The following is a 140,553-nucleotide window of genomic DNA, read 5'->3' as shown; positions in this document are numbered from 1 at the left end:
TGCATACAGCATGAATTAGTTATTATAATTCATTATTAAATTATTAAATTATAATATATATATAGCTGCTGGTTAAATTAATAAATTATTATAAATAATTATGAATTATATTTAGATTAATTTGAATTAAATTATACCTATTTTTAGTTTTAGTTTTTTTACATTATTATATAAATACTTATAATTGAATATATCATTTTATAATATTTGGATACATACAACTATACACATTATAGTATATAACTATCATTAGACTACAATGCATTGAATATTAAATCATGGTTTTGGATGCCGGTTAAATTATCATATTTTTACTCTTTTTTATTAAAATATAGGCTTCCTATTTTACAATTCAATATAATTATTTTTCTAACTAGGCTACATACATTTTAAAACATCAACTATACTAAATCAAATATTAATTGTGGGTTTAACATGGTTTAAATGCTGCTGCTGGTTAAAATTTTATCTTTTTATTCATATTTTTATTATATTTGGATACATATAACTATATACATTATAGTATAACTAGCAGTAGACTATAATACATTGAATATTAAATAGTAGGATGCCGGTTAAATTATTACATTTTTTATTCTTTTTAATTAAAATATAGGCTATAGGCTACCTATTTTATAATTCAGTATAATTTTAATTAGCTAGGCTACATACAATTGTAAACGTTAACTATACTAAAATGAATATTAATTGTTGTTTTAAAATGGTTTAAATGCTGGCTGCTGGTAAAATGATTAGCTATATTTTTATTACCTGTTGTTATGGAAGAGCTGTGGTGCCCCGCGTCGTTTTCGTGTTTTTTACGCGCATCTATCCTGTTCGCTTCGCACGTGATGGACTGAAAAACTGTGAAGAACAAGCAGATGAACAACACAAATCCTTTCATCATTGCCGTCGACATTTGCCGATCAAATGGAATCTTTAGGTGTGTCAGGTTGGCGTTAGACTGTTCTCACAGAGATCACTCAACAAGTGAGGTCTGTGTTAAAGCCCATTCGCAGCGTTTATAAAGCGAGAACTCATGCACGCCCACTCGAGCACTCCTCATTCAGCTCAAGAAGAAGAAAACACCGAGCCAAGGTCGAGATGTGTTGTCAATCATCAATCATTACTACCATGCATAAAAATAAATAAATAAAAAGAATCTGACACTATGACCATTTTTTAAAATAAATGTTCTTTGACATTTAACGTTCCATAACAACTTTTAGCATCCGTTGAACCTTTCTATTACACAAAAGGCTCTTCTATGAGGGAAAGGCTTCTTTAGGCCTTTTAAAATGTCGATCACACTAATAAAAGAACCTGTAACTGTTCACTGAAAGGAGCTTTGGGGAACCAAAAAATGGTTCTTCAATGGCATCACTGCAAAAACTCCCTTTTGCGTGTCAACGATTTATTGTTTAAATATATTTTTTTTTATTTAAATGAAATTAATTTACTTAATTTCAGTTTGATAATGTTTTTATTAAATATTTTGTATTTTTAGGAAATACAAAAAAAAGTTACAGCATTTTACATTTATTGTTATGAAAAATGTGCAAAAATTCTATTTTCAATTTTTACATGAAATATATATTCAAAAACATGTTTTACTCTAAAACAGTGAGAAAATCAAAGCCATAAATCTAAACAAGTTGTGTTTGAGGTTGATATCTCAAAAAATTAGCTGTCAGTAAGATTTTGTTTGGCCGCAGTACCAAAAGTTTCCACTAGACGAAATTCGTCTCCCATTCGTTACCAATGCGGTTATTTTTTGAAAAATCGGCAAGAAGCACAAGTGTGACTATTTTTTCAGGACCATTTAACCTGTTTGAATCGTGTCTATGATTTTTTTTTGTGTGTGTGTGTGTGTGTGTGTGTGTGTGTGTGTGTGTGTGTGTGTGTGTGTGTGTGTGTGTGTGTGTGTGTGTGTGTGTGTTTGTGTGTGTGTGTGTGTGTGTGTTCACATAGCAGATGCCAAAACCTTTACCAAGTTTCGTACCATTCCGATGAAGGAAAAAACAACAACAAAAAAACAAAAACAACAATGTAAAAATTTTCGGTCAAAAATGACCGAAGAGCTCCAGAGGGTTTTTAAGAGTGTTGATAGCCATTTATACGAGTCTATTCCTAAAGTTACTTGATCATAAACGTGATTACCTTGTAGTATTAACAGCCTGGTCAGATGTTTTGACATTGGAGTTGTTTGCTCTCCAGCGTCTCCGCAGAGACTGTTTGTGAGCAGTTCTTAAAAGTCGTTTTACAGATGCGCAATTGGAACCGGACACTGGGTGTGACTGGGCTACGCCAGGACACTAAACTTCTGAAACCTTAAAATTGCTGTCTATTTGGGTCACCGTCCTGGAAGCTCCAAGTGCTCGTCCGGATCACACAGCATGTTGTTTTCCTGAAGCTTTTTTTCCCTTTATGAGTTTTCCAGTCCTTGCTGCAGAAAAGCATCTTCAAAGTTTGATGCTGCCACTGACGCACCAATAAGACACAGCCCTGGAAGTTCAGTTCTGTTGTGCCTTTTGATATAGTTTAACAGTTGTTTCATATTTTCACGCATTTGTTCATTTAGAATGACTAATAAATGATGATATATCCTGGAATTTGGTCTTAGATCATCTTCTATTAAGTCGAATAATCACTGAGACCTATGTGAAGATAACTGGTTACATACGGATTATTGTGTCAGGGTGGATATATCATACATAGAAAAAATAATAGTTATGGCTGTAGCTATATATGGTTTATTTGGAGATACAGTTGCATAACATTTTTTAACAGCTCCAAAAAAAGAAAATACCTTGCATACCTTCTAATATTATATAACAACACAATTTAATGCAAAATAAATCTTTGTTCCCATCTTTTTTAATGCAACCTGTTGAGAGTTATGGATACTGTGCACCAATCCATGACTAAAAGTGATTTACTTTGCAGGTTTCAACCAAATCTTCCACAGATAAATTCACTGATGGAAATTGTTTCTGGGAAATGCTTCGGGACTATTAATTCTAACTCTATGTATTTGTTTTATTTTTATCATTTACTTTTTTTTTGGCGGTTCTGTCAGGGTACATACAATCTTCAGAGTGATGAATTTTTAATGAATTATGATGAGTACTTTAATCCACATTCCACCATAAACTTGATTAGGTTGAAATACAGTGTGTTGGCAAGAAAATGCAACTGAGTTACATCTAAGGGTTTGGGAGCTACACTCTGACAAAAATGCTGGGTTGTTTCTACCCATATTATGGAAAAATATGGTTGGTTAATATTTTTTGATTAAATTTTAAGCTCAATGGTTGGGTTTGTCCTTACACGTCCAAACACGGGCTGAGACAACCAAGCATTTTTTAGTGTAAGTGAGTAAAATTGACTGTTCTCAAGTAAATCTCTTGTGTCCATAACTCTTGTGTGCCTTATTCTACCTGACATAATACACCAACAGCTGTGGTTGTATAATGTAGCCTTTTAATAGTGGCTGGTGTATGTTGAGACATGCCAGCTTTATCGATAATGCAAAAAGCAAAAATGAAAAACAGAAAGTTGGATCCAAAAGTCTGATTTGACTGATATGGCTTTATTTTCTCCATTCAATCCTATAGGGATAAAAGTTTTAGGATTTTGAAAAATGTAAAACAATGAAATATTAAGAGGAATAAGAATACATATTTTAAGTTCTTCAGTATTTCTAAGTCTCTTATCGAATTAAATGTGGAACATTCTAAAATGATGCTGGATAACACGATCATCAGGTTTTGCACAAACTGGTGGAATTCGTCAGCTCAAATTGTTGTTAAAGAAATAGGACAAGTCAAGTACAAAAAATCAGGTTTCTCTCAAATTGGCAAGCTGACAATATACTTTATAAAGACATTTTTTTTAATAAACATTGAAAAAACACAAGGGCTGCATCCGAAATCGCATACTTCCCATTAGGCGAAAAACAGGATGTGACAAATGAAGTATGTCTGAACTAACAGTACTCAGTACTCAAAAGAGTCAAATAGACCCCAGATGACCTACAACTTCCAGCGAGATTCTGAAGTGTGCATTAAGATGGCCGCTTTAGCCTACTATGAGGCCACGGGACAGGGCTTATGAATGACAGTGAAGCGACGTATCAGACGCTGGGTCACATGATAATAACAACATGGTGAACGTAGTACGTCCAGATTACATTCATACTACTCACATTAATACTAAAACATATTTTTGTTAGAGGTCATGAAGTCATTACTTTCAGAATAAGTAGGCTACTCAAGAGAGCATGTGATTTCGGATGCAGCCAAGAACAAGAACAAGAACCGGAGAACAGAAGTTTAAAAAAAATGAAATAATAATTTTACAATTGTTGTTTAAAAAGTGCTGGAGTGGAAGTAAAATTATAGGGAATTCATTTTCCGAGCCTTTTCTGTCTGGACATCAGTGGATAAATAGTTCGATCCCACTCTGCTTTTCCCTAGACAAATTAATACATGTTCTGGTTGTAATTTATTTCATTTCCCCACTCTATCCGTCAGCCCTGTATCAACATTTACTCTACCATGTGTAGATACTCATCTCATCCCAAAAGCTTCAGGAGTCCCTCAGGGGCTTATGTGTGATACGGTCTTGAGTAATTCCTGATATCTTGCCGTTTTCACTCCTGATAAAATGCAAGAGAATGCAAGTGTCTGCCCAGACTCTGATCGTTGACTTTTTTCAGAAAAACAGTTTCGCATCGCTGCCAAACCGTCACTCAACCGTCTTCGTTCCATAGGGCACGTTTCCTTCCAGAGCTATGCCGTTGTTATTGTATTTCCTATTTAGAAAAGGAATTTGGTTTCTACTACAATACTCGACTGCATCCAAGTGCCGCAGTGTTCAAGCTTATACATTTACATGTACGTATGTGCTGACAAGCCTGTAATGGCTCCCTTATGTTACAGAAATGTGTTCGGGGAAGAACTTTAACTTCGAAATATCTCTTATTTCACACACACCAGTGTTGATGCTGTAGCCTACATAAGTATATCGATTTTTTCCCATTTTGTATTTAAAAAAAAAATCCTTACACAAAGCATGAAAACATGAAATAGGCTATATCAAAATCACTGGAAAAACAGGCTCCATTTTTGCAAAACTCAAAAACATACATGTAGTTTCCAGCTGAAATGAACACCAGTGGCTGAAACACTAATAGCTTTAATACACTTTATTTCCATGGTCTCCTTTAGACATTATGTTGTACCTATGTCAACTACTTCCCATTAGAGTATTAGTAGACTGTTAGTAGTTACTTATAGTCAGTAAAATGTCTGTTGTGAAGCATCAAAATAAAGTGTAAGCTACTAATACTCAACTAATACTCTATTGTGAGTTAGTTGACAGGTCCAAAGATATAGTCAACAGAATGTCTAAAAGGGAACCATCAAAACAAAGTGTTACCATAACTTTAGTTCCTGTTCACATGATTATGATTAAATGATTAGTTCACTTCAGAATAAAAATTTCCTGATAATTTACTCACCCCCATGTCATCCAAGATCTTTCTTTCTTTCTTTCTTTCTTTCTTTCTTTCTTTCTTTCTTTCTTTCTTTCTTTCTTTCTTTCTTTCTTTCTTTCTTTCTTTCTTTCTTTCTTTCTTTCTTTCTTTCTTTCCAGAAAACATTCCAGGATGTTTCTCCTTACAGTGGACTTCAATGGCAACCAATGGGAAGGTCCAAAATGTAGCTTCAATGCCGCTTCAAAGGGCTCTACACGATCCCAGCCGTGGAATAGTTTTTTTTGTTCAGTTATGTTTAAATTGATATCCACACATGAAATGAACACTCATATCAGTGGTGTAATAAAAGCGGTTTTATTTTACATCTGGTGGGTTGCCAAACTTGCATGTTATATTCAAATTACCAGTCTGGAACACAGTATACTAGCTTTCACACTACTAGAATTCAGTATGAAGTCAGACCACTGTTGCATGGGCCAGTGAAACAAACAAAAATGCAGTTTGTGTTTTATAAAATTTGTGATGGAAAAGTGATGCCACATGTCAGCTATAACAATCCCAAACATACTGAACCATAAACATATTATTGCTTTGTGCAACCTATGGTAATTTATAACTCATTAAGTGAGAGCTCTTAGCTCATATAAAAACTTATTTGTGGACAGAATGAGGCACATTATGAGTAATCAACAACGTGTAAATAAAGTCAAACGTGACAACAAAATCATTCTGACAGCTTTAATTCCATAACTGACAAAGAAACACCATGCACTGTACATTGATCTTACAAGCCTGCTCATTTAAATGGCAAGAAATCATGCAGATTTCTCTAGGGATGGACATCAATAGAGAACAACACATGCCTTATTTTAATTTCTAAGCTAGATATGGCCAAATGCATCTTGTTTCAATAAAGAACAAAAACACGTGGGCTTCCAAATCCATCTTAACCAAACTCATTTAAGGCTCGACAGAGGAAATGCTCTTGAAAAAACGATTCTTAGAATCATGGTTTGTTTTTATAACGATTTTTAAAATAGATGGGCATAGCAGCATAAAAGCACCCCTTTAATGTTCATACACATTGGTTTCGTTTAGAAAGGAAATTTGAAATTAGAGCCGTTAAAACAAAATAATAGCCAAAAGCACAAACTTCAGTCTAGTGCTCCAGTAATTACAACAACATCCTTGAAAATCTATCCTCACAGTCTCTCAAACCAAAAACAGAAAATCATTTCCATAATTTTTATTTTTTAAGTAAAAATATACATCCTTAAAACAAGATTAGTTTACATGAAATGCAAAATTGTCAGTGATATTCAGACCAACAGTATGATTGTGAGTGTGATATTGCTTTAGAACAGTTCAATACACAAGGAATTAAAATAGAGTAACATTTAGACTCAGTATTGCCAGTATTATTTTTGCTTTGCCAACTAAAACAGTTCTAAGTGAAGCAAAAGCTGCAACAAATCACTGTTTTAAACGAATATGTTTAGTTTACAGTATATACATTGTATTGAATGAATGATTCAACGACTCACCGAAAAATACTCTCATTCACTATTCCCTACATTACTCCACTTACAGTATATAGTCCATTTGAAGAAGTGAATGAAAACAAGCAAGCAAATTGGACACTATGAGACGGCATCTTCTGGTGAGATGTGGTAATTCATTTGGTGCGACAAAAGTGCATAGGCATTCTTTACCAGCTAGTGCAATTCAGTTCATTATTGCAGTCTATCATGGTAGTGAATGCTGCCAATACGTACAATCCGCATAATAAAATCGAAAAACTGTGAGAAAATCAAAGCCATAAATCTAAACAAGGTGTGTTCCAAATTTGAGGTTCATATCTCTAAAAATTAGCTTTTAGTAAGATTTTGTTTGGCCGCAGTACCACACAAACAGTTCCAATAGATTAAATTCGTCTCCCATTAATTTCCAATGTGGTCATTTTTGACCGCAAACAATGCAAGTGTGCCTGTTTTAGAACCATTAATCGGCACAATGGAAGAAAATGCCACAAAGTTTAAGTCCTTTATCACAGCCTATCAGACATCTTCTTACTGCTCGGTAATTTGTGTTTTTGTAGCCTGAGACCTTTTGCCAGGAACACATTATCTGCTCAGGCGCTCACATTCATCAAGCGGATCGTCAGGCCTTTCTGCTGACCTTGAGATCCTACAGTATGTTCTTTTTCAGCGCATATGCGCCCAAATAAAACTCAGTCTTCTCCCTTAGGCAAGATATTGAATCATTACCCACTCCAAAGGCCCATATGCCTAAAAGTGTTACATTCCACACCTGCACACACTATCTACATACACTATCTGACAAACACGCACTCACAACTCAGCATGAGGCGTTTGGTGACAGCTAACGTTAAGGTCAAACAGATGACTGGAGCCGAAAGTCTTCTGTCTAGTTTTATTCTACAATTAATAGAGCTCCACAGTGCGGCTGTAAAGCGTCCCCTAGAATGTGTTTTACATTTGGCAGGGCATTATATAGTCAAACCAATAAATTCATGAGAAAATATTTATCCTTAAAATATGCCTTGATTATGCCTGCAATTTATGAATGTTGTGTCCAAACATTCAATCTGACTTGACAGGTGTGTAATATGAATGAATAGATCATCCAAATCTCCATATGCTGCTCAATCAACCCTTTAATGTTAATGTGTCCTCGGTTTGATTCGATTTTTGATTCATACCATGACTTGGGTCATTTATGGACAGACTAGGTTTCTTGTTTATGAATAAGGAAATCTGGAAAGAAATTGTCTTGGGATTAGAATTTAGCTTCGCTTTTTGTTTGCCCATATTATGGCTGTGGTAACAACAAAAGGTCCAGAACAGGTTGGTCTGGAAATTTTTGTGGCCAGTTTATTGGCTTTAGAGGTGCATTTTTACACATTTTAATTTTTCTCCTTATTGCGTTACTAAGCAACAAGCCTTTTCACACTGGAAAAAAGCTCAAGAGTTGTACTAAAGCTAAATATCACACGTTGCAATCAAGATAGTCATAAATGAAAAATTATATTATAAAACCCAGTAAAGTGAAGAAAATAGAAAAAATATTTACGGATATAGAATATTCCTTGCATACTGTCCCTGAATTCATGCTTCTATTCATTCTACGTTAAAATCAATAGTGCTTGATGTATTTTGTTGTTGCATTATTGCACATAATATGAAACAGACCTGCCCTTGAGTTGATGGGTGTAATTTTTCCAGTGTTGAAATACTTTCCCCCCAAAATTTGCAGAGATGACTATCGGTAAGCCAACTACTGGACTGTCAGCAGAATTAAAAGGTGTTTAATAGTTTTTAAGGATCCTTGTGAACGGGGATCGTTTTGACAATGTTGCTGTCTGTATGCAAAAAAAAACAATACAAAAAAAACAATGTGGAAAAAATTTGTAATAATATTTTTATAATGCCTTCCTCCATTTTTTCCCCACTGTGATTAAATTAAGTATTATGTTAATTTGTATTCTTTTTAAAAAATAAAAGGGTCACAATGTGAAATAAATGTTTTTCTCTAAAACACGTTGGCCACAACTATTGGCCCCCCTAGCATTTTTTTTTACGAGTAAAATATCTCTGAAGTATATTCCCATTAATATTTACCTTTTTTTAGCACACCAAGGTGACTAGGAACATGAAATTTCTAGCTATGACTTCTTGTTTCACACGAGTTTAAATATGAGGAAACACAAAGGCCAAATTCCCTTAATAATCCATCACTATGATTAAAACCAAAGAATATAGTTCTGATGTGTATCAAAAGATTGAGCATTACAAAAAAGAAAGTAGCTATAAGAAATAGCTAAAGAATTGAAAATTCCCATTTTGACCACCAGGGCAATAATTAAGAAGTTTCAATCAACTAAAGATGTTACGAATGTCAGGAAGAGGACGTGTGTCTATATTGTCTTAATGCACGGTGAGGAGGAAAGTTTGAGTCGCCAAAGACTCTTAAAGAGCCACAGATGGAGAATTGCAAAGATTAGTTGAGTCTTGGGGTCAGAAGCCTACAAAAAAAAAAAAAAAAATCAAACAACCCCTACTTCACATGTTGTTTGGGAGGGTTTCAAGAAAAATCATCCTCGCTCATCCTAAAACAAACTCCAGCAAATTCAGTTGTCAGACACGAATGGAACTTCAAATGGGACAGGGTTCTGTGTCAGATTAAACAAAAAAAATGTATGCCACGATGCCATGTATCTTGTTCAGATACATGGCATCGTGGATTCTATCAAATGTCAATAGATAAAATGTCAATAGATAATAGATCAGGGTTGGTGATGGCGCAATGGATAAGACACATGCCTTTGGTGTGAGAGACCCCGGGCTCGAATCCACTGTGAGACACCATTGTGTCCCTGAGCAAGACACTTAACCCCTAGTTGCTCCAGAGGCGTGCGACCTCTGACATATATATAGCAATTGTAAGTCGCTTTGGATAAAAGCGTCAGCCAAATGAATAAATGTAAATGTAAATAAAAAATCAAAACCTGACGGCTTCTGCTAGAAATATAAAAATGGGCCATGTTTGGATCTTCCATCAGGACAATGATCCAAAACAAACATCAATGTGATAGGCAGGATTTAAGCCACACAATTCTTATATATTCATATTTGCATTTGATCAATAAATAAAAGGACATTACTATATTGGTTTGGTTTAAGATCTTTATTTGTCATTGTACTGAGTCAGTGCACGGGCTTAGTTATTTGGCTTAAGGTTAAAACATTAAAACCAGTTAAAATTCCCCTTCGGCGAAAATGTGATTTATAAAAACATAGTTCAAATTGTTAGTTCGTTTTGTAATTAAGATGAATTGAAATGTTAAGTACCTGGTGTGTTGTGGGAATGGACCAGTCTAGTGACAAAGAGATTCAAACAGGAAGTTGATCTGTTTAATGGGAATTCTAAAGGAAATTAGACTGTACCAACTTTGATGTATTAGAGGGGACATTGGAAAGTCTTGATCAATGTAATGTTTGTTTAATAATAGCCTGCTTAAAAGTTTTCGGTACATATCCTAGTGACAAAGATGAGTTAATGATATTAAGAAGAGGATCTATTACCTCTGGAAGCATTTCTTTCAGGAGCTTAGTCGGTATTGGGTTTAACATACATGTTGTTGATTTAGATGATTTAACGAGTTTAGACAATTCTTCTTCTCCTATAGCAACGAATGAATGGAATTTTTCCTCAGGGACACTACAATGCACTGCCTGATGCGATACTGTTGTAGACGGTTGCATAGTTATAATTTTCTCTCTAATATTATCAATCAAGTAATTAAAGAAGTTTATAAAGTTATTACTGTTTCCTTTTTGGAAACTTTAGAAGTAGAAGCCACTTAGCCACTGTATCAAATACCTAGGGTTTTGTTTGTTTTCTTCTAAGAGAGTCGAAAAATAAGCAGATCTAGCTGTTTTTAAGGCCTTTCTGTATGCAATCGTGCTCTCTCTCCACGAAATTTGAAAAACGTCTAGTTTTGTTTTCTTCCAGTTGCCACATTTTTCTGGCTGCTCACTTAAGGGCCCGAGTGTGCTCATTGTACCACGGCGTTGGACTATTTTCTTTAATCTTCTTTAAGCGCAAAGGGGCAACTGTATCTAAAGTGCTAGAAAAGAGAGAGTCAAAAGTTACTGTCGCAATATCGAGTTCTTCTAAGCTATATGGGATGTTGAGGAGATGAAACTGATCAGGAATATTATTAATAAAGCAATCTTTAGTGGCAGAAGTGATAGTTCCAACATATTTGTAATAAAAAGTCGGCTTTGCAACCTTGGCTAAATGGAGTATACAAAAGACTAGATAATGATCTGAGATGTCATCGCTGTGCTGCAGAATTTGAATAGCATCAACATTGATTCCATGTGACAATATTCGATCTAAAGTATGATTATGACAATGAGTTAGTCCTGACACCAATAGAGTTCAGACTTTTTCTAAATGCCAATCCCAATGCGTCTTTTTCGTTAGCTACATGTATATTAATATCACCAACATTTAGGACTTTATCTGTAGCCAGTACTAACTCCAGTAAAAAATTAGAAAATTCTTTGATAAAGTCTGTATGGTGTCCTGGTGCCCTGTATACAGTAACTAGACCAAATGTCAAGCACAATTTATCATTTACACAAGATAGTGTTACATTAAGCACCAACACTTCAAAATTATTATATTTGAAACTAGACTTCTCAGTAATTCAAGATATTACTATAGATTACAGCAACACCACCCCCTTTTCCTTTCAGACGTGGCTCGTTTTTATAACAGTAATCTTGGGGGGTGGACTCATTGAAAGTAATGTAATCGTCTGGTTTTAGTCAGGTTTCTATCAAACACAACAGATTATCTAGGTTATAATCTGTAATCATGTCAATAAGTGATTTTGAAGTAAGGGATTGAATATTCAGCAACCCAAGCTTTATCATTTGTTCGTCTGAATTACATCTATTTTTTATTTATTGAACATCAAATAAAATTTTTACCCTTAAATGGGTTTGGGAGTTTTTTGTATTCCTAATTCTGGAAACAGACACTGTCTCTATATGGTGATATCTAGGTGAAAGAGTCTCTATGTGATGGGATTTATATAACCTCTGTGACGTAAGACAACTAGCAGACCGTAAGTTTAGCCAGTCTGTCTGCTTCCTGACCTGAGCCCCAAATCGTCATATTTGAGCTCTAAGACTATGTGCCATATTACTAGAAAGAAGAGCAGCACCATCCCAGGAGGGATGAATACCATGTCTTTTCAATAGGTCTGCCCCAAAAACTTTTCCATTGTCTATGGTGGCTGGTGTCTCTATTTTCACGTTCCGTGTAATAGAATCGCCAATAACTAGGGCACATTCAGCAGGATTCTGTGGGTGTTTCACTGAGTGGGGAGAACCTGTTTAATGTTGTAATTGGAACAGAAGAGAGCCCTTGCATTCTTACTATCGTCAATTAAAGTTTGGATGCATGTCTCTAGTTCTGAAATCTTCTCCGTCACCCTGACTATCTCTCTGCATTATCACATGTGAAGCCCTCACCGCTGACAGAGAAGGCTATACTATGTGACACGAAGTTCAAGTGACAATAACAGGAGAAGACATTACTCACTGTGTTTGTTGGCTGATTCTACTTACCATTAGTTGTTTGATAGACTTGTAAAAGGCGCAAGCGCGCAAGAGAAAAAAAGACTGCAAGCACGGATGGCAGGTTAACAGGCTAGTGAGATACTAGCGTGTTGTGCTAGCGATAACGATTTAGATAAAAGCTAGCGATGTCAGATTAATGTGATGGGCAATATCAGACAAAATCTAATATATGTTGATGTGTAAGTTATATTTAGCTTTAGACAACTAAAACTATAAGTAACTGTGCGACTATGGGGGCATTTACTGTACATGACACCATTTTCAACAAAAAACTGAAAACTTTTCATGCGTTTTGGTAGTTTATTTACACAATAGCAGCGTTTTGCTGCACAAACTTTTTGATTTCAAAGTGCAAGTCTTTGACAACCATACTGTTATCGTCTCTGTGTAAACAACAAAAACGCAAATTTGTGAAAAGGGTGACGTCATGCTTATTAAGTGTTCAATCTGTAGGCGCGTATTGTTTCTTTCCAAAGTGACATCGCCAACTAGTGGCCAGGCAGCAGAATACAGTGTTTTTAGTAGTTTTTGCGGATCATTGTGGACGGGGATCATTTTGACAGTGTTGTTGTCTGTGTACGCTAATGAAAACACAAAGGAAAACCTTTTCCGTTTTTAGTACATCGTTGTCGTGTGAAATACCAGTCTCTTGCAAGGTATGTAGTTCAGGGAAGAAGGACAAGGGAACCGGCGAACGTTTCACAAATTTTAATAATAAAACAAGCACAAAATGTAAGTAAAAGTGGCAGCCCCTCTGACTGTCTGACTTACGACTGGCCATACACACATAAACAAAATATAACATAAAAGTCCAGACTTGGTCTTCTCTCATCCTTCACTGTCGTCGCTCCGCCTTTTAAACTTCTGTAGCTCCACCATGAGCTCCACCGTAGCTCATTATCAATGGCGCTTTTCTCACGGCCCTCGCCCCCGTCTTGCTTACCATGTTGCCATCGTTTTTGTTTTTCCCTCATGTGTCACACGTCTAGTTAATAATCTCATTTAGTCGTTTAGTGTATTTATATCCCCATGTTTGTTTCTTTCTTTGTCAGATCTCATATCTTATAAGTAGTTGATATGTTTTTCGTGTTTTTATTTCCAGATATCCTGAAGAAGAGTAATTTGGAGTTTTTATTTGATTAAAGAACTGCTTGCAAGTAGTTTCCACCTTTATTTTCTGTTTTGCTGCAACCCCTTGCTGATAGTAGCCTAGACTGTCTGCCTAATATCTGTTGAGACTTTATTTTCAACAGACATTCTACTTCGCAATCTCATGATTGGACTATCAGTAATCTGAAAACGAATGCATTTTTTTCACATTGGAGTTTTTTGTGTGTTTCTTTCTTTTATCATGTTGTGGGAAAAAAAGTGTTTATGACGATGTGTTACATTCAATGCATGCGTTTGTAAATTGCAATTGTAAATTGTGGGCTAGACACAAGGCCGATCAACACATCCATGAAAGACATTAATCAACTCTGAAATGAATTATAAAAATGATACATAGAACTGATTCATGAGATGATTCATGATCAATACTGAGTGCAGTGTTCGCAAAGAGCATAAAGAGTACAAGAAGACTACTGCAGATGTTTCCTTGAATATGATTCTGGTAGCCTCACAACACAAATCTGCCAATTTGAGAAGAACTTTTCAAGTAAGCCTCAGAAAGGGGAGTGCAGCTTTCAAGGGCATTGAGGTGTATTTATTTCATGCTCTGTGTAAAGAAGAAATGAAATATTAATCTACCAGGATTTGCTAACAGATCGTTCGCCAATAAAAAAAAAAGATCCTGAATGGTTTCCTAAATGAGTCAAGACTTGGTTAATCTGGCAGTACACTGAGGCTATTGATATTGATAATGCGCTGAGGTAATTGCAGTTGTGACAGTGTAATTCATTATACACCAGGGCTTTTGAGTTGACGTGAAAAGAAAAGAAAAGAAAAGAAAAGATGGCAAACTACAAGGAGGTTTGCTCTGAAGGATTGGCCTAAAGTCAGAGATTTCAATCGGACCTCAAATCTCTTATCAAGTTCTTCCTAGAACCAATTTGAGCTTATAGTTGTAAGGTTCATGGTTTTGTTCAATGTGTTCTAGTTTGTTCCCTCGGATACTGATTCTGTTAATCTGTTCAGTTAATCATTTTATTAGTTCTCCTTGTTCTTTAATCCCTGTGTTTCCTGAGTTCATTGTTCGGTGGCATCAATGTTGAATGGTATAATAATATCTGTTCTCTTACGAGAGTATCTCTCGTACTGCGTAATATCTTACGCTATGGGGAAAACCTCTTTTCCACAAGATATTGAAGCCAAAAATTATCCTTTAATTTTGATTAATGTAAAACGCTGTGCGGCAGCGTGCAGACATAGGCAAGACGGCTCGCGCGCCTATTGGCTGCAATGCGGCAACAGCAGCAAGCCTATCGAGAGAGGCCCTGCATGACGTGACATCCAATGGGGGTGCTTCGCCCCCATTTCGTCGCGTCCCGCCAGAATAGGCGTGGCCTTGGCCTATAAATACGCTCGACAGGCTGATACAAACTGATTTTCATCTCTTCAGCGAAGCACTACTGCATCACTGGATCCAGAGTGAGAAGCCGCGCCGTCTGATAGTAAGCCTTCTGCGGGACGAGCCTTCGAGCCTGAAGCCGCTGGCCTTCACCTCGCCGCCTTCAGCCGCCGTACCTGCTACGCTTTCCCGCGTTAATATCCTTTTTCACTGCTAGAGTGTGTGTTCGCCGTCGCGACTCACACTCTCTCTCTCTCTCTCTTTATCTAAAAGAGCAGCGTCTTTTTGAAGACGCTTCGTTCCTGTGGAACTATTGCCATGGTGACTCTGAGGACTTGCCTGGCATTTTTTCTCCGAGTCTGCACTCCCGCCCGCTGTAGTGCCGCGCCGCAAATTCAGCGGGTCCTCGAGCCTTCTCCAGCCCGTGAAAGCTCGCCGGTTCGCCCGCCAGCTTCACCAGCTTCAATCGAGTCGTTCACTGACGGACAGCGGCCGCCGCGCGCCGCCGCTTCCGCCATTAGTGACGACAAGATAGCTGCATCCGTAGAGGAGGCCAGCTATTGCCATGGTGAGTGAGACTCCCGCCCGCTGTAGTGCCGCGCCGCAAAGCGCCGTACTCAGCGGGTCCCCGATCCTTCTCCAGCCGTGAAAGCTCGCCGGTTCGCCCGCCAGCTTCACCAGCTTCAATCGAGTCGCTCACTGACGGACAACGGCCGCCGCGCGCCGCCGCTTCCGCCATTAATGACGACGAGATAGCTGCATCTGTAGAGGAGGCCAGCTGCTATATCCCCGCGTTGGACAGTGAGGATTTGGCGAGCTCTGTGGATCTCCCCCTTCTGCCCGTGAGTCGTCAGGGAAACGGGCCAGCATCAAAACCGCGGCTAGCTTTCTTTACGTTATAAGAAAGCTACCCCGCCCCCCGTGGGCATGCGTCACCGGCGAAATGAGGAAAGAGTGTATTTTTAGTCCCGCCGAGGCCGGACCAATCTCCATTTCTCAAACATTTCTCAGCTCCTCTTAGTTTGAGCGGCTGAAAATGTCAATATTGCAGCAATGAGCCTGTTGTATAACACGCACGCCTGCAAACAAACGCCAACACACACAAAACTGTGATGACGCTCTATTATGTGCTCGAGCTATTTTAAGCTTTTGTCGTTTCCCCCTGTGGCTCAGTGGCGAAACCTACAGCCATCGCCCGGGAGACCGTGTTCGATCCCAGCTCCTGCAGCAGATAAAATTTAGTCTCGCCGCGGCCAGACTTGCACTGATACTTTTCGCTCGTTCAGTTCCGAGAAAATGTGACTGTTCCAGTGTATTTTGCAGTAAACAAGCCGGTACCATGGCCCGCTTGCCTGCACACAAATGCCGTTTCCACGGCGACCCAGAAACTTCCATGCCCTGAAGTCTCACCCCTGAGACTTCAGGGCATGCGAATTTTGAACTACTTGGACGACTGGTTTATTCTAGCTCGATCACGATCAGAGCTCATAGAAAACAAGACCGCATTACTCAAGCATCTCGAGAATTTGGGTATCACAGTCAAATGGGCGAAGAGTTCGCTGTCTCCCAGCCATAAAAATCTCTTTTCTGGGAACAGTGATGGACTTGCTGTCTATGACAGCACGTCTGTCGCCGGAGCGAGGACTGAACATTCAGCGCGCCGTGAAATCCTTCCGCCGCGGCTCCATAGTCCCGCTCAAACGGTTTCAGAAAATGCTGGACCTCATGGCCTCAGCATCCTCAGTACTTCAGCTGGGCCTGCTTCGCATGCGCCCACTGCAGTTATGGCTGAAAGCACGAGTTCCGCCCGGGGCTTGGGCCGCTGGTCTGTTTCGCCTCAGGGTCGACAGGAAATGCGTCTCGGCTCTGAAACCTTGGAAAAAAGCCGACTGGTACCAGTCAGGCGTGAGTCTGGGGACTCAGTGTGATGGTGGTGTCCACGGACGCCTCCACCTCGGGATGGGGAGCGCTGCTCGAGGGCAGACCGTTCTTTGGCCAGTGGTCAGAATGGGAGAAGCTCCTACACATAAACTGTCTAGAAATGCTGGCAGTAGACAACGCGCTAAGGCGCTTTTGTCCCCAGATATAAGGCCGCCACGTCTTAGTCCGGTCGGACAACATGTCAGTGGTGGCGTACATAAATCACCAGGGCGGCGTCAGGTCCCGAAGCCTTTACAGGCTGACGAAACGCCTCCTGGACTGGGCTCAGCACAACCTGCTTTCACTGAAAGCAGCGCATGTGCCTGGTCACCTGAATCTGGGTCCAGACAGACTGTCCAGAAACAATGTCCCAGCAGGGGAATGGTCGCTGCACCCGCAGGCGATCCAACTGCTGTGGGAGACATTTGGCAGAGCGCAGGTGGACCTGTTCGCGTCCCAGGAAAACGCTCACTGTCCGAACTTTCTCTCCAAGAGCAGGGATGCACTGGCCCACGTATGGCCCCGACGCCCACTCTATGCTTTTCCCCCCGTCTCGCTCCTGCCTCAAGTGCTGGAACGAATCAGGGAAAATGGATGCCCAGTGCTGCTCGTGGCTCCGCTATGGACGAACCAAACCTGGTTCCCAGTCCTGATGCAGCTGACCAGCACTGCCCCGTGGCCGATATCGGTGAGGAGAGACCTCCTCTCTCAGGCAAAGGGCTCGATTTGGCATCATTGCCCGGAGTTATGGTCCCTACATGTGTGGGCCATCAACGGGTACCCGCTAACCTCCCGGAGGGAGTGTTAAACACGATCACGCAGGCTAGGGCCCCGTCTACTAGACTGCTCTACTCCTCGAAATGGTCTGGGTTCTCTACCTGGTGTCAAGCTCAGGGCTTTTCACCCGTAGACTGCGGGGTTACGGAAGTGCTCTCCTTCCTTCAGGAGCTGCTGGATAAGGGTAGAACCCGTCCACGCTCAAAGTATACGTGGCGGCCATAACGGCGTTTGCAAAACTGACGTCTGGCCAGTCACTGGGGAAAAACGACCTCGTCGTGCGATTCCTCAGGGGAGCTCGGAGGCTGAATCCTTCCAGACCTCCCTCAGTCCCTATGTGGGACCTTTCTACGGTTCTGGAAGCCCTGAAAGGTGCCCCATTTGAGCCAATCCATTTGTCAGACATGAAGCACCTGTCTTTCAAAACGGTATTTCTTGTGGCTCTTGCTTCAATGAAGCGCGTGAGGGACTTACAAGCGCTTTCAGTAAGCGCGTCCTGTATGGAGTTTGGGCCTAATGACTCAAAAGTCATACTCAAACCAAGGCACGGGTACGTGCCAAAATCCCTCAACACACCGTTCAGGGCCCAGGTTATTTCCCTGTGCGCCCTCCCGGTGAACAATGAGGAGGCGGATGCTAATCTCCTTTGCCCCGTCAGGGCGCTGACAGCTTATGTGTCCCGCTCGTCTGTCTTCAGGCAGACCGAGCAGCTCTTTGTTTTGTTTGGCGGACACTCCAAGGGACTGACCGCATCAAAACAGAGCCTATCCAGATGGATAGTCGATGCCATAGCGTTGGCTTACACTTCTAAGGCCCTGCAGTGTCCTTTGGGTGTCAGAGCGCACTCCACGAGAGGCGTGGCCTCTTCGTGGGCGTGGTCTAGTGGGATTTCCTTGCATGATATCTGTATGGCGGCGGGCTGGGCCTCGCCGTCTACATTTATAAGGTTCTATAACCTAGAGGTTCCCGCCTTACAGGCCAAGCTGCTGTCGGTCTAGAATTCAGTACTATCTGTCCCGCTGCGCCGGCGCAGAATGCTGAGTTTTGATTGAGTATCGCTCACTGATCGATGGAACAGCTCCATGGGTGTTGAATAGCCCGTACTTTTGCCCAGTTCAGGCTGAACGCGTTCACCCTGTCTGCGGGATATACTGTTGACATAACTAGCTCCTATGGGATGCTATTTCATGGGGAATGATGCTGGTAGCCTCTCTTCTCCGACTCTCTGTGAGTCTACGGTGATTATGCACTATATGAGCCCCGGGCTACTGCCCTTGGGACTTTGGTGTCGGATCCCAGTACGCACGGCGTCTTACAATACAATACAATACATGTTTATTTATAAAGCACAAGTTTAAAGACAACCAAGGTTGACCAAAGTGCTGTACATGCATACAAGAATTTTGCAAATTTACAGACAAGCACCAGTTGTAAAATGGGTATAACACACGAAAGTAAAATCATAAAATAAAGGGTCAGGGTATATTAAACGCTAAATAAAAAAGATAAGTCTTAAGAGTAGACTTAAAGGTCGATAGTGTTGGGGCAGTTCTGATATGGGCCGGGAGACCGTTCCATAATTTAGGGCCAATGGCAGAGAAGGCACGATCTCCTCTATTTTTTAATCTAGTCCTCGGCACTTGCAGCAGACCAGAGTCAGCTGATCTGAGTGACCTTGGCTGAGCGTTACGGTGTAAGAGGTCTGACAAATACTGTGGTGCCTCATTATGAACGGATTTAAAAACAAACAGTAGAATTTTAAAATCAATTCTATATTTGACCGGCAGCCAATGTAGTGAGATCAAGGTCGGTGTGATAGATTCATATTTACGCTTCCCAAAAAGAAGCCGAGCCGCTGCATTTTGAACTAACTGCAAACGCGCAACACAGGCCTGTGAAGCGCCAATATACAGTGAGTTACAATAATCAAGTCGTGATGTAACAAAAGCATGCATGGCCGTTTCGAATTTCTTAAGGGAAAGAAAAGGCTTCACCTTTGACAAAAGACGAAGATGATAAAAACACGACTTGATCACAGTACTTATCTGCTTGTCAAATTTAAGATTGGTATCAAACCAAACACCCAAGTTTCTGGCACACGTGGTACTATAAGGCGACAAGGATGCAAAATCAGGGGCATGTAAATATTGTCCATTTGAACCAAACACAATAAATTCGGTTTTACTCTCATTCAAGCTCAGGAAGTTAGACGTAAGCCAAAGTTTTAGCTCTCCCAGACAATCCGTGATAGGCTGTAATGCCTGCCTATCATCACGCTTCAGAGGGATGTAAATCTGGGTGTCATCAGCATACAAATGAAAGGAGACCCCGTACTTATTAAAAATAGACCCAAGTGGAAGCATAAACAGGGAGAACAGTACAGGACCAAGGATTGAGCCCTGGGGGACACCAGAATTTACAGTTGTTTCAGAGGAAGAATGGTGACCGATATTGACAACATACCTCCTGTCAGAGAGGTACGACCGAAACCACTGTAGTACCGTGCCACGAAGACCAACACATGTTTCAAGGCGTGATATGAGAATGTCATGGTTAACTAAATCAAAGGCAGAACTGAGGTCTAACAGTACCAACGCCATAGACTGCCCAGAATCAGTGGTTAGCATGATATCGTTTAAAACTCTTAGGAGCGCTGTCTCAGTACTATGGCGGGGTTTGAAGCCAGATGGAAATTTTTCATGAATAGAACTGATAGTCATATGGACTGAAGTTGATTTAAAACAATTTTCTCTAAAATCTTAGATAAAAATGTTAGATTTGAGATAGGTCGAAAGTTAGCCAATAGTTTGGAGTCCAGACTAGTTTTTTTAAGATGGGGTCGCACTGTGGCCAGTTTAAAATCAAAAGGTACCGTACCAGTATGGAGACATTTGTTGATTACAGACAACAGGTCAGGGCCGACAGTCTCAATAACTTGCCCCAGGAAACGAGATGGAATAACGTCATTGGGGCACGTAGTTGGCTTCAGATGAGACATAGTCTCGATCAAAGAATTGAGGCTAACAGACTCAAAGACAGACCAAGTGGAAGAGGAGAGTGGGACATCAGACAGTTTATACGATGAGGTACACAGCAAAGATGTAATTTTGGAGATCTTGTCATTGAAGAATGTCACAAAGTCCTCACATAATGAGACAGATGCGTCAGGGAATAAATTAACCTTTGGGTGGAGAACAGATTCAATAGTGGAAAATAGGATATTTGGCTTATGGCTATTCCGTATGATTAAGTTTGAAAGGTATCTACTCTTTGCAACCTTAGCAGCTCGTTGAAAGGCAGAAAGAGAGTCCCTTAGGATTTCATATGAAACTTGTAATCGGTCTTTTTTCCATTTGCGTTCTGCCCTTCGACAGGTCTGTCTGAGAGAACGAGTAATATCATTATGCCAAGGTAATGAGTTATGCTTGCTTTTTTTCTCTTTTAGGGGGGCGATGGAATTTAAAATGTTAAAGCAGGTAGTATTAAAAATACTTAAATGTTCATCAGCATCTAAGTGGGATATGGAAAGGTTTGCATCTTGAGTAGCGTACAATTGTACATACCTAGAGCAAAATTCATTGCTTGAACATTCAGTGAGAATTCGAGTCAAACGTGGCAGTGGAGAATGTCCTTCAGCATTTCCATCAAGTGGCACAGAAAACAATAAGGGCATATGATCGGATAAGCCTGGTTCACCAATTTTGACGTTCAACACCGATAGACCACGAGATAAAATCAAGTCCAAGGTATGCCCCCGGACATGAGTTGGTCCGGACACCCATTGCACAAAGTCAAAGGAATCTATTAGGCTAAGGAAATCTTTTGAGAGAGGCTTAGAATCACAGCACACATGGATATTGAAGTCCCCAATAATTAGAATTTGATCATGGCAGGTGACAATTTCAGACAGAAATTCAGCAAATTCGTTAATAAAGTCATTATTTGCATGGGGTGGCCGATATATGATAACAAAAACCACTGGATTTACCAGAGAGAGTTGGCATAGCTGAACTTCAAAACTCCTGCGTTTATGAGTTGATAGACAGTGACAGAGATGGTTGTTTTTAAACACTGTAGCTAACCCCCCACCACGACCGGACAATCGGGGGGAATTAAGAAAGTTACAGCCCTGTGGCACAAGTTCAGTAAATGGACTTAAGTCTCCCGGTTTAATCCAGGTTTCGGTAATACATAAGATATCCAGGGTGTGAAGGGTAAAAAAGTCATTTAATATAAAAGTGTTTACCAGAGAGCGTGCGTTGATCAGAGCCACTTTTAGTAGCTTCGTGTCCTCCTGCAGCCGAATTGATCTCTGCAACGGTCGAATATTAGAGATATTTACTCCACACGCGCGACGAGGAGGAGGAAGGCAGCGCGTGTATGTTGAAAGAGTGCCGGGGACCACGGGTCGAAGCCATCGATGCGATGTATCTAGCGGGCGCCAGAGCGCACGCCGTTCTCTGGTCGTAAGCAGAGGAGATAGCCTATCAGCAAACGGTGACCATGCACCAGCACTCAGCGAGTGCGGGTAAACACGCCACTCGCGAAGCCTCTCAGATGGCGACCACGCAGGAGACCTGAGCCGAGCAGCGGCTCCACCCCGCTTTCCACGTTTTCTCCGACGTTTCCTCTTCCAAGGCAAGTCAGCAGGACGCTAATATTGGTATATTGGAAGGTAAGTATGAGTAGGCAAAGGAGAGGGACGAGGCAGGTAAATGTCACCTCTAGCAGCTTCAACAATCAGTCGAATGTCCAGAAGTGTTTGACGATCGTACGTCAGCGCCATTTTACAACCAGTAGTTAAAAAAGACAAGCATAAGAACAGTAAGGACATCAAAACTAGAGGATGCGACAGACGGCATGCCAAACACAGCGGCGCCATCTTAAGTCACGTGCCAAATTAAACACCAAACGTCTTGCATTGTGTTCCCCATAGCGTAAGATATTACGCAGTACGAGAGATACTCTCGTAAGAGAACGTACTCGGTTACTAACGTAACCTCGGTTCTCTCTAAAGAGGGAACGAGTACTGCGTATCTTGCCGTGCATACAACAGCGCTGGTTCGCTTCAGCGATGAAAACCAGTTTGTATCAGCCTGTCGAGCGTATTTATAGGCCAAGGCCACGCCTATTCTGGCGGGACGCGACGAAATGGGCGCGAAGCACCCCCATTGGATGTCACGTCATGCAGGGCCTCTCTCGATAGGCTTGCTGCTGTTGCCGCAGGGCAGCCAATAGGCGCGCGAGCCGTCTTGCCTATGTCTGCACGCTGCCGCACAGCGTTTTACATCAATCAAAATTAAAGGATAATTTTTGGCTTCAATATCTCGTGGAAAAGAGGTTTTCCCCATAGCGTAAGATATTACGCAGTACTCGTTCCCTCTCTAGAGAGAACCGAGGTTACGTTAGTAACCGAGTACGTTTTCCCTTGGATTAAAGACTATTTGAATCATATTCTCCTACAGTACATAGTGTACACAGCCATTTATGTATGCCAAAAATTATTATTATTTTGGTAACACTTTATCTTAAGGTGACATAGTTACACGTTACTATATGTGTACTTACTATAGTAATAACAGTACATTATGCATACAAGTAACTAAGCCTAAATCAAACTCTAACCCTAACCGTGACTCTATAGTAAGTACATGTAGTTAATTAATATTTCTCAGTACTTTTTGAGTAAGAACAATGTAACTACGTCACCTTAAAATAAAGTGTAAGCATTATTTCTCTTATGGGATGTTAACCTCTGAGACTCTCTCTGAAACGTGTTTCCTCACTCCATTAAATCTATAAAAGAGCAACCACTAAGCAATAAAATACTATCATAATAATATAATTATTATATAATAATATAATTATAATAATATAATAATAGTTGAATGCAATCAAATTTTTTGTTGTTGTTGTTGCAGTGTATAAGACAGATCATACAAATTTGAAAACAATTTTCATGAGAACAATATGATCAACATATAATGTCTGTAAACATTCTAAAGTACCATGTGAAAACATGTTTTAAAAAAGGTACGAATTAGCCACCAATTCAGCAAAATGTAAAACAATTATGAATTGAGATTGTGTTGGCTGATCCATAAAACCAAACTGAAAGACCGTAAAGCAAGAGATTTCTCATATCTTCTGGGAGCATTTAAGTACCATTTTGCATTTTGTGATATCATTCTCTCTGCATCTGTCCAGATGCATAAGACTCTTGTGTAAGGATGCATGAAACTACAGGAGTCTGCAATGTGCAGTGCATTATCTTACAAGCACAGCCACTATGAGCGTGAGAGAGCTATGTATGTCCAGTACATTGTGTTCCTTCTACATTGCGCGAGGATGTGATCTTCTTTCCCATTCAGCAGATGGACACTGCAGAGGCTGATGGATAGAAAAGTTCCTCATAATAAATTAATAAATCTCCTTCTTATTTACTTTGTGAGCCCATGGTGGCATATCCCTGCCTCCTGCTGGGGCTAAATGTGCAGCACATGTTTTAATGTACAGATGTCGATAATATCACAGTATGGTGTATGCGCCATAAGATCTTTCCCATGGAATACAGGACAGCTCTGTGCCCAACAAAAATGACTGGAAGCAAAAATGACTCTTGCAGCTTTGAGTCCTGCACATATGCAATCTATTACCACATTTGCTTGCTGCTAATCAATGGCATGTTTTGTGCCGTTTCTCTCCATTTAATGTTTTGAGACCAATTGTGGTTTAACACGAAGCAAAGAGATAAGAACGATGGGGTTTGCTGTGACGCAACTATTTCTTGTGAATATGCCTTCACCAGGGGTGGTAAAAGTACTCAAAAATTATACTCGAGTAAAAGTATATATACCTAAATAAAAAATGACTCCAGTAAAAGTAGAAAGTCCTCCATTCAAACATCACTTGAGTAAAAGTACAAAAGTATCCGATTTAAAACGTACTTAAGTACCGAAAGTAAAAAGTAAATATTCAAACTGTAAATATAAATAATTAAACAGATCAATTGTTTTGGGAGTGATATGCAATGTTTTAATTGAACAAATTATTAGATACTGCAATTAAGAATTTGTTAGATTTGCAATCATAAGAGACAATGAAGCACCTTGCATCAATTCTAAACAATTTCATTATGTTTAGTAACAGCATATTATGCTTAATTTTTAAATTAAGAAAATCTCACCTAATTCTGTAAACATAGGCTACAGAGAGCCCTATCAGCTGGTATTATTACATGTTAAAAATACATGTGATTTTTATTATAATAACAACTTTATAATATCTTAATGATATAATTAAAAATATAATAAATATATAGTGCACATTTAACAAAATACAAATTTATACTAATATTAAATATATTATAAAATACTAATTTTTCTAGCCAACTAACATGCTATGGTCATTAAATGTTTTTTTTTTTTTTTCCTGAGGTAAATGTAACGTTATGTGACATATTGTTCTCCAGCTGTTTTATGGACCTCTATCCGCAGTTGAAAAACACTGATTTATTGATATTATGTATAAGGTATATACATTTCGGTAAGTTGTACTGTATCTTTCAACATAGGCTACCTATTATTGTTCATTTGCGTTTATTTACAATTAACTAGTAGTAAAGAGATTAACGGCACCCCATATAGCAGGCGCTAGCTATCTGTCACGTCACATTTAAAAGCTCCAAAACAGTATTTATTGTTTAAATTTCGTAATACAATTGACATAATCTGAGAGCTGAGAATTTGTTTAATATCAAAATTTAATATCGGTGTCAATGTCCTCTTTGCTTCGCGATTTTTCTGTGCGTGAGAAAATGGATGTGTGTCGTGAGAGCGTGTGGAAAGTGTCAATTGCGTGAGTCTCACACTGAATGAGTGAGAGTTGGCAGCTCTGCAATAGACATGTTCCATAACATTAGCTGCATCAAACAGAAGATGTGCAAGATACAAGGTAAGCGGAAATCTCGGGATCATTGCTGGGCAGAGCTGCACCTTCACCTGTTTCTGCGGTCATCTTCCACAATGGCGAACTGACTGCATGTGAGCTGGCAAAGAGCTTGCGCATTCTTTTTTTCAAAATAAAACCAAGTTTTTCATTGGTTTGGAAAGCCAGTGTAATAAATACTTGGAGCAGGCATGGGGAAATGTAACGGAGTACAAAGTAAACTTTGTCTTTAATATTGTAGAGTAAAAGTAGATGCAAATAAAACATACTCAAGTAAAGTACAGATCCCCGAAAAAAATACTTAAGAAAAGTAACGAAGTATTTCTACTTCGTTACTTACCACCACTGGCCTTCACTGATCTAAACTGATATAAAGCAAGCTTATAAATAAGATATTGGTGGTGTGGACTTCCGGGTTCGACATCGTCAAGATGGCAGCATAGAGCTGGTGCTCCCTAATAGAATAGCCTAGAAAACTCCCTATACTCTTCATATTGTCTTCGTTTCCTGTTTACAAATCTTGGCTTTGGGGTCCATATGACCCCAACAATTGATAGAGTAATTGTACAAAAAATATACATTTTTAATCATACAAATAACATATCATTTTTTTTGTTTACTTCTCATCTATTCATTAATGCTGTGTTTTGGGGGATATGAAGTACTTTTTTACCTATTTACTGCAGAATTCCTCCACTACACCATTAGAATAAGTATGAAATATTATTTTATTAAAAAAACGCATTAATGATGATCAAATTTAAATAGGAATTGTTTCTGGATATTGATATAGGTGTTAGATGCATAATCATGCTATCTGCTGGTTAGCTGTTTTTTGTAGATAATATATTTTTAGCCTGGAATTGTAATTACCATATGCATCCAGCAGAGGCCCCATAGAGATCCATTCATTTTTCTGGATGTGACTTCCTGTTCTTATAACAGCTTTTGTTATGCATATATATATTTAACGTTTAAAATACATTAAATCAGTATTTTGTCAAAGTTTAGAATTATTTTTGTTGTTGTTTGAGGTCTTTTGAAGTATCTTGTTATTGCAATAGTGCTATATAAATGTGCAGTAATGCCAAATAAATTTGCAATAATGCCACATAAGTTACCACTAAAAGAAAATACTTGATTGCAATTACATATTTCAATAATCAAAATGTACAAAATTATTAACTTTAGAATAAAAAAATAATTTTTAAAAAGTAAATAAAAACAAAAAACAAACAGCTGTAGGCAGATATGAACAGGAGTGAAGAGTAAACACACCTGTGTGTCTGTGTGTGTTTGTGTGTGTGCACGTGCATGTTTGTGTGTGTGCAATCATGCTCATTCCACATTGTTTTTTTCTCTAATGCCTGGCCTTCACTTATGTGTGAACATTTTTAGATTCATGCTGGAATTATTGGTTTTATTTCCCAATTTCTATAAAAATGCTCTCTTTTGCTGTCGCACCTGTTTGTTTGTTTGTGTTTTGTGATCTGTGTGTAATCATGTTCTTTCCATATTGTATTTGTGCTCTCATAGCATACCCTCATTTGTGTGTGAAAGTTTTAGATTTATGCAGAAATTATTGATTTTATTTCCCAATTTCTATAAAAATGCTCTCTATTGCAGTCACACCTCTCTCTATCTGTGTGTGTATTTGTGTCTTTGTGTGTGTGGGCGCACATGTGTGTGTGATAATGTTCATTCCACATTGTATTAGTGATCTAGTACCAGGCCTTCATTTATGTGTGAGAATTTTCAGATTTATGCAGGAATTATTGATTTTATTTGCCAATTTCAATAAAAATGCTTTCTATTGGAGTCACACCTGTGTGTTTGTGTGCGCGTGCACGTGTGTGTGCAAGTGATCATGTTCGTTCCACATTGCATTTGTGCTCTAGTACCAGGACTTCATTGCGGTATGGAAAGTTTCAGATTTATTCTGGATTTATTAATTTTTTTTGACAAATGAAAAAAAAAACTTTTTTTTTCCGATTTTCCCATTCATTTCAATGTGGGGTCATATTGACCCCGAAGACAAGAAGTGTAAAAAATTTTTTTACATGCCTGTATAGAACAACCGAATCAAGCCCAGTTTTTTTGTGTGTGTATAGATAGATAATGTAGGAAAATTAATAAAATCTTATTCCACTGAGATGAAGGGAACCATTTTTTTTTACTAAGGAAAAGTCGATTGGGGTCATATAGACCCCAGTACCAAATTGAGGGTTAAAATCATGGTTTAAGTAATAAACATCGTAAAGGGAGTAGGATGGAAACTTGGTGTAAAACGAAGAAAGTTACCAAATCTACAGAGATATACGACGACAACCCCGCACCCTCGCCTCCCAGTGCACAGACAAGCAGCCATGAGGTAGACCCAGTGATTCCCGGCGGAGAGACCGTCGACCTGAACCTCATTCTAAGGGAGTTAAGAGATTTTCGTTGAGATAATAAAACCCAGCTTGAGGAGATTAAAGCAGAAATTTTGAATACCAACTCTAGACTGGGTGAGGTTGAAGGCCGAATTGTGACAGCTGAAGAAAGGTTTCAAAATGCGGAAGAGGTACTCACCGCCATGCTGAAGATACAGAGCAAAATGGAAAAGAAACTCATGGGCATAGAGGGTTGTTCAAGGTATAATAACGTTAGAATATATGGTGTGCCGGAAGGTTTCGCAAAAGATAATTCGACAATGGTTTTGTTTCTGGAAAAACTCCTGAGAAAACTTAAATCTATCGGAGGACACACCGCTTCAGATTGAACGTGCTCACAGATCGCTCAGAAAGCAGCGCCAGCAGATGCACAACCACGATCAATAGTGGTTAAAGTTAAGTTTTACAACTAAAGAACAGATAATTTGTCAGGCATGGCAAATGAGAGTGTTCTCCTGGCAAGGAAAGCAGATCAACCTTGACTCCGATTATGCTCCTCAAGTAATTCAGATGCAAAGAGAGTACGCAGAGATACGCTAAGTCTTGAAGGACGGTGGAGTGAAATTTAGAACTCTGTATCCTGCTCAGTTGATGGTGATGTATGAGGATGGAGCAAAGATATATAACACAGCAGAGGAATCAACGCAAGATATGGCAAAGCGAGGACTTCCAGTGCAGCCTATCAGACACCCGGGCACCCTAATGGAGCAGATCCAACGGATGACTTGGCAGAGAGGCGCCAAAGCAAGGGTATCCACGATCCCAACAGAGGAGAGGGCCAACATTCAGGGAGAAGTTGCAGACTTTACGAAGAAAAGACGCGAGTTCCTAATCTTTATTATCAGTGCCCGGTCATGATTCCTTTTGGAGCTTATTGAGAGGAAGGAGAGACGGGGAGCTGTTAAGTTGAGATACACTCTTTTTGTACAACCTATTTAATTCAGCGCAGTTTTGAAATATCAAGACATGCCGTATAGCTTGCTCAAATGACTTTAATCTTATCTGCTATCCACATTTCCTCGCATCCTACTAGTGATGGCTCGTCTGAAGTCAAGGTAACAACTTCAATTATGGAAGTTCACTTTGTATCCTATCTATGGTTAATAAAGAATTTAGACTTTGTGTTTCTTAATTTGTTACAGTTAGTTCTATTGATGCTGTATGTTAAGACACTATTGCCACTATAATTCCATGAAAATTGTCTCATTTAATGTCAATGGAATACTTAGTGTAGATAAAAGAGGAAAGATCTCCAGACTAAAGGCTGATTTTACTTCTGCGTCGGACCTACACCGGAGCCTCTACGCCGTAGACTACGCTTTGGTTTTAATTTATACTTCTGCGTCGTTGTCCGCGTTGACGCACGCAGAGGGAGCATGTGAAACCCGAGGGAGCGGTTTGAGCAGACCAATCACAGCGCTTGCGTCCGCGTAGAATTGACGCGTTGTTACATTTTTGGAGAGGTGCACGTCAGGGTACGCCGAAGGGTGCGCACGCTACGCACAGCCTACGGCGTAGCTACGGCGTAAGTTCGACGCAGAAGTATAAATTGGGCTTAAAGAAGGCAAGAGCGGAAGTAGTGTTTTTACAGGAAACTCTGAAACGATGCTGAACATCTTAAGTTAATCAAAAGGGGCTTTAAAAAGATATATTTTGCATTCTATAAATCAGTACGAAAAAGAGGAGTGGCCATACTCATATCTAAAAACCTGAACTATGAATATATTTCAGAAATGAGAGATAAGGAAGGAAGATTTGTACTGATAACAGGTACAACCCCCCCCCCCCCCCCCCCTTAACTTAACTCAGAGGCGGATGCAATAGGAAGTAACAATATTTATTTGAGGTTCACAGATGTCAGATCACACACAACACGGCGACGATGGAGTGGCGCAGGGACTTTAAAGGAGAACTCCGGCGCAAAATGAACCTTGGGTGTAATAACACATTGGTACCGAGTCGACTGTTCTCTGGGATTTGTTTTCATGATAATCGAGTGTAAAGAGTTTTATCTCTAAAAACTGTTTAGCTTATAACGCTAGTATATGGGGCATATAATAAGTAAAAAGAGATCGCTAGTTAATACCACTAACAAGGCTCAAAATAGCCCCACACTAACACGGTAGCTTAATGAGGGCCTCTACATACAAACCGAAGCATTGAGAACTTTGTAAGTGTACAGACAGTTTAATAATAACAGGGAGGTCATGGAGAAATATATTTCTGATTCTCCAGCATCAGAGTTCATTCGTCCTTCCTCTTCTCCTGCGGGGGCGGGATTCTTTTTTGTGGGGAAGAAGGATGGTTCTCTGCAACCTTGTATCGATTACCGGGGCTTGAACAACATCACGGTAAAGAATACTTATCCTTTGCATATAATTTTACTTATTATATGCCCACATGCGCAATAACAAACACACGAGACGAGAGGGAGCAGTGAATTCATGAACCGTGACACATTCGCCTAAACCCAAATCTCGATTGCTCTAGAAATACCATGGAATCAAAACCACTGATTAAAAAGGTAGAGGTACAGCAGGTACTCAGGTACAGCAGACACCGGCTCAGGTACAGCAGACACCGGCTCAGGAACAGACACAAGAACTGTAACAGTCACAAGAACAGAAACAAACACAGAAACAAACACTGACTATGGCTCTGGAACAGGCATTGGCTCTGCCTCTGGTTCTGGAACGGGCACTGGCTCTGCCTCCGGCTCTGGAACGGGCACCGGCTCTGCCTCCGGCTCGGCTCTGCCTCCGGCTCTGGAATGGGCACCGGCTCTGGAACGGGCACCGGCTCTGGAACGGGCACCGGCTCTGGAACGGGCACCGGCTCTGCCTCCGGCTCTGGAACGGGCACCGGCTCTGGAACGGGCACCGGCTCTGCCTCCAGCTCTGGAACGGGCACCGGCTCTGCCTCCGGCTCTGGAACGGGCACTGGCTCTGCCTCCGGCTCTGGAACAGCAGACACTGGCTCCGGCTACGGGACAGGAGACACGGGCATGTCCAGGATCCGAGCCAGATGCTCCAGATAGTCCATAAGTGCCTTGGCGGCCACACGAATGGGCATTTCCTGATCTGTCTCAGACTGGGCAGACGGGACGTGCACAGTTTCTGACTGGGCAAACGGAGCGTGAACAGTCTCTCGCTGGGCAGACGTGACGTGAACAGTCTCTCGCTGGGCAGACGTGATGTGAACACTCTCTCGCTGGGCAGACGTGACGTGAACACTCTCTGACTGGGCAGACGTGACGTGAACAGTCTCTGACTGGGCTGACGGAACGTGAACAGTCTCTGACTGGGCAGACGGGACGTGAACAGTCTCTGACTGGGACAGGACACCGGAACAGGGATCATCTCCCGACTATATCCTCCACTGTGACCTCCACGGGACCCGCGAAACTTGACCAACCGGGTCCCCTTAAAAAACTCCCTTCTCTCCCGCTCGGTGTCTGAGGAGGAGATATTAAAAAACATAGCGCTGGATCTGAGTTGACGGATTCGTTCTGTCACGACACACACGGGACAGAAGATCCAATTTGCAGCAGTTTATTAATATAAGGGTAATCCAAATAGTCTTCCAGGCAGGGGTCAAAATCCAAATAATCCAACTAAACATGAAAACAAAACACAAACCAACAAGAAAACCGACCAAGGAAGTGGTGACATCTAACAACGAATCCGTACACATACTAACACAGACAGGGAATATATACACAGATCTAACAAGACTAACAATGAACAGCTGGGAACAATGATGACGGGGAACAGCTGAGTGCAATGAACTGATGAGTGACAGTGACAGACAGAATGCTGGGAAATGAAGTCAATAGTGAAGGACACCGTGATAACGAGGACCTCTAGTGACAAACAAGGGAACACAACCAGACACTGTGACAAATCCTAAGACTCGTGACTATTCTCACTATTCTCATACCCATATGACATACTCTAGAATAGTGTCACAGTGGTGTTTGGCTTAGTTTGTTTTCATTTGGACTTGTCTGCCTGTCAAGCAAGTGGCTTCCCCGTGTCCCTCTGAACCCTCTGCTTCACCATGGTCCGTTATACCTCCGTCTTCTCCCTGTCATCCTCCCCCATCAGTTCCGCCTCTGTCCGCCATCGCCCTGGAACCTTCTGCCCTTCAGCCTCCTTGGGTCCTCCCTCCATCGACTCCACCATGGATCATCATCCTTCCCTCTGGACCTATCACCCCTTTGCCAAGGCCTTGTTCTCCAGATATTCTACCTGCCTTCTCCAGTCCTTCGCCCACTCCTGTTGCCAGCCCTCCGTCTGCTCCTCTTCCTCCTCCCAAACCCCGACCACCCCACCTTCATCTATCTCATCGTGAGGACGCGCCTTGCGGGGAGGGGCGTTCTGTCACAGTGGTGTTTTTTTTTTTTTTTTTTTTTTTTGGTTTTGTTTGGTTTTGCAGACATTTGGACTTGTCTGCCTGTCATCACATGTCACGTGTCATCATCACTGTCATTATAAGATCATCTGTATCACCTGTGTTCTGTTAATCAGTGTCATCTGTGTTTGCATTTAAGTTCCGTCTGTTAAGTCAGTCTTTGTCCGATCTCCGTTGTATTAAGTGTGTGTTGCTGCCTGTTCTGCTGTCCTGTATTATATTATCATTAAACCTTCGGTTTGGAAATATATCCTCGTCTCCGTCTGCCTTCCTGCAACCACCCGTGACAAATAGATTATTTCTTTATTTTTAAAAAGGATTTTCATTTGGTCCAACACTGCAAAATGGGTATGATGGACTTTTCTGATCATTGTCCTATATATGGACTATGTGTTATGTGTTACCGATGTGATAAGAAAGGAAATCTAGATCCACAGTCTGGAGAATGAATTCTGATATTTTAAATAACCCCCAAACCAAAGTAAATTTAGAAAACGAGATTAATTCGTACTTGGAGATAAACGACAATGGGGAGGTGACACCATGAACGCTCTGGGATGCACTAAAAGCGGTAGTAAGGGGTAAGATAACTTAGAAACTTAGAAGGCAGAAAATGCAGGACCTTGAAATTATATTGAAATGATTGCAGATTGAACATAGGACTACAATGAATCATAAGGTGAAGCAAGAGATTAAGAAAACAGTTAAAGAAATAGATTATATATATTCTAAAGAATTACAGAATAAACGTATATTCTTAAAACAAAGATACTATGAAACAGTGGGGAACTCATTAAAATGTTTATCTTACAGACTAAGAAATCAACAAGCAGACGGAACTATAAATAAAATAAAGAATACTCAAACAGGGGAAATATATTGTAAATTGGAGCAAATACAGCCGAGTTTTGATTTTTTTTTATAAAGCTCTCTACTCACAGCCTAAAATGAACAATGATTTGCAGATAGATGCATTTTTAACCTCAATAGATCTGCCCAAAGTTTCAGAAGAGCAAAATAGATCTTTATTAGCAGAAATTACTATGGAAGAGCTAAAAGTAGCTGTGACTAGACTAAAGACAGGCAAATCCCCAGGGGCGGATGGCTATACTGCTGAATGGTACAAAACCATGTTTGATCATCTGGCCCCGACTCTACTAAAGGCATTCAATTAGGTAGTACAAAAAAAGGGAAATCTTACCCTCATGGAGAGAGGCAATCATTTCCGTCATTTCTAAAGAGGGAAAAGATCAATCGGAATGTGGAAATTATTGACCTATTAGTGTTCTGAATGTTGATTATAAACTATTTACCTCTATTTTAGCACGAAGACTAGAAAAGATTCTCCCGGATCTCATTAATCTGGACCAAACAGGCTTAATCTGTCAAAGGCAAGCATCTGATAACATTAGAAGGACCCTGCATATTCTTAACCACATTTCAAATCACAAAGTGGAAGCTGCTAGATGCAGAGAAAGCCTTCGATTCAGTAAAATAGAACTTTTTATATAAAGTATTAACATAATTTAGATTTCACAAGAACTTTACCAAAATAATCAAGACAATGTATGACAAACCTTGTGCAAGGATTAAAATTAATGGGGATTTATCAGATCCATTTCAATTAGAGCGAGGCACAAGTGCCCCATCTCTCCACTTCTATATGCCCTATGAACCACTGAGCCAATGGATTAGGCAGAACCATTCAATTAAGGGGATAGAAATGAGTCGGGAGAGCATAAATTAGCTCTCATCGCGAACGATATATTGTTATATATGAGCCGCAAAGTCCCTCCCTACCAGAGGTGTCAATTCTAGGGGTCAGAAAGTAAAAGTCCTGCCATATGTTTATTCCACCAATTAACTCAGCCAGCTCATTTCATTAATTAGTTCTATCTCCTGGCTGAAAAACTGTGCTAATTAATAAATCCAGGTAATTGGAACAAAATACTGAGGAGGAATTTTACTTTCTGAACCTGGACTTGATACCTCTGCTCCCTACACTATTTAACTTTCTCAAGGGGTATGAGGCTATATCGGGTTATAAACTCAATGTTTCCAAAACCCAGGTACTAACACTAAATTATGATCCACCTAGACAAATGAAAGAGAAATATAATTTAAAATGGGATACTAAATCAGTAAATTACTTAGGAGTAAGAATATTGGGAGACTATTCAGACTTATTTGATTTAAATTATGGCCCTTTGAATAAGAAAATAAAATCTGACCTAATACGTTGGAACCTTATGCCCCTATTCAGCCTAAGTTCCAGAGTTAATTCTGTGCGAATGATTATTCTACCAAAATGATTGTATCTCTATCAGATACTTCCGATGGAAATTCCAAACCAACAATTTCTAGAACGGTATAAATGAATATCTAGATTTTTATGGCAGAGTAAAAAACCCAGAATAAGATTCAAAATGCTACAGTTAAGCAAAGAAAACGGTGCGTTAAGTCTTCCATGCCTACAATATTATTACTATGGGATCCAATTAAGGTCATTAGTCTGTTGGAGTAGTCCAGTATATTTAGCAAAATGGATTGAAATAGAGCGAGGGATGATGGATGAGTCCCCGTTATCTGCCCTCTTTGCAGACAACAAGCTAAGAACTAGAATGAGTGAGAAGACAAACCCATGGATCAAGGTATAATTTAAAATTTGGCATTTGACAATGAAAATAGGGGATTTTAATGACGCATCGAGAATATTAAGATGGTGTGCCTTTGATACTGATTTCATCCCAAAAAGAATACACAATATTCATATTTGGGCTAAATTAGGAATCTCAAGTTTTCAGACTCTTTTCGACAAGGGTAAAATCCAAAGCTTTGATTCATTAAAGGAGAAATTTGGGCTTAACCAAAGAGACTTTTTGTCATGATTCTAGCTCTCTTTCTACTTTTACTCTGTCTCCCCCTTTTGGACACACACATACACTTACACACTCGCTGATTGCCACATCTCTCACTTTCATTACGCACACACATCTCTCTCATCACCCCCAGCTGTTTCCACTCTCTACTCGTAATCTTGTCACCCTTTCCACACCTGTTCTCTCTTCCTCTAATTATTTCTGCTTCTTGTAGCCCTGTTTTTCCCTATCTCGTTCCCAGATTATTTCAAGTGTAATGCGTATTAGACTTCAGAGTACTAATCTCTCGTTCCCGTCTTGTCTTGTCCTGTCCGGTGCGTCACTGGTGATTATTTTACCTCTCTGCATTTGCGACTAAGCTGTGCTTGTTACAGAGTACCCGTCCAGTACCAGTCCTACACCATATGCTGAGATCTGACCTCCTGTGAGTAACTGGGCTGTGTGGCACCTCGTCTGTGTTTGCTGTCACCGAGATTGCTAGCTGTCTGAACGGAGGATCTTTATTTCATTCTGCCAAGCCTTTTCCGCTGGAGAACTCTTGTTTACATTTATAATGTGGATTTCTGTTTGTATCCTCTGGACAGTACTTTATCTGTTAATTAAAGGATTGTTTGCTTCATCTCGCTCTTGGGTCATCCATCTCTCCACATTACAGAATAATCTGGCCATGATGGACCCAGCGAGTGGCAATCACTTTCAGTCTGCTGTCGAGCTCCAGGGTGTTATGCTGGGCCGGCACGAAGAGGAGTTTGCTGCCGTGAGACACGCCGTCGATTTCTTAACCTCCCAGGTTTCAAGTCTCTCGGCACACCTCCATCATCTGCGTCACGAAGCACCTGCTTCTCAAGATCACCGCGAAACACCGGAACCGCGGGTCAACAACCCCCCATGCTTCTCGGGTGAGCCCACTCAATGTCGTTCCTTCTTGACTCAATGTGAGGTTGTCTTCTCTCTCCAGGCCTCGACTTATGCTCCGGATCGAGCCAGGGTCGCCTTCGTCATGTCTCCTCTTGCTGGACGAGCTTGTGAAGGGGGAGCAGCCAATTGGGAGGCTGAGGCGGACTGTGTGTTTAAATTTTCCCAGTTTAAGGCCGAGATGATCCGTGTCTTCGACCGCTCTGCTTATGGGGAAGAGGCTTCACGCTTACTCTCCTCTCTTCGCCAGGGTAGACGCTCTGCTGCGGACTTCTCTATTGAGTTTCGTACTCTAGCTACTACTAGTGGCTGGAACGAGCCGGCCCTGATGGACCGTTTCCAGGAGGGGCTTAATTCCGAGCTCCGGGATGAGATATTCGCTCGAGGGACGCCGACTCGCCTTGATTCCTTGATCGACCTGGCTATCCGGATTGAGAAGCGCTTTGACCTGCGCTGCCGGGCGCGCAGCCTTGAGTCTTCTCTGCTCTTTCCCCCACCTGTTGCCTCTTCTTCGCCTCCTACTGGCCCGGAGCCGGAGGCGATGCAGCTCGGAGGATTACACATCTCTACAAATGAATGGGAGCGGAGAGTAACCAACCGCCTTTGCATGTACTGTGCTTCGCCAAATCACTTTGTCAATAGGTGCCCGGTAAAAGCCAGGGCTCGCCAGTGAACGGAGGGCTACTGGCGACCGCCACTTCCAGAGACTCTCCATCAAGGTCATGTACCACTCTTCCTATTTCTCTCCGTTGGTCTAGTTCCTCTGTCACCTGCTCCGCCTTGATAGACTCTGGGGCGGAGGGGATTTTCATCGACGAGGCTTGGGCTCAAGAGCAAGGTATTCCCCTCATAGACTTAAGAGACTCCATCCCTCTTTTTGCCCTAGATGGCAGCTTCCTTCCAAGGATTCAGAGGAAGACCATCCCTCTCTCCCTTACCGTCTCGGGGAACCACAGAGAGACCATTTCCTTTTTTATTTTTTGTTCACCTTATTGTCCTGTGGTTTTAGGTCATCCCTGACTGGTTCAACATAATCCTCAAATCAATTGGTCAAACAGTTCTGTTCTGTCTTGGAAATTGTCTTTTCATGTTGAGTGTTTAACCTCTGCCATTCCTCCTGTTTCTTCTATCTCTGTTTCTCAGGAGGGGCCGGGTGATTTGTCTGAAGTACCGGAGGAGTATCACGACCTGCGGGAGGTGTTCAGCCGCTCTCGGGCCACTTCTCTCCCTCCTCATCGACCGTACGATTGTTGCATCGACCTCCTCCCGGGTACTATGCCCCCGCGGGGAAGACTTTATTCTTTGTCTGCCCACGAAGGCGAAGCGCTTGAGAATCACCTTTCCGAGTCCCTTAATGCAGGTACCATTGTGCCCTCTTCATCTCCAGCCGGTGCCGGGGTTTTTTTTTTGTTAAAAAGAAGGACGGCTCTTTGCGTCCCTGCATAGACTATAGAGGGCTGAATGACATCACTGTCAAGAATCGTTATCCCTTGCCACTGATGTTTTCGGCTTTTGAACTACTGCAGGGAGTAAAGTTTTTTACTAATCTCGACCTCCGTAACTGTTATCATCTCGTGTGCATCAAGGAGGGCGACGAGTGGAAAACCGCCTTTAACACACCCCTCTGTCACTTTGAATACCGGGTTTTACCGTTCGGTCTGGTCAACGCTCCTGCCGTGTTTCAAGCCCTCGTCAACGATGTCCTCCGGGATATGCTTAATATTTTTGTCTTCGTTTATTTCGACGACATTTTGATTTTCTCACCCTCTCTCGAAGTGCATGTCCAACACATTCGTTGGGTCCTCCAGCGATTACTGGAGAATCGACTCTTCGTTAAAGCCGAGAAGTGCTCTTTTCACGCCCCCTCTGGTACGTTTCTCGGCTCGGTCATTTCTGCGGAGGGGATCTGTATGGATCCTACTAGGGTCCAGGCTGTTATTGATTGGCCCGTTCCTGACTCTCGTGTCGCGCTTCAGCGATTTCTCGGTTTCGCTAATTTTTATCGCCGTTTTATACGCAACTGTAGTCAGGTGGCCGCTCCTCTCACCGCCTTGACCTCAGTCAAGTCTAGATTTGCGTGGTCAGTTCCTGCTCAGCACGCTTTCGATCTTCTTAACCCTTGTGTTCAGTTCGATTTCTGTGTACTCCCCTTATGGACCGGGTCAAATTGACCCAGATTGGATTCAATACAATTCCTCAAAAATCACACTATGAAAGACAACAAAGATTTAGATACAAATTGTAAACTTTTAATATCAACATTTGTCAAACATTACAAAAACATTATATCTGAAAATATGATTTATGAAAATGTTTTTAAACCATTTTTTAAAACAGTTTTGTTTTGACAAAATTAGAAAATAAACAGTATACTGAATTTTTTGCATTTAATTTTTTTTAACTTTTTTTTTTAACTTTTTTTTTTTACATTTTATGCTTTGAACATCGTAACTGAACAAACAAAACACTTTCCCTAGTTTCCTAAGACCTATTTTCCTAGTTTCATTATTCACTCACTAGGAAGTGAGAAACCAAACATAAAAAAATACATCAAATAAATGTTTTTTATTTATTTTTTGGCTCTGTGAGGCTGCCTTTGAAAATCCTACATAAAAGTTTTGGTTAAAAGCTAGGTATTTTAGATATCTTGAATATTGAAATGAAAGCTTATTTTACTATCTGTGTCTGACAAAGATTTTCATCTGTAATTTGCAAATAATTCTGAACAATGTAATTTTAGCTTTTTCAAGTGTGTTTGGTTAGGGTTAGAGCACTTTTAGATGCACTTGCACGTTATAACTGGAGTTGAAGTGCCCTGACATACAGAAAATAAATGTGTTTAATTTGTGCTTGTACAGTTGCTTTTGAATGGCTGTCTATGATGGGTCAACTTGACCCACAACATCACGAACGTAACAGTAATTTTGTTTGTATGTGTCAAAACACATCAGCATGTTTAAACTTTGCATGCATGTTCATCATGATAAATGAGAAAGTCACAAAATATCAAGAAAAAAAAAACAAAGGGTAACCAGTTTATCCAACAACTTGAAAATCGATACGGGTCAGATTGACCCGCAACATAACACAAGGGTTAAGTCACTTTTTACTACCGCCCCCATTCTGCTCACTCCCGACGTCGCGAGACAGTTTAACGTCGAGGTCGACGCTTCTGAGGTGGGGGTCGGTGTGATTCTTTCCCAGCGCTCGTCTGTTGATGACAAGGTACACCCCTGTGCCTTCTTTTCTCATCGTCTCTCTCCGGCGGAACGCAACTATGACGTCGGGAACCGTGAATTACTCGCCGCATTGGGAGAATGGCATCAATGGTTAGAAGGAGCTCCGGTTCCTTTCATCGTTTGGACGGACCACAGAAACCTATAGTATATTTGTTCCGCCAAGAGGTTAAACACTCGCCAGGGCCGCTGGGCTCTGTTTTTCACGCTTTTCGATTTCTCCATCTCTTATCGTCCCAGGTCGAAGAACGTAAAACCAGACGCGCTTTCCCTTCTCTTCGACTCCTCGACTTCCACCACTACACAGGAGGAGATTATTCCCTCCAACTGTGTAGTGGGCGCGGCAGTCTGGGGAGTCGAGAGGTTGGTAAAGCGCGCCCTTGCTCGCGCAACCGTTCCGCGCGGCTGTCCTAAGCACCTTCTGTTTGTTCCCGCCTCTGCACGCTTGGCAACCCTTCAGTGGGGCCACTCCTCTAAATTGTCTGCCCATCCCGGCGTGCGGGGTACTCTCGCCTCCATCCGCCAACGTTTTTGGTGGCCTAGGATGGAACATGACGTGCGTCGTTTCGTCACCTCCTGTCCTGTTTGTGCCCAGACCAAGGCCGGTAATTCGCCCCCAGCCGGTCTGCTTCGCCCCTTACCGGTTCCTTCACGCCCTTGGTCCCACATTGGACTCGATTTTATCACCTGTCTTCCCCCGTCTGCAGGAAACTGGATTCTGGCTCTCTTTCTCTTTTTACTCTGTCTCCCCCTTGTGGACACACACATACACTTACACACTCGCTGATTGCCACATCTCTCTCTTTCATTACGCACACACATCTCTCTCATCACCCCCAGCTGTTTCCACTCTCTACTCGTAATCTTGTCACCCTTTCCACACCTGTTCTCTCTTCCTCTAATTATTTCTGCTTCTTGTAGCCCTGTTTTTCCCAATCTCGTTGCCAGATTATTTCAAGTGTAATGCGTATTAGACTTCAGAGTACTAACCTCTCGTTCCCGTCTTGTCTTGTCCTGTCCGGTGCGTCACTGGTGATTATTTTACTTCTCTGCATTTGCGACTAAGATGTGCTTGTTACAGAGTACTCGTCCAGTACCAGTCCTACACCATCTGCTGAGATCTGAGCTACTGTGAGTAACTGGGCTGTGTGGCACCTCGTCGGTGTTTGCTGTCACCGAGATCGCTAGCTGTCTGAACGGAGGATCTTTATTTCATTCTGCCAAGCCTTTGACACTGGAGAACTCTTGTTTACATTTATACTGTGAATTTCTGTTTGTATCCTCTGGGCAGTACTTTATCTGTTAATTAAAGGATTCTTTGCTTCATCTCGCTCTTGGGTCATCCTTCTCTCCTCATTACACTTTTATAGATATCATCAAGTTAGTCATTAAATCGAAAGTAAAATTATGTAAGGGACAAGTTGATAAGGGAAGGAAAACTTAAATGTATTCAAGACTGGGGAGAATATTTGTAAAGCACACTGGCAATCCACAAGTTCAGCCACATGGATAGAATTTTGTTGGAAAAACATTAGGTTTTTTACTACACTATCACAGAAACAAACATCAAGGGAAGGGTACTAGCTGCTGGAGATCATGTGGGGGAATGGAAGCGAACCATTATCATAGTTTTTGGGAGTGCCAGAAATTGAATCAATACTGGCAAGAGATTGAAAGAGCTCTGGAGGCTGTCTTTGGGGTAGAGATTGACTATACCTTTGAATTTATATACTTGGGTAATATCTCCTCAGAGAGGTGGAACAGAAAGGACAAGAAGTTATTGTTAATTCTCCTAGCAGCTAGTAAAAAGAAATTGGTTAAAACCAGAGACACCCACGGTGAAGGCGTGTACTGTACATAATATTATACATAATATATATCTGATGGAAAAATGATCTTTCTCCTTAAAGGAAGACTTCCTCCAAATATGGAGTAAATGAATTGGTTACATTAAACCAGTACGCCCAGATCTCTTTTGAAAGGTTATTTTTCTTTTACTTTTGGAATATGGCAACTTTTAGAATTTGCTGTGAGTAATAGCTCCCCATGTTATGTTGTATATAGTTACTGTTAAGAGGAGGAAACATAAACCTTTGGTAATACTTGTGAAAATTGTTTCCAGGCCTGAGAGAATATACACTCTGTATTGACAACTGTTTTTATTATTTTATCTTTTTATTATGATTATTATTAATACTGTTTTGGTATATATGTAATTGCGTGTACTCACAAGTGTCTTTGATTTACGAAATTATTGAAGGCCTGCTTTCTGTATTTTTCCTCGAAACGGAAAATAAAAAATTACAACAAAAAAAAGATATTGGTGGCGTATTAGATCACAGTGTCTTAAACACATGCACCATTCATGTGAGCGGATATGGACTTTTACTGTATTGAGATGAACTGTGGATAAACTAGAAAGACCTAGTGATAGTACTTATTTGGTGATGTTTATCAGGCCCCCAACTTTCTGTGAAAACATCACAAACTAAACATCATGTAGCCATTCTGTTGTATTTCACTATTGCTGAATATCTCAACATATGCTGTTGATCTATGGAGCGCACAAGGAATGTAAAGCAAGGGAGGGACTGAGTGTAATAGTGTCCGGGAACTAAAATCTTATAGCTTTATCCTCAGGGATAAGAGGAATTGCTGACTGGCCCATATTCACTTATGGCTGAGTAATTTGTCGTCCACTGATTGCAGATGACAGTGTGTTTGCTTTCCATTGCAGTTTCAGTGGCCAGAAATCACTAAGCCCTTCAAGGCATGTTAGCATTAAATGTCTGAACTAATAAAGTTGTTTTTTTTTTGGACCAACTGATTCTTCCCTTCAGAAAACTCTGCGAGGGAAGATATGATACTTTTTGTTCTGAGTTTACATTTTCCTTGCTCCTATTCAGAAGCAGAGGGGTTCATTATTGTAATCATTGCACCATTTGATGTGTTATTAATTAAGCTAAGAAAATTATTTAAATTGATTTAAATTAAGTAACAGAATTTGAATTAAGATATTTAAACGATTTTGAAATTATGCAAGGCTCAATGCAAGACTAATTATTTACTGAGCATAATTACAGTCATTATACAGCATTGTACATCAGTGAAACAACCTTATTGACCTTTAACAGAGATGGATATCACACCATGTCTCAGACTGTTTACAAGACATGAAGTCTTTATATAGAACTTAATATAGCATCTATCATTCATTCATTAACCATTTCAGTCATACCCAACTCTTGGTGATTCTATGGGCAATGTCCTGCAACACGTGAAAGACTGTCCATGAATTTTCTTGTCTATGTTTTTTCTTGGGGTAGGTCACCAGGTCTTTCCCCAACCCTCCCTATTCCATGGCGCACACGCACACACACACACACACACACACACACACACACACACACACACACACACACACACACACACACACACACACACACACACACCTACAGATAATTTAGTCTCTCCAATTCACCTATATTTTGATGGCTCTTATTTTGATATTCTTTTGTCTTGATGGCCTTGTTCAGTTCCTGTGTTTTTAGTTCCTGTTTCCTGGGGTGGTTACCCAATTCGCATACTATCCGTCCTAAATATTATTCGAAAATAGAATTAGTACATCCCAAATCATAGTATGTTGAAATGAGTGTTCCAAAGATACCCGGATGGTCGACTATTTCCGGTCAGAATCCAAAGTGCAGATCGATACGCACTCTAACAGCTAATATAGCTCACAAGCCATTGCGCGTCCAAGTCCGGTGTTTCCAGAGTTACTGCCACTATTGTATTTGATGGCTACCACCCGCTTGTGTGTTTGGGCCACACACACTGCTTCAGCTCCTCCCGAGGAGGTGGCGACCGCTACTGATCCTCCTTAGGCAGTGTCAACCGCTTCAGCTCTTCTCGAGGCAGCGGTTGCCGCTTGTGAATTCTCTGCTTTTAACTGTGCTCCCTGTTGTCTCTGTCATGACCAAAGAGGATGTTCCCGAACTTTCCGTCTGTCCTGGCCAAGGAGGCTGAATCTGAACTCTCTGCCTGCCCTGTCAAGGCCACAGAGGCCATCTATGAACTCTCTACGTGCCCTGTCAAGTCCACAGAGGCCATCTATGAACTCTCTACCTGCCCAAGGCCACAGGGGCCATCTATGAACTCTCTACCTGCCCTGTAAAGGCCACAGAGGCCATCTATGAACTCTAGTCAAGGCCACAGAGGCCATCTATGAACTCTATACCTACCCTGTCAAGGCCATGGAGGCCATCTATGACGTCTCTGCCTGTCCAGAACCGGCCACGGAGGGCATTCTTGAACTCTTTGTATGCCCTTTCACGACCACGGACGCTGATTATGAACTCCTTTTGTACACTGTTATCCTATCACGGCCACAGAGACTGATTCTGAACTCTCTGAGCTCTCTGTCACGGCGGTCCATTTTCAACTCTCTGACCTTCCTGTTACGGGCATTGTGGCCGTCAATAATTTGCTTAATCCTAAAAGCTCTGCTTAATCCTAACCCTAACCCTCCCCTACTCCGTCGGCTCCACCCTGGTCACTTCTAACTCCGCTCTTGCTCCCTGAAATGCCAGCTGTTCCTTGGCTCTCGGAACTAGCGGCTCTGCCTTGGTCTCTATAGGCCCACTTCCGCCACACAGGCCTGGGCCCAGTTGCATAAACATAGCCATTATGTTAAGACAGTGTCTTAAGATCTAGCATTCTGTCACGTTTAATATATGACTTTGTTCATGGACTCTTATTTTGATATTCTTGTGTCTTTATGTGCTTGTTGTTCAGTTCCTGCATGTTTTAGTTCCTGTTTCTTTTGCCATCTTGTCAATTTCCGTAGTTACCCTTGTTTATTACCATGACAACTAATCACATTCACCCGACACTCATTAGCCACTTGTTATCCAGTGTATTTAAACCCTCAGTTATCTTCTGTTCATTTTCTTGTGTTAATGTTTCATGCTGGTGTTTGTCTATGGTTCCTGATATTTATTAAATGTGAGTTCATCGTTCTTTTGGTGAAGCGTTTCAGAAATGTCACGGCCCTTACTGTAATCGAGTTACAACACACTACTAACCCAACTCAATCAGGCCTTGTCCCCATTTATTTGTGTATGCCTTGAGCAGGAATGATTTATTTAATTATTTAAAGCGACACCAGGCAAGCCTGAGTCTTTTTTTCTCTACGAAGCTCCCCTAGCTCCCCCTGGTGTCTGGTAGTAAATGCTTTCAAACACACTGTCGTAAAAGGAACTGTTGTTCCTCCCCCCTCGCCATGAGCAACCCAGCTGATCAGCTGTCAACCCTGCTGAGCATGAACCGGCTATTTCAAAACCAGTTATGTCTACTGAGGTAAGTAAAGCAATATTTTCTTTCCAACTGATGGCGATTTTTTTTTATTGTGTTGTCATGCACACTAGTATTTTTACCGTGAACGAACGAAATGAGCGAGGCGAACTATTGCTTTAGTGTTTTTTGTTTTTTTTGGGGGAAGAGTGCATGAGCATAAAAAAGATATATATATCGGAGGCTAATTTGTCCAAAGTTATATTAGCAAGGTCTATAAGTTCATCTGGTAAAATGACGGTTTACCTTTGCTTGTCTAAGAAAACATCAGAACGTTTTTTCTAGCTCGCTCATGATATGTGCAACATGTTTATTGACAAGACGGTCACGGAAAATATTTTGAGTCTGGGCTTCCTTGTAGTTGAGAGGATTTGTAGCATATTATGGATCAATACAATACAGAATGCGATCGAGCCATCGGCTTCTACACTATGTAGCGCAATGCAAAAAAGCTACACCGGCGCCAAATAAAAACAAAGTAACACCTGGATGCAACGTGCAAGCTAAATTAGACACATAGAAGGGCACCATCCATCTAGCTAGATCAAGCCAAAATCTCTGCTAGCCATTTAGACGTGGGTAGGATACACCGGTGTCTTGATTTGAAGAATTTGATATTTATTTATTTGCGAACTAAGTTACACAAATAAAACCGACAGAGGAACGGCCAAACAACTACAGAAATCAAACGTGTTTGCTAATGACAATGCTAACATCAAAGTTATAGTATCTAGCTTATTATTAACCCCGTAACAGAAAGCGATCATAATAAAAACCTTTACAGACAATAGCAAACATCCTGAGGTCACAATTACTTGAAATTTAAATATTAAACAGTTTATTCCAAAGATACTTACAAGTGCAACAGCAAGAAGGCCAGGTCAGCATCCGTTTTTGCAGGCTTCTGTTTCTCTCAGTTCTCGTCATTCTGAAAAAGCTGGTCCGATATTTACTCGAGTCTGACTTCTAGCTCGGTCAGTCTCCCGTTTCCTCTTTCGTTGGTCTTCCGACAAAGATTTCATAGCTTTCTGCTTCTTTTTTACAGGCTCAGCCATAACTCTATCTATCGTTGCCTTTGCTTATAGCTAGCCGGTGCTTGAATGAGGGCCTGTACGTGTGCAGTGCCGTCAAGCAATTTGTTACATCGCGAGACCTGATATCACGCGATACTTCCTGACGGCGAGCCGGCGGCCCGCAGGCCCAAAGTTGCAAGTGAATTTTTTTACGCTCTCAGGCACCAGGGGGCTGCGAAACCACCACCATTCAAGCCGAAATAAGTAATATAACCATTCCACTGACTCTGCAGCTGTTCAGTTAAGGTAAAAAAAGTTGCCTGGTGTCCCTTTAAATTAGGAATATTGAGATGTACTCTCCCGGAAGAAAACTCCCTTTAAAGTAGACTTTGTGCTTTAACTTTGCAGACCTTTTTCATGCTCAAGCAGCAACATTACACTAAAGAAAGTTGAAAAAGTAAAAAAGCATAGTTCCTCCTTAAAATATGAAAATGGCAAAAAGCAACTAAGTGGTCAAAGACAACTGTCTAGCGCATGCTCACATAGGAAAACAACTGAAAAACAGCGCGAGCGGACACAAAAACACTTTCATGACACAGCAATAGCTGAATTTTCTCAAGGTTAGCTCTTAAAGTCTTGTTTGATTGTTTGTAGGTAAAAATCCACTTCATCCAGCACAGTTTATTCTCTGACTGAAATGCCTTCAGATGATTCTGTGAGAGAGCGTTCTGAACAAATGTGAATCGACTCGTTTTGCAAACCCGTTTCCCAATTCATTGAATTAATTTACAAATGATTGGTGGGACTGGTTTAGTCGACAGAAATACGGGAAACAAATAATAATAGCAGCAATATTTGCAGGAAAAATTTATCTTAGATCAGTAACGATCATGGTACTATACTCACTGAAATAGCAGTCTTGAAAAATCACACTAACCTCTGTGGCAATCTGGAAACTTGCACAGGGCCATTGATGTGGGGTTTGGCCAGAAATACATGTTTGTTGAACCAATGGCAGACAGGTGTTTGGCACACCCGTTTGAAAAACAGTTGCCGTATTCGAAACTGCTGTGTCGGTGACATCAACAGAGTTGCAAAAAGACTTGAATGCCATCATTAATATTAAAGCTGCAGTAGGTAACTTTTGTAAACAAATATTTGTTAAAACTGTCATTATGTCCTGACAGTAGAATATGAGACTGGTAATCTGTGAAAAAATCAAGCTCCTCTGGCCCCTCCCAGTGGTCCTATTGCCATTTGCAGAAATACACCGCTCCCGGTCAGAAATCAGAGCCAGGAGGAATGTCTTAGCAGTGTCAATCACGCTCGTGTACGCACTGATCGTCCCAGGTTACGTATGTAACCCTAGTTCCCCGAAGGGACGGACGCTGCGTGAAATCGCAGTGGGAACGCCCTCAGCGTGATGCGTCTGAAGCATGAATGAAATCAGTCAATGGAGAGAATGAGCGTACGGCGAGTGATGTCATCGACCAGGAAGCTATAAATATCCCCTGAGTACACAATACGCCAGCTTAAAAGTTACTGAAGCAGCGACCCAAGGGGATGCCGAGAGTATGGCAGGACACGCAGCGTCCGTCCCTTCGGGGAACTAGGGTTACATACGTAACCCGGGACGTTCCCCTTCAGGGACTACCGCTGCGTGAAATCGCAGTGGGAACGCAATACCCACATCCCCATACGACCAAATCCCCGTCGTGTGTCATTAGGAGACACAAACCGACGAGAGAACCTGAGCCCCCGGGAGTGGAGCTAAGATCGAGGGAATAAAATCTAACGAAAGTGTACGGTGAGGACCAGCCTGCCGCATCACAAGCGTCCTGAAGAGAAGCTCCTGAAAGAAGAGCTGTAGAAGCAGCCATACTCCGGGTGGAATGAGCCCTTACAGCCAAAGGTGAAGGCTGATGGGCCGAACCATAAGCAAGTGGGATGGCCTCGACCACCCACTTGCTCATCCTTTTTCTAGATGCAGGACACCCTTTCTTAGGTGACCCAAACAGACGAACAGTTATTCCGATCTCCTCCACAGGGCAGCTCTGTGGACGTAAGCATCAAAACCCAAACTGGGCACAGCAAATTAATTTTCACCTGGTCTGACGTCAGAAAAGGCGGAGGACAGAAAACCTGCAGAACTATAGGTCTAACTGAAACAGTTGGAACCTTAGGAACATAACCTGGTCTCGGAAAGAGAAAGGCCTTAACCAACCAGGAGCAAATTCCAGGCACGAGGGAGCCACCGAAAGTGCTTGAATATCTCCAATTCTTTTTAGAGATGAGATAGCGAGAAGAAGGATAGTCTTTAGAGTAAGAAACTTTTCCGAAACTTCCTCGATGGGCTCGAAAGGAGCAAGGGAGAGACCTTCTAAGATGATGGCCAGATCCCAAGCTGGTACCCTCGTGCGAACTGCAGGCCTCAGCCTCAAGGTGACACGAAGGAAGCGAGACATAAGTGGGTGTTTCCCGAGGGAACCTCCACTTGAAGGGGTGTGGTAAGCAGCTAAGGCCGCCACATACACCTTCAGTGTGGAGTGGGATAACCCTGTGGAGAGACGGTCCTGCAGGAAATCCAGGACTGTACCAACCGGGCAGTTAACTGGGTCCTGCTGGCGCTCTCCACACCAAGAGGTGAAAAGTTTCCACCTCGCGGCATATAACTTCCTCGTGGAGGGAGCTCTGGATCGGAGGATGGTCTCAACGACCTCAGCCGAGAGACCAGAATCTATGAGGCTGGGCCCCCTCAGAGGCCAAGCCCACAGCCTCCATAGCTCTAGACGGGGTTGAAGGATCGACCCACTCGCCTGAGAGAGCAGATCTCTCCTGATCGGTATCTCTAGGGGAGAGCCGTTGAGGAGAGACACTAGGTCTGCAAACCATACCCGGGCCGACCAGAACGGGGCTATTAGCAGGAGACTGAGCCCGTCCCGGCGAACCCTCTCCAGAACTCCTGGGAGCAGAGCGATCGGGGGAAAAGCGTACAAGCGTGACCTCGGCCACGGATGTACCATCGCATCCAACCCCAGCGGGGCTGGATGGCTGAGAGAGAACCACAGCGGGCAGTGTGATGTTTCTCGAGAAGCAAATAGGTCTACCTCGGCAAGACCGAAATGTTTCCATAGGAGTTCCACCACCTCGGGGTGAAGACTCCATTCCCCGGGCCTCGGCCCCTGTCTTGACAGGATGTCTGCCCCCTGATTTAAATACCCCGGGAGATAAAAGCTCTCAGAGAAAGAATTTTCCCCTGGGACCATAGAAGGATCTGACGTGCCAGTTTGTAAAGCGGCCGAGAACGCAAACCCCCCTGATGGTTGATATAAGAAACCACGATGTGTTGTCTGTCTGGACAAGAACATGGTGGCCCCTTAGGTCTGGGAGGAAGTGTTTCAGAGCCTGAAACACCGCCAACATCTCTAGGCAGTTTAAGTGCCACAGAGGATGATGGTCCTCCCACAGACCCTAAGCCGGGCGACCATCCATGATCGCCCCCCAACCCGTGAGAGAGGCATCTGTCATTAGCATAACGCGACGACAAGGAGCTCCTAACACAGGGCCTTGGGACAGAAACCAAGGATCTTTCCACATGATCAGGGCGTGATGACACCGTCGCAAACTCACGATCATGCGAAGCGGATTTCCCCTCGGGGAGAATCCCTTGGTCCTGAGCCACCACTGTAACAGTCTCATGTGCAAGAGGCCAAGAGGTATCACGTTGGACGCAGCTGCCATGAGACCTAGCAGTCTCTGGAACTGTTTAACAGTGGATGACTGGCCTAGCTCGACCTGATCTACTGCAGCGAGAATCAAAGCAATACGAGCAGGTGACAATCGTGCCTGCATCGTCGTTGAATCCCACACTACACCTAGAAAAGTGGTTCTCTGTAATGGAGAAAGAACACTCTTTTTGGCGTTGAGCCTCAGCCCCAGTCACTTGATATGAGCAAGAACGACATCTCGGTGCCGAACCGCCTGTTGTTCCGATTGAGCTAGAATCAAGCAATCGTCTAATTTCTTTTCGACTGAAGAAAGAAAGACATGGACATCTTGGATGACATGGGGGTGAGTAAATTATCAGCAAAGGTTTTTTTTAAAGTGTAACTAATAGTAACTAATCCTCGTTATCTTACTAGCTATTTATAACTTATAGAAAAAGTCAAACGTTATAAAGTTACATGTATTGCAAAATACATAATGATTTGAGGACCAAGTTTGTAGTCAAAGTATGGGCAGGCCATAGTCAATCTAAAGCTTATTGTTGATGTTTCGTCCCTATTAGTGAATGTTCCATAACTGTTTATAATCCGCCGTCATCGGTGGTCCTGCTTACTAGCCTGCGCGTTCATGGCAGGCTCCGCTGTGGGGGAGGAGCTGTGGAGGGAGGGCTGTAGCGCAGCAGAGAGCAAGGGGGTTGGACCTGAAAGTTGTGCTTGTTCAAATTTTCAGGCTAAGTCAACATTTTCTCAAAACTCCCTACTGCAGCTTTAAGCTTGAATGCCCAAACTACCCCAAAAACACATCTAGAATGGGAAAGAGCTGTAATGTGATTTATTTAATAGTCTCTTATTGGCCTGTTTAGCTGAGCCAGCCATGCAACAAACAAAACAAGCCCTGAAAATTGATAAAAGAAAACATATTATACAGACACTTCATATTTAGTTTGCCCTGAGTTTTTTGTTGCATTTACACTGTTTTGGCCAGCAGGGTCACCAGCATGTGGCATATAAAGTATAAAATAAAATCAAAAACAGGGATCACAAACTTCTTAAAATGATCACCATGGTCCATTTCTGTATATAAAAAAGTATAAACAATATAATCACATATAAGCAAGATTATAAATCAACATTTGAACTTGAATCATTCGATATTTCAGGAAGTTGAAACCCAATACTTAAGTTTAAAAGTGTAATTTGGCGATGTCTCTCAAAAAACACTGTCGTAACTGGCGCACAACAAATTCTGGGCCAGGCAAAGTCGTGAACGATTCATCCGTTGTATCCTTCATTGCATGGGAAACGAAGGACGAATTTGAAGGATCCTTCGAATTGGGATAGCCTTCGTCGCACCGCATTGACGCAATCAGACTTCAAATGCGGCCTTCAAATGATGCAGCTAATGAGGAAAGACGTAAAGAATTAACTTCCAACTGTTACTCCTTCTCTACTCCCTTAAATTGATGAATTCATGCATTTCTCAGACAGAGCACCCTCTAATACCCAGGTGAATAATGACAGTTGTAAGGAACCTAGCTATATGAAATATTAATAATCAATAATAACTTGTTATGATTAATTATGAATATTTGGGTCAGTTAATTGGATTAACTTGACATGGCTAAATGAATATTACAATCAATTAATCAGTTCGTCCAACGAACTCTTTTGATTATTAATTTATTCTAAGAAAAGGGTATCTTCCCTGGCCACAGAAGAATAATTATTTCTTAGCATGTACAGCGTTTTGAGCATGTAGCAAGAACAAACCGTAGAGGGACTTCGTATTGCAAGCGAAACCAAATACATAAAGTGCATAAGTTGTATTAACTAAATCATAAATATAAATAAACTAAATACACATATATACAGAAATACAGAAATAGGTTAGTGATAGGATTAAATTGGAAACCGGAAAAAGGGACTATGAGAAGAACCATCAGAATTTCATTTTCACATTTCATTGAATTGAATACTCGCATTTGTAGTGGGAACAATTCTTGAAGTTGTTGAAAATTTAAGTCGTTGATGCTTCCGGCAGTGTCAAGTGGAAGTTGGTTGAGAGTTCTCTTTCTCCAGGAATGCATGGCTGGTTTGGTCAAGGCTGAGGCCCTGTTGAGGCCACGCCAAGCACCCAGGAGAAGTGAGGAAGTCGTAAGAGTGGGTGATTGGAGTCATTGTTGGTTGGAGTCTTTGTTCCAAAACTCCTGAGATTGTCCTTGGTTCTTTGTGAGAGAGTCTTCTCTCTCCTGCGTAAGCCCATATCTGGTTGGATTGAGGCCTGCTGGGCCCTGGGGCCCCCGTGGAGGGGGAGGGGGTTCCCCAGTATCACCAGAACAGTGTTGCCGCTGGATAAAAGAATTAAGTGAGGGCGGTGTTGTAAACTTCTTCCTTCTTCAGTGTAGAAAAACTCAGAAACGAAAATCAGGAGACTTGTTTAAGCAGGATTCTTTATTTGCTGTAGTCTGCTTCGTCCAAAATCTTACCCAAGTCAAGTCAAGTCTAACTAAGGGAACTTTACATTGTAGTTTATATACATTTCAAGGGGGAGGGATTACATTGTGATGAACAAAGCATGTAAATGAGCTGACACATGAGAACAGAACGGTGCAGGACTTCTCGCACTGAGACGAGAACTCCAAGACAAACAGTCTCAGTAATAAAATAGCAGGTGTTCAAACTTGCTCAGCATGACTCTTCACCCAGTAAAACAATGAGAACAGGAAAAGCCTAGCCTTCTCGTATTGAGACGGGACAGTCAGGAATATCCCGCTGGGAACCCCTACCCTTTGCAGAGATTTCCTGGTCTCATCATTTATAAACTTTCTCAATATAAAATCTAAATTACACATTTAAATAAAATTTGTTATCCTACAGCGGTCACATGTGGACTGTCTCTAAGAAAGGCTGGAAAGGATCCACCCCCAAGGGTTGAACTCGACCAATAAGAACGGTGACATGTCTGAGAGGGAAAATGGCTCTTAGTTGATTTACGAGTCTTTGTCCGAAGCGTGGTTATACCTTCATTAATGCTCAGATAGCTATAACACATCCACACTGCATTCTAGAAGAAGGTTATGTAGATCAAAGTGTGAGTCATTAAATGAGGATCAATTAGGTAGGAGGCATGATACAGGTGAGGTAATATTGATCATTAGTTGGTGGTATATCAGGGTACATACCATATTATATACATAATAGTCACACAGTCCCATAATAGTCACAATAGTCATCACAGTTTTATGCATGTTCATTTATAGATCAGTTAGTCTATGATTAATGCAGCAAAGTCTGTTTTAAAGAGGGTTTCTGTGTGCCCATTGTATCTCTCTCTTGTTCATGTGGCCACATTCCTCGGAGGTCGTAAAATCTCCTTATCATGCCCTGTAACATGACACTGTGTCTGCCCTTGTGTTCGTTCATTTGGGCTGTTAGTTTTGGAGTTTCATAAACCTTTGTATATAATGAATAATTAGTGTGTGTCTGAGTGGTCCATACCCTACACAGTCCTGCACTGAGAAGGCTACTACGACAGCAACAAGAAAACTGTTACACCCAGACAGTAGATGGAATGCTAGCTGTTGTCAACTGTGTGAAGGACACAATTGCATAAAAGAGAACAGAGGATTAAAGTGTATAGAACAAAGCAACACAAATGTGTAACTCGCTAAATCTGTCCCCAATTGAAATTCCCCGTGCTTGACCCCTGTGGGTCTAGCACACGTTAGAGCTTAGATCGGGCCCAAAAAATCAAGCCCGACCCGACCCGAGCCCGTGCACGTTGTGTCTGAGCCCGGCGCGGCCCATTAACTGAAATTATGAGCCCGAGCCCGATTTAAACCCGACCATTTTTAATACGTGGGCCGTTATAACCAGGGGCGACGCCAGATCATTTTTTAACGCAGGTGCTGAATGGGTGCTAGACCATTGACAGGGGGGAGCTGCGCAATTTTATATATATATATATATATATATATATATATATATATATATATTTGTATAAATACTATTAATAAATGTGCAAAAATTGGCCACTTAATATTTAATATTCAATTATTTTAATTATCACAATGAAAGTTTTAATTTTATTAAATTGATTAAAGCACAACATTCAGCATTCAATCAAATATTCTTACAGATTCATTATTATTAATCATGTTATTTCGACATATGTGTGCGTGCAACAAGCAAGATGTGAATTTGTAAATTCGGTATGAATTATTGATGAGATGGCTTTAGTTCACGTGCTATGGTGACCGCGGCTCGCCACCGCCTACATATCATGATTATTGTCTGCTATATTTGCTGCTTATTTATTAAATCCAGGCAATTGGTTGATGAAAAATTTATTAAAATTAAGATACAATTTATACAAAACGAAATTCACTTTAAAGAAAGGCTTTCTACAAAACAAAACATAATGAAGTGTTCAAAATCATGCCTGAACCACTCCATGTCTCCTGATATTGCGCATCCTCCTATCTACTCTGTTCACTTTCATAATCAACATAGATGGAAAAAAATAACATTATAATATTTTAATAAATATGAAACTAAATGCGCTTATTTAATGGCTACAACACGTACAGACTCTCTTGCAGCGCGCCGCACTTGCACTCAAAAAAGCCAGCACATATGTTGTCACTGCCCACGACTAGTTTAAAATATTTCCATACCTCCGACTTTCCTTCGTATTTGCTCAAAGTTAATTCTCCTGTTTTAATTTTTTTCTTTACTTCTTCAAGCTCCATGTTGCACTTAAGCTACACAATAGGCCTAACGTTACAGCACAGCGTGCGAGTGCAGGAGACGCTGCGCGTGACGTGCTTGATCATGGGCCCGACCCGACCCGAGCATAGTGGCGGGAAATATCGGCCCGGCCCGGCCCGCGGGTCGGGTCGGGTCGGGCTCGGGCTCGGGCAGAGAATCTAAACTCTAGCACACGTACCTATTTCCTCTGCAGACACTTTTTGAAGTGAAAGCACATTGCAGTTATTGTCTTTATTATGTTTATACACAATTATAATGCAGGCAATGCATCTTAAAAACAGAAAACATGTAGATGTGGTGAACACATTAGACCTTTTAAACACAAATCAGATTCAATTATTAAATATGTGTTAAAGAAAAAAATCTACCACAAACGATACATACAAATAAAAAATCCAGATAATTCTTACGTGGAAGTATTCTTTCCCCCCTTTGTTTTTCCAAGAAGTTTTTCAGTTTCTGGCTTGATGATCCATCTGTGTTCATGTCTCTTCAAAGAATCAGAAGGATCTGAGTGTATCAATTTACTCCGCAATCCAAATCACAAAGACCGTATCCAAATCATAATGAGATTAATCCAAAACAGAAGTAAAAAATCTGGGTAACGTTTCTAGAACAGAGAATGTACACAAGATCGTGACGTTGCGTCATTGGCTGCTAGTCTAGTGTGAGTTTGACACAGATGTTTTCAAAAATCTCCATTAAACAAACTGATAGAATCACACATGGAACCTCACGCATCATTAAACCTTTTTTTAACAACATCTTTCAGTTTAGTAATTAAAAGTGTTCAAAACCAAGATTCATCCAAAATCCAGGCATTCTGTTTGTACTATGGACTAAGAACAAATAGACGATTTGAAGAAAGTGCTTTGTATGTGATGTTGTTTTTCTTTATTTTAATTTATTTAATGGAGTTCTTGGAATGGTCCTCCAGAACTGTACTTTTCAGGGCTGTCAGTTGCTGATCCACACCAGCACGCTCCATGGCTCCTTATGAACCGCAATTCAGAACTGAAGCGAGATACAAGCAGTTTAATAAGACAAAATGGTCTCCCCATTCTCCTAAGACACGTGTTTTTTCCTCAGTAAGATTATGGAATGTTTATATAAATAATAATGCTCAACTAGGATTCATTCCAAAGGGAGTAACTGGAAAATACATCAATTATATACCTTGGTTTCCTGAGTTTGTCTTTCTCCACTTCTTTATATTCCTGCTGTGTTAAACAGTCTCCCATCTCTTTGTTCAACTCCTCTTGGATTCTATACGTGCCACTGTATGGGGTTAAACAGGAAAGAGTAAAAAAAAAAAAAAAAAAAAAATAGTGCTGGACAACTATTAATTGTGATTTATCGCATTCAAAATAAAAGTTAGTGTTTACATAATATATGTGTGTGTGTACTATGTATAATTATCTTGTATATATAAATACACTCATAAGCATGTATATATTTAAGATTTTTTTTAATTTATATATATATATATATATATATATATATATATATAATATTGATATTTGTATATAATATAAATTATGTATGATATATAGTATATACATGGAAATATTCCTAAATATATACATGCATATACGGGTATTTATACAAAATAATTATACACAGTAAATCTAATTCAAATATAAAATGCATTTTTGCCAAGTAAAACATGTTCCTGGATCGAGATATTTTTTTGAGCCTCAAACAACATTTCTGTCTGAAAATGTAGTCCTAACCCTATCCCTACCCCTAAACCTATCCCTACCATAAGTTATCCCTAAGATCAGAGGGAAATTGTAGGTGAATAACACTGATGTAGAAGCACCTAACCCTGGTTGTAAGCCTTGACATAAACTGTAAACTTGTCCCTTAAATCTGATTGGTTGACTGGAATGTTGTTCCAGTATCAACAAAGATGTTGATCCAAGAACATGTTTTACTTGCAGAAATCATGTGCATGACACTTCTGTACTGCTAAAAGCAATTAGCGTTGCTGACAGGCTGTGGGCTCAGAGTATTTAGTGTAGCACTTAATTCCAATTCGATTTAATTTCCTTGAGCAGAATAACCATTTTGGAGTCATTCGTTTCAGCCAGAAGACGAAATCCACCTCTCTGTCCCTGTTTCCTAAGCAACCCACAAATAGATCATGTTGCTACATTACTTTTTTGTTCTTTCAGGCTGGCTAATTTGGAGCTCTTTGTGCAGCAGAACATTTCTCAGGGACTCAGTCTCTCTCCCGTCGTCCATTAAATCTCTCTGAAGGCAACAGTTGGTCCCTTCCAGCGTCTCACAGAAGGCCTTCAGTCGGAACAGAGGGATAAATGGATTAGTTAATTGTGCTCAGGGCTGTGTCGAGATAACTGGTGTCTGGATGCATCACATTTGACTGAATGGAAAAGTATTAGAGTACAATAACTGAGCGAGCTTACCCATCTCTCTCTAATATCGCCAAAAGCAGTAGGTGGGTCATCCAGAGATAAGAATTCTCTGACTGCTTCACTTTAGTAGAGAGAAAGCAATGTTACTCTGTTACCACATGATTTTCTCAAAGTGTTACATTGTGACACCAAATCATCTTCACACAATTCTCAATAACAGTTTTATTGTAGTGTTGACTGTATTTATCAAGTTTTTTGTATTTTTATCTTATTTATATATTTTATTTATTTATTTATTTTTATTTTATTTTATTTATCTTTTGTACCCATATGCAGATTTCAAATTCAGGGCCATTTTTCTAAATACAGATTTAAGACAATCTATGGAGCCTTAAGCAAACGTGGATGTAAAAAAAAAATTGGCATGGGAGGAAAAACGTCTCGGTTACGTATGTAACCCTCGTTCCCTGAGTAGGGAACGGAGACGCTACGTCGGATGACGACGAATGGGGTTTCGCTTAGAACACCTATGGACTTCGAGTATTACGAAACGAGCCAATGGCAAAGAAATGCCATGGGTCTGCGGAATTTGCATAGCGTATCTCCGCCTTACCTCGTGGGTATAAAAGGAGGACGCCAGCAACATGCAGATATGTTTCTTCGCTGAGGAGCTGAGACTGAACTCAGGCGATCCCCGCGGCACAGCGGAAAGTGGCAGGAAGTGACATACGTAACGGAGACGTTCCCTTTCGTTGCCGGGTGGAGTGGGCAGTCACACCAAGGGGGCACGGTCGACCTTGCTGCTGGTATGCCAAGGCAATGGTGTCCACTATCCAGTGAGACAACCTCTGCTTGGAGAGAGCCTTTCCCTTCAGCTTCCCACCATAACAGACAAGAGCTGGTCTGAGATCCTGAAACACTGCGTTCTGTCTACGTAGGTGTGGAGAGCACATACTGGACAGAGCAGTGCCAAGGCTGGGTCTGCCTCCTCCGAGGGCAGCGCTTGCAGGTTCACCACCTGGTCCCGGAAGGGAAAGGTAGAAACCTTGGGTACATATCCAGACCGGGGTCTCTGGATCACGTGAGAGTAAGCCGGCCCGAACTCCAGGCACGCTTCGTCAACGGAGAATGCGTGCAGGTCCCCTACCCTCTTGATAGAGGCCAGTGCAACCAGGAGCGCTGTCTTCATCGACAGGAGCTTAAGCTCCACTGATTGCAAAGGCTCAAAGGGAGCACTCTGCAGGGCAGTTAGAACCACCGCGAGGTCCCAAGAGGGAACGAGAGGAGGGCGAGGAGGATTCAATCTCCTCGCTCCTCTCAGGAACCTGATGATCAGGTCGTGCTTCCCAAGGACTTACCCTCTACCAAGTCATGGAGTGCGGCAATAGCGGCAACATAGACTTTGAGGGTGGAGGGAGACAGCCTTCGCTCCAACCCTTCTTGAAGGAAGGAAAGCACGACACTGACTGAGCATCTCCGGGGGTCTTCTCAGCGAGAAAAGCACCAGCTGACGAAGAGGTTCCACTTCAACGCGTAGACGTGTCTCGAGGACGACGCTCTAGAGGAAGTGATGGTAGCCACCACCACAGGTGGTAGGGTACTCAAACCTGCCTGGTCCCACCCAGGAGCCACACGTGGAGGCTCCAAAGATCGGGACGAGGGTGCCACAGGGTGCCCCGTCCCTGAGAAAGAAGGTCCTTCCTCAGAGGAATGGGCCAAGGAGGTGCTGTCGCGAGGAGTATGAGTTCGGAGAACCAGGTCCGGGTGGGCCAGTAGGGCGCAACCAGAAGGACCTGCTCCTCGACCTCCTTGACTTTGCGCAAAACCTGCGCAAGAAGGCTCACTGGGGGAAAGCCTATTTGCGGCCCCGCGGCCAGCTGTGCGCCAGTGCATCCATGCCGAGCGTGCCCTCGGTCAGGGAATAATATAGGTCGCAATGGGTCGAGTCGTGAGAGGCAAACAGATCTATCTGTGCGTCCCCGAACTGGTCACAAATCAGCTGAACCGACTGGGGATGGAGTCGCCATTCTCCAGGGAGGGGCTGAAGCCGTGAGAGCTCGTCGGCTGCACAGTTCAGGACTCCGGGAATGAAAATGGCTCGAAGCGACCTCAGATGCTTCTGACTCCATAAGAGGAGGTGGCATGCGAGTTGCGACATACGGCGCGAGCGTAGACCACCTTGACAGTTGATGTACGCTACTGTGGCGGTATTGTCTAATCGGACTAGTACGTGTTGACCCCTGAGCAACGCCCGGAAGCGGTGCAGGGCTAGGCGTACTTCCAGCAACTCGAGGCAATAGACATGCCAAACTGCTCAACACTACATGCGAGAATCACTGAGCTTCAGGAGCAACCTTGCTCAACACCTAAGTGTGAAGAAATCCACTGAACTTCAGGAGCATTCTCTGCTCAACACCTGGGTGTGATAAATCTCACTGAATTTTTCAGGAGCATTTCTGCTCAACATGAGAGTGTGACAGCATGTCCATTGCGCATGGCGCCCCAGCCCGTGGAGGCATCTGTTGAGGCAACAACATGCCGGGAAGCTCGTTCCAGGGGCACTCGGACCCGTAGAAAACTGAGGTTCGACCACGGGGTGAGTACTGACGGCAGGTCGGAGTAACTGGTACTCGGAGGGTGCCGTGTTGCCATGCCCACCTCGGGACTCGGTCGCGAAGCCAAAGCTGAAGCGGTCTCATATGAAGCAATCTGAGCGGCGTACCGCGGCTGCAGATGCCATATGCCCCAGGAGCCTCTGAAAAAACTTCAGTGGAACCGCACTCTTGCGCTTGATAGTCTCAGGCAAGTCAGCAATGGCTGAGTGGAGAAGGCGACCAAGTCCATACCGAGAAAAGAGCTCCTCTGCACGGGGCAAAGTTTACTCCTTTCCCAGTTGACCCGAAGGCCCAGACGAGCTAGGTGCCGGAGCACTGGGTCCCTGTATTCGCAAACCTGGTCTCAGGAGTGAGCTTCAGACAGCCAGTCACCGAGATAGTTCAGGATGCGAACCCCGTGTTCCCATGGAGGAACAAGGGCTGCCTCAACAACCTTGTGAAGGCGCGAGGAGACAGGGCTAGCCCGAATGGGAGAACAGCGTACTGATATGCGCGCGCCCTGACAGCAAACCATAGGTATGGTCTGAGTCGAAGGAGAACGGAGACATAAAAGTAGGCGTCCTTCAGGTCGATCGCTGCAAACCTATCCTGTGGCCGCACACATCCAGAAATGCGTTTGGCCAGGAGCATCTTGAACGGCAGCCTGTGAAGGGAGCGGTTCAGATGCGTAGGTCCAGGATTGGCCGTAACCCACCAGACTTCTCCGGGACAATGAGGTAGGGGCTGTAAACCCGGACCTCATTTCAGCTGGAGGGACAGTCTCAATCACACCCTTCGCCAGTAGGGTAGCAACCTCCGCTCTCATGATAGCATAGCCATCGACCAAAGTGGAGCGGACTCCCCTGAAGCGGGGAGGAGACCGTGCGAACTGAATCGCATAGCCGAGCCGATGGTTCGCGCGGAGCAGATAGGGATGCTCTAGGCAGGCTCCTAACTGTGCCAGCGGCGTCAAGAACCACAGACGTCCCCCCGGTGGTGCAGCGAAGCGGAATGACGTGGACGGCATAGCGGCCCGGTGTGGGGGCAAGGTCATAACCGCACCCTGACAGAGGAGGCCAGTGAAGGACCAGCGTTCCACGGGGGCCTGCTCTGTCAGGGGCCTGGAGACAGAGGGGGACAGCCGCGAAGCGGTCCGTGGACGGCACGCCGTGTCAAACGCCTCTGGGACAGAGGGGGACGAGGAGAGCACGGCTTGTGGGCGGCGCTCTGTGTCGTCCGAGAACTCTGTATGCTCAGAGACGAGAGAGTCAGCTCTTTCTGAATGAGGATTCTTCCCCAGCCCTCCACCGGGGAAAGGAGTGGCCCTGCTACCAACTCCTGGAAAGAACTGAGTCTCATCTCTGAGCAGCCCATCTCAAAAGTGCCGCTTAACCCGGCGTTTAGCGGGGGGCGGGGCTGGAGAGGGCTGTTGCATCCCCTCTACGGTCCTCCAGAGCCAGGCCCGGGTGAACGGGCGGGGTTGGAACCGTGGGAGGGCGCCTTCGGCGGTGAGCAGACTGAGGGATCTGAGCGGACGGCGGGTCCGTCGAGCAGAATAACCTCAATTTGCTCACGGGCGGTTGAGAACTGCTGGGCAGAAGGACTCAACCGCACCGCCGAAGAGGCCGACCTGGGAGATGGGGGTGTCGAGCAGACGGGTCCGCCCGAAATCGTGCACATCAGACCGGTCAGCCCCAGACTGGTGAACATCACCTGACTCCGAGAGCGTACGGCCACTTTCGTCGCTCGGAGAGCAAGGTCAGTGGCAGCGCGCAGCTCACTGCAGAGCCTCGGGTCAGTCCCGCCCTCCTGCATGTCCATGAGCATCTGGGTCAGGTAGACCAGCAGAATGGTCATGGGATGCAGTGAGGCGGCTGCCTGTCCTGTGGCACTATAGGATTTCGCCACAGATTAGTGTAGACGAAAAGAACTACAGGCTTTGGACGGGTGCTTAGGATAGCGCCGGGAAGCACTCTGAGGACACAGTAGCATGGCAACAGAGCGTTCAACCGGGGGGACCCCAGTGTACCATGGGCAGTGGCCCCTGAGGGGAGGAAAGACGGATGAGACCAACGAGAGGACCCGTGATCTCATCATGCACGTCCGGGAGGAAAGATATTGGGGTTTGCCGTGGACGCGGGTCGGCGGCCTCACCCAAACACCAATCGTCCCGGGAAAGCATGGCCGTCATCTCCGGATCAGACTCAGGCACAGCCGTATGCACACCAGAAGGTGGCAGCTGTGACGAGTCATCATTTCCAAAAGAATCAAGCCCACCTAGTGATGCTGCTACAGACACAGCATCATCCTCTGTAGCTTCAAATTAAAACACACAGGCCACCCGAGGGTAGACTCGTGGAATCATCAGTTCGCTAGCGGGCACCGTCATTAAAGAGGGGGGGCTGGGGCGTGGACACAGAGTCGGCGCCTTGTTCCAGACCAAAACCCTCAGGACACCCTGGCCACCAGCAGAAGATCGGGTGGTGGATGAGGGGACTCTCACTCTGGCGAGTTCACCGAGTCTCGACCTATATATGACGCGATGATCACGTTCCCAGAGAGAACATGAGTCATCCACGAGCGCTGTTCAATATTGATCAAAGCCCAAACACACTAGACAGCGCTCGTGCCCATCAGAGTCCGATACCAGTCCGCTGCAACCAGAAATGCACGGGTGAGCCGTCTTTAAAAAGACGTGCCGCGTGCGAGCTCTTTTATGAGAGGAGAAAAAACTCCGTGATGTTGAAGCGCACAGGGAGACACACACACACTGGCAGATCACTGCACAGATCAGCAGGCACTGTGAGCTCGCTGCAGATCGCCGTCACACCAACACCGTAGAGAGCAGCTCGTCTCGTAGAGCGAAGTCAGAAATGGCTGTGGAGTGAAGAAATACTCTTGGCTCCGAAGCGAAAACATATCTGAATGTTGCTGGCGTCCTCCTTTTATACCCACGAGGTAAGGCGGAGATATGCTATGCAAATTCCGCAGACCCATGGCATTTCTTTGCCATTGGCTCGTTTTGTAATACTCAAAGTCGATAGGTGTTCTAAGCGAAAACCCATTCGTCGTCATCCGACGTAACTCGAAGTGACAACGAAAGGTAACTATATTTCAATGATATATATATATATATATATATATATATATATATATATATATATATGGCCCTTTAAAGGGATAGTTCACCCAAAAATGAAAATTAGCCCATGATTTACTCACCCTGAAGCCATAGGTGTATGTTGCATTCTTCTTTCAGACGACTACGATCGGAGTTATATTAAAAATGTCCTGGCTCTTCCAAACCTTATGATGGGAGTGAATTGGGTATATGATTTTGGAAGTCCATCAGAGCAAATCCATCCGTGAAAAAAGTGCTCGAAACGGGTCCGGGGGGTTAATAAAGGCCTTGTAAAGCGAAGCGATGCGTTCGTGTAAGAAAAATATCGATATTTAAAACTTTATCAACAAAAATAACTAGCTTCCGGAAGAAGGCCGTACACGTCGACTTATGCCAAAAGAGTAACCCTTTATTTACCCCTTATTTACACTGCACACGTCTGCGGTGCATTACCCTAAAATCCACTGGATCCGTCTACGGCGCGGAACGTCAGCGTCGCGGATGCCGGAGCTAATCGCGGCCATTATAGTCAATGCTCTTAAGTCCACCAGCTGCGGACACAGCGCGTCTCAGAAGCGTCCCAGAAGTGTCCCAGAAGTGTCTCTCCGCTCCGCAGAGGATAGGTAGCAGGTCTATTTTCAGAGTACATAGTACCGGATAGGAAGTCAGACACAGAACGGCATAGAGGATCCGGTCAATTTTCAAAATAAAACACCCTGTGGAGACCAACGCTCCGCTGCTGAAACGCGTCTGAGACGCTTCCAGTGGACTTTGACGCCGAGCTAGGGACGCATCAAATACGTGGCGCTGACGTTCCGCGCCGTAGACGGATCCAGTGGATTTTAGGGGTTATGGCTCCGACACGGCTACCAGAGCTGATCGCGGCCACTCTAGTCAATGCTTGTGTTTACACCAGCCGCGACGCAGAGCGTTTCAGAGGCGTCCCACGTGGAGGACGGAATAAAACCTTGTCGGAGCCGTAATGCGTAGCAGACGCTTGCTGTGTAAATACGGGGTTACGGCCGTTTCACACCGCAAGCCTGAGCGGCGCGTGAGCAGCGCATATTTTTTTCGGCGTGCATGTTAATTAATGAGTGCATTCACACCAGGAGCAGGAGCAGCGCTTGAGCGTTGGGCAGGATTGTCACGTGCTCACGCTAAATTAAAGTGAAAGCACACTTTTGATGGACAAAATAAATATGATTTCACATAAAAAGTGCCCAAAATGCACAGAATAAGCATGTCTAGTGAGTTTTAACAAGAACTGGAGTAGGCAAAAAAAGAAAATGAAGACTCAAAAATATGTAATTTGATTTAGGCTACCCATTTAAACTTGTTTTTAATTATTCAGTTTGGGGCAAAGTATGGTGTATTATAAAAAAACTAAAGTAAACTAGCCAGAAAATATTGTATATAGCCTACACTTTCTTTTAGTTTATGTAATAAGTCTACACAGACAGCTACATAGGCTAGCACAACCCAAATCAAACCCGAGTGTGCGGTTTTGTGTGTGTGTGTGTGTGTGTGTGTGTGTGTGTGTGTGTGTGTGTGTGTGTGTGTGTGTGTGTGTGTGTGTGTGTGTGTGTGTGTGTGTGTGTGTGTGTGTGTGTGTGTGTGTGTGTTGTGCTGCTGTGACACTAAACAAATGCTTCCTGTGTGAATACTCTCGCGCGTCTGCAGCTGGAGTGACGATGTGGTTACGCTGACGCGCTGCTCAAGTGCCGCTCACGCTTGCGGTGTGAAACGACCAAGGGGGTAATCCACCAGCCCGAAACTGAAGCCTCTCGGGGGCCGCCATTGTAGCAGAACTTCACCTGCTGTTAGCATTTCATTGACTCCAGTTCATTTTGGCGTCACTTTGACAGCGAATAACTTTACATCTGAGGCGTCCAAAGACTTCATTTGTCCATTATTTATTTCTAAATAAACACGACAATGTATAAAAGGCTCCATTACTTTGTATCTTACGTTATGGCCCCGTATAAGCCGTAAAAATAGGCTAACGATTGCGTCATAACCACGCGACTATCTGTCGCATAGTAGAGAAATTACCGTATAGACAGGAGGAGAAGCTCGCAGGCAATCTTTTACTGTCTATGAGGCAATCGGGGGGACATGTAAAGTCAAGGGAGAAGCCCATAGATAGAGAGTCCATAAAAGAAACGGGACAAAATATTTCAACACATTTTTTTTAGGAATTAGGTGATTCAGATTTGTCTTGGCAGAGCTACTAGAAGATTTACAACTGTCAGACAGGTTGCTCACGTCACATCTATGTCGTCAAGCTCGGTTTGAGCCTGCGCAGTCGCTCAGCCATCAGGACGTGAGTGCTTCTAATCAGGCTTCACTTTTCTTCGTTGAAATCAAGGGGTTCGCTGTGTCCAAGAGGCTTTAAAGCTTACGCTCCTCCTACGTCATACATCGTCAAGTGTTACTCTTTTTATGGGTTTTAACACATCTCGCCTCGACTACTGTAATGTTGTTGTTTTCTGGACTACCAGCACACTCTATCTCACATTTGAATTATATTCAAAACTCTGCCGCAAGATTGCTAACTTACACTAAACGATCTGCTCATATCACTCCAATTCTGTTCAACCTCCACTGGCTACCCATGTCTTCTCGCATTACTTACAAAATTATTCTGCTTACCTTTAAGTCACTCAATGGTCTTGCTCCTTCCTATCTCTCTGACTTACTTTCTCCTTATATTCCCCCTCGAACTCTCCGATCCTCTGGCTGTGAACTCGAGATTTTGTTTTTCATCTGTGGGTGGCAGGTCTTTCTCCATTATAGCCCCTAAGCTATGGAACTCTCTTCCCCTGGCTCTTGGGACAACAACCAAGCTGCATTAATTTAAGTCGAAACTCAAAAACTATTTGTTTAAACAGTATTATCAGTCATGACATGTTTTTCTTAAACATTTTCCATAACTCTGCATTACAGTCATAATGTTTCCTTACGTACCATTAGTCTTTTGCATCTGACCTTTGCTTCAACTGCCCATCTTCTATGTTTCCTGTAAATAGGGTTCTTTTTTGTTTCTGTTATTTTTTCTGTTTGTATTTCAATTGTTCGCTCATTTCTTTGATTGGGCAAATGTCTATTGTTCATTAATCTATGAACTGATTGTTTGTTCTTTACTGTTATTGTGAAGCGTCCTTGATTTTGGGAAAGGCGCTAATAATAATTAAACATTATTATTACTATATCGAAAACCTCTGACATAGGATATTATTTAATATAACACCGATTGTGTTCGGCTAAAAGAAGAAAGTCTTATATGGCTTGATGGAATCTTTTTCATTTTTGGGTGAACTAGTTGAACTAATAATATGCTTCTTTAAAGGGGAAATGTGTTCCACAGTTTAGGAGCGTAAGTATAATAATGGGTCAGCAGAAGTGGGATCCATGTGCAGCTTTATTGAAGACAGAATGAGAACAACGGGCAGAGGTCAATCACATGCAACAGAGATATCAATGGCAAGGCAGAAGAACGTAATGATACAATGGTTCAGGGCAGGCAGCAGTCAAAGAGGGTAAATCCAAGTAAACAGGCAGAAGGTTAGATGGGCAAGCAGCAATACAAGAATACGAGGTAAACAGTCCAAGTTCAAAACACAAGAAATCAATATATTATGAATAATGCTCAGGAATGTCTGCAATGGCAAGAACAAGACCTCCCTGTGTGTGTGTGTGTGTGTGTGTGTGTGTGTGTGTGTGTGTGTGTGTGTGTGTGTGTGTGTGTGTGTGTGTGTGTGTGTGTGTGTGTGTGTGTGTGTGTGTGTGTGTGTGTGTGTGTGTGTGTGTGTGTGTGTGTGTGTGTGTGTGAGTGATGGGGATCAGGTGTGACGGTAATCAGCCTCACCCATGGCATGAAGGGAAACGTAGTCCGAGTAAAAGTTAGTACTCCGGTGAGGGAGCCTTCTGGTGGTGATCAGAGAGAGCCACAGAGGCTTGGTTTGTGACAGTAAGGAGTAAATGCTCTATCACGCCTGGTACAAAGACAAGACTGAGGGACTTTTAAAATAACAGTATTTGAGGAGCGGAGATCACAATATTGGGGTATAATAAGTTAAAAGCTCAGTCAAATATGAGGAGCCAAACCATGCATGTGAGCAAGAGAATCTTAAAAATAAATGAGGAATCTGACAGAGAGCCAGTGCAGGGCTCCAAATCTGGAGTTATGTGATCTTTGTCCTGGCCCTACTCTGGATTCTAGCATCTGAGGTTTGCACATATTGCAATTTATAAGTGTAGACTTGGAGACTCCACCAAGTGGTGCATTGCAAGCATCCACTGTATATAAGAAAACACAATAGTATTGATCAGCTTTTCAGTCACACAGAAGAAAGATAACATAGGGCACAGCCATGCAATGTTTCTGAGATAAAAAAATAAATAAAAAAAATATATATATAACATTTTGCTGACGATTGGATCAAATTACAAACTTGCATTCACATATTACTCTAAAATGTTTATTTTGTTTGAAACTCCATAGCAGAACCATCCACAGTTAAGGTTAATTATCCAATATTACGTAGGAGGACCGCAAATAAGCATTACTTCAGTCTTGTTACTGTTGAGACACAGAACATTTTGACCGAGTAATCCAAGTTTTCATCCCAGAAACACGTGTGAAAGAAAAGTAACCAGATTTACAATAAATATAAATCTGAGTGCCATCTGCATAAAAATGCTAATTAAACTGACCACAAGAAAAAACATACATACTAAAAACTAAGGGCCTAAAATTTAACCTTGAGGGACACCAAAATTAGCGGAACCCACCTCTGACCAAGTTTTGTGATAGAATGCAAAAATCAGTCAAATAATTTTTTTTACACACAATGTTTGATTTTCTTTCTTCTGTGGAACAGAAAATAAGATATTTTGAATAATGTTTCACATGTTCTCTTACGAGAGGTTCTCTCGTATTTCGTGAGTTTAGCTTACGGGAAAGATTCATCTTCTCGAGATATTGAAGCCAAAAAATTATCCTTAATTTTGTATTCATTGTCAACGCAGTGCAGCAGCTAGCAGACCTAGAGAAGGCCATCTCGCGTGCTCATTGGCTGCCCTGCGGGCAACTGCTGCAGCCTACCAGTCAGCCCGGCGTGACGTCACTCCGAATGAAGGGCGCCCGTGCCTTCATAGCGTCACAGCCCGCCAGAATTGGCGTGGCTTAGCGTATAAAAGTAGGGGCTGTAGGCTGACTTCCCTGATTTTTCGTCTCTTCAGCGAGCTCTTCGCATCGCTGGATCTGAGAGAAGCCACCGCCGCCGTCGAACAAGTGAAACAGCCAGCTTAGGACAGCGTTGAGGAAGCAGGCCGTCTTCGACACCTCCAGCCATCCGTGAGAGCTACGCTGTCCGGCGACATATCCTTTTATCTCTGTATTCTGTGTTCTACACTTCCAAAAAGAGCAGTGAGACATCTTTTTCAAAATGTCTCGCACTTCCTATGGCTCGTGCAGGGCCGCTCAGCGTTGGAGACCGCCCATCTGCGCTCTCTGCCTGGGCCAGGAACACGCAGCCTCGCCCTCTCGATGGGGGATGCGAGCACTGCGAGAAACTTCCGATGTCGACCTTGCGGGCTCGAATCGAAGTCTTTAACCACAGCGCCGCGTGGCTAGCAAAAAAGGTGCCCACATCTCGGTGTTCACCCTTACACAGAAACACGATACCCCCCGTGTCTCCCGCAGAACCCACTCTCATAAAGCTGGCAAATGCCGCTCGAGTGCTAGATGTAGGAAACGTGCCCACAACTCTGTGCTCACGCCTATTTTCTGACCGCTCTGTCACACGGCCAGAACAGCCTCATACATGTCAGGTTAAGAATGTAAAGTTACGTGCCCGCTCACGAGCGCTCACGCTTACTAACAGACACATCGCCTCCGAAAAGACGCGCGTGTCCCGCTTCACCCTCTGTTCACCCTCTGTTCACCCTCTCGCCTGCACACAAAAGCCGTTTTCACGGCGACCCAGAGAAATCTCAAAAAGAGTATAATGTCTGGTCCGGCTCACGCCGTTGGTGTTTTAAGTGTAGTGAAAGTGCCCACGCCCCAGTGTTCACCCCTACACACAAGCACTTAGAATCTCGTGTCACTCACAGAGCACACTCTCATAAAGCGCAGAAAAGCCGCTCGAGTGTTGAATGTAATAAATGTGTCCACAGGTCTGTGCCCACTATCTGCCCGCTCTGTTACACGATCAAAAAAGCAGGTTATGAATGTAAGTCTCGTGCCCGCCAGAGAGCGTTCACGCTTGCTAACACAAACCTCCCCCCGGGCTCCGCCCACGCGTTTAAGTGTTATCACAAAACCCACGAAGGACGGAGCCTTCAGACCTATCCTAGATCTGAGACATTTGAACAAAGTGCTTGCGAAAAGACCGTTCAAAATGCTTACGACCAGGAAAATCCTCGCGCACGTTCGCCCGAGGGACTGGTTTATTTTTCTAGATCTGAAGGATGCCTATTTTCAGATTCAGATAATACCCCGTCACAGGCAATTTTTGAGATTCCCCTTCGACGGTCAGGTATATCAATACACCGTCCTGCCGTTCGGCCTGTCCCTAGCACCCCGTACATTTACGAAGTGCATGGACGCGGCGCTTGCCCCCCTGAGAAGTCAGGGGATGCGAATAATGAACTATCTGGACGATTGACTGATATTGGCACAGTCAGAGACAGAACTGCTATCTCACAGTACAGTGCTTCTCAGTCACTTGGAAAGCTTGGGTCTCACGGTCAACTGGACCAAGAGCTCATTACTGCCCAGCCAGTCAATTTCCTTTTTAGGAATAGAACTGGACTCGGTGACCATGACAGCTCGTTTATCGACACAGCGCGCGCTGTGTTCGCCACCTAGCCGCATCTTTCCAGAAGGGCAGCTTTCTCCCTTTGAAAACATTTCAAAGGATGTTATGCTGTTTGGCACCAGCTGCAGCGGTGCTTCAGCTGGGCCTACTGCGCATGCGCCCGCTACAACGCTGGTTGAATGCTCGCGCGTCCCGCCCTGGCGGCCAGAAAATCAGAGTGACTCAGCCCTGCATAGCGGCTCTGCAGCCCTGGTTAGTAGCCGACTGGTACCAGCAGGGAGTGATGATGGGAACCATCTCTTATCGGAAAGTAATTCGACAAACGCGTCCAACTCGGGTTGGAGCGCGCTGTTCGAGGGCAGACTGGTCTTCGGCCAGTGGTCAGACCAAGAGAAGTGTTTTCACATAAACTGTCTGGAAATGATAGCGGTCGAGAACGCGCTGAAGCGCTTCCTCCCGTTCATACAGGACCAACATGTTCTTGTCCGCTCGGACAACATGTCTATGGTATCCTATGTAAACCGTCAGTGCGGTGTCAGATCCAGAAATCTCTGCAATCTGACGGACCGCCTCCTTATTTGGTCTCAGATGCACCTGCGCTCGCTGAGGGCGGCGCATATGCCTGGCCATTTGAACGACGGGCCAGACAAACTGCCGTGGCAGCGTTTGCAGAATTTACGCACGGCCAGTCACTGGGAAGGCATGAGTTGGTCATCCGCTTCCTTAGAGGAGCTAGAAGGATGAACCCGCAGCGCCCCCCGTCGGTTCCCATGTGGGATCTTTCTTTGGTCATCGAGGCCCTGAAAGCCTTTCCATTTGAACCACTAGACTCCATGGGGTTGAAATATCTATCACTGTAAACCGTCTTTCTGACTGCACTGTCGTCAGTAAAACGTGTGGGGGACCTGCATGCGCTGTCTGTCAGCGCGTTGTGTCTTGAGTTCGGACCAAATGACTCTAAAGTCATCCTAAGACCTAGACATGGCTATGTTCCTAAAGTGATGGGCACTCCATTCAGAGCGCAAGTTATTTCGCTGTCAGCTCTGCCAGCATCTGACAGCGAAAGTGAGGTGAATCTCCTCTGCCCTGTCAGGGCGCTGAGATTTTACATTACGTGCTCCGCCTCCCTCAGGCGTTCAGAACAGCTTTTTGTTTCGTTTGGTAGGCGCACCAAGGGTCTCGCCTCCTCGAAACAGAGCCTGTCCAGATGGATAGTGGACGCTATAACAGCTGCTTACGCGTCAAAAGGTTTGCAATGCCCTCTGGGCATCAGGGCTCATTCCACGAGAGGCGTGGCCTCGTCGTGGGCATGGTCCAGTGGGATTTCTATCCATGACATATGTGTAGCGGCGGGCTGGAGCTCTCCGTCTACCTTTGTCAGGTTTTATAACCTAGAAGTTCCTGCCTTGCAGGCTAAACTTTTGTCAGTTTGAAGGAGAGGTGTATTCTGCCCAGATCTTCCTGCTCAGATCACTCTCACGTGACTCAGCTCTCCTGGTTGAGATGTACTAGTAGGGTATGTGCCATGTGCCTATACAGACCGGCGCGCTGCTCTGTATTCCCAATGTGTGCTTATGTACAAGTGATGGCCCGCGTGGCTGGCCACCTTATTTTTTCCACTTATGGGGTTCCCCTTAAAGTTCTGGGTCTCACGGTGGATGCTTGGCGCGCACGGCGTTGACAAAATGTTCCCGTAGCGTAAGCTAAACTTACGCAATACGAGAGAACCTCTCGTAAGAGAACGATACTCGGTTACTAACGTAACCTCGGTTCTCTCTAGAGAGGGGACGAGTATTGCGTAACCGGCCGTGCTCGCGCCACGAGCGACTTCGCTTCAGTCGACGAAAAACCAGGGAAGTCAGTCTACAGCCCCTACTTTAATACGCTAAGCCACGCCCATTCTCGCGGGCTGTGACGCTATGAAGGTGCGGGCGCCCTTCATTGGGCTCGACGTCATTCCGGGCTCACTGGTAGGCTGCAGCAGTTGCCAGCAGGGCAGCCAATGAGCATGCGAGATGGCCTGCTCTAGGTCTGCTAGCTGCTGCACTGCGTTGACAATGAATACATATTTAAGGATACATTTTTGGCTTCAATATCTCGAGAAGATGAATCTTTCCCGTAGCGGAGGCTAAACTTACGCAATACTCGTTCCCTCTCTAGAGAGAACCGAGGTTACGTTAGTAACCGAGTATCGTTTTTGTCCATACAATGAAAGCCTATAGGCTCCAAAACAACAATGGACCCCTCTGACTTTCACGTTCATATAGGGACAATATATATATATATATTCGGTTCTGCAGACAGGTTTGGAAGGACATGAAGGCGAGTAAATGATGGCAATTGTTTTGAAGGCTGTTTCTAAACAAAGCATAACGTACCTATTTATCGTGTCTTTTTGAGCAACCAGGTGCTGTAGAAAGTCTTGTAGGCCCAGTTGTCTCTCTTCTAGAAATTCAGCATTGAAGTTATTGAACCAACGCTTGGGTGGTAGGATAAAGTTAAACACAGGAAAAATCTCCTTCAGCTGAAGATACACATAAAGACATAAAGTCACTCATATCTAAAAGAAGGAAATACTGAGGAAAAAGTGAGCAAATCTCCAACATTGCATGGTCAGCTGACATGAGTCACCTGTGCCTGACCTTGTCATGTAGTCGAGAGAAGTCTGTGTACCGTCTAAAAATGTGCCAACTCTCGTTAGGCACTCGCCTCACTAAGATCTTGTAGACCTAAAATGTGCAGAAAGAGAACATCATGTCCTCTTTATCACTAAAAGCAGCCTTAGACTCATAACAGATACAGTGTAATTTTCCATCTGTTCCCATATAAGATTCAATGTATCTTATTCATCCTTATGTGTCTCTAATAAAAGGGATAGTTCACCCAAAAATGACAATTCTGTCATCATTTACTCACCCTCATGTTTGCCAAGCAACGACTCGATTCATATGGATTATGTTTACAATGTTTTTAAGAACTTTTTGAACTGGTTTTGGTTACTCAATGGGGTTTCAATGGAGGGACGGAAATCTCTTAGGTATTTCATAAAATAAATATCTTTAGTTGTGTTTCAAAGATAAACAAAAGTCTTATGGGTTTTGTAACAACTTGTCTTGAGGGTAAGTAAATGATGCCACATTCTTTAAACAATAGCACATTATTAGGAATTTCTCCTTTTGTGTTCTATGAAAGAAACAAAGTCATTCAAGTTTGGAACAACATGATGGTGAGTAATAGATGACAGAATGTTCATTTTGGGGTGAAGTATCCCCTAAAAAGTAAGTATTAAACCATTAAAATAGCAACAGCAGACTAATATACATTAATCACTATGAAGTGAAAAGAGCATGCATAAGTAACTCTTACTGTGAACTTTGTCTTTTCCTCCATAACCTTATAGCCAAGCAGGGTGACCTTGAGCGTCTTCTCTTCATTGCTCCCTCTAAAAAATCCATCACTGTAATACTCCATCCCATTCCCTCTTCTTACAACTTCTGGACTGTGGTTCTGGTAAAACATACTAGATCTTCTGCAATGTTAAATCCAATGCTCTCAGAAAAGAATGAGCTGAAATAAAGGATACAGATAAAGTAAAAAGAAAGCACATTCATTTCTCAAGAGATTGTTAAAATTAATAAGAAACATCACAGATTAATTTTGACTAATCTTCAAAAGATTAAGTCATATAGCATTAGACTTATTTCAAGTATGCTCACAATCATAACACCACATCATGGTGTGATAAATACGATTTTTTCTCTCTCTTACCGTGCAGGTTGATAATCTGTTTGGGTGTTTTGTCTGGTTTGGGAGCTGGTGAAAAGAAACAATCCTAAATCTAATGTTAGCAGAAGTTGACAGATTGTCATCTTCTGCATTCCTCACTATTAAGAGAAGTGAATCAGTATGCTACAGAACTAACCAAACCACGCCTTCTTCTTCTTTGATCAAATTTCAAGTCATTCCTAGTTATGGTGTGGCAGGTCTACCCAAACACACACAAAAAATTTAAGATTAATTGACCTTTGTATAAATGCAGAACTCATAAACCTATAAAAATGCTTTTGAACTTTTGTTTGATTGAACTGCCATTTTACACATGAAATGTTTGGAGATGTGTTCTCTTTCCCCAAAAAATGCACACCCCAAAAAATGCAACAATTGGCATTAATAATCTTGAGTTACTTGTAATGAAATAAGTTAAACCAACAAACTTAACTGGGTGACAGAACTTAATCATTTGAAGCATAAACACTGTAAAAAAAATCTTTCTTTTATTTTATCCTTTTTTTACATTGATTTCTCAAAAAGTTGTTCCTACTAACCATCCACAAACCACAAGCACTTCTCTTCAGCAAAGTGGTAACCACAAAAATTTAACAGAAAGCATCACAAAATGCATGACAGAAACTTTTTTAAATGTAAAACAGCATTAAACGCTAAGCTTTTCCCTTTACTAAAACACATACAATTAAATGTAATTAATGAATTAATTTAATTTATTCACTTAATTTCAACATTTGTTCTCCTCATCCAGTCCTATGCACAGCATGCTGGGAACCAGCAATTCACTGTTTTCAAAGTTAAGGCAATTTCATTAAGAAATAAATAATCAAAGACAGATCATGTAATCATCAACATTATCTCCACAGAACTTATCAAAATAATGTTTGCTACTTAAACCAATAAATTAGAAGATTTAACTTCCAATCATGCATTTATTTAAAGATACACTTTTTTGTTCAAAATTATCAAAATTTAAATGAGTCAATACATCGCCAATCCTTCTTCCAAAATGTGTTTTGACTTACCCTGATATGGTTAGCCTATGATAACCTGTTGGTCTGGTTTTTGTTGGAAACTGCGTACATGCGTCCCTCGCCTGTGTGTGTCTTCTTATATTCGTAAATAGAGAAAAGTTTATCTGGCTACTTTGACACATGTACTTGAATCTACTTTGACACTTGAATTACTTCTAAATGTTTAATTGGTAGCACTTTTTTACAGTCCTGTTTCGCATGAACATATACTATGTACTTAATATAGTAATGACACTAACTACACTGAAAAAAATTTGGAGTAGGATTTACTTGAAAAAAGCTAGGCAACTTTTTCCACTCAGAAAATGCTAGTAAATTTACAAAGATTTGCCATGTAAAAACCTAAACATATTTATCAGTAGCTTTAATTAGAAATCTTTAAGTTAAAATTTACATGGAATTAAGTAAACTTTACTTAACCTAGTTAAGTGAAAGTAACAAAGAAAATAAGTAATTTTAACTTGGCTAGTAAAAGGTTGATTAATATCGATTTAGTTGAAATTTCCTTTGCATTACATTTCACTCAAACAATTTTATTGAATTATACCAGTCATTTATAGTATGTGTTTTACTTAGAGTATCTAAGTATTTAATACTTCATCATGTCAGATGGTAAGCATGATGTGAAAATGCAAAGACCTCAATACTTGGTAGACAATACACAATGACGGTAACATTTGATGGATCGTTTTTGTGTTTGAATGTGTCATTTTGAGCAGAAAATTTACTCGAAATGTCACAACATGGCAAGTTACTAATCCTGACAACAAAAGCGATGATGAAACAGTTTAAATACAGCTGGAAACCAGTGAAAAATGAACCTCATTAATTATGCAAGGTCCAGTGCATGATGGGAACACCAGTATCAGAAAAGTTGAGTAATTTTTACTTAATTTTGTTGAGTTGATATTTACGCTTTCATTTCTACTTGCTTGAATTAAGTACTGATACGGAAATTACTTAGTTTTTTTTTTAAATTCTTGCCTGAACTAACTTTTTCTTGTAAATTACATTGTTTTTTTTTTCAGTAGTATTTACCTTACCAAAAAATCATTCTTTACAGTGTAGGTACTAACCCTGAACCTACCCCTAAACCTTAACTTAACCCATGTAGTTACCTTACACTACTCATTACTTTTGTGGTAAGAACACTGCAAGTACATTGAAAGTGCACGTACTGTAAAATGCAATGTTACCGTTTAATTTTTACTTCTTATATTTGTTAAACAAGTTTGAATCAAGACAATATATATTAAAAATGATATAAAATATGCTACACTGTAAAATATGATAAAAAATAAATAAATAAAGGAATTATCATGTTATCATGCAAACCAGTGGTTGCGGAGTATTAAAATAAAATAAAACATTAATTCATGTGAAGTAAAAAATAAGCTAGTATTATAGTAAAAATGAATCAACCCATTATGCTGGGTTAAATAAACAACCTAATTTGCTGGGTAAAATTAACCCAACATGTGTTCTGTCCTATATACCCAGCCCTTGGGTTAAGAATTGGGTGGTTTTTAACCCATTGTTTTATAGAGTGTGTAAATCATAATCTAATGGTCATATTAATCCGCAGTCACTGAGAGCCGAAGCACAACCAAAACAATGTTCTTCCACAGAATGCATGCAGTTTTGTTTTTTAATCGCTAGAGGGACAAAAGTTACATAGTACCAACATGTTGTGGTAAAAAGTCCCCTATACCTTGTTAGAGTGTAAATGTATCTACTTTTGAGCATTGGTCTAAGAAAAACAATAATAAAGTATCAAAAGAACACTTTGTGACATAGTTAGGCCTTTTATTAATGTGGAAATAAATAGGCCTACTACCATATTTTTCCTGCCTGAAATGTAATAACTTTAGCACTAATTTCACAACACCTGAAAAATACGTTTTCCCAAATGGCTGTGTGTCTTTCTTTTGCATTTTGCTGATGGAAAGTGGAAATTTCACGCATTCTCTATGGCTGCTGTAATCCATCAGGATATACGAGTGATCCCACTGCGGCACTAGATGGCGCGATTAAGACTTGAGGTGGTTATTAAAATCACCAGCAGATGGTAGTGAGTTCTTTTTTTTGTATATATATTTCCTATTCGTGTTTTATATATAAATTTATTTCTATGCATATTAAGTCAAAATGTAGCCAAAACAAACCAGAAATTTAATTTTCATGCCCCTTTGCTTGAGAAGAAAAAGAGAAGTTATTTTAATATAAATCAATTAATTTCGATTTCTTTTTTTATCATATGATATTTTGACTATTGAAAGTCAGTGTATAGTGTATGTATGATATGGATCCAGCTGATAATATATATATATATATATATATATATATATATATAATCGTTTACATAATTACATTAGTTAGCATTATGTACCTGATTTCACAATGCCCATTGGATGCTTATTTGAAATATATGACATGGAATTGGTCTGTAGGGGTTTTATTTCTTCTGTGAATAGAAAGCATTTCCAGCAACATCTGTATTTAGTTCTCAAAACAACATTTAACAATAAACATGAAGTATAAACTGCCATAGGTGATACATTTCAAATGTTACTTTGCATACTTCCCCAATTATGCCTTGAAGTGAAGTATGTTGTTAGCCCTCTGTTTACTGCACTGATTCCCAACCACATGTGCTATTTATGCAGGTTACAGGGGCTTGGAAAGATTTCTATTTTGCTTTGTTAAACCCGTAAAAAATTACAATAATTTAATAATGTTTTCTTAATCTCATTGTTTTTTCCAGTTACTTTTTAATGAAAGAAAACAAAATAATGTGTGATGTACACATTGCATTAATATCAGAGAATATGCTTTCCTCTTGTTGAGTCTGTTTTTTAAAAGGAAATAATAATTTAGGCAATAATGAATGATATTTCTAAATGATATGGCATGAAACAGAAATTGCGATGTGTTCTTCTGTTGTGATGTAAAACGGCTTCCAGGTATGGGGTTCCATTTGAGCCAAAACGACTGCTTAGTGCTTTGTAGCCTACTATACATTTGTCATTGTCAACAGTCATTGCCTAATTATTCAGATAAATTAGTATATGTTGATGTGTATGTACTCTGTTCATGTCATCTTGCTCTGTCGTCTGGTTCAGTCATCTATCTAGATGTCGTCTTTAGATGTCTGTCATTTGGTTCTGTCATCTTTACTGAACTGTCCTCTCTTTCTGTCATCTGGTTCCGTCGTCTTAAAGGGATAGTTCACCAAAAATGTAAAATTGTGTCATACTTACTCACCATCAAGTTTTTCCAAAAACCCGTAAAAACCCCCGAGTTTCTTTCTTCTGCTGAACACAATATATTTTGAAGAATATTTGTAACCAAAAAGTTGTGTGGAGCCACAACTGAAGAACACAAAAGAAGACATTTGAAAGAATAATGGTAACCAAATAGTTGATGGACCCCATTGACTTCCACTGGTGTCCATCAACTATTTGGTCACCCATATTCTTTCAAATGTCTTCTTTTGTGTTTGGAACAACCTGAGGGTGAGTAAGTATGACACAATTTAAACTTTTGGGTGAACTATCCCTTTAAGATTACGGAACCAGATGACAGAACAAGACGACAGTACAGATCAGATGACAGAACCAGACGACGTGGAGACAGAACCAGATGACAGTTCAGTTCAGATAACAGAACCAGACGACAGTACAAGGCGACAGAACCAAATGACAGAAAGAGACGACAGTTAAGATGACAGAACAAGACGACATCTAGATAGATGTCGGAACCAGACGACAGAGCAAAATGACATAAACAGAGAACATACACATCAACACATACTAATTAATCTGAACAAATAGGCAATGACTGTTGTCATGGACAAATGTATAGTACAAAGCACAAAGCAGTCGACTCATTTTTGGCACAAACGGAACCCCATACCATGAGAACAAATATAGGGTGGGACTTGATTTTGTCCATGGGCAATTGAGTGGATCGTTGTGGTTTGCTTTTGCTGTGATGTCATGTGATTGACAGGTTGTCCCGCCCTTGCGCCAGTAAACACATCATCAGAGAAGAGAAGAGATGAGCTGCAAGAGGGAGAAGTTATTTTGATAAAAGATTACAGGGGCACATCATTTAAAAAATTATAATGCATGGATAAAACATTTATAATAAATACTGCAATATTCCATTTAAAGAAATAGTGAATTTTGATTTCATGGTGACTTTGACAGAATAAGAAATAATCCCCTATAGTGCCAAGAGCAAAACGCTTCAAGTTACCAGGACAATCAGCTCCATCCGCTGCATGACTGTTTGTTGTTATCATTACTGAAACCCAGAACCACAGGCAATGATGTATCTCAGGAGTCAATTTGTGTTGTATGTCAGCATACATTTCTGTAAAGTCACTCTCTCTTTTTTTATAGACTGAATGCAGGGCCATATTGTTTGTGAGGGGGAAAAAACTCTTGGGAATTCCCTCCTTACATAATAATGGAATCACCTATTTATCCTGTGGGTCAAAACATGAACTACACAAACATCAGAATGACGTCTTGCTCTTTGCGTTGGGTCAAGTTCAAATAGCCTTACTTTTAAAAACATGGTCGGCAAAACATAATTTAATTATTATTATATTGAATGATTTCTGGATTATTATTGATAACTATTATAACAAATAAATAAAATAGGCTACTATGGAACTCAATGGGTGCCGTCAAATGTCTAGTTACCAATATCATTTTAAAATATATTTGAGTAGAGCAGAAGAAAGAAACTCATACAAGTTTGGAAAAAGGTTGAGGTTGAGTTAATGACAACATTTTCATGTTTGGATGAATTATCCCTTTAATATATCCTAGACTTAAAATTGAAAAAAAAAATGGATTACTTCACGCCACACACTGGTCAGGTCTAGTAAATGTGGCAAAAAAATGTGTTTTATAATAATCAAATCCGATTAAATGTGAACCCTCTGACACCCGGAAGTTGAAGTCACAGTTGATTTTTTCCCCACCTGTATTCCAAGAAATCCCGCCCTCTGCGCCAGGATTGGCTGTTAGTGATTTATGCGATTGGACAGTTGATCTGTCCATTCAGGTCAGGGCTGGACTAGACGGGTGGTTACAAAAAAAATAACATAGCGTCGCCTTCGCGGTTTTCAGTCCGACTCGCTCATAATTCACACACCTGCGAAACATTTGACGAGCGCATTCGCACATTATAACCTCGTTTCGTCACCGCTAAATCTCAAACTCCACTGATTTAAAGTGATTTTTTTGTGGTTAGTTTCCCGTTTGTTTTATGGCGTGGTGTGAATTACGTTGTTCGGACTGGGGGCGTGTCTCCAAGCGCGAGCTGTAGGAATAATTTCTTCCCATCTTATTCAGTGACACTTTTAACAAGGATCTATAATAATTTAGTCAAGCAGATGCACCAATCTCTGGGTGATCTAGTAAGCAGACTATCAGAACATGCGCGCTCTTTTCTCTCTCTGTGAGGGTTTTCAGCAGTAGAAGCGCGTTCTCGGTTCCCCTTTCTGTTAAAGCTGAACGGGCCCGTTTCATCTCACAATATCCAGAAACATGGAGCACGCCGGCTGCGTCAACATCTGCAGTCTCACCAGCACCTTACCGGTGATCCCGTATCGGAAACTAACGGACCTGCACTTCATCAGTAAAGGAGGCTTCGGGACGGTGTTCAGGGCGCTGCACAGCGACTGGCGCACCACCGTGGCCATCAAGTGCCTGAAACTGGATTCTCCGGTTGGTGAGAGGTGAGTTCAGTCAGTGCACTTGTTGTGATCGGCTTTGTTACCTCAAATGCACTGTCCCTAAAACACTGTCAACATCTGATTTTGTACTGATCAGATTGTTGGGGCTTGTTCTGTGTGCCTTGATGGCTTCAGTCTGCTATAGGAACATAAATGCTGGTTGTTGCAGGTGTTTGGGAAAGAAATGCTGTGCAAATCTGGTCACTGATCTAAACCATAATACAGAATTTATATGGGTTATGTATGTGGTCAGACAGCATTGTTCTACAGGACTGTGTGTTCAAGAGTTTTTACAGGGTTGGGGAGTAACGGAATTCATGTAACTGCGTTACTCATGATACTAAAATCTGTTAACTCGAATTCGTTACGTTACGTCAAAAAACCGTAATCAGATTACACTATGCTTGGATTACGTTACTGAATACTTTTTTAATTAAGCAATTTGTAACTGTAATGGAATACATTTTTTAAAGTAGACTAACCCTCCCAAATGTGTGTGTGTGTAGGCTATATATATATATATATATATATATATATATATATATATATATTAGTTTATACAGTACCGGTCAAAAGTTTGGAAATTACTATTTTTAATGTTTTTGAAAGCAGTCGCTTATGCTCATCAAGACTTCATTTATTTGATAAAAAATACAGTAATATTGTGAAATATTATTACAATTTAAAATAATGGTCTTTACTTTAAAATATGATTTCTTTCTGAAGCTGTACTTTCAGTATCATCATTACTCCAGTCTTCAGTGTCACATGATCCTTCAAAAATCATTCTAATATCTAGATTCTTTGAATAAAAAGTTTTATATAAGAACAGCGCTTATTCAAAATATAAATCTTTTGTAATAATATACTCTGCCATTCAAATGTTTGGGGTCGGTAATTTTTTTCTTTCTTTCTTTCTTTTGAAAGAAATTAATACTTTTGTTCAGCAAGGATGTGAAATTTAAAAGTGAAAACAAGGATGTGAAAATAAAGTGATAGTAAATATTATAATGTTAGAAATGATTTATATTTTGAATAAATGCTGTTTTGAACTTGTTATTCATCAATGAATCCTGAAAAAAGTACCACGTTAAAAAAATATTAAGCAGCACAACAGTTTCCAACATTGATAATAAAGCATCATATTAGAATGATTTCTGGATCATCTGACACTGAAGACTGGAGTAATGGCTAATGAATTTCAGCATTGCATCACAGAAATAAATTATATGTTAAAATACAGTATGTAACCGTTATTTTAAATAAATAAAATTTCACAAAGTTAGTGTTTTTTTTCTGTGTTTTTGATAAATAAATACAGGCTTGATGAGCATAAGAGACTTCTTTCAAAAACATTAAAAATAGTAAAGTTTCCAAATTTTGACCGGTACTGTAGTATTTATTTTTAGTTCTTTTACCAGACTAGAATGTCTTTTTGGACAAAAACCGACTAATTGTTTTGGGCTAATAAACACTGCGTTACAGCTTGAAAGTTTTTGTCCAGAGTTTATATGATCATTTATCATTTTGATTTTTTTTTCCTTCTGTTGAACACAAAAGGAGAAATTCTGAATAATGTGCTGGTCTGTTCTTGAGATGCAAGATATGTTTCATATTGTTTATCAACTGATTCTAGATATTTTTTTTTTTAATCAGTGTCAGCCAATATTGATATTAATATTGATCATTTAATGTAAAAACAGGGGAAATGAGCATGCATGTTTAGATTACTTGTACTGTCATCTAGTTCACACAAAAATGATCATTTACTCACCCTCATGTCGTTCCAAACCCATAAGACTAATAAAGAGATCATAAAACTATTCTATATGGATTTAGCTTTTAAATCCTATATTTTGAAGGGACTCGATCGCTTTATAGGATTAACAGATTTAATTTAGGCTTCTATGAATATTGATCTTCTCACACAAGCATGTTCATGTTCATCATATAAAGCGATCATGTCTCTTCAGAACACTTGGATTTAACAGCTTGATTCATATGGATTTCTTTTACGACCTTGAAGATTGAAGATGAACAAAAGTCTTATGGATTTGGAACTACATTATGGTGAGTAATTGATGAAAGAACTAGCCTAACTTTTTAAGTTCATCTAAAAAACATGAAGAATTCAACAACACTATTAAACCTTGTGCTGCACTGGTCAAAAATGACCAGCCTTTTAAAAATGGCTTGTAAATCACTTGTTATGCTATATTTTCACCAAATATTGCTGAGATCAAAAGAAATACAATTGAAAATAAATATCTACTAATTGAAAGAAAATAAGTTGACCAAAAGATTGAATCCAATATTTGGTGATTAATATAGCATACCAAGAGATTTATAAGCTGTTTTTTGTAGGCCAGTCATTTTTGAGCGGGAACACCAAGTGAAACAAGTTGAAAGAAATCCCCCCCAAAAGTAAAAAAAAAAAAAAAAAAAAAAAAGACTGGTGTTTATATATACCGTATATATTTATTTATTTCTTTATTTATATTGGGGATTAGTTTTCCCTGTGTGAGCGAAGTCAGTAAGTTTTAGTCAATTTTGATAGCATTAACATTTTTGTGAAAAAGAAAGTCCTCACTGTCAAAATGTCCCGAACACAACATTGTAATCTTTAGCAAATTCCAGGAGTAATATCATTTTTCATTTTGTATATTATAACGTTGGAAGGCCTCAACTAACTTGTAGGTTTTTAAACGATTGCTTAGGGCTCCAGACTAAGTTTTTGCCTTGGTTGCACTGGTGCGTCTATCTTTTTTATTTAGGTGCACCAGTACAAAATGTAGGTGCACCCAGATGTTTCCTCGGCTCGCGTCGCCTTTAACGCCACAATTTCAAGCTCAGCTTTTTATCATGCTCCATATACATTCACATATATTATGTAAATGATTTTAAACGAGAATAAGGTGTAGGTAAATACTTTTTTTATTTAAAGAACAATTATACTGTCTATCATTATTATTTTTTTTTTTCACTGAGCTGCCAAACTAACTATTTTGAGTCTCTAGGTCAGGGTTCGAAATTAACTTTTTTACTTGGTAGCACTGGTGCTCCCAACTTCAAAAAGTTAGGAGCACCAGCAAAAATTTAGGAGCACCCACCAAATTTGACGTTTAGCTCTGCCAGTAGAGTGGAACGACCAGCAGAATTCTGGTGATTAAAAGCCTTAATAATCGAACCTGATTTGTTTTCCACACCCTTGTCCCTGCGTTTTTTGTGCATGTCACTCTCTCCTTGTTTAACCAAGCTCTCGCGCTTAAAATGTATTGGTTTTCGGTGGTGGCCGATGGACACTGTCATCCTTTCTTGGCCTGGTTTTTTTTTTTTTTTTTAAGCTGTGATTTTAACACTGTACTTCATAGCTTGGTAAGATAAAATCCTTCTTTGCCAAAAAAATTATTATTATGGTATATCCAGGGGTGTGAAGTAACGAATTACAAATACTCACGTTACTGTAATTAAGTAGTTTTTTTCAGAAATTGTACTTTTTTGAGTAGTTTAAAATTTTTGTAATTTTACTTTTACTTGAGTACATTTTAAGTGATGTATCGGTACTTTTTCTCCGCTATTTTCCTTCTGTTTGTGGTCGTTACTCGTTACATGCTTGTTTTAAATGTATTTTATTTTTATCCATCAACGTGATTGGATTGAGTAAGCGGTCTCGTGACTGTCATCAAATCAAATTAAGCATAGACAACTTTAACCGCCTATTCCTGCTGTTACTCGTGACTGCTGTGGAAGTGCATTCTTCACGCATCAATCCAGATATCAATCCTCTAATAAGGTACATTTCACATTTCTGCTTAATATGATATTTATACAGGCTGGGCTGTCTAAATGGCCTAACATTTGGTCTGAGGCTGGGGGTATTGCGTGACGAGTTCATAATGCGGTGAATTCCCGCTCCCATTTACTTCAAAATCACATTATAGAGAGTCGCGCGTCACGATCTGTGCACTGCCGCGTCTCGCGCTCGCCATGCCGCCAGATTCAGAATCAGTGTACTCTATGAACCATGGCGTTAACTTGAACTGCATTTCTGTCAGTGCGTGACTACAGCTCGTTAATAAACAACGTTTTTTGATTGATCCATTACAATCCGTCTTCATTTGGCAAGTGCACTTGCGCAAAAACATTTTTCATGTTGAACTTTTTTGTGTGTGTGTGTGTGTGTGTGTGTGTGGATGCTGCTGATAAAACACCTTCACCGAGACTACAAAGATACATGCATTTGTGTGTCTGTGTGTGTGTGTGTGTCTGTCTGTTTGTTTCTTTTGTAAAAGTTTCCTGGATATAACTTCCCTATTTAATGCACAATTTTCCTTACAAATTATATTATCAGCATTACAATGTGAGTAAATGTAGCCGTGTAAAATGTAAGGGATGATGCCACCCTTCTAGAACAATGTGCATTTACATTTAAATTGTAACATATTTAATATCATGGAATTAAAGTGTGTAATTAGTGTTAGCTCACTATCTTAGCCTTTTTCAGTGCATTAGGTGAGGTAATCTGATAATATTAGTGATTCTCATTTATCAAAACACTAACATTGATACCGTTTTGGAGAGAAATTGGGTATTTTTTAATCTCTCTATTTGATACATTTTAAAAAGATGGATGATAGATATTCTTCAATATTTCTAACAAAGAACAAAATATAATGTGAATTACAGTATGTACAATTTTTTTTAAATTTATAAATTGTAGTGCACAGTGTTTATTGTAAGGGGTAGAATCCGCAGCTCAGTACTCACTACTCACTACTCATGAGTACTTTTAAATAAGCTACTTTTTTACTCTTACTCAAGTAGTTTTTTGGACAAGTACTTTTTACTCTACTCACACTAAATTTTTTGGAATATAATGCTACTTTTACTTGAGTATGTTTTTTCAGTACTCTTTCCACCACTGGGTATATCAATATCAAAAACAAGAATAAAAAAGTAGCATTAAAAAGTTTATTTTAATAATTTTCTACCATATACAATCGAATACAATTAGCAGCTAGCTAACAACAACTTAATTTGCACTTTTTTTCTGGTTTCATCTCACTGTATAGTCTAGACTCAGAGTTTTTTTTTTGTACGTTTTTTTCATATTGTCATATAAATAACCTGAAAATACTGTAGTTTATTAAGGTTAAATCTTCCTAACCACTCTTACTAAAAATAAATGAAGTATGCACACTTACATTCTCATCTTAAAGGGATAGTTCACCCAAAAATGAAAATTCTGTCAGTATTTACTCACCCTCATGTTGTTCCAACCCCGTAAGACCTTCGTTCATCTTCGGAACACGAATTAAGATATTTTTGATGAAATCTGAGAGCTGGATCACTCCTCCATATGCTTCTTCAGGGATTGAAACTTGCCAGCCCCAAAAAGTTATTAAAGACATCGTTAAAATAGTCCAAGTGACTACAGTGGCTCAATCTTAAATTTATCAAGCGACGAGAATAATTGTTGAGTGATCCAGCTCTCAGATTTCATCAAAAATATCTTAATTCGTGTTCCGAAGATGAAGGTCTTACGGGGTTTGAACAACATGAGGGTGAGTAAATACTGACAGAATTTTCATTTTTGGGTGAACTATCCCTTTAAGAGGTGTTCTGAATAAATGTGGTTTGATTTAACATTAGTTAATGCATTAGGCTAACTAACACGAACCATGAGCATTACATTTGTTACTGTATTTATTAATCTTTGTTAATCTTAGTTAATAAAAAAATACAGCTGTTCATTGTTTGTTCATGTTACTTCACAGTGCATTAGGATAACTAAGGTTAACAAATACATCTTTTGATTTCAATAAGGCTACTATTAATGATTAAATTAACAAAGATTAATAAATGCTGTAGAAATGCAGTTTATTAATAGTTAATGTTAACTAATGTAGTTAACTAGAGTTTAATAAATTGAACTATTGTAAAGTGTTACCGATTTGTTATACACCGATTCAGACGTCTCGTGAGTTCAGTGTTGGACAGATCAGTTGTTTTAACCATTCATAAATGGAATCAGTTCAAAGGAGTCTTTAGTTCGCGAATCGCACGTGTCATTAGCAGACGTGCAGGCTACGGCACGTATTGTTGTGTGATTATCCCAGCAGTTTAGGACATCGCACAAGATTTGTGTCAACACAGAAAACATTTCATCACTGGATAGTTTGTTTCGTTTATTGAAATTGTGGTTTATGTCAGCTGAATGTGCGGAACGCTTTTCAGAGAAGATAAGGCAACATTTTTTATTTTATTTTTTTGCACAATTCACACACACTGCGGTAATTCAGGAGAAAAATCTCAGAATGCTCCATGTGAAACTTCGGTCTTCTTACCTTTTACCATCATGTCAATTCTCATTGATTTGGATTAAAATGCACGAGGGAGGACAGCGCAAGACGGTTTGAAGACAGTGAGAGTGCGCGCGCACGCGCTTCCGGCTCTCTCTCTCTATGCTCGTTCTTTCAGTAACATGAACCCTGTCACAAGCGCAGCAGTCATTCAGTCATCTATCACTCACCGATCAAATAAGGCTTTGGCGGTGGCCAAAAAAAATTCATTGCAGGAAAAACCTTGTTTCATCTTCTTTCTTATTCAACCTTTTAAATTTTGCGCGGAAGTCAGCTCCCTGTCACGTGACAACGGAGCCCAGCGTAAGTGAGTGGGAGTGATTGACAGCTAATATTAACCAATCTAAAATCTGCTTTAAAGTTAAGAATGTAAGGATGAAGTTTGATTGGATGTAATCGTTGGATAGAATGATGGTCTGGCCACCGCGTATCAGCGCCATCAGCGCACATAAGGTACACACTGCAGTAATTTGTGAATGTTTTGTAGAGAAATAAAAACAGGTCGCACCACAACCATTATTTGCACTTGCAAAAATGCTCCCAAATATATTTTTAGGTCGCACAGATTAAATTTCAGGAGCATATGTGACCAAAATGGTTGCAATTTCAAGCCCTTCATCTTACAGGGACCGGGGAGACTGGAGGCTGAAGTAGCTCCATGTCTGGGCTGTTGTCGGAGCATTGACCAGGGAGTAGGGATGGGGATCAATACGCTTTTAACGGTATTACTTCTCTTACCGATACTGCTTATCGATCTGGTACTTTAACGGTATTCTTATCGGTTCTTTTTGTTATATATATATATATATATATATATATATATATATATATATATATATAAATATACACTCACCTAAAGGATTATTAGGAACACCATACTAATACTGTGTTTGACCCCCTTTCGCCTCAGAACTGCCTTAATTATACGTGGCATTGATTCAACAAGGTGCTGAAAGCATTCTTTAGAAATGTTGGCCCATATTGATAGGATAGCATCTTGCAGTTGATGGAGATTTGTGGGATGCACATCCAGGGCACGAAGCTCCCGTTCCACCACATCCCAAAGATGCTCTATTGGGTTGAGTTCTGGTGACTGTGGGGGCCATTTTATTACAGTGAGCTCATTGTCATGTTCAAGAAACCAATTTGAAATGATTCGAGCTTTGTGACATGGTGCATTATCCTGCTGGAAGTAGCCATCAGAGGATGGGTACATGGTGGCCATAAAGGGATGTACATGGTCAGAAACAATGCTCAGGTAGGGGTTGGTATTTAAACAATGCCCAATTGGCACTAAGGGGCCTAAAGTGTGTCAAGAAAACATCCCCCACACCATTACACCATCAGCCTGCACAGTGGTAAAAAGGCATGATGGATCCATGTTCTCATTCTGTTTACGCCAAATTCTGACTCTACCATCTGAATGTCTCAACAGAAATTGAGACTCATCAGACCAGGCCTATTTGTAGTGGAGATGAGTGGTACCCGGTGGGGTCTTTTGCTGTTGTCGCCCATCCGCCTCAAGGTTGTGCGTGTTGTGGCTTCACAAATGCTTTGCTGCATACCTCGGTTTTAAAGAGTGGTTATTTCAGTCAAAGTTGCTCTTCTATCAGCTTGAATCAGTCGGCCCATTCTCCTCTGACCTCTAGCATCCACAAAGCATTTTCGCCCACAGGACTGCCGTATACTGGATGTTTTTCCCTTTTCACACCATTCTTTGTAAACCCTAGAAATGGTTGTGCGTGAAAATCCCAGTAACTGAGCAGATTGTGAAATACTCAGACCGGCCCGTCTGGCACCAACATCCATGCCACGCTCAAAATTGCTTAAATCACCTTTCTTTCCCATTCTGACATTCAGTTTGGAGTTCAAGAGATTGTCTTAACCAGGACCACTCCCCTAAATGCATTGAAGCAACTGCCATGTTATTGGTTGATTAGATAATTGCATTCATGAGAAATTGAACAGGTGTTCCTAATAATCCTTTAGGTGAGTATGTATGTGTGTGTATATATATATATATATATATATATATATATATATATATATATATATATATATTAGTGCTGTGCGTTAAACGCGTTATTAACGGCGTTAACGCAAACACATTTTAACGGCGTCAATCTTTTTATCGTGAGATTAACGCTCTTTTTGGCCTAGCAAACTTTGTATTTTTTTCAAATGCTGTTGCAACAACTAGTAACGTTAGAAAAACTACAACATCACACCGGATAGCTAGACCGGAAACAAAACAACAGGCACGCCGCACATACTTGTTTGGGCTTGCGCGCCAGCCAAAGAGTAGTAGGCTAACGTTACTTTTGAGTGGATGGCGCGAGACGCCGATCTAGAGACGTGCACTCTCAACGCAATAGAGTGCGGCGCGGGACTAGATTTGATGGCCGAGTGCGAGGGCGGGCTCGAGCGGTAATGCACTCACTCTGTGTGCGGATACGGGAGAATAAAACGATTCGCGGGACTCCCGCAAACTAGAAATATCTATGAATAAAACATAAAAACTAATACATTTGTATTCATATGTTGCAGAAAAGCAACAAGAACAATTAAAACAAAATAGAAACGATTTACAGGCCAGAGTTTCTTTTTATAACATGTTTGCAGCGTTGAGGGATGTAGCCAATCACAGACATATGTGTTGATTTCTTGAACGCAATGGCCAATCAGAAGCATTTAAAATAGACTCCCCTCACCGCTCAAAACAGACTTTTTGTTCAGTGCTGAATTCTGTATGCTGGCAAATCCTCAAATTATAACAAACAAAGTGTATATATTATGAAAGATGGTTTGTGCAGTCAGCTTCATTGATAATAACAGATGTGTGAGATTGCGATGAACTGATGTCAGCTTTTTAGGAATTATTAAGGGAGCACACTTTGCGCGCATTCAGTCATGCCAAACCGTGCACTCAGCAGCCTGCTTGCTTTTATGTTATAACAGTGGTTTGTGTGTTAATGTTTTAATGACAAATAATTTATCAGGAGCATTTATGCTGATGTGTATGGTGGCGACACGTAGGCGAAGTTTTTGGAGGTAGCCTACAAAAAAAGAGTCTATTTGCGGGCGGGAGCGGGACAAAAATGTTTTGGGCGGGAGAAAGTAACATAGAAAGTAGTTGAGGACGTCAGTTATAACGACCCACGTATTAAAAAAATGGACGGGTTTAAATCGGGCTCGGGCTCATAATTACAGTTTATGTGTCGGGCCGGGCTCGGACACAATGCGCACGGGCTCGGGTCGGGCTTGATTTTTTGGGCCCGATCTAAGCTCTACAATGGATGACTTCAGACAGAAGCACATGGATACCACAGCTAAGAACAAGCTTACTGCTGATCCACTTTTCCATGTTGATAAGAGCATTAAATTAGAAAAAATAATGGGACAAATAGAAATCAAGGGACATTTAGAATAGATAAAAATGTGCGATTAATCGCGAGTTAACTATGGCATTAATGCGATTAATCGCAATTAAATATTTTAATCGTTTGACAGCACTAATATATATATATATATATATATATATATATATATATATATATATATATATATATATATATATATATATATAAATAAAAATATCTTTTGTTAACCTTTAATGTTATAGTAATGTGCTGGCTCCATATAGTTTAGAGCATTAGCAGATCTTATTTTAAAATCCTTGCAAAACGTTTAATTGTAAGTGAATTAATTGAAAGACAAAGACAATTTTTTCATTAAACGACTGTTTTAAAAAAGCAATTTTAGCTTCCTAAACCCCACCCCACCGAGCCGAACCGTACTGAACCGAACCGTCAGTTTTGTGTATCGTTACACCCCTAATATATATATATATATATATATTTATAAATATATATAAATAAAACAAAGATAAACAATAAAACAAAGATACACATTATATAGGCTAACACATTGCTGTTAGAAGGTAGGGATGGGACGGTATGAAAATTTCATATCACGATTATAGTGACCGAAATTATCGTGATTATCAATATTATCACGGTTTTGTTAAAACAAGATGATAGTGTTAAAAAAGAACTGATGCTCACACTGAAGACATTTCAACAAGTTTTATATTTAAGAATCAACAAACAACAAATAAAACGAGCAGCTCTATGCACTTTTTAAAGTAAGATTCTATTCTGTGGAATTTCCTTCCTTATAATGACCGTCGTCAATAGCAACGCATTATAACCTCTATGATTATAACACAGAGCACATCCATGTATCACAACGGACGCGCGCTCTAATTTCATTCAAATACAACTTGCGTCTCCGTTTTTGATTGTATTGAAAATGAAATCAGAGTTGATTTATTGTTTACAGAATTTGATAATATTGTTGTGATCATCTTGTCCGGACGAGTTTCTGTACAAAATGGATTTAACAGGTAAGAGTAGAGACATTAATCTCTATTCAATATGTCCCCGTAATTATGTGGTAAAAAAAAAATCAGTGTTATAAGTGTACAATGAATATACATTATTATCTCTTAATAGTCTTGTTGGAACTTGTTTGTTCGTCTTTGGCTCAAAGCCACTCGCTGCGAACTTTTCTTCGCGGAAGCTTCAAGTTTATTTCAAGTAAGATAAAATATTTCAACTCAAAACAAAATTTTGTGCCCAATTATTTCCCAGAAGTAGTTTTAGTATTGAGATCAAAGTTAACTTGCCTTGCGTTGCGTTCGCTACAACAGTGATGAATGATGATGGTCACACAGGGCGACTCGGCAGATTTTTTTGTGCATGTTCTGCAGACAGGGTGACCATCCTCGATTAAGTTTCACTCAGGATTTTAGTAAATGCCAAAATATGACCACACCTCAGATCCTCTTAAAAGGCTGAAAAATCTCCCGAACATGGTCACCACCTTCCGCCATTCCTTCTCGAATAAAAAAAAAAAAAACAACATTGCGCGCCTGCGTCAGACTGTTGCTGGCTGGACAGGATTTATAGTGAGTTATTAAAATCGCGATAATCAAACACGGTTTTAATGATAATTGAATTTTAAACGATATTACTAACCGCCAGTACATTTTATCGTGGTTTATAGTGAAACCGGTAATCGTCCCATCCCTATTAGAAGGTCTACTAACATTACTGTTCAACTGTTCAAATATGGTCTAAAAAGAAATCTTATCCACGGTATTCCTGCGCCCCATGACGCTTTGCGCGAATTATGGGTGTAACTTCCATTAAGCTGTAAACAATCAGTGAAAGACTAGCTCTATGGACGCAATCATATATACAGGTCCTTCTCAAAAAATTTGCATATCATGAAAAGGGTCTCTAAACGAGCTATTAACCTAATCATCTGAATCAACTAATTAACTCTAAACACCTGCAAAAGATTCCTGAGGCTTTTAAAAACTCCCAGCCTGTTTCATTACTCAAAACCGCAATCATGGGTAAGACTGCCGACCTGACTGCTGTCCAGAAGGCCATCATTGACACCCTCAAGCAAGAGGGTAAGACACAGAAAGAAATTTCTGAACAAATAGGCTGTTCCCAGAGTGCTGTATCAAGGCACTAGGGCTGCAGCTATCGATTCTTTTTGTAATCGATTAATCTAGCACTTAATCGATCGATTAATCGAGTAATCGGATATTTTTGTGTGTGTGTGTTTTATTAACAGAATAGTTATATTAAACTTGTCTATTTCAGTTAAAGCTGTTATAAGTTATATACTTTAAGTCATATAGTATGCAAGTTATAAAGCTATCTCATATGTGAATTTTCCTTTAAGATGTTATAATAACCACTCTAAGCATCTAAGCATATTTGTGTATTCTGATAGTTTAACGCTGAAGAAGAGCTGTAACGTGACTTGTTGTTGAACACGCAATAAAAGCTGACGCACTTTTTGTTCGGTGAGTTTTAACTGAAAAATGAGTACTCCGAATCTTTATTAAAAACCAACAGCTGGGGACTTTAATTTTTTGTTGTTGTCTGTAACTATTTGGCAGACGTGAAATACAAACAAAGACTTCCTCCATCACGGCCCGGTGTGTACAGTGAATACATGCTGAAATTATTGTTGCGTGGCTACATAAAAGTTTAACCATATGTGATGCATTGCGTGTGTGTGTGTGTGTGTGTGTGTGTGTGTGTGTGTGTGTGTGTGAGTGAAGGGGTTCTTTTCTTTTTTAGGCTATACTCTCTTGCAATTGAACGTGATAGTTACGTTTACTACTTAAAAATGTCATCAAAGCTAAAAATCATATCTAGTCAAACCGCATCACGACATCGCTACAAATAGAATATGGGATTAAAATCAGCGAACATCAATAGGCTTAGACTACGTTACCTTGTTTCAGCGAGTTAAGTGTATTAAGTGAATTAAGTGTGTAATGATCCCACACTTTAGACAATTTCTGCCGTTTATTTACATATTTATTCTCCGCCATCGCGCCAACTAAATTCAAAATATATGCTTCCTGAACAGGTCCGTGTGAATTAACTGTCCGTGTGAAACAAACAAATCCCTGCGCCGCGCGTATAGTGAGCCTCATAGGAATTTAACGAGGCTTGAGGCAGAGTTTTTGCCTCAAGGAATTTTTGTAATCGAGTAACTCGAGGAATCGTTTCAGCCCTACAAGGCACCTCAGTGGGAAGTCCGTGGGAGGAAAAAGTGTGGCAAAAAACGCTGTACAACGAAAAGAGGTGACCGGACCCTGAGGAAGATTGTGGAGAAGGACCGATTCCAGACCTTGGGGGACCTGCGGAAGCAGTGGACTGAGTCTGGAGTAGAAACATCCAGAGCCACCGTGCACAGGCGTGTGCAGGAAATGGGCTACAGGTGCCGCATTCCCCAGGTCAAGCCACTTTTGAACCAGAAACAGCGGCAGAAGCACCTGACCTGGGCTACAGAGAAGCAGCACTGGACTGTGCTTTCGGATGAAAGCAAATTTTGCATGTCATTCGGAAATCAAGGTGCCAGAGTCTGGAGGAAGACTGGGGAGAAGGAAATGCCTGAAGTCCAGTGTCAAGTACCCACAGTCAGTGATGGTCTGGGGTGCCATGTCAGCTGCTGGTGTTGGTCCACTGTGTTTTATCAAGGGCAGGGTCAATGCAGCTAGCTATCAGTAGATTTTGGAGCACTTCATGGTTCCATCTGCTGAAAAGCTTTATGGAGATGAAGATTTCATTTTTCAGCACGACCTGGCACCTGCTCACAGTGCCAAAACCACTGGTAAATGGTTTACTGACCATGGTATTACTGTGCTCAATTGGCCTGCCAACTCTCCTGACCTGAACCCCATAGAGAATCTGTGGGATATTGTGAAGAGAAAGTTGAGAGACGCAAGACCCAACACTCTGGATGAGCTTAAGGCCACTATCGAAGCATCCTGGGCCTCCATAACACCTCAGCAGTGCCACAGGCTGATTGCCTCCATGCCACGCCGCATTGAAGCAGTCATTTCTGCAGAGGATTCCCGACCAAGTATTGAGTGCATAACTGAACATAATTATTTGAAGGTTGACTTTTTTTGTATTAAAAACACTTATTTTATTGGTCGGATGAAATATGCTAATTTTTTGAGATAGGAATTTTGGGTTTTCATGAGCTGTATGCCAAAATCATCAGTATTAAAACAATAAAAGACCTGAAATATATATATATATATATATATATATATATATATATATATATATATATATATAAACTATATATATAAACTATATATATAAACTATGTATCTATTAAATTATTTTAAAGTGATTTCAGTCATTTTGCTAATAAATTGTGTTTACCTGTGAAACCAAACCTGGAAAGAGACGTGAGGATTTGGGGAGGGAAAAAAGAGATTCTTCGTGCATTCCAGTGAATTATTAATGGTATACATCGTAAATTAAATCGGGAGAACAGACCACAAATGTGCAGTATGTTGACCTTTATCAGACTATTACAGCAGAATGCAAAAGGAAAAAAGAAAAGAATGCAGAGCTCTTACTATAGATATTCTTGTTCTAACATGTCACGTTAAAATACCAAGTGTTACGTTATTCTCGTGTTATTCTTAGATAAAACATGAAAGAAAACTGATAGCTCATTAAGTCAAACTGATGGATTAGCTTTATTTGTAGGACAACCTTATGATTTGAAATGATTAGTTTCAGTCGTTTTGAATGGAAGTTCCCCTAACTGGAAGTGCCACCCATAATTCAAAACGCAGTAAGCTCATCAGGAATAAGGTGGATAAAGTAATCAAATGTAAAATAACGCTGCATATTTTATCATAGATAGATAATGGTTATTAAACCTGACGTTATTTATTCAAGAGCTGTGAATCTACAAGCCGGTCATTTTGACATTTTTGTGTACATCTGATAGTTTAGACATGCACATGTAACCCAAAGTATAACTTGCTTGTTTTGTTGCGGTGTGTTTCGGAGTGTGAGTCGCCTTGGCAACCACATCTCTTGTGCAGATTTGGCTGTCGTTTTTAATGGTTTTACCTCAATAATTTTTAATAATCTTTGGCAGCCGAAATCTAAAATAAAATCAGACTAATATCACAGACCTAAAGTGTAACCAGGCTACGCTTGAATGTTTAGTTCTGTCCTCCGTCGTCACTCATTAAGCAGAGCTGTCATGTTGTGCGCGCTGTGGCACCGCATGAGAGATCTCTCTCTCTTTCTCTTGGACTGCGAATAGCAAAAATGGTTTAATATTATACACAGAAATGGCTCGCGAGATAAACATTTTTTTAAATAACGTCCTTATAGCAGTAATAAATAGTATGTGTATTTTCTTAATTTCTCCAGTAGCCTAATGACAATCAGAACCGATCACCTCCGAGGTTATCGATACAGCGGCCTTTCAGAAGTTTAACACCGGGTTTCGCTACCCATCCCTACCGGGGAGAGTGTTGAGGGGAACATGCCCACTTTTCAACTCTCTATGGGTCTATTTCTTTTCATTGTTCGTCGTCTGTTTCCTTGCGTTTATTTTGCTGATGCTGATTGCCGTAACTGATTCTCTGGTGCTCAGGTCGCAATTTCAATCACACAGCACAAAGCAGCGTGGGCCTACCACAGCCAATCAGAGGCAAAGACCCGCCCTATCTCTGTCTCTGATTGGTTTAGACCACGATATGATCCAATCATGAGTGTGAGTTCCGACAAAGGAGAACAAGCGCTTCGTGCGTGGAGAGGCAGCTGATGCAAGGACGTATGCGGTATGCACCGGTGCGACATAGGAAAAATTTCAGTCGCACCTTTACAAATTTTGGTCGCATATGTACGCGCTCTAGAGCCCTGTGTTAGTGTTTTATTTTTCATTTGATTAGACAAACTCGGAACAGGATTTTAATAGCATTCATCCATAATCTGAAAATTATTATAAGCTTATCAGTATCGCCTGCATTTTAGCTAAAATTTAGGTTGGACCTGTACCAAAAAGTCAAGATTGTCAAGGTTTTCATTGAATTATCCATGAAACAATGAATAATCCATGAAACAATGAAAGTTATACAAGAACAAATCATGACTAATGGTTTAAAGTTGTGGAAAAACCCTGACACTCTTGAAACGCATATTATTGTCTGGTTGTAGAGAAACCCTACCATATAATCAAGTTTTTTTTTTTTTTTCAGGGAAAGGAATTGTTTATTGAAGGAGGCAGAGGTGCTTCACAAAGCTCGATTTAACTACATCATCCAGATCTTTGGGGTGTGTAATGAGCCTGAGTTCTTCTGCATTGTGACGGAGTACATGACCAACGGTTCACTGGATGAGATCCTACATGAGGTACAACTGTACAAACAGCATTCCTTTACATGACACGCTTTCAGTTTAGTCTTGTTGTATTAGTGTAATGCGTTTGAGTAATGCACAGTTTCCCTTTTTTGGCACACAGGTTCTTGAATGTTCATTTCTGTTTTCTTATTGCGTTACAGAAAGATATCTACCCAGTGGTGGCCTGGCCATTGAGGCTTCGTATTCTTTATGAGATCGCTCTAGGGGTCAACTTCCTCCATAATATGACACCACCCCTTCTACACCATGATCTCAAAACTCAGAACATTCTAATGGATGGGGAGTACCATGCCAAGGTTTGTGCCATCAGACAATGGGATTCGAGATTTGTTCAAGATGTTTCCACACTTGTTTTTTTCTTCCCCTGCATGTGTAAATTTTTTTGTCCTGATTTCAGTTCCTAAGCTATTTTAACGTCAAGGTGATCAACCGTTAGTCTTTTTGCACGTAACCCTTTTTGGAATGAGAGTCATTGTTAAAACGTGCTGAAATCCATATTTGTCTGAATGTCATCAGTGTCTGTATCTTGTTTAACCTTCTCATTTACATATTTTTTCATTTTATTTCTTTAAAAAGTTTAATTTCTTCCCCAGCTTTACTACCCTTTTGAACGCAATAAGCAAATACTTGTACCCTGGAAATCAGCTGTGACCTATTAACATGCGTTTTATATAGATTTGAAAATGCCTTAATAATTCCTTATTTGTGCTTTGGGGAATCTGTAACTTTTATACTAATTTGTAGTGATAGCACAACCAAAAATCAAAGTTTTGTCATAATTTACTCTTGTTCTAATTTCAAACTTGTGTGACTTTCTTCAGTGGAACATGGAAAGAAATATTTTGAATAATGTGCTGGTCACTGTTTTACTTGACGCTGACACGTCAAAAATGACATTAAAACACCATAAAGTATCATGAAAGTGCTCTGTATGTTTTGAGTACTATGTTAAGACTTCTAAAGGCATATAATAGCTTTTCATTCAAAAACTTTAGTCATTATTCACATCCAGCTGTTAAAAGTCCCAGTTTCTTTTCATAGTTACTGGAAAATGGAAAAGAAATGCCAGTAAGTTTGTAAAAAAAACAAGATGCTTGTAGCACAGTGGTGCTTTTTTTTGTTGTAATTTTGGAGCTTGACCGAAACAACTCCTACCCTGGTCTTTCGATATCTGGAGTGGCCATTGAAAAACCCATATTGGTTCATTTAAGTCAAACATTAGACAGTACAATTTTTGAAAGTATTTAAGTATATTTTGTTGTAACTTCACAGTGAACTTTCTGATCTGAAGTGTCTTGTATGTATGTGTTTTTGGATAGATTGCAGATTTTGGCTTGTCTAAATGGCGTCAGCTCTCAATCACTAAAGGGTCTGGCTCCAAACCAGCCGAAATGGGAGGCACGGTCATCTATATGCCACCTGAGGAGTACGAACCTTCCAAGAACCGCAGAACAGATGTCAAATATGACATGTACAGGTCAGTTTCTGTAGATTCTATAAAGCTTCCAGTTTTGCCTGGATGAGTGAACTTCCTCCTTAGTTTCAAATGATTTCTAATACTGGATTTGTAACTACTGCTCTCTCAGTTCTCATATTTTTTGGGGCAGCCCTTTTAGACGTTCAGTTGTTCTTAGTGCACCATTGCACCAGTCTGTTGCTGACTCAGCAAAATTCCTGTCAGATTAGGGACATGTCTCACCCTCAATCTTCAGAGTCTCAGTGGTGAGCCTGGAAATGTCAGGGAATTTTAAAATGGTGATTTCCAGGCCTAGAAAAGTCAATAAAACATCTGAAAGCGTCATGAAACCCTAAAACACATTTTTTGAGATGTTAACAGATATGTACGGGTGGCACATCACTGAAAACAATGCGCTCATTGTTTATTATTAAGGGGGAAGTGGTTATTTGTTTTTAATCTTTCATAGCCACTTCTGCTTTAAAAGAAAAGTTGAACCAACATCAAGAAATGTGAGGTATATGCGTATAAGATATGAGCTTTTGTCCAATCACTGCGTTGTATTACGCCCATTTCAAATATGATCCATTTGTGGTACATATATAGTCCGTGTGTGGGCCATATTTTTTTTCAGTGCCCATGTCAACAGCTTCGAGCACTCACACTGCACACGGATGAGACATTATATGTCTCATATGTGCAGCAGTGCATCGATTGCACACAAAGTCTATATTTTTGCCGTGCTACACGTGCAGAATTAAGTGATTGTAGTGGTCGACCAACATATCGGCCAGTATTTTAAATATCGATATTGGCTTATAAGTTAATCTGTTTGTTTGGACGCAGGATTTTAAGAACTCCAGCGTTGAGCACACAGCGCTCCCATTCTCCGTCCTCATTAGTTTACGGTGTCTGTTGAACATTTCTGTCTAACACATTAATAGATCCCCCTGTAGTCAATCATTTGTCATTAGTCATAAAGTCCCCCTGTAGTCAATCATTTTATCCCTTAAAACTCTTCTTTGATCATCAAAATGACAAATATAAACGTTTTTTCCTTATAAAAATGTCTTCATGCCTTCAAATAGCTTGAATGTAACTCATTTAGTATGCAGTTCTATAAATACACAAATTAGCCCCGCCTCCACTCACTCACACCAGCTCAGAGATCCACTCGTTGATGATCACAAGTTGACCTGATTGGTTACAAGGTAGTTTGTGACGTCAGAAACACCAGCGATTTTAAACCGCATTTTAAGACTGTCTTTGGTTCACTGCAATTTTAAAGAGAAAATATTCAGCAATGGTGTTGACTTATGAATTTGCACATGGTTTGTCTTAAAGCACATTAAAAACACCTATGCAAGCTTGTTTCCACCACAGAATGAAACAATTTAAAAGATAATTGTGACTTTTCTCAGAATTTCAATATATAAACTCGCAATTGCAAGATATAAACTCACAATTGCAAGAAATAAACTCGCAATTCTAACTTTATAACACGCAAGAGTTTATATCTTGCAATTCTGAGAAATGTGAGATATATAGCCTACACTCGCAATTGCGAGTTATAAAGTCAAATTCTAAGGAAAAGTTTATATCTCACAATTCTGACGTCATAACTCACTATCGCAACTTTGCGACTAACACTATTGCGAATGTCATGCAATTATGAAAAAAAAAAAGTCAGAATTGTGAGAAAGTCGCAATTACCTTTTTTTATACTGTGGCAGAAACAAGCTTTCATAGAGACATATAAACAACATAACTGGATTTTCACCACAGGGGGACTTTAAATGAAGTAAACTGTATACAAAAAAGTATTGTAACGTTTCTCTAATATATTATTAGTAATAAAAAGGCAAACACCGCATTCAACAAATATGCATTTATATAATTTAAACAAATCTTTAAATATCTAATAAAACATTTAATTTCCAAACCTTTCAGATGTTGTCAAATCCAGCTCTAGAAGATCTTTAGCTCTTTAGAAATACTTCAAAGTATTTGTATTAGCATGAACCTGCATGAACGCATGTTACTCTTGTGTGTAACGGTTGATCTGTGTGAATTGAAGTGCTGACAGGAGGAGAGTTCGGCTTCACTGAAGACGCAGAATCGACAAAATTTAAGCCCTTGCTTTCACACTACGCTGCACTGTTCAGTTGCCCACTATTGTCATATTCAAGGCAAGCCATTTTTGCTGTGTGCTGTATTTAAAAGTAGTGTTATCTTGTCTTTATTTGAAGAAATGTGATTCCCAGTGCATTTGGGTTTGAAATCAAAATAATTCGAAATAATAGTTAATAGTATTTTTGGTATAAAGCCGCTGATCATATTATGTACAAAAAGTATAATGAGGCCTGCAAACAGATCATGTGTGAAACAGGTGATATCTGAACCGGAGCAGGTTTTTTTTCATAGACACACTCAATCGTGTCTCCTTATGCCACTGATACAGTGGTATGTCTGATCATGAATGCAATGACAAGGTTGATTATTCAGATGTAGAAGACACTTGTGGAAATCGGAAATTCAAAGAAGAATGAAAAAAAGTAACAATGCCTTTTATTCTTTCTGTGTTAAACTGATGTGTGTGATTTGTTTGGAGAATGTAGTGCTTGTAAAGGTATTGAAAATATTATTCAGTTCTTTATTTTTCATATAGACCAATAGCTCTCGAAAGATTCTGTTTCTGTCCCTCTTTTTATTTCTAAGGATGATCTAAACGTATTTAATTTGTTCATAGGTTGTTAGGAGTCTCAAAGGATAAGATTATTTTTTTTTGTCGTATGGTTACATTTTTTTAAAAATGCATCAAAGTGCCCCAAAATCTGTTATTTGTCAGGTTTTTTTCTCCAGTTACATTTTAATATTCATTCCACACAGGTTGCTTTCTCCCCTTTAAACTCCCCAATTTTCCACAGTTTTACACTCCCATTTCTTGAGTCGTCTTTAAATCTGAGGCATGAACAGCCAATGTTAAAACAGGGGGGTTTCATGACACTTTTTCTAGTGGTCTCTAAAATGTTTTATTGGCTAGAAATCTATAAAATAATCCTAGTCCCAAATGAATGGAAAAAGAAAAATAAAATCTATTGGTCATCAGATATGCAGCCCAGTATGTGTGAGTGGGAGAGAGGAATGTAGCAGCCGGTGTAGGATATTGGTGATTTTGGGTGGATTAACAAAGAAAGATAAGGGGAAACATGGAAATTAATCAAACCAGTTTCTGGATTCACTCATACAGTAGTTAACCAAAACGACTTGCAAAAGAGGCCTATATTTTATTAATCTACTGTGCTGGTCAAAAAAAGGAAGTGATTTAGGAGCTAAATGTCAGCCTGCAACAGGCCTGAGGTTTTGTGATTAGTCATAGGGCATGTTGAAATCCCTGGGCTGATTTGACAGTGTTTTATCTCCAAAGGGGACTGCCAGATGTGGTTTAGAGACTGCATGGCAACAGTGAAACCATTCACTCTGTTCTATGCTTCCTCTTTCAGTTACGCCATCATCATGTGGGAAGTGCTTTCGAGACGGATACCATTTGAAGGTAGGGTACGTCGGGTGATAGAGATGTGGACCAGTGAATTCCATGACAGGTTTTGTTAGGCTTTCCCACACTTCGATGTGGCCTTAATCTGTTTTTTTGTTTTTTGTTGTTGTCTTTTGAACATCATCAAAATAACGAAGCAATGATTCTTTAAGATCTTTAAAATGAATCTAGTTTTCTAATTTTTCAAAATCATTCACAATTCTGAATGAATTGGTTTTAGCGGTTCTTGGGTTAACAAGGACTCAGACCGAGTGTTTCTTAATAAAGCACACTTGATAAAAACATCATACGATCAATTTTCCACAGTCACATGAAAAAGAGTTTATTTGAATAACAATAGTTTATTAAAACTTCAACCTAGAGATGAAGGCTAATTTTAGATTTATTAATGCAAATAATATTTGAGTTTGACGTGACATTGTTATTTTGAGCAGAATCTGTGAAGTGAATGACAAAATCAAAAGATTTTATATTCCACATTGGAAAATTAAACCGGCACGGAATGGAACTGTTATGTAAAGAGAGCGGTTTGGTCCGACGATGGAAAAGTGCTATATATTACATAATTTGTGTATCACTGTGTGTAGTTTTGTTACAGAACTGTAATGTGGAGCTCTGAACGTGAATACTAATATATAATATTAATATATCACTAATATACCATGAACGCTAATCTCAATTAGAGTGGAAGCAACAAACAAATTAGAACTGGAGCACATGAGACTGCAATAACCACCCTAATTAACTTTAATAAAAGGTCATAATAAACAGCACCATGTGTCTACATATGGTTTGATTAGATCGTTTGAAAGGCTGTATTATGCCACACTTAAACGACTCTCTATACTGCCTCTAATAATGAATATCAATCAGACTGCTTAACCTGTCAGACTAATAACTCTCATTGCTGGTGGGCTTATAGACTAATTTAAACTCCTGATTCGCCATTGAATTCATGCATAAAATAGACAGTTCTGTGATTGGTTGTAAGGCCATGTTCACACAGCAGCAGAATACGGTTGTCAGTTCTGTATTTGAGTCTTTAATACGGTTACGTTCACCCATAGTTCAGTTATTTATGGGACTGACATCCTCATTCTATAACCAAACTCAAACCCGTGAAATTTTCAGTACTCGGGCAACTGCATTCTTGGAAAACACGTGCTGTGTGAATGTTCTTATATGTTTGGCAACAGTTCTTCTAACCCTAATTGATGGAGAGTGTAGCTTTAATTTCTAAAACAATCATATAGGAAGACACATCATAGCCGTATTTCAGGATCACAATGTCAAAATTCATCAGGCTCAAATTGTGAAAGAATGGTTGTGGAGGAGCATGAAGAATCATTTCCACACATGAATTGGCATCCAGAGTCCAGACCTTAAATTCATTGAAAGTCTTTGGGGTGTTCTGAAGGAGACTTTGCAGAGTGCTGGACTCTTGCATTGTTATTACAAGATCTTGACCAAAAACGTATGCAGCTCTTGATGGAAATAAATGTTGGGATGATATTTCCATCTAGAGGTGCATCAATTTTGGGCGATTTGAGCCTGATGAATCTTGACATTGTGATCCTGGAATATGGCCATGATGGGTCTTCCTACATGGTTGTTAAAGAAATGAAAAGCTACACACTCCCTCAGTTAGGCTTAGAAGAACTGTTGCCAAACATATAACATGCTAGAAACATAATATTCAGTGCAATAATGATCCAATCATAGACTCTTAAGCATTTGCCTATTTAAATCCAAACAGCAACTTTTTGGGGGGGTCAGGCAGTGTATAATAGTATCAAATTCAGATTTATTGTGCAGCCCTACTCAGTACTAAGTAGATTATTATTATGCTGTCATGTTTTTGATGCAAAAACATGACACAGAGTTCCCCTCGTGATCCCTTCCTTCTCCATTTCATAAACTGCAGCAGTCATCTATTCAGACAACATTCAACATTCTGATATTGTCATTTTGTTCACTCTGTGATCAGACGCCACCAATCCCATGCAGATCATGTTCAGTGTCCTCCGAGGATCTCGTCCCGACACAGGCTTTGACAGTCTGCCGGCGGACATTCCCAGTCGAGAGACCCTCATTAACCTCATGACCCGCGGCTGGACCGCCAACCCAGACGAACGCCCCACCTTTCTCAGTGAGTGTCAGCTTTGACCTTTCCTCTGCTTTTCACAATCCCTGTTTGACTCATGCTGTCACAATCCAGTAGGGTGACCTGTTCTTGTGGTTTGTACAATATTTTAAATGTCTAACCACAATTCTGTCATTGGTCTTTACTGGCAATTTTTGTCAGCTCATGATAAAATTTGGAGTCACGGTCAGGTAAAATGATGAGTCATTACAGTGGTTCAGTTTTCTTCTTACGATTTCACGATTATTGCAAACCCTGCTACAGATCAGAGGAATGAGGAAGTGGCTCTGACCGACAGAGAGAGCAGTGGGGTCATCTTCATGTCATTTATTCAAATAGAATTATCATTTAACCAGATATGGTTTAATAAAATGGTAATTATTACATCAAACTATGTGAAGGTCTAATATCTAGATTTAGGCATTGATGTTATATTTCTCAACATGCCCCATTAACAATAGACATTTTACTTCCTGGTAAACTCTCTAGGCAGTGTTGAGTAAGAGCTTTTGACGCTAACCTGAGTTTGTTTGAGTTCAATATTTTTGGTGTGAAAGTGCTTTTACAAACTCTTAAACATGTGTAGGTCCCTATGAAATTCGTTGTTTTTTTTCCTCAAATTCCGTTTTATTTGTACCAAATTCAGTGTTTTCTGTTTTCTAGATTTCATTTTAATGGTACACAGACACTCAGAACATCAGGATTGATATTTAAAGAGTCTTTTTGCGTTTTAATATTCACAGACACTGTTCTATATGGCGATTTGAGTTAAGTGTACTGACCTGCTTTTTATTTATTCAACAAATTTGACCAATTCTGTGAAATTGCTTTACAGTAAATTCTGTTTTTATGACTGGATTCCATCCGTGTTTTCGTATCACTGAAATCATAGTGCCCTACACGTGAGTTCTGATATGGTTCACAATAGAGCGCTGCAGTGACAACATATTTTTGTAGGCCAACCGAAAAGTTAGCATCACTCTGTTTCCCTTGACAAAAACACAATTCCCGGTATATTTTTTTGTTGATATGAAAATTCTGGTAGATTTAGCAATATAGCAGGTGTATGATGAATATTATGAATAGGGTTGGGTATCGTTTGAATTTGAACGATTTCGATTTCGATTCCTTGTTTCGATTCCGGTTCCTAACGATTCTCGATTCCGATTCTTTTAAGAGGCAGGGTCAAAAAAGTTTAGGATATTTTAAATGACCTAGCTAACCAACGATCTTTCTGAAGGAAATAGTCTAACCTTCTACCATCAATTTTAATTCTATGAACTTTTTACTTTTTATGAATTTCTCACAGGGTTGTTTTCAACTACAATATAAATATCAAATCCATGAACTTGAATATAAATATTATAAATTATGAATATATTTCCACAGGGGTACACTTTCCTCAAGAGAGCTTGACATGAGTGTATGATGCTGCAGGTACTTAAACATGTTACCATGCTCCCACTGATGGGCTAACCTAGTGCAGAATAGCAAATAAACAATAAGAAACAACTTGTAAAACCTTCGTCATCTGGCGAGGAGAGAGCAACCAGCGAAATAACCTGTGCTCCGAACGGCGTCGAGAGCACTTTTGGAACATATCCATGCCTTGGTTTGATGCTGCGTGCACACCAGACGCGAATAGAGCGTCTGGCGCGAGTGATTTCAATGCAAGACGCGTTACGCGCGTAAAAAATTCCTGCGGCGCGAATGGGGACAGGCCCGCTTTTCAGTTTATAATGTCTATGTTTATATAGACGCGAATATTCCTTTTTTACGTGCGTCAATTTCGCTCTTGATGCGCAAATGAATTCAAAGTGTTCAAGCGTATAACTAGATGCGGTAGGCGCGAATTTGACGCGCTATTAGCAGCATTAGGACGACTCTCGAGTTGCTTCGCTCGGTTATGCCAACACTTCCAGTGGACACTTCTTTGTTGCTGTTCAGCGGTTTCTTCTTCCGGTCGGCGGACTGTGAATCGAAACTAGGAATCGAAATTTAAACTTTTGAACGATACCGGGAAAATCGCAAAGCTAGTCCCAGTTCCAATCGATACTCGATTATCGATACCCAAGCCTAATTATGAGCTATATGTCTTTCTCCACTGACCTTCTGAGTTGTTCAAAGCGTTTCTGATGATTGTAAGAAAGCAGCTCTCTGTCTCTGAGATGGTGTACTGGAACATGGTTTGCATAACATTAGCAACACATTATTAGGTGTTTGATAACATAGTCAAGCAAAATGCTAATCATATTAATTAACTTTGTCGGGCGTTGCACGGGGCTAATTAGCATATTCAAGGGTGTAGAGTTACATTTCAAGCCATTTTAAGGCATGAAGACTTTTTTCACAGGAAAAAAATATTTAAATGTGTAGTTTTGGTGATCAAAGATGAGTTTTAAGGAATAAAATGATTGACTACAAGTGGACTTTAACAACTGCCTTTTTCAAGTCAAGTAAAAGCTTAAACACACTTTGTGGTTTATAAAATGTGAAAAATCTTGAAAACCCATTGACTTATTAAAGTGTAAGGAGACTTGCTCCCATTAAATTGCTTTCAGAGAAAAGCTCACATACTTCACATCTGTTGTAATGAATTGACAGCAGCCAAAGGGACAAAATAAAACGCCACTAGTACTAATGGTGGTACTCGATTTTAACTTTTTTTTTTTCTTTTTTTTTATATAATGAGCGAATACATCATGAAGGCATCTATCAAACAATGTTTTTGTCTTAACCTGAATCACTGTGGTTTGCCTATAATAAAGTGTTATTCAAGACTATTTTAGACCGGGCGGGACGCCAACCGCGGCGGAGTAGTTCAGTTCAGGTCATCTTTATTAATTTCCCAAGGGAAGTTTGGTTGCAGCATACAAGCATTCGACAATCCCATACAAACAGTAAACATACAAAACGCACGATTTCACACAAAAATGACCAAAAAAAATTGAAAGCCAAGGAGTTAAATGCATGTCTAAACCAACTTGTTTTACTAATAGAAGTTTTTAAAACAAATACAAGAGGGCAGGAGGTAAAACTCATGGTGCTTGGTGTGGGAATCATCTAACATTATACTCTGGGCTTTTCCCAACTCCGGTCTTTGATACAAATGAGCCATACTCATCTGCTGCTTCCCAATTTTTTTACTTCGCTGACTTACAATTATTTTTCACGTTTATTATATTAAACCAGAACAACAATGAAAAAGATAAAAGCGACTTGTTATAGGATCTATAAAACATACACATGACCTTAGTTTCCTCAAGCAGTAGTATCTCTGCAGCCCCCTCTTACACAGTGCTTTGGTATTTGGAGAAAAATACAATTTATGATCTAAAATAGTACTCAATTACTTAAACTGCCAAACATTCTCAACACCCATTCCATTGATCATTCTTTGAGTCTGTAGGGCTTGTACTATTGTAATAGAATCTACCAGGAGTAATGAATTATTGCCAAGTCCTGAGGTAATTCATAGATAAAGATAAAGAACAACTCCGGATTCAATGTTCTTCCGCAAGACTCATGCAGTTCTGTTATTAACTGTAGCTTAATAGCTGCTTTGTCTGTTGTCTGACATCCTTACAGGTTGTCTTATTGAACTGGAGCCCATGTTGAGAAGATTTGATGAGATTGATGTCTTGGAAGCGGTGTTGGAAGTCAAACGAACAAAGGTGAGTCTTTTAGGGGTTTAGACTGTCCATACATGGATGTATTATGTAATGAGGACAATTTATATTTTTCATGCCTGTATTAGTTTGGATTTAGTTAGTTGAATTAGTTTGATTGTATCTTCAGGTTGTGAGGTCAAAAACTATTGAATGTATTGTATTTTTTTCCCTTCCTTCCATCAGTATATGAGGCCATCAAGCGGTTGCTCATCAACTCAAACAAATGGGAAAAGAATTGAGGAAAAGAGTGTGAAGGAGCAAAACGTCCCTTGGCCAGTAAGTTCCTATATATATATATATATATATATATATATATATATATATATATATATATTTGTTGATTCAGAATTTAACCAGAGATGAGAACAGTCTAACAAGTGTCTTAATTTTCTTCTTCTTGTTATATGACAGGACAACAGTTCCACATCTGGATCAGGCTCAGGCTCTTGCTCTTGCTCTTCCCAGGAAGCTGAATTCTCCAATCCGGGCTTCCTTACCGGATCAAGTCTCCCACAAGGCAGGACTCATTTCTTCTAAAAGGGATAGTAATAGTCTGACATCATTTACTCACCTTCATGCTGTTCCCCACTTGGATTAATTAATTTCTTCCATGGAATACAAAATTGCTGGAATTGCTGAATGAAAAAGTCACAATAGGTCTTTTCACACTTGAAATGGTTAACCCTGGATCATTTTAAACTCCAGGTAAATGGAATCCTGGGTTATCTTGCTTCAACGTTTCATATTGCTCATACTTAACCTGGGTTATCTTGCTTCAACGTTTCATATTGCTCATACTTAACCTGGGTTAAGACTATTCTTAAAAGGATAGTTCACCCAAAAAGGACAATTCTGTCACTATTTAGTCACCATCATGTCGTTCCAAACCCGTAACACTTTCATTCTTCTTTGGATCACAAATAAAGATCTTTTGATGAAATCTGAGAGATTTATGTCCCTCCATTGACCGCTACGCAACTGAAACTTTGACTCTTCAAAAAGTTCATAAAGTGAGTCTCTTCAGAAAGTTTGGACTAAACTGCTAAAGTTAATCTATCACTTTATATGATGAACAGATTGAATTTTGGCTTTTATTCACATATAAACATTGATCAGTGAACATAAACAAAGCTCAACCAAACCTGCTTGACACGCGAGAACAAACCCATCAATTCATATGGATTAGTTTTATGATCTCATTATGAAGTATTTGAAGCGTCAAAGTGGAAGATACGTAGCGGTCAATGGAGAGACCGAAAGCTCTCAGATTTCATTAAAAAGTTCTTCATTTGTGTTCTGAAGATGAACAAAAGTCTTAGGGGTTTGAAACGTCATGAGGGTGAGAAATTAATGACAGAATTAATTTTTCGGTGAACAATCCCCTAAAAGCTCTCATTTCCCACTCCACATTCCTAAATCCTGGGTTAACATTATTATTTGCCAATTTGCTTTGTCAGTGTCATTGATTGGAAAAATGCAGCATGCGACCCGTTTACATATCGTTGCTCGTCCTCGTATTATATATCATTATATATATATTTTCTCCTGAATAGACTTTTCGGACTATAAAGTTAAGAATTAAATGGTCTATTCACTTCAATTCATGTGTATTTGATCACCATTTTTGAAAAATTTCCCTTTTTTTTTTTACCATTTTTGAAAAATTTAGAATGACAATAACCCAGGGTTAAGCACAGTGTGAAAAACCCTAATGAGTAAATGATGACAAAATATTGGGGTTGATGCGATTTATATTCTGCTTTTTGTATTTTTTTTCAATTGGTTTGTTTATGGTAGCTGTTTTATATCATCATCAGGTGTGTCAGGTGCTCAGGCTGGTCCGCAGTCATCGTTAATACCCTTTCCACTTGATCCTCCGAAACCTCTTAGGGACCCCTGCTCTCGAAACAACCTAAGTCCGTCTGAAAACCCGACGGCACAGCCCGTGTCCGACCTCAACTTACCTTTTAAACCACATGAGCCTCAAAGTGAAAGTGATCTGGCTCTTGTCATACAACCCCTCACTCTGCAGCCATACCCACAAGGTATCCACAACAGTTAGCCACACCCTAAACAGGTCTGACGCATCTGCAGTTTCTTTTTTAAAGTTGCTGCACTCTCTGAAAAAAATGTACAAAAGCTGTCACCCCTAAATGTACACCTTTATACCTAAAGAGTGCATATTGGTACCAAAAGTGTAGATGGTACCTAAATAGTACATATCTGAAACTTTTTAAAGGGTACTACGGTACCAGTGAGAGTTCTCGTACCCTTTTTGCTGTATCAGCTTGATTTCTGAGTGTATCAACTACCTTTCAGAGTAAGGCTGGGCGATATGACAAGGTTAGTTAGTCAGTTAAAGGGTTAGTTCACCAAAAAATGCAAATTATCATTTATTATTATAGTTTTTGTAAGAAAAATATCAATATTTATTACTTTATAAACTATAATCACTGGCTTCCGGTAACTGCCATACGCGTGTCTAGTTCTGGCAGAAGAGTGACCTCTGACCCGACGCAAGACACTGGTCACGAATTACAAGTCTAAAACGAGAATTTCTAAAGAGAAATGTCGGAGGAGCTCGAATTTGTTGCCCACCCCTTTTTATTTGAACAGAAAGGGGCGTCTCAACTTGCGCTGCTCCTACGTCATGCGTCTCCACCGGAGCTTGACTTGCGTACGGCCTTGCGTACCGGAAGTTAGTGATTATAGTTTATAAAGTTATAAGTATGGATAATTTTCTTACAAAACCGCATCTATTATTAACCCCCTGGAGCCGTATGGAGTAATTTTAGCCTGTTGGGAGGGTTGTACTAGACTAATAAAGTTTTTACATTTCTTCTTTTTCTAAATAAATAAAGCAGAAGTGTTATTTCATTCTAACCAGTAACCTTTTGAATGAAGACCTCTGGAGCTGAAATGAAAAATGCCTTACTGATTTTTGCTCAGAACAAACCACTTCACTTTTAATCCCTGATATATCAGATATTGCAACATTTGTAAAGTCAACTATTGAAAGAATTTTTTTTTTTTTACTTATCCCCCAGCCCTAGTACGGAGTACCAGTACTTTTGACATCCCTTGATTCAGGCTCATCTTAATGTCCGCCTCCTGCTCCTGACTTGTCTTTGCAGATTTTGTCGCAGCATTGGACTTTCAAGGACCGGCGGCTCGCTGGATCGCTGCTCGAAGGGAGGATGTTGTGCGGCAGATGACGGAGGCGTGTCTCAATCAGAGTTTAGACGCTCTGTTGTCTCGTGAGCTGCTGATGCGTGAGGACTACGAACTGGTTGTGAACCAAGCCACACGTACCGCCAAAGTGCGGAAGCTTCTGGACACTTGCGAGCGGCACAGCGAGGAGTTCTGCCGTGTGGTGGTGAGGAAGCTCCAGGACAATAAACAGATGGGTCTGCAGCCCTTCCCTGAACTCAGCACCACCAGCCCTCCTCCTCCTCCTCCACCACCGTATACCGCCGCCTTCATCACCAACTCCTTCAACACCACACGAAACTTCTGACCGTCTCCCAGCTCCCAATCACTGCTCTTGAACCGGAGCTCTGTGAGTCCTTTCAGTTAAGGATGGTTCCTGTTCACACGCTCTTGCATTTGTTTGTGCTGCTTGGCCGATACTTTGTGTGCCTGGACAAGTGCTTTTGCCTCGGTGGCTAAGGTGTTGGTACCTATGACGCACTTTGTTTGGTATCAGCTTGAACAGTTGCTTTACACGCATCGTACAAGACCGACTTCAGTCAAATAATGATTTGGCTCATATTGACTACTTCATAGTGGTTGTTGAATCACTGACTAAATGCCTAAGTTCTTGATGAAAGGGACGTGAACCTAAGCAGTACAGTGGTTTGAAAATGTCACATTTAAACTTATTTACAACCATCAAAAGAAAAAGCAGTGACACATCCAAGCAATCAATCCCATGTTGTCATTTGCACCTTCCACGCCAGCAAATTTAGTAAAATAGAAGACTTGAATGAAGTTGTAGAGAAAGACGCACCCTGCTGTTATGCGATGTTTCGTCCACATTACTGCACAGTTACACGTCCGGACATGATGATAAAAAAAAACAATTGTGTGAATCAGCAGTTTCGGTCTTCCTTTTGGTAAACCAGTACTTGTTCTTCCCACGTTGGCACTCTAAGTCAGGTCCGATGATTGTTTCACATTCGTTTAATGCTGTGTCTTAGTCTGCCATGTGGTGGATGTTTTGTAGATCTAGACTTTAGTTCAGGGTAGATGCAATATCAAAGGGTTGAGGCAAAAGAAAGGATGTGTTCAATGTGTTATAGATTGAAAAAAAAAAAAGAATCAGATGAGTCTTAAGAACTCGATATGACCTTGAACCTTGCCACTTTTCATCAGATTAATTTGAGTTTGATCAGGTATGTTGTTCATATCATGGCTTTTTTTTTTTTTTGCATCGCATTAAATGAGAAGTCTATACAAACTAAAATCAATTCACACACCAATGGTTTAATGGTTTGGCCTTAAAGGGATAGTTCACCCAAAAATGAAAGATCTGTTATCCTGTCCTCACCCTCATGTCATTCCAAACATGTATGACTTTCATTGCAAGGACAAAAAAAAAAACATTACTCAAAAAAGAAAGTAATTCAAATGGGTCAAAACCAAAACCACATTGGGCCCCATTGAAATTCATTGTAAGGATAAAAAAAAGAGATTTTTTAAAATATCTTCTTTTAGAATAAAAGAGTCATGCCGGTTTGGAACTAAATGAGATGAGTAATAGATAACCGAATTTTCATTTTGGAGTGAACTATGCCTTTTAAAATAATACAGGGTGCCAACAAGCTTTTATTATTATTATTTTTTTTTTTATTTTTTTTTTAGATTTCTGTGGTCTTTTGAAGAATTTGTAGAATTGATTGTTTTTTTGCCCAGATGCCAATAACAGACCCTTACCAGACTTTATTTTCCTTTTTTTCATTGAGCCAAACAGGTGTCGTTCTTTTATTGCCTTTACTTTTGTATAGTGAGTCCTGTAGCATCCTGTTCACAAGCAATATCAGACCGCACATACAATGAAGACAAAGCAACCCAGGCAGAATAAGGTGGTACGCTTATAATAGAGTTCATACAAACTTGCTGAAGTCAACTACTTCTCCATTACGTTTTTCTTGTTCTCAAATGACATGTCAGCCAAGAGCATTAACTCAATATAAAACAGTCTAATAACTGGTGGCCTCACCTGCTTGTGCTTATCGAACCATATGCGGCCCAAAGTGTCTTGGATTAGTTACTTCTCAGTAAATATTGTGCCATCTACAGTATGTAGCCTAGTTTGCACTGGTTACCATTGACACCAGATGTAGCAGCAGACATATAGGACCTTTTACAGCACTTTCAGTATAAAACAGGCTTAAGTATGAAGTAACTGTATTAAATATACCGATGCTTACATCACAGCTGGGTTGATTTTGAGGAAAGCTACTGGCAAGATGCTTTTATCAAGAAACAAGTGATGTTTAGTGACTGTTTATACAAACATTGCCAGTTTTAGATCAGCAGTTTTTCCTCCATGTCTTTTAAAAATTTGATTTCCAAAATGAATATGCTTCAGATGCAGTGTTATAAGTTTGAAGTTATTTAGAAACTAAACCAAAGGGAATGCCAAGAGTTAGCACTGTAAATATGGGCTCTTCAAGCACAACACAAATATATAAGTCTTGATACTGAATTAAATTTGTGGCAATGCTTCGATCATTGACTTTTTTTTTTTTTCGTGACCCATGAGCTTGATGATACATGAAGCATTTTATAAATGTTTTGCTATTCCAATGTTCTCTCTTTTTAAGTCATTGAATTCCTAAGCTGTTGGGTTTTGCATGTGTCAGCGCTGTAACTTTCCCACTGTGCAAATAAACATTGTTTTGGAGGCCTTGTCGTCGCAGAGGTGATGTATTTTCCCTAGATTGGTTACATCGTTTGTCCCTGGAATGTCCTAAAATTGGTTGTTTTTTCGTGTTTCCTTCTCTAAATCGGTCATGCTTTGGACTAGTTTTGCCATCGGTGGGTGTCGGATAAAGACCTCGCTGATTAAAAAATTGAGTCAAAGTGCAAAACCAGTTTTGATAAGTTGGTGTTTGATGTTATTGACTACTTTTTAATGCAAGAATCAGTTTTTTTTGTAATTTTGATTTTTTTAGGGTTTGGGACCATTTGCTATATAAAGAGTATCCTGCTATTGGTTTGTATTTATTTATAGTCATCACTAATCTTTAGTGATATTTTACATGCATCTTAAGTTGTTTGTAATGGGTTGTTGTGTTTTTTTTTTATATATATAGTTTTGAAAATATGACTTTCTTCTAAGTGCTGTGCCAAATTCAGTGATGCTACGATGCTGAATGCATCTTTAGATTATGCTTTAGCACATATCTTAGCAATATACCAGCCAAATACTGTATTGCCTAATGGCCTGTTTTGGATCTAGAAAATGTTGCAATTTCATTCAGATTACTTTTACAATTGTTATTTAAACCACACAGGCTAGGGATTTATTTGTAATGACTATTACTGATATCTGTCAATGTTCATTTTTGCCTCGGAGACTTAAGAACCTTCATGTCTTGTCATCAATATAAAATGACGACAATGTATAGGTGTATGTAGCAGTGAACATGTAGCATACATCTGTGCTATAGTATTATAGGAACTTCCATAAAAATGGGAAATTTTATTAAAATGTTGAATTTCCTGAATGTGTGGGTTTTCTTGTTTGTGTGTTTCTGAAAGCCCTCTATGCCAGAACTGTGTGAACACAATAGCTGGTACTAATCTGACCTCTCTCAACAATAGTGTGTGAGAGTTTACAGACCGCTATAGTACACACTTCATGAAAGGTAATATTCGTTTAAGATACTGTATGTTATAGTCCTAAAATAAGGAGTGAAGTGTTAGTAGGCTCCTAAATTTCACAGGTTCACAATTTATATTTCTAATTTAACCCCAGATATCATATAAACCGGGTGGTGTGCTGTGTAAGACAACCACCATAACAACCTAGGAAACACTCGATAAAGATTAAATGATGCAGATGCAGGTAAGAGCCCAATGAGAGAACTGCTTATGTACGATGCATATTTATATACTTTTATTACATTTTAAAATGCTCATCAGATTACGGTTGATATTTTTATTGATTACATGATCCCTAATTACACGTCCCTAATTCTTTTTCATGTTTTAACATGAACCCTGATTAGTATTTTAGCAACTGCATATCGGGAAAAACTCTCGACAAACACATTTATTATGCGAATTATTGCTCCGTTGATCAATTAACCCTGTATCGCTGTCTTTTTGGAAGTGTTTTTTTTTTCTTTCAACCATTTTTTTTATCATTTTAATTTGTAATTTTTATTAAAATTTTTTAATTCGCTTTTCATTAAACTCGCAGAACCCCAGTTTGGGAAACCCTGACATAATGTAGGCTGATGTACTTTGTTGATGATAAAGAATAGAATATAATTTATTTCTCTCTATTATCATATTCAATTCTATGTTATAACGAATCAGGTCAAAAGTAATCAAAAAGTGGTATGATTATATTACCTAAAATGTGTAATGTAATGGATTGCTTTACTAACTAAAATTTGTCGTGTATATATATATATATATATATATATATATATATATATATATATATATATATATATATATCACTGTTTAAAAGTTTGGTGTCAGTAATGTATATATTTGTTTTTGAAAAGTCTCTTATGCTCACCAAGGTTGCATTCATGTGATTAAAAATACAGTGCAAACTGTAATATTGTGAAATATTACCATTTAAAATAACCGTTTTCTATTTTAATGTATTTTGAAATGTAATTTATTCCTGTGATTCAAAGCTGAATCTTCAGTCACATGATCCTTCAGAAATCATTATAAAATGAGGATTTGCTGATCAGGAAATATTTCTTATCAATGTTGGAAACAGTTGTGCTGCTTAATATTTTAATGGAAACCATGATTTTCTATTTGAAGTGTCTATGGATTTCTATATTTACAGTCTTTTTGATTGATTTAAAGCATCCTTAGTGAATAAAATTAACTTCTTAAAAAATACTTACTGACCCCAAACAGTGGTGACTGTGTATAGGCCTGCACTTCTCGTTGTGTGTGTGAATCTGGTGACAAAAATAGTGGTTCTTTGTCAACCAATCAGTTTTTGCGGAAAAAAAAAGAAGTGTGTTCACTGAATTTGTGGTCAACTGGAGCTTTGCCTCCACCTCTTACCTTACGATGTCCCCGTTTTCCTAAGTAAAACATTTCTTAGCAGCTTTGTGAACCGGTTTGAAGAAGTCCTCTTCTGAGAACTCCTAATCATGAGGGGATAAATCCTGAATACAGGTCACTAAATATGTCTCCTGTATTGTAAATCTATAGGATTTTTCACCAGTTTTATCATCAGTCAGGGAAAAATGCTCCTTGTGGGTTTGTTAAATAAGTATCTCCTCGATAAGATCCACTAGTTGAGGTGTCGTCGCATGAACTGAAGACCGAATTGCGCAAGATTAATACTTGCAGTCAGAGGGTTCATAATGTGCTATAGTAATAGTGCTGCTTGCCTTAGCAAACACATCTAGTAAAGGAGAAGCAGTCTGTCTTTAAACTGAATTCTAGAGACAGAGCTGAAACAGATCCGATAACAAAGCCCTTCTTTAGTTCAACTGGGTTTTGCTGAGCTACTTTTACAATCAATAGGAGGGGACAGGCATTCTCTCTCTATCTCTCTCGCTCTCTCTCTCTCTCAGTACAAACCTCCTAAAATAGCCAGGGTAACTCAAGAACCCATCTTGCAACCGGTGGAAAAACACATCAGGGTGTCTGTGGTGTGGGATTGCGACAGCACTCATCCTGTTGACCCTGATAGTCTAGTTTTCTTCATTCTGACCAGGATCACCACCACTCTGGAAACTTGCATAACTCATCTGTACGCTCTTCCTCTCCTCAATCTAATTGTATGATTTTTTTTTTCCACTGCATTCCTTCTAACATGATTAAAGGTAAAGTAGACCCGTTTGTTTTTGGCACTACATTTAAAATGTTACATAGGACCCTGAACTATCGGCCCCAAAGTGGCTGTTCTGTTGTTTTGTTAACCAAGGGGATTGCCTGTGAAATATTTAAGTCTTTTTCTTTATTATTATTATTATTAGTAGTAGTAGTAGTAGTAGTAGTAGTATTTGCTCATTTGAACAAATTATTTACAAAATGGAATTAACTTAGAGCTGTTTTTGACTGAACTGTCTTACAAACTAATTTCGAATGCTCAAGACAACATTAAATACAGCGGAATACAATCATTTTTATCTTTAAGTTAATGAGACTACTTAGTGAAAAATACTTCTAAAACATTTATTAATCTTAGTTTGCTGATTTCAACATTTACTAATGCATTTTTAAACAATTAAATTTCAAAAAGTGTCTAATATTTAATGCACTTGAGCTCACATGAACTAAAAATGAACAGATTTTAATAGTATTTTGATATCACTTTACAATAAGGTTCATTACGTTTGTTAATGTATTAACTAATAGTGAGCTATACATTTGTTACAGTATTTATTAATCTTTGTTAATATTAGTTAATAAAAATCCAGCTGTACATTGTTTGTTCATGTTAGTTCACAAGTGATGAACTAATGTTAACAAATACAACCTTTGATTTTAACAATGTATGAGTAAATGTTGAAATTAATATTAACTAATATTAATAAATGCTGTAGAAGTATTGTTCATTCTTAGTTCATGTTAACTAAGGTAGTTAACTAATGTTAACTAATGAACCTTGTTGTAAAGTGTTACCAGTATTTATATTAACTTGCATTAACAAAGATAAATAAATAGCATCTCAAATGGATTGCTCATTGCTAATGCTAACGTCAACTAATAGGACCTTTTTGTGTAGACCTGAATATTTTGAATGTTGTATTATTTAACATGTTATGCCATGTTATGTTAAAAAAATTGACAATTTATAGATATGCAGATATGTAGACAAACTGTAGTTTGCACATTTCCTAATCCAATTGCTAGTCATTAGTCAAAAACAAGACTGTGATGTTAAATCCAAATAAAACCATCTTCATCATCATTGTGTTTTACTAGTGATTACACCTGTAATACCCGTTGACCTTTGTTTCCTCCAGCATGAAGAAACTGATGGAACTGTGCCCGGGGTCTCGGGGAGACCTGGACCTGAAGAAACCAGCTGGAGCCAGCAATGGTGCAGACCTACAGGAGGACAAGATGATCATGAGGAGGGAGATCTCTCTCACCAACGGCATCTGCTTAATTGTGGGCAACATGATTGGCTCGGGCATTTTCGTGTCGCCCAAAGGCGTGTTGATGCACAGCGCTTCCTACGGCCTTTCGCTGGTCATCTGGGCTCTCGGTGGCATATTTTCCGTGTTTGGCGCGCTGTGTTACGCAGAACTTGGAACCACTGTTACGAAGTCTGGCGCTAGTTACGCGTACATCCTGGAGGCCTTCGGGGGTTTCCTTGCTTTCATCCGCCTGTGGACGTCCATCCTGCTGGTGGAGCCAGCCAGTCAGGCTGTCATCTCGCTGACGTTTGCCAACTACCTGGTGGAAGCGTTCTACCCCACCTGTCAGCCTCCGTACGACGCTGTGAGACTCATAGCAGCGGCTTGTCTCTGTGAGTCCTCATTGCCATTGCTCTCAGCGTATCAAGTCTTGTTTGCTTACTTAAACATTCCTGGTCTTATCATTTGAGTTGTTCCAAAGAAATATATTGTTTTTGTAATCTGTAATTGCAATGTAATGGCTTGCGTCACCTCTGAAACGTCATTTCTTTTCGGTTGATTCCAGTTAGCCTCTTGTTGAGAGATCCTGTGCCCTTTCCATCCGAAAGTATTCCATTGGCTGAGACCTCTTTGTGTACCCAATTCAGTTCCTGATTAGGATTTACATAAAATCCCTTTATGGTGTATTTTTGAAACAAATGAAACATTCATTTGTCCTTTAAATGTAATTTTTTTTTAACCAGAGTTACGATTTTCAATTGAAACTTCTCTTTCTTTGTGTTTTTGCCTAGAATAGCGTTAACTCTTTAAAAAAAACTCTTTTGAATAAGCGATAGTTCACCCAAATATGTCATAATTTCCTCATCCTAATGTCGTTCCAAAATTGGATGACTTATATCTTCTGTGATACACAAAAAAAGATATTTGAGAAATGTCTCTGTGTTGTTTTGTCCATACAATGGATGTCAATTGGCTCCGATGTTGTTTTGGTTCCTAGCTTTCTTCAAAATATCTTCTATTATGTTCCACAGAAAAAAATAAGACATACAGGTTTAGACCGACATGATGATGAGTAAATGATGACAGAACTTTCCTTTTAGTTGAAACAAGAAATCACAATAACGTTATCTATGTTTTTGGGTCACTGTGATTTTGCCAAGTAAGACGTGTTCCTGAATCGAAATATTTTGTTGAATGGGGAACAACATTACCCCTAAACCTAACCCTACCCGTAACTTATCCCTAAAATCAGAGGGAAATTGTCGGTGAATAACACTGATGTAGAAGCACCTAACCCTGGTTGTAAGTCTAAACTTGACACAAACTGTAAACTTGTCCCTCAAATCTGATTTGTTGTTTGAAATGTTGTTCCAGCATCAACAAACATGTTGATCCAGGAATATATTGCACTTGATGGAATCCAAATAACACGCTATATTTTTGTTCAGGTATTAAAGGTGCGATTTCTGAGAATTTTCAACACTGTTGAAAGTGGGTCGGACCGAGTACCACAACACACTTGTAGCCCATCAGCAGTAGGGACATGTCCACTTATGTTGGGGGAGGAGAGAGAGTGAACAAGAGGGAGATTTGAAGAAAGACTGTAGAAAGAGAGATGGCTGAGAGACATTACAAAAGTGAAAAGGTCATAGGAATATCACTGGAAAAAGAAGGGTTATGATCAGGATTTGATTTAGGACCCGCATTAATATTAGAAAAGATTTCAAGCTTTCAAAAGCTTTTGAGTCACTGTAGAGACCTAAGCGGGAAGGCCCATACATGCCCATACATGCCCATACATGAGAAACATTGATTTTGAGTGTGTGCTGCTGGCGACTAACAACAAACTCTTGCTTGTATACACTTGTGTACTGCATGTTCATTTTTTTTATGGTGCTTCCTTGTCATTCATTCGTTCATTATCTTAGCTTTATTTTGCTTCGCTTCTGCTTGATAAAGAGACATCCGCTCCAGGGTTGCCAGGTTTGCATAACAAAACCAGCCCAATTGCTAAAAAAAAACAATCCGAGGCAACGGTGTAAAAGTAGCCCAAATCCGTGGGAAAACCTCAGACTTTGCAACACTAATCCACTCTTGCATTGCGTGTGGGCGGAGCAATAAAGGGAGGGGTGTGTTTGTTTTGGTTGATTTTAAGTGTTCAACAGTGTTCAACAATGATTCTCAGAAATCACTTACTGCACCTTTAAGGAAGGGGTTTTTAAAAGTGTATGAGATTATTTTTCCCTTCTGCTGTCTTTCACTTCGCTACTCACAAAACCCTTTTTTCACAAAACTTCGCTAAATTTCCCTGAGACACATACAGCATATCCTTCTTAGTCCTTGTTAGTATTCACTGTACTTCCCTAATGTGATGTGAAAAACATCTCAGTTGTTCCATTGCAGAATGAACCAACAAGCCTGTATTAACCCATAGCGTAGATGACGTCAGCCGAAAAGGAAAGTTGTTTCAGAAGTGAGTCCAGACAGTAACTGCATCTATTATCCTAATATTGCTGAATGATGGCACTTGTTGTGGAGTCTGTGAACCAGACCAAACTATTTTAGTAGTCTATTTTGTGATTGAGCTGGCTTGACTGTTGCAGACACTTGTATTTGGGTGAAAGATCAACAACACATCCTAGTGTAAGTCTTACAATGAAGTACAGTAATACAATGATACTGAATGATTACCTTCTTCACACACCATATTTACATGATACTCCAAGGTACTTCAAATAATACCATAGTAAGCTATAGTACAAGTCCAAAGCCATGATAGTACTTTTTTGTTGATGACTCATGTTATCTAAACCTGAGGGTATTTTCAGTTTCTATTAGTAATTGTGTAACATAGATAACATAACTGTTCAAAACTACAAATCTATACATGTTTGTTTTGGTTCTTGTATTCTAAGCTAAGCAGAGTTTGAGCAAAGTGAAGCTTGAAGCAGGGATGAGTGGCACTCTTCTCGGTTTTGCACAATGTTCGCTGCTCTAATACATGAGACACAAGAGATGTTTTTCTTTCTCTTTCCTTCTTAGCACCTGTTGCCGTCACACAGTTTCCAATCAGAGCTAAATATGTTCTCAGAAAGCAGGGACATGTTCCACTCAGTGCATGAGGACAGACTGTAATCACAATTCATGAGCTAGCTGAGATCTGACCTGGCACTTTCCAAGAACAGGGTACAGAGAAAGAAAAAAAAATCTACAAACACAAAGCCTGTTTGTTTTTTGGCAAATGTTTGATTATTACTAAACCTTACCTGTAGCTCAAACAGTAAAGTTATGGCACTTGCAACGCTAAGGTCATGGGTTTGATTCCCAGGGAAAGCAAGAACTGATTAGAATGTAAATGTGTAAGTCACTTTGGATAAAATGCATAAATGTAAGTACAATCAACTTGGATGTTTTAAGTAATTTCAACTTAACATTAAACTGAAATAAGAAAATTAGTAGTCTGGCTAACGCCAGACCCAATTCTCGTTGAGACTGGGTTAGGGTTAGGAACCACATGTACATTTTCTCGTATTTGAGGCGTGGTTTACGAATGCCCGGCGCCGTTTATTGGGTGCTAAGAATGTCTATCAAATGCGCCTGTACGTAGCTCATAGCCAATCGTTTCAATTATACCAGATGACGTATGTAGAGCGACAGAAATTAGACAAGGAAGAAGACGATGGGTAAGATATTTTTGTGTAAACAATGACGTTCAGCGACCATTGCCGTTGGTGCAAAAGCTGGTCTTTTTTCAAAATAAACTTGCATTCTAAACTACTTAGAACAATATCTAAGGCTGCATCAAAAGGTAGCTTCGCGTCTGCAGCCATGTTGAATCCATAGAAATAAACAAACTGCTTCAGTGTCGCATAGATGTCGTCATCGTCTTGCTGCTCCCTCCCCGTTCTGTGATTGGTTCCCTAGATGAGGCGAAAATCTGGACCATGGTATACTGCCTTTCAGCGTGAATGAAATCGTGCTGCGGGAAGGCAGCATGGGGAAACCCAGACTAGAAAATTAGTTGAATCTTGTATAACTTGTAAAAAAAGTATGTATTTTTCAAAAAATTTATAACTTATTAATCATATATATATATATATAGGCTGTATATATAGGCTATATATTAGTTAACCTTCAAATGAACAAAAATTGTAAATGCAGCTTTGGCAATAATTCAATAGTTAAATTCAATTAAGTTCAGTTTTGTTATTAACTGGAAATAAATAAATAAATAAAACTGACATAAAAATAAATTAAATCTAAATAGAAATATTAAATAAAAATATGAATAAAATGACAAAAGAAAATATTGAAATTACTAAAAATGAAACATTAAATAAAAATATAAAACAAATTCTAAATAATAATAAAACTATAATAAAATCATGCTACTGTGTAAGAGGGTTACACGTAAAATGTGGGAAAAAGCTAAACAACATTGTTGATAATGATTTTTTTTATCACAGTAAAATGAAGATTGAATAATCAATAATATGATTTTCAAAATTATTAAATTATGTCAAGACCTTGAGGTGGGACAGGCCAAAATCAACATTTGATTTGATTTGATTTGGACGACTTACTTTCACGCTTAATCTTATATTGTATAATAGTTTATCTAACCAACTGAATAGTTCTCATTTAAAAAGCATTACAAATTGGTAAACCAAACTGTACTGTATTCATGGAAAAATCCTGCTGTGGTTTCTGAGAAATATAGACTAAAACAAAGAACAGGCCTTTTACGTAATATCTTGTGACATTATTAAGTGTTCTGATCCTCAATTAACTGATTTCAAAATGTATTTAATGTGTTTCTCCTCTTTCCTCAGGTATTTTGATCTTCATAAACTGTGCTTATGTAAAGTGGGGCACTTTGGTTCAAGATATTTTCACCTACACCAAGATCATGTCTCTGCTCCTCGTCATCACGATGGGCATCATCAAGATAATTAACGGTAAAAATAAGTTTTGAGGGGATACTGATGTTTTTAGGTGGATTTGTCGCCGTAAATAAGAGCAATTGAGATCCCAGAGAGCAAAATAGTGTCGGCCCAGATCCGGCCCACCTCTGGTACGTGTGGAATCCATATGTACCAGATGTGGCCCGGATCGCACAAACTGCTCTGTTAGCTGCAGATTATTGGTCACTACAGTGTGCATTAAAACACATTAAAAATTTTAATCTGTTAATTAAAAAATAGCCTTTTTAAGCATTCATAGCAGTGATATTAGTTGTTGAAATCTGGAAGACATTTATTAAAATCTTTTAAAAAAAATTACCTTAAAACCATTATCATTATTATATTGATAAGCTATTTCCTCACAAAAGCTGTTTACCGCCTGCATACCGTCAAAGCCGTAGTGTTAGCCGTTACGCTTTTTTGGCTTAAGGTTGCATGCTTGCATTCTAGTGACTTTGTCTTATTTAGCTCAGGTTGCACCTACACAGGTTTTGTTTTTTTAAAAGGGCGTTTCATGTACTTTCTTAATCATTTTCTTTTTCTGATCCTTGCTATTACTTCATGTGCGCCACAGGAGAGACAAAGAACTTTGATAATCCATTTGAGGGTTCCTCCACGGAGGCGGGCAGCATCGCTCTCGCTCTTTATTCGGCTCTGTTCTCCTACTCTGGCTGGGACACGCTCAACTTTGTTACTGAGGAGATCAAGAACCCTGAAAGGTATCAGCATTTCCCTTTTCATCTTTTACGTTTCAATGCTTTTATCTGTATGTTGTTACAGTAAAATTGTCTCTTATCCATTAACTGTACATCTAGGCCTATATACATTTAACGGCCACTTTATTAGGTACACTTTGCTACACACACTGTAAAAAGTGATCAGTTGACTTAACTTTAAAAATTAAGTGAACTTAACAATACCACATAACTTTTTTTTCCCAATTACGCATGAAGTTTATTGACTTAATTTTAAGGCAACGAGTTTCCTCACTTTTTTACGGTAAGTCAACTGATCACTTTTTACAGTGTAGTACCGGGTTGGAGCCCCTTTTGCCCTCCACAACTGCCGTAGTCCTTCCTTGCATAGATTCAACAAGATGCTGGAAACATTCCTCAGAGATTTAGATCAATATTAACATGATAGCATCATGCAGTTGTTGCAGATTTATCGACTGCACATCCATGGTGAGAATCTCCCGTTCCTTCACATCCCAGAGATTTGGTGACTGGGGAAGCCATTTGAGTTTAGTGATTCACTGTCATGATCAAGAAACCAGTTTGAGAGGATTTGAAGGCCATCTGATTCAAGGTTCGACATGTTCAGAGATGCTCTTCTGCAGACCTCGATTGTAACGAGTGGTTATTTGAATGACTGAATAGTTCTCATTTTAAAAGCAATACAAATTGGGACACCCTGTTGTGTGTCAGCTGAACCAGTCTGGTCATTCTCCTCTGACCTCTGGCATCAACAAGGCATTTTCTCCCACAGAACTGCCGCTTACTGGATATTTTCTCTTTTTCAGACCATTCTCTGTAAACCCGAGATGGTTGTGTGTGAAAATCCCAGTAGATCAGCAGTTTCTGAAATACATAGACCAGTCCGTCTGGCACCAACAACCATGTCATCTTCAAAGTCACTTTAATCACTTTTCTTCCCCATTCTGATGCTCAGTTTGAACTTCAGCAGATCATCCTGACCATGTCTACATGCCTAAACGCATTGAGTTGCTGCAATGTGATTGGCTGATTAGATATTTGTGTTAACAATCAGTTGAACAGGGTGTACCTAATAAAGTGGCCAGTGAGTGTATAAGTGTTTTATTGTGTTTTAGCTGGTTTTGAGAATGCTCTCAGGGGAGAGTGCACAAGTTCTTATATGGACTTGGTCATGAATCTTGTGATTACCGATTCAGGGTGCATCATCGGCTTTCCCTGTTGTCCTGTCATTTTCTGCAGCTCATTGCACCTGTGGCTTGTTCCCTTTTCCCTTAGATTCTCTGCTCTGTCTGCCCCTAGTTGTCAATAGATTTTAGTGTGCATCGTCTCATGTGCTTTTGGATCTGTGCTGTGTGTTTTACCACTGTTTGCTGCTGTACCCAGGAGGCTTAGAGGAGGATTGGTACAGATGGTCGTGCACTTGCTGTTCTCTGTCTCGTCTCACTCCCCGTCCCGTTGGGCGCTGGTTTGCACAGCCTGTGTGTCCACAGGGGTCTGTACGGACGGCTCTGGAGCTTCCTTTTGTCCACACGTGTTACTACAGTTTGGAGGTTGTTTGTTCCCTGAAGTGTCCTCCGTTCACTCGTCCCAACATTTCTGAGACTACATTTAAACATTATCTCCTCCTAGAGATTTAAAGCTAGAACCACCAAACTCGGGTCAGACCTTCAGACGGTTCTAGATAGCAGATAGCTGACTCGGGTCGCTATATCTTTTCTAACTGATCTGACTCACGGAATTCCTGTATCGGTCTTCCAAACATTCCCAAATTCCCATAGACTTGCATGGAAGGGTTCAAAACTGTCATACAATAACATCTTATAAGCTGCGTCCTAATTCAGAAGCTGCATCCTTCTAGGGCAGATTGCGACGCAGCGAATTCTGTCCCAATTCAAAGGCTCCTTCAAACACAGCCTTGAAATGCATCTTTTGTTTCCCAGACAATGAAGGATACAACACATAGCCTACCCCAGAATCCATTGCACGCCAATTAAACTTTTAATGAAAGTATTGGGTTTCAACTTACTCAAATATCTAATGATACAAATGTAAAAAAATAAATGCATATAAAGCTGGTCAAATGTTGACTTGTATGTCTTACTAAAATGTGATTTTATAGACGGATTTCTTGTATACAAACAATACTGGATGAGCGTGCATTCAGGGGGCAAAACCTCTAACAGGTGTTATGCCCATTTCTACATGCACCTAACGGGAGTGTGGACTCCGCCGATTATATTAAGAAGCTAACTCTTAGTAATGGTGAGACATTACATGATCCCTACACTATTTCAGACCATAAATGGATCACGAATATGTTCAAATGGCCAGTAATCATATGGCCCGATATATACTGTACACTTAGGCCTATTTAAATCGACTGTTTTCTATTTTATCTATTTCTAAATAGATTTCTATCTATTTTCTATTCCTGTGATCAAAGCTGAATTTTAAGCATCATTACTTCAGTGTCACATGATTCTTCAGAAATCCTTCTAATATGGTAATCTGATAAAACATTCATTATTATTATCAGTGTTGAAATCAGTTGTGTACATTTTTGACAGGATTCTTTGATTAATATAAAGTTCAAAAGAACAGCATTTATTTGAAATTGAATCTTTTGTAACATTAAAAATGTCTTTACTGTAACTTTTGATCAATTTAATTCATCCTTGATGAATAAAAGTATTGATTTCTTACATTTTAAATCCAATCTTTTTGGCAGTTAGTGCAGTTTACAGCACAACAGCTCTCTGTCATCTCTCTTTCTGCTAGATATGCCGTAAAGAGTGCTGCTTTCTGCCCACTAGTTGCACGCACATCTCTGTGATGATGTTGCACAGAAACCCATCTATATAGTTTATAATCTTTGTTATGTGCAGAAGTAGAACAAGGTGAACATATTTAGACAGGTTTTTAACCCTATTTTGTTTTCAGACCGTTTAATATAACTTAAACGTTACTGCCACTCAGCTGTCACAGTTGCTAGGCGACAAGAACAATCCTTCGTAAGCAAGACAGTCTCATTTAACAACGCTTGTGTCATGATTCCAGTCTGTGTTCCCCTGTCTTTTGTGAGGAATTTTGTTCGTTCTTGTCTGGTGCCATGATTTGTAGTTTTTCATGTTGATTACTCTCCCGAGGTGTGTCTTGTTAGTACCCTTGGTTACCCTTGTGTGTTCCCATGACTATTAGCCACTCCCCCTTGTTAAGCTTGTTTTCCTTTGTGTATATATACCCCAGTGTTTCTCTTGTTTCTTGTCTAGCGTTGCCAATATATGGTTCTATCGTGTGCATATTTTGTAGCTTCTTGTTCATGAGTCTGGATTTTTCTTGTTCCTTGTCTAGAGTTAATTCAGTTGTTCTGTTTTAATAAATGTTTACTGCACTTGGATCCAATGCCTCTTGTCTGCAGCAGCCACGTTACAGCTTGGTCCGACCTTCAAGGCCTACGAAGGATGCAGCCTCTGAATTGGGACACAGTATTTAAGCTGCCAATTAGTCGCAAAGCTTAACAACTATCCTAGGCCAACATGTTAAAGTCCCCCTGTGGTGAAAATCAAGTTTGTAATGTTGTTTATATGTCTATGTGTTTTTTTTTTAATATGCTTTAAGATAAACCATGTGCAAAGTCAATACAATTGCTGAGTATTTTCTCCTTTAAAACTGCAGTGAACCAACGACAGTCTCAAAAACACGGTTTGAAATCGCTGGTGTTTCTGATGTCTCAAACTACCCTGTAACCAATCATGTCACCGAGTGGATGTTTGAGCTGGTTTGAGTGAGTGGAGGCGGGGCTAATTTGCATATTCATAGAACCGTGTATACTAAATGAGACAAGGGTGTAGAGTTACATTCAAGCTATTTTAAGGCATGAAGAATTTTTTTTTTCAAGGAAATAACATTTAAATGTCATTTTGGTGATCAGAGAGGAGTTTTAAGGGATACAATTATTGACTACAAGGGGACTTTAAAACATGTTAGAAACACACTAGAAACATGTTAAAACATATTAGCACCATACAAAATCATGCTAGCAACATGTTAAAATGTACTAGTAATATGTTAAATCATGCTATTAACTTGCTAAAACATGTTAACAATGCACTTGAACATGTTTACAATGCTTATGATATTACAACCTTTTAGACAAGGCTTTGTCAAATCAACTTCAACGTTGGTCATCAAACTTTACTTCTCAATAATGCGCATCTCCATCCACTTCATTTATTCAGTATGTTGGCAAATCTGATTATTATTGTTTAGTACTCAAAAATTAGCTCAGTTAATGCAAATGTCAGAAGATTCCATCTGGTCCTGTTGGTGAATAACTTCATGATCAGTGGACTCATTATAAGACTAACAAATGGGAGTGTTTATCTTTCTAAATAACAGTAACATTTATTCATTTAGAAGACACTGTTATCCAAAGCTACATAAAAAAATACATCCTGTCCCTAATAATGTTATTTATCCTAAAGGCCCCGATATACTCACAGTGAAGTTCTTTTTCGTTCTTCGTTTAGGGGTAAAACGAAGTTCGAAATACGTGACCAGCGATATACTGTTATCGAACATCTGACGCCACCCACACTGCTGAGAGCAACCATTAGATAAATATGTAAATATGTGCTGTGCGCCTTCCTCTCAATGACAAAATAAACACACAACAAAATTTAGAAAACAGCAAGCATTTTAATAAAGCATTAGAAAAGCATACGATCATAGCAATTTGGCTATGTTTGCACGAGCTCTACAGCACTCCAGTAAAGTCACGCCATGTTTATTTATACAATAGATGGCTTACAATCAAGCAGCTTTAACAAATTAAACATAAAAAAACAGTGTCAGGGTCTCATTTCATCAGAAGTACAACTTAATTTTCTACTATAAAGCAGCTCTCCAGTGTGTTATTGTTTTCACTCGCGGGTCACATCTGACTGGCCAAACTAACCAGAAAAGATTTTCACATTAAAGAACGTGGAGCTTCTTCGCACACCTTCCTATTACGTAATCGCCAAGGATCAATGGGAGTTTGGAGGTTTTTAGCAGCCGGAGCGAACTTTTCGGGCCTGATTTTGTTCGAAATAACTTAACATCGGTTCATTCTTCGATTTTGTTTGAAGTATATCGGGGCTTTAAGTGTTTAATCTTTCTCCTTGATTGTCCGTAGGAACCTTCCCATCGCTATAGCCATCTCCATGCCAATAGTGACAATCATCTACCTGCTGACCAACGTGGCCTACTACATAGTTCTGGACATGCCTTCTTTCATGGGTAGTGATGCAGTGGCTGTAGTAAGGATCTTTCAGAGTATCAAATATGTGATCTTTAGTCTTTATGAGTTTATTGTATTAATTACACCATCATTTGATTAAACCATCTAGTTTGTGTCCCCATCTGTAGACATTTGGGAATCAGGTGCTAGGTCCCGTTAGCTGGATTGTTCCCATTGCCGTGGCCATGTCTTGCTATGGAGGACTCAATGCCTCCATCATTGCCGCCTCCAGGTAAAACTTTGGTTCCAGTTAAAACAAAAATGACTTTCAAGTAATAATATATGCAAATAGTAGATTTTGCATATCTTTGTGTTAGATTGTTTTTTGTGGGGGCGAGAGAAGGCCACCTGCCCATCAGCTTAAGTCTGATCCACGCTGAGCGCTACACTCCCGTACCTGCACTCCTCTTCAATGTAAGTCTCTTGCCACTTTCTGCAAGTATCAGTACATTATCTGGACCAGATTATCCATGATAATATGATACTACATTATAATCAGTTGGTAAAATCCACATGAAATGGTGTTCATGACCCATTGTACTTATGTCATTGGATGTATTTCTTTTGGGGGTGGGGGGATTGGGGGTGGCAGGTCTTTATCTATTGGAAAGTGCTTTGATCACGGTCTATGTGATGGGTGCTTTGAAGGGAGGGGTTCAAGAGTAAGAGGGTCTAGGGAATTAAACTTTGTTTTCGAAAATGTTCAATGGTTCACAGCTTGCACCCGGAAACAACACAAGTCGACACCCCTAGTGATGTAATTCTATTGCCTTTATAATTAAACAACCATTTGAACTGACCAATGTGGCAGTCGTCTTGTTGAATAGGCAATGATAAGCATTGGATTTGTGGGTGTTTGTAGGGCGTGATGGGTCTGATCTTCCTGTGTGTGGAGGATGTGTTTCAACTCATCAACTACTTCAGCTTCAGTTACTGGCTGTATGTAGGTCTGTCCGTGGCCGGACTCATTTACCTGCGCTTCACTCAGCCTGACAGACACAGACCTGTCAAGGTAACTAGATCCATTCAGCACTTTAGCATTCACATCTGCTTATTTGTTTGAATAAAACCCCATGTCTTATTCTGTGTGTTTGTTGACTTTGTTTTGTTTTCTTCATTAGCTCTCACTGTTCTTTCCCTTCGTCTACTGCCTGTGCAGTGTGTTCCTCGTGATCGTGCCTCTGTACAGCGACACCATTAACTCCCTCATAGGAGTTTCCATCGCACTGTCTGGAGTGCCTGTTTATTACCTGTGTATCTACTTGCCCAAAGAAAAAAGGCCAAAATGGATCAGTAAACTCAATGGTGAGGATAACCATATTACACATTAATTCACATGAGCGGATAAAAAGAAAAACCTGTTTTAAGGTGTCCTTGTTACAGTGTAATTATACAGTTAAGAACTGTGTAATAGTATTTAACTACATGTACTAACTATAGGGTTAGAATTAGGATTAGGGTTTGTTTTAGGGTATAGTTGCATATCATTATGCATAACTTATTGTTATTACTACAGTGAGTACATGTAACATATGTAACAAGGACTATAAAATAAAGTGTTACCAAAACATTTATTAAAACTAAGCTGCAAAATTCCTAACGTCAGACTGATGAATGCATTTAAATGCATAACCACCCACATTAATAATAATACATTTTATTTGTAATGTGCTTTTGTAGAACCCAAAGCGATACAGACAGTAGCAAATAAAATACAGAATTAGAGAATGATACAGAAAAAAGAAAGAATAAATCAATCATTGCTAATCAATACAATAAAATACTAATGTTTATGCAAGCAAAAAAATTGGGTTTTAGCAACTTCTTGATGAGGGGGAATTTCTAACAGTAAGAGGAAGTGGATTCCACAACCTCGGTGCAACGACAGAAAAAGCTTTCTCCCTTATAGATTTTAATCTACAAAGAGGCTGCTGAAGAGTAAAAGAATCAGCAGAGCGAAGAGAATGAGAAGGTGTGTACGGGGTAACCAACACAGATATAAGAAGGAGCCGTTCCATGTACAGATTTGTATGTTAGAGTGAGAGTTTCAAAATCAATATGCGACTGAACAGGAAGCCAATGCAGATTATAAATCACGCTTGTGATGTGCTGACGAAATTGAGTATAAGTGAAAACACGTGCTGCTGAATTATGGATGTACTTTAGACGTTTGCTAAATGTATTAGGTAGATCAACAAATAGTGCATTACAATAATCAATCCTGGAAGTAACAAATGCGTGAATAAGCCTTTGAGAGTCAGACAATGTGAGGAAAGGCCTAATTCTTGCCACGTTTCTGAGATGATGGAATGCAGATTTTGTGATGCTCTGAGTCTCATGTCAAATGAGTGAAATGTTAAAAATTACACCAAGGTTACAAGCTTGAGTAGATGGTAATACAACACTATCATTCATAATCAATTTAAAATTGCTACCTTTGTGAATAGCTGCTGGTATGCTAAGAAGAACGTCTAGCTTGGAACAATTGTATTTTTTTATTTGGGTATCATCAGCATAGAAGTGAGACCCTAAGCCGTATTTCCTATGACTTGCCACAAAGGAAGCAAATAAATACTAAAAGTATAGGACCCAAGACATATCCCTGACGAACAGCATGACAGACTTGTCCAATGTAAGATTTGTTGCTTCCCAAGACAACAAACCGGGAACGATCTGTAAGGTAGGATTTCAATCATTTAAGCACAGTACCAGAGATACCAAACCAACTCTCAAGCTTATTGAGCAGAATGGAGTGGCACACAATGTGTCACATGCTGAATTCAGTCTAACAACACCAAGATAGAGGCTGCAGAGTCAACTGAGACAAGCAGGTCATTCATAACTCAAACCAAGGCAGTCTCTGTACTGTGTCCCTTTCTAAACACAGATTGAAAAGCTTCCAAAAGCTTGTAGAATGATAAGTGTGTATTAAGTTGTGCCACAACGACACGTTTCAAAACCTTAGCGAGAAAGGGAAGATTTGAGAGAGGCTTGTAATTTGATAGGTCAGACTTATCACTTCCAGGCTTTTTAAGGACTGTTGTAATATCTGCAACATTAAGGGCTTTTGGAACAACATCAGTAGTAAGGGAGGTGTTCACAATATTCAAAATGAGAGGACTACTTGGTTACAGACACCCCTTAAGAATATATGTTGGGATAGGGTCAAGAGTACATGTTTTAGTACAAATTTCAAAATGCTATCAATAAGCACAGTTTAAAGTGGGTAAGTCTTAGGAAGTGCAGACATTCGGCACATGTTGGTGCCAAAAAACAATTATTCCTTATAGAGAAACTCTGATTATGTGTTTGAAAACTAAGTTCCTTGATTGTTTTAAAATGCCTACAATAAGTGCAGCACAGTGGTGTAAATGCACTTTTTATTTATTTTTTTACTATTATAAAGGCACAGATCAGAGAAAGACACAAATACTTTTATGCTAATATCTTTAAAAAAAATTGTTTAGTTTAATTTAGTTTAGTTTAGGTAACTGGAATATAAAGAAGCAGTAAAAGGAAACATGCCAGCTCTTGTACAGTGTTGTACTGTTTTTTTTTTTTTATATATAGTCATGTGGTAAAAGATTTACAACCGCAGCCACCGCTTCACTACAACAAACTTGTGACTATTGTTCATGCAAGTGCATAGTTCTGCTTAAATTATATATATTTTTGTGTGAATCTATTTAAATGAAAACCAAAGAGAGGTTATAGATGTTTTCTTTTGTTCTGAAGACAGACCTCAAATACAGACTCAGAAATGTTTTATGAGATCGTAGCATCACAAAATGTTCTGGTCTGAAGGAAGGAAGGCTATGTGACTGACATATCATGTTTATTGTTATTATGTATATATATATTTATACATATATTATTTTTTTCTTCATGTGACTCTATAGATTCTTTATCCCCACCAATGTGTTTCTCTCTCTTTCCTCTGTGACAGATTCTTTCACCAAATATGCTCAGATCATGTGCTACTGCTGCTTAACCGACTTGGATATGGAGCCAGAGAAGTTGGCAGAACCGAAGACTCAATAACTATATCTGAAGAGGATGTGCCTGGAGCATGGACCATCTCTGCATCACAGGGAGAAAAAACTATTTGTCAAAAGCAAATACCTCATGGATTTATAAAACTTCTAGTACTCATAGAGATCAAATTCCATCGATATCTCAGAGATATCTTTTTTGCTCAGTGTAACTGAAAAGCACAATACTGTGTGATTTATTCTATTTCAGTGTTTCCTCAAGGATCACTAATAGCTGAATCAAAATGAATTATGTCTGCCATTCTGTCAAGGTCTCAGTGAAGCTCCTTGTACGCCGCTGACTGAAGAGGATTGTGCCTGATATTGGGAGACATTGGAACTGCTTTTGATTTGAGTCTTGAACAGAAAAATAGGAGGAAGAGCTGGAATATGCAGACAAACTGGACAACTGGATAGTTAACTCACCTTAACTTTTTTGAGACGACATAGACTGGTGGGACTTTCTTTTAATAAAAATGCACATTTCTTTGTGTACAAAAATGGAATCATTTTCAAATGATTTTGTCCATTGATTTCAGTTCGCTTTTTTTCTATATGATAACTACACTGTCTGTATTTGATGTCCCTTGTTCATTTGAAATTGAAAGAAGGAAGTATCACTTAGACATGAGTCATGGCTGAATATTTCCCAAGGGTTTGAGTAATTTATGAGACCGTGATCAGCTTTGATCTGCTTTTCTGCCTTACAGGTTTTATTTGAAACCTTAAAAGCTGTAATGTCAGTATGATTTTGAAAACGTTGTGCTCGGTGCGCCATGACTGACATGATTTTTCCAGATGGCTAAAGCTAAAAATAGAGAAAACTATGGCAGTATGGGAGCTCCAGTGTCAGATGTCAGGGTGGTGATTGTGAGAGATGAGTTTAGCCTCTGACGCACAATGCAGAACAACATGAGACAATCCAAACCTTTTAGGAAATTGTCTCATTTCCACCTGTCTCACACCTCTGTCAGTGTATGTTCGACTTTCATCCATTTAGATTATCCACACTTTTCAATTATCCCTTCAATGCCTTCAATAATGCCTTCAGAATTTCACCTCAAGATAATTTCAAACAGTTTTGTCATTTTAATCGCAGATGTGATAATGTGAAAAATCCCCCTCACAGTGACTATTTTATACTGCTGAATTCTGTAGGAATTTACACTGTTTAGCCAGAATATTAAAATGACTTACAGGTTAAGTGTATAATATTGGTTATTTTATAGTGGCACCTGTCAATGTGTGGGATATAGGCAGCAAGTAAACGGTCAGTTCTTGAATTCCACGTGTTGGAAGCAGGAAAACGGGCAAGCATAAAGATCTGAGTGACTTTGACAAGGGCCAAATGATGATGGCTAGACCAACCTCACACTACAAGAGCTACATCAATCGCAGTGGTGCTCAAACTACACAACAATTTTGTCGTTTGTCGTAGTCTTTTCTTATGCCAACAGACTTCGGGAATCCTATAAAATCATTACAAATCACACTGTATGACATGGATCTAATAAACTTGGGTACGATATGTATGATGATACCTATTGAATCGTAGGCTATAATGCAAGTTAGTATAGAATAAAAAATCATCAGCATGGTTTACAAATAGAGCGATGAATCACACTTTGGCAATTGTGGTTTTATGTGCGCTGAGAAAAAAAAGAGGAGGAAGCGAAAGAGGAGAATATGGACGCAGTCATGGCTAGGGAAAAGAGGCCAACTTGGCATATCAATTTAGCAAATGGAGCTTGAGGTAAGTATTTTTTAGTTTTAGTACCATTTCACGTTGCATTTTTATTTTATTTACATGTCCAAACATGGGTTTAACAACCAAAGCATTTTTTAGAGTGTATATAGTGGTTAGTACCTACCAAAAGTGTGCAAGGAAGAACAACCGTTTGACCAGTATTGTTGAACAGGGTCATGGGCACCCAGGGCTCATTGATGCACATCACTCACGTGCCTGGTCTCATGAATCACATTTTCTTGTAAGGGTACCTTACTTGAGGTGGGTCGCTGTGATTTTGTCAAGTAAGACATATTCCTGGATCAACATATTTTGTTGGGAGCAGTGCTTTAAGTGGGCCGGTACACGCCGGTACTCAGTACCGCCACTTCCAAATATAGTTCTTGAGCGTACCGCCACCTCTCCGTGCGCCCAGAACGTGCTTTTAGCGTACCGGTACGCTCATTTGCACATCTGTTTTAATCATTTGGCTGCGCTGCCGCTTTTCAGAGCGCCCTTCACAATGCACGCTTCCTAATTCGTCCCACCGAGAGCAGAGACTACATTACCCATACACCCTTGAGTTTTACAAGTGAAAAGAGCATGCGTCGCTTTTGCCGCTGTCAGTAGCTACGTTTACATGGACACAATCGGGATGAAATCAATACGATTAATGAATCTGAACAAGGTGTTAACATGAATGATAAAGTAATCAGGTTGATGTGCGCGTTTATATGTCACAAGTTTCAAATCGGATCTGAATTTTTGACATGCACAAACTGCACGAATATACAGAGTTTCCCGCTGTTCGCGCATAAATATTCTCCTCAATTGGTTCTTTATTTGTTTTAAACAGCAGACGTAATATTAATTCGTCTCTGGTCATAATGTAGAGCATATTAACCGTTTTGCCGTGCTGATCACAAAGTAAAAATGCCCCTCCCGTGGCCAAAACCCAATAGTATCCAGCTGCAGACCCGCAGCACCACCAGTTTCAGAACCCCAGCGCCAGAACCGGAAGTAAGGGGCGGAGCTTACGTTCTAACACCAGCGCCAGGACCGGAAGTGAGGGGCGGAGCTTACGTTCTAAACCGAGTAACGCCACCTAACGTTTTGGAGCGTAATTTGCTTAGACACGAAACGTCATTATTACACACGAAATGTCATACTTTATACTTATTATAATGATACATTAAGGTATAGTACAATAAGCATTTAAAACATTGATTTTGTGTAATATAATTCTATATAGTTATCCGTTTTATTGTATTATGAGAGTTACTTCCTGATCGTGAAAATAATGCTTGAAACTTATGGTCATTTTATATAAATATACTTTATTTCACAAGAACATGTGCAGCATGCATTTTTCTTTATGTAAAATAATGTCAAAAATCTAAAAAGAGAGAGAAAATCCGGCATTGTTTTAAAAGAAACCATAAAAATGTACCGTACTTCAAATAATAGCCGAGTCCCAAATAGACGATTGTCTCTTTACACGCCTGGTGTGGCTGCAGGTCTGGGTAAATATAAGTCCGGTCTCAAATAGAGGTCGGGTCTGTTTTTTAGTTTCAGGTTGTATTAAATCTTCTAAAACCCGTCAGATCGTCCGCTTTTTGGCGGAATAGAATGACTGCTGCGCATGACAGGGCGCTTAACTAGCAGAGAGAGAGAGAGCCCCGGCCGCGCGCGCGCACTCTCACGTCTTCAAACAACACGAGCACTGTCTTGCTCTTTATTTGTCACATACCAGTTATAGTTCATACAACGAGCAGTGACTCACTGTGTAATAAAAACATACCCTAATTATTATTTAAAAGGTGCAACAATTTTTAATATTTTTAAATACTTGCAAAAATAACCATGCTTGTGTCATTGTAAATAATTCCGCCCCTCCCTCACTTCCGGTTCTGGCGCTGGGGTTCTGGCACTGGGGTTCTGAAACTGGTGGTGCTGCGGGTCTGCAGCTGGATATATCTCCCAAAACCAGGCGTCTGTGGATGAGAATCCACAACAAGGACTGGTGGGACGTTGTCCTGCTTCACTTCACATACGCGCGAGTAAAATGAGAATTTTAGAATGACGGGAAACTTATTAATATTATACTTTATTCAACAGGAAAAACAGCTCGTTCCGCGCGTTATACTCATTATGTTTATTTAACGTCCTTGCACATGTGCAGTCCTTTCAGTTTCGGTTTCCAATCAAGTGGTTACATGTTTTCTCTATCGGATTACATAAGGGATAAACCACCCCTTTCAATCCGATCGATATGTCATTCGGATCGAGCTCAATCGGATCGATTAAGGTGTTTACATGAGGGTTTTTTAGTCCGATCGAGCCGTCAATCCGATTATAAGTGTCCATTTGTCAACCATGGTGTCAACTCAACGTGGTCCGGAGAGGGTGTGTGAAACGGGTAAAGAAATGAATGAACCATAGCAAGACTCATGTTTATGTTCTACTGTTCTATGGTTATTATGTTATTATATTTTATAATTTATTTTATGTACATTTTGTTCAAAATGTTTTCAATACCCTTTTGCACATTTTATCTATGTTCAGTAGCTCTTTAGCTCAAGCAAATCCACAATTAAATTATTTTTTATAAGGTCGTCTGTTGACTGCTGTATATAAAACCCCTTCAAGAGACAACAAGCTGTTGTTACCTCAGGGGAGGAGGGGAGTAAGCAAAAATAAATAAATAATAATAATAATAGAGTACCGGCACCTCTTTTGGGCCACTTAAAGCACTGGTTGGGAGGGAAATGATAGGGGAAATGTTGATCCAGGAGCATGTTTTACTTGGTGAAATCACATTCATGTGGGGTGACAGAGGGTGCACACGAACAAAATGCTGAGTTTTAAAACAGAGCATGCATTCCTAACAGGCAGAATATATATACACTACATCATATATAGGCAAGATTGAGGATCCAGGGGAGGTGGGGTCGCCACTTACATTTCATCAAATTTGAAATCACAATTAATTACTCCTAAAGTGATGCCTGAGCTTTTTGAAGGTATCTTTGTTAAGGTTATTCTTCCTGCAAATAAACAAGTAATAATTGGAAATATATATCGCGCATCAACATCTTCCAATTTAGAGTCTGTTCGAAGCATCCTAGCCACTGTTTCATCGTTTGGTGACTCATCAGAAATTATTCAGTTGGGGGATTTCAATTTAAACTGGACTGGTCCTGGTACTCTCACGGAACGTGACATGTTCAACGGTTTAAATTTTACACAAATTATTATAAGTGCCTACAAGAATCATTCCGAATTGCAAATCTCTTCTTGACTGGATATTAGTCACACATCCCAACAGAATAATAAAATCTGGTGTTCTTTCGGATTGTTTCAGCGACCATTCTATCATATATTGCATTTGGAAAATTTCAACTCCCCATCTTTCTCTGAAATGTATTAGGATCTGTAACATGAAATTATTTAACAGTGATTTATTTATAAATGATGTGAGAAAGATAAATTGGAATAGACTTAGCCTAATTCCTGATCCCTGGCCCTGACGGCATTGAGGGTAAGTTTATTAAACTTTCTTCATATGTCCTATCCTCTCAATTGGCTGAGATCTTTAATTTGTCATTTTTAACCCATGAAGTGCCTCTGGCATGGAAGTGTACCAAAGTCATTTCATTGTATAAAGGAGGGGACACCCAAAACATGAACAATTATAGACCTATCTCAATAATTAATAGTATTGTGAAAATTTTTGAGAAAATTATCTTCGATCAATTATCTAACTATCTCTCTGATAACAATTTACTATCTCAATGCCAGTCAGGTTTCAGGAAACACTTCTCAACTACCGCTGCACTTTTGAAATTAACAAATGATATTTTTTTCTAGTTTTGATAACAATATGTGTACTGGTGTCATCTTCTTAATATTTAATTGGCCTTTCCCGTTAATCTCCTCTGTGGTTTAACTCATTTTTCCATCACCGCCGCCAGTGTGTGTCCTTCAGGGGCAGTCAGTCGAATTTTACAAGTGTAGATAAAGGCATACCCCAGGGTTCTTCGCTTGGGCCTTTGTTATTTCCATTTTTATTAATGACTTGCCACTCTGCTGTTCAGAATGTAACATTCATCTTTATGCAGATGATACAATAATATATTGCTCTAAATTGAATATTCCGGACATAAATTATTCCTTACAACATGATTTTGATTCTGTACAGCGGTGGCTGTCATTTAATAGACTCCTGCTGAATAAATCAAAATCTTATTGTATGCTTTTCAGAATAAAAATAGAAATAATCTTAATCTGCATTTTCTGATTCTTCTACTCTAGAGCAAACCGAAAAATTGAAATATCTCGGTGTTTGGCTAGAAAATGATCTTTCATTCAAAGCTCATATGCACGCGCTTAACAACAAAATTAGCTTTCGTCTTAAAACATTATATCAATCGATAGACTGCTTTAACTTTCCGGTTAGGAGAAGAATAGTCTCTCAGTTGTTGCTACCTATACTGGACTATGCAGATATTATATATGCTAACACTACTGCTACATGTTTACATTCTCTTGATGTGGTATACAACAGCCTGTGCCGATTCGCTCTTCGCCGCCCCTACAGGACACATCATTGTGTGATGTATGAACAGCTGTCCTGGCTTGCACCTTCAGCCCGAAGACAATATCATTGGTTTCAGCTTATTTTTAAATGTATTTACTTCCAATATCCATATTACTTATCGCAATATTTAGTGCCTTACAGTTCACAATATAACCTTCGTCACAACGAACAGATCTTGTTTACTGTCCCTATAGTTAAGAGAGAAATTGGGAAATATGCTTTCTGTGTTAGAGCCCCTCGTGACTGGAACAGTCTTCCTGCATCTATTCGCTCGCTTACGTCTTTTCCTCTGTTCCGAACTGCTCTGTTAACACATCTTCAGAACACTTTTCTATGTTTCTAGCATTTCAGATTTAGCATTGATATGTGTCATGTTATGAGACCGGTTCATGAGGTTCATCGTCTAGAGACACAGTTACATAAAGGTACATATTACAAACGTGCATTGTGGTGAAAGGCAGCAGACTCTGCCTTGTGTGGATGCATCCAGTTTTGACCACAACAGATGTGGTAATTTGATTGGATGTCATTTATTTGATCTTTTACTGCAAAACCATTTTCCTGTTTTTAGTTATTTATTTATTTATGAACATGTATTGGAGGATCAGCCCCATGAGATGAAACATCTCGTTTTCATGGGGTTCCTCAGGATCATGTCCAAACAACATTAAACAGCAAAACAACAGAGTAGATACAAAATACAAAATAATTTAAAAAAAACGTAACCACACACTCAGTAACACGCACCACGCATACCCACGCCTTCCCACACACACACACAAGCTCTCACTATCCCCCCCATCACAGATAAAGTAAAGTAAGTCATAGTGGTTCCCGAACTGTGGTATGTATACCACTGCACACAATTTATTTTATACCACTTTAAAATAAAACCTTTTTAATCTAAGACTCAGCATGAAGTTGCTTTGGAAGTCAAGCGTTTTACGAGGGGTGTTTAGTGTAAGAAGTATAAAGTAACTGGTGTAACATATAGCATAAAACACAATTGTAATGGACTCCTCACTGGCCTTCCCAAAAAGACCATAAGACAGTTGCAGCTCATACAGAACGCTGAGCAGAACCAGAAAATATGAACACATCACACCAGTCCTCAGGTCTTTACACTGGCTTCCAGTTACATATAGGATTGATTTTAAAGTATTATTACTGGTATATACATCACTAAATGGCCTAGGACCTCAATACATTGCAGATGCTCACTGAATATAAACCCAACAGATCACTCAGATCATTAGGATCACATCGGCTAGAAATACCAAGGGTTCACTCTAAGCATGGCGAGTCTGCTTTTAGCTACTATGCCATCCGCAGCTGGAACAAACTTCCAGAAGAGATCAGATGTGCTCCTACAGTAGTCACATTCAAATCCAGACTCAAAACACATCTGTTTAGCTGTGCATTTACTGAATGAGCACTGTGCCACTGTTCGTCCGACTGTTCGTACTGTATTTTATTTGATTATTTTTTTATTCTAATTATTCTGATTTCTTTAGATTATTTCTGTATTTTATCTTTTATTCTAAACTGTTTTAATTATTCTGATTTCTTTTGATTATTTTAATTTCTTCTATGTAAAGCACTTTGAATTACCATTGTGTATGAAATGTGCTATATAAATAAACTTGCCTTGCCTTGCCTAACTGCATGTAAAAAATGCATAGGCATATATTTGTAATCGACTACCGTTCAAAGGTTTGGGGTTGGTAAGATTTTTGAATGTTTGTTTCTTACTGTATGCTTACTAAGGCAGCAATTATTCGACAGTAATATTGTGAGATATTATTAGTTATTTTAAAATTTAACAAAAATCTTTTCAGTTTAATATATTTAATAATGTAATTTATTCAATTTTCAGCATCATTACTTCAGTGTTCAGTGTCACATGATCCTT

The 140,553-nt window shown here is 40.0% G+C and overlaps 4 protein-coding genes across 5 annotated transcripts in view; 2 read left to right on the top strand and 2 right to left on the bottom strand.

Moving 5' to 3' along the window:
* Window positions 1-999, bottom strand: part of asip2b (agouti signaling protein, nonagouti homolog (mouse) 2b) — a 3,684-nt gene extending 2,685 nt beyond the window's left edge. Inside the window, exon 1 of the mRNA XM_077217814.1 lies at window positions 772-999. Coding sequence (XP_077073929.1) covers window positions 772-919 — 148 coding nt within the window. The 5' untranslated portion in view covers window positions 920-999. The remainder of the gene's footprint in view (window positions 1-771) is intronic.
* A 53,755-nt stretch (window positions 1,000-54,754) lies between these two features.
* Window positions 54,755-73,028, bottom strand: LOC143723664 (sorting nexin-16). Its single transcript, XM_077216767.1, has 7 exons — window positions 72,850-73,028; window positions 72,126-72,212; window positions 71,862-72,007; window positions 56,996-57,065; window positions 56,728-56,864; window positions 55,743-55,844; window positions 54,755-55,580 (listed from the first exon to the last, which is right to left on the bottom strand). Exons 1-7 carry the CDS (start codon window positions 73,000-73,002, stop codon window positions 55,475-55,477), a joined length of 801 nt encoding a protein of 266 aa, XP_077072882.1. The 5' UTR covers window positions 73,003-73,028; the 3' UTR covers window positions 54,755-55,474.
* A 6,331-nt stretch (window positions 73,029-79,359) lies between these two features.
* Window positions 79,360-113,753, top strand: ripk2 (receptor-interacting serine-threonine kinase 2). Of its 2 annotated transcripts, XM_077203474.1 has the most exons (12): window positions 79,409-80,058; window positions 82,029-82,125; window positions 96,031-96,184; window positions 96,334-96,489; window positions 97,513-97,670; window positions 101,153-101,202; window positions 103,193-103,354; window positions 106,937-107,022; window positions 107,203-107,295; window positions 107,431-107,536; window positions 108,837-109,064; window positions 110,154-113,753. In XM_077203474.1, the coding sequence occupies exons 3-12, from the start codon at window positions 96,149-96,151 to the stop codon at window positions 110,534-110,536; spliced, it is 1,458 nt and encodes a 485-aa protein (XP_077059589.1). In that variant the 5' UTR covers window positions 79,409-80,058; window positions 82,029-82,125; window positions 96,031-96,148; the 3' UTR covers window positions 110,537-113,753. The 2 variants fall into 2 exon arrangements, with proteins under 2 accessions (XP_077059497.1, XP_077059589.1); XM_077203382.1 differs by lacking the exon at window positions 82,029-82,125 and having other exon boundaries at window positions 79,360-80,058.
* A 2,086-nt stretch (window positions 113,754-115,839) lies between these two features.
* LOC143711696 (Y+L amino acid transporter 2) lies at window positions 115,840-133,519 on the top strand. Its single transcript, XM_077203605.1, has 10 exons — window positions 115,840-116,060; window positions 117,207-117,715; window positions 122,156-122,281; window positions 122,862-123,006; window positions 128,180-128,303; window positions 128,413-128,516; window positions 128,602-128,698; window positions 129,147-129,296; window positions 129,406-129,589; window positions 132,231-133,519. Exons 2-10 carry the CDS (start codon window positions 117,208-117,210, stop codon window positions 132,323-132,325), a joined length of 1,533 nt encoding a protein of 510 aa, XP_077059720.1. The 5' UTR covers window positions 115,840-116,060; window position 117,207; the 3' UTR covers window positions 132,326-133,519.
* Window positions 133,520-140,553: the final 7,034 nt, after the last annotated feature.

The sequence above is a fragment of the Siphateles boraxobius genome, unplaced genomic scaffold (genome assembly GCF_051911475.1).
Source record: "Siphateles boraxobius isolate OS27281-9 unplaced genomic scaffold, OSU_SipBor_1 1, whole genome shotgun sequence".
Lineage (NCBI taxonomy): Eukaryota > Metazoa > Chordata > Actinopteri > Cypriniformes > Leuciscidae > Siphateles > Siphateles boraxobius.
Note: the sequence above shows the minus strand (reverse complement) of the source record. Positions and strands in the feature narration are given on the sequence as shown.

Excerpts from the sequence above, each read along its gene's own strand:
- LOC143723664 (XM_077216767.1), bottom strand. The coding sequence starts at position 73,002 with ATGTTTTACCAGAACCACAGTCCAGAAGTTGTAAGAAGAGGGAATGGG. Across the intron at positions 72,213-72,849 it reads AGGAAAAGACAAAGTTCACA|GTCTACAAGATCTTAGTGAG; the intron begins GTAAGAGTTACT and ends TGCACATTTTAG. Across the intron at positions 56,865-56,995 it reads GCGATATTAGAGAGAGATGG|GCCTTCTGTGAGACGCTGGA; the intron begins GTAAGCTCGCTC and ends TTCCGACTGAAG.
- ripk2 (XM_077203382.1), top strand. The coding sequence starts at position 79,868 with ATGGAGCACGCCGGCTGCGTCAACATCTGCAGTCTCACCAGCACCTTA. Across the intron at positions 107,023-107,202 it reads TGGAAGTCAAACGAACAAAG|TATATGAGGCCATCAAGCGG; the intron begins GTGAGTCTTTTA and ends TCCTTCCATCAG. Across the intron at positions 107,296-107,430 it reads AGCAAAACGTCCCTTGGCCA|GACAACAGTTCCACATCTGG; the intron begins GTAAGTTCCTAT and ends GTTATATGACAG.
- LOC143711696 (XM_077203605.1), top strand. The coding sequence starts at position 117,208 with ATGAAGAAACTGATGGAACTGTGCCCGGGGTCTCGGGGAGACCTGGAC. Across the intron at positions 117,716-122,155 it reads CATAGCAGCGGCTTGTCTCT|GTATTTTGATCTTCATAAAC; the intron begins GTGAGTCCTCAT and ends CTCTTTCCTCAG. Across the intron at positions 129,297-129,405 it reads ACAGACACAGACCTGTCAAG|CTCTCACTGTTCTTTCCCTT; the intron begins GTAACTAGATCC and ends TTTCTTCATTAG.